The 144,179-nt window shown below is 43.4% G+C and overlaps 12 protein-coding genes across 14 annotated transcripts; 4 read left to right on the forward strand and 8 right to left on the reverse strand.

Annotated features, from left to right (window-relative positions):
- Positions 1-985: 985 nt before the first annotated feature.
- On the reverse strand, positions 986-6,416 carry gipc1 (GIPC PDZ domain containing family, member 1). Its single transcript, XM_080855981.1, has 7 exons — positions 6,302-6,416; positions 5,120-5,600; positions 4,783-4,968; positions 4,360-4,540; positions 3,537-3,643; positions 3,321-3,402; positions 986-3,155 (listed from the first exon to the last, which is right to left on the reverse strand). Exons 2-7 carry the CDS (start codon positions 5,417-5,419, stop codon positions 3,004-3,006), a joined length of 1,008 nt encoding a protein of 335 aa, XP_080712107.1. The 5' UTR covers positions 5,420-5,600; positions 6,302-6,416; the 3' UTR covers positions 986-3,003.
- Positions 6,417-8,185: 1,769 nt separating this feature from the next.
- On the reverse strand, positions 8,186-11,115 carry dnajb1a (DnaJ heat shock protein family (Hsp40) member B1a). The gene is made up of 3 exons (XM_080855755.1): positions 10,483-11,115; positions 9,101-9,711; positions 8,186-8,579 (listed from the first exon to the last, which is right to left on the reverse strand). Exons 1-3 carry the CDS (start codon positions 10,691-10,693, stop codon positions 8,349-8,351), a joined length of 1,053 nt encoding a protein of 350 aa, XP_080711881.1. The 5' UTR covers positions 10,694-11,115; the 3' UTR covers positions 8,186-8,348.
- Positions 11,116-14,706: 3,591 nt separating this feature from the next.
- Positions 14,707-20,855, forward strand: tecra (trans-2,3-enoyl-CoA reductase a). The gene is made up of 12 exons (XM_080856368.1): positions 14,707-14,939; positions 15,268-15,467; positions 16,129-16,180; positions 16,279-16,323; positions 16,500-16,603; positions 17,842-17,957; positions 18,184-18,289; positions 19,496-19,568; positions 19,698-19,741; positions 19,846-19,903; positions 20,085-20,173; positions 20,462-20,855. The coding sequence occupies exons 2-12, from the start codon at positions 15,303-15,305 to the stop codon at positions 20,633-20,635; spliced, it is 1,026 nt and encodes a 341-aa protein (XP_080712494.1). The 5' UTR covers positions 14,707-14,939; positions 15,268-15,302; the 3' UTR covers positions 20,636-20,855.
- Positions 20,856-22,384: 1,529 nt separating this feature from the next.
- Positions 22,385-24,296, reverse strand: LOC308379149 (uncharacterized protein; the record flags this gene model as incomplete). Its single annotated transcript, XM_080856204.1, has 6 exons — positions 22,385-22,702; positions 22,946-23,060; positions 23,374-23,464; positions 23,757-23,854; positions 24,077-24,155; positions 24,242-24,296. The coding sequence occupies 6 exons, from the start codon at positions 24,294-24,296 to the stop codon at positions 22,556-22,558; spliced, it is 585 nt and encodes a 194-aa protein (XP_080712330.1). The 3' UTR covers positions 22,385-22,555.
- Positions 24,297-29,422: 5,126 nt separating this feature from the next.
- prkacaa (protein kinase, cAMP-dependent, catalytic, alpha-a) lies at positions 29,423-44,743 on the reverse strand (the record flags this gene model as incomplete). Of its 3 annotated transcripts, none has more annotated exons than XM_080856563.1 (10): positions 29,423-30,902; positions 31,458-31,622; positions 31,937-32,059; positions 32,232-32,327; positions 32,511-32,637; positions 33,743-33,825; positions 34,144-34,242; positions 34,376-34,504; positions 35,238-35,299; positions 44,644-44,743. In XM_080856563.1, the coding sequence occupies 10 exons, from the start codon at positions 44,690-44,692 to the stop codon at positions 30,777-30,779; spliced, it is 1,059 nt and encodes a 352-aa protein (XP_080712689.1). In that variant the 3' UTR covers positions 29,423-30,776. The 3 variants fall into 3 exon arrangements, with proteins under 3 accessions (XP_080712689.1, XP_080712690.1, XP_080712688.1); XM_080856564.1 differs by having other exon boundaries at positions 44,632-44,692; XM_080856562.1 differs by lacking the exon at positions 44,644-44,743 and adding an exon at positions 40,303-40,426.
- A 2,666-nt stretch (positions 44,744-47,409) lies between these two features.
- asf1ba (anti-silencing function 1Ba histone chaperone) lies at positions 47,410-50,549 on the reverse strand (the record flags this gene model as incomplete). Its single annotated transcript, XM_080856570.1, has 4 exons — positions 47,410-47,613; positions 49,621-49,797; positions 49,941-50,056; positions 50,441-50,549. 4 exons carry the CDS (start codon positions 50,547-50,549, stop codon positions 47,410-47,412), a joined length of 606 nt encoding a protein of 201 aa, XP_080712696.1.
- Positions 50,550-56,408: 5,859 nt separating this feature from the next.
- On the forward strand, positions 56,409-59,999 carry crb3a (crumbs homolog 3a; the record flags this gene model as incomplete). Its single annotated transcript, XM_080856574.1, has 3 exons — positions 56,409-56,496; positions 59,603-59,661; positions 59,796-59,999. 3 exons carry the CDS (start codon positions 56,409-56,411, stop codon positions 59,997-59,999), a joined length of 351 nt encoding a protein of 116 aa, XP_080712700.1.
- A 2,779-nt stretch (positions 60,000-62,778) lies between these two features.
- tubb4bl (tubulin, beta 4B class IVb-like) lies at positions 62,779-65,597 on the reverse strand. Its single transcript, XM_080856560.1, has 4 exons — positions 65,528-65,597; positions 64,581-64,689; positions 64,225-64,335; positions 62,779-64,046 (listed from the first exon to the last, which is right to left on the reverse strand). Exons 1-4 carry the CDS (start codon positions 65,582-65,584, stop codon positions 62,989-62,991), a joined length of 1,335 nt encoding a protein of 444 aa, XP_080712686.1. The 5' UTR covers positions 65,585-65,597; the 3' UTR covers positions 62,779-62,988.
- Positions 65,598-67,337: 1,740 nt separating this feature from the next.
- Positions 67,338-70,088, forward strand: LOC308379423 (zinc-binding protein A33-like; the record flags this gene model as incomplete). Its single annotated transcript, XM_080856556.1, is given in 6 exon segments — positions 67,338-67,733; positions 68,228-68,323; positions 68,410-68,640; positions 69,098-69,152; positions 69,155-69,331; positions 69,487-70,088. Coding segments are annotated over 6 exon segments (1,557 nt in total).
- Positions 70,089-71,251: 1,163 nt separating this feature from the next.
- On the forward strand, positions 71,252-73,982 carry LOC308379428 (nuclear factor 7, brain-like; the record flags this gene model as incomplete). The annotated part of the gene is made up of 6 exons (XM_080856561.1): positions 71,252-71,647; positions 72,171-72,266; positions 72,613-72,843; positions 72,941-72,963; positions 73,098-73,216; positions 73,453-73,982. 6 exons carry the CDS (start codon positions 71,252-71,254, stop codon positions 73,980-73,982), a joined length of 1,395 nt encoding a protein of 464 aa, XP_080712687.1.
- A 968-nt stretch (positions 73,983-74,950) lies between these two features.
- LOC308379150 (G-protein coupled receptor 183-like) lies at positions 74,951-75,889 on the reverse strand (the record flags this gene model as incomplete). The annotated part of the gene is made up of 1 exon (XM_080856205.1): positions 74,951-75,889. One exon carries the CDS (start codon positions 75,887-75,889, stop codon positions 74,951-74,953), a length of 939 nt encoding a protein of 312 aa, XP_080712331.1.
- A 34,047-nt stretch (positions 75,890-109,936) lies between these two features.
- On the reverse strand, positions 109,937-123,397 carry gcgra (glucagon receptor a; the record flags this gene model as incomplete). Its single annotated transcript, XM_080856558.1, has 13 exons — positions 109,937-110,332; positions 110,707-110,748; positions 112,969-113,116; positions 113,371-113,459; positions 114,538-114,607; positions 115,826-115,886; positions 116,161-116,320; positions 116,727-116,892; positions 117,161-117,261; positions 117,420-117,523; positions 118,003-118,110; positions 122,035-122,131; positions 123,344-123,397. 13 exons carry the CDS (start codon positions 123,395-123,397, stop codon positions 109,937-109,939), a joined length of 1,596 nt encoding a protein of 531 aa, XP_080712684.1.
- Between the last annotated feature and the right edge of the window lie 20,782 nt (positions 123,398-144,179).

The following is a 144,179-nucleotide window of genomic DNA, read 5'->3' on the forward strand; positions in this document are numbered from 1 at the left end:
ACCAACTCCTTGGTCCTAGTTAAAAGTATAGCTACCACATTCTGGACAACATGTAACTTATGAAGTGATACCTGGCTGATTCCTGACTGAGCATAGTGCAGTCTGGAAGATATAAAAGCATTGACGATCTTCTCATAATAACTTGGGGACAGGAGATTTCTCACTTTGGCAATTTTTTTCAGCTGGTAAAATGAAGCACAAACAACTGAATTTATCAAATTTTAAATGACAAAAAAAAAACACCTCACCCCACATCTGTCGTGTCTTCATTAAGATTGAAGAGGCTATTACCCATCCAGATTTTGACATTTTCAAGGCAGTCAAAAGAGTCTGTACATAAATTGTCATGACCAGACTTAAGAGGGAAATATATTTGAGTATAAATCAGTGTAGCAGTGATAGAAAAATGTTTTCTGGTTATCTGGTCAAGGAGCAAAAACTAAGGTGAAAACAGAACAGGACCCTAATTACACTTGTGGTTTGCTGGTCATTTCTGGCTTCGTTTACAGCCTTTACATATTATTTTTCCATTTGTGTTCAGCCCTTCTCCATATTTGTATTATTGTTAAACCAGGGCTGGATACAAGGTTACTGTATGCGTCGTAATGGTTGACTATTGTGCGATTGCAGATTTAACACAGGTTTTCCCCTGAAAAAGATTGATGTTATGGGCTGCAGCAATCTTAGTAGTTGCAATTAATTTTGTTTTCAGTCACTCATATACCTGGACACTAAAATAGTGTAAGAACACACTGGCCTTGTGTAGTTTGTAACAGTGTCCCAATTCTTAGAGCAAAATATGACATTTTATTAGAAAGAAACTTTAATGTCTGTGTGCTGACACACACACACACACACCCCTTCTGGGAATGCTGATGGAACATTTGCCTAATGATCTCACTATATCACTAAATAATGCTTGTCATGCATGAACTGATGCACCACCTGTCATCTTCCACAAAACATCAACACCATAAAGCACTGCTACATTTTTTCTTTATTTTTTAATGCTGCATTTTTTATTGACCATTCAAAAATGGTACACAGATCATTTTTTTTTTCTTCAATTTTGTAACATGATTAAAAAGAAGATGAGGTCCTTGTAATCAATCCCATGATCATTATTGCCACTACTTTATAACAACGGAACAGTGTAAAAAGAAATCTTTCAAGACAATAAAACCTTCAGTGTAACAGCTTCTAACATTGAGCTATATGACAGTAATACTCGGTTAAGTATAGTTGAAAAAAGCACTGAGGAGTGACAAAAACAGACAAACCAAAATCAACCAATACAAAACTATCATCAGAGACTGTATGCTGTATATAAAGTAAATGCACTGTATATATATATTTATATAAAAGATTCCAAGACAAGTTGCATTTAGCTCTATGATCAGTGTGTGTGTGTGTGTATGTGGTTTTTGTTGTCATGACATGATCATTCTGCACATCACATCACGTAAACCACTGAGTTGCCGACCTGTGTTAGCGTTTGGTTGTTTTCCTAGCCCTGAAACATTCAGCGTTACTGTATGCGCTGTTGGTTGAGCTCATTGGAAGTGCTTTGGCCACAGCCTGGCCTACGGAGGAAGGTGCAATAAAGTGGGTGGGGGGTGGACATGTGAAGTCCAATGACCGAAAACAACAAACATCAACACTATGAACCATCTGAAGACAGGAAGTCAACACAATACTGTTCTCGCAAGAGGCCACTGTAAACACATCGAAAACCTTTCTTCTGCTAAACTATACACTAGAAATACTGAAGTCATAGTATAATACTGTAATGACACTGAGTTCACCTTCAGTTTGGCATGAGGGAATGGTTGTTTTACGCTTCTATCATGTAATAAGGACTACGGGAGTGTTAGTCAGAGAGCAGCCTGTTTGTTGTTTTATTGCTTATCACCATATCTGGAATGTCTGGTATAACATTTCCATTTAATGAACTATGGGGGGTAAACAAATGCTGCCGAAGCAAATGGTCAACCAAGGCCTCACAGCTCTCTCTCTCTCTCTCTCTCTCTCTCGCTCTCTCTGTCTCGCTCTCTCGCTCTCTCTCTCTCGCTCTCTCTCTCTCGCTCTCTCTCTCTCGCTCTCTCTCTCTGTGCTTCTCCATTTTAGTGATTTAAAAAAAGGAACAAAAACAGACACACAAAAGAAAAAAAAGAAACCCTGATCAGCACATGCTCCATCAATTTACAATAGGGGTTTCTGTTGGTCACACAAAGTGGTCCAAAACCTGCACTGACCGACTGCAGGGCTCGAGGGTCACTGCACAGCACTGCAGAGTTCAGTCTGGTCCAGTCCAGTCTAGTCCAGTCCAGTCCAGTCCAGTCCAGATCCGGTTTAGTCCTGTCTCCTCCAGTCCAGTGTTGTGCAGTAAGCATGGAGGCCGCTGCAGTGCGGGTGCAGAGCAGTGGGTACAGCGCCGTGCGACACAGTGCAAAGGGAAAAGTCACAGTTAGTAAAAGCCAGTGGCAGAGGGCCTGCTGCATCTAACAGCCCAGGGCCCCAAAGTCTCCCAGCGGCAGTTTTCTCTCTCTTAACGTTTTTTCCTGTTTTTTTTTTTTTTTTTTAAACTGACGTGAACTAAACTAAGACTTAAAAAGGTGGGATGATTGGTTCACCATTGGTCATCTGGGTTACATGTAAAGCACAATTTGGAACTCTGCACAGAACGACTTCATGCTTGCACTCCGCATCACAGAGTCTGCCACAGGTGGCCTTTTTTTTTGCGTGAAAACAGACCAAACAAAAATGGGTAAAGTAGTGTCAAGAGGTCAGAAATAATTCTCCCATACAGTGGTGAGAAGTCCCCACATGAAACCTCCCAGAGTGGACAGCTGAAGCAAACTGACAGCATAAGGGCAAAAAAAAAAAAAAAAAAAGAGTACTAGAGAGATTTCTAGTAGTACTTCTTCATAGGTTCACCACAGCACTAAGAGCCACACAGAGGCCGCGGTCCTCTGCTTCCTCCTGCTCCTTCCTCCTGCCGCTTTACACACGGCCGACCTTCGCATCACCGATGGCGCCCCAGACGTCAAACACAAACTCATCAGGGAAAGCAAAGTCGCCCAGCGTCTCGTCCAGGGCCTCGGCAAATTCGTCCGGGTTCTTCTTGTCCTTGCCCAGCTCGACCATTGTGGCCGCTGCAGAAGGGAAAAAACACAACATGCTTATAGCCAACAGGTGAATCAAACCTCATTGCCAACAGGTGAAATACAACTCATGCTTAACTCCTTGTTATCACTCAGTCTCTGTCGATCAGCTGCTGTCAACTTTGTGAGACTGGCACAACTTATGGGGTTTATTACCAAGCTCACTGTCCCTGATCCCCATGTAACTCTCCAGGAGGTCGTCCACCTTCTCAATGGCCTTCTCCTCGAACGCAGAAGGCTACGAGATGCAGACAAAGATGGCGATGAGTGAAGAGACAAATGAGGAGGCTACGTAACTGCTTGGTCAACACAGTTACATCCACTTCAACACTTGCACAGACCTGGCTGTGAACAAGGCTATTGGGAGCTTACCAGTTCCTCCACGGTGGCAGGTCCTTTCGATCGGAGACGTAGTGTGCCCCTTCCAGTGCCCAGCTGGCCCCCCGACCGCGACCCGCCTGACCTCTGGCTGATCATGTCTGATTGGACAAAAGAGCGAAAAGTTGCACTCATCTGATAACCAACATATTTTGAGAACATAATTGACTTAACTTTCAGTTCAAATGAAAAATGTCCCACAAATGGGAACTATTATTCAACCACCAGCTTAGCCTTCTAATAAACGTAGTGCTGACTAGCTTTTTACACCTCTCTGTTGGAATCTTTGCCCATCATTCACATGCAAAAGCCTGTAGCCGATTGATGTTTGATGGCTACTGTTATGCATCTGCCTTCTGAAGATCCCACCAAAGATTTTCAATCAGATTTAAAGTAGTCATCAAAAGCAAAATCTAGCTGTTCGAAAAATGTCTTTGGGAAATAATTACAATCTTTTGGGGTTTGAATATTTCCGATTGCAACAGTATGTATGTATACACACACAAACACACACCTGGCCTTGCTTACACATTCAAGAACAAATGATGTACGTTGCAAATGACTCTCGACAGATTTTAAAGCCAGTCCTGGCATTCCTGTACACAGCACGTACATAGAAAGCTAATATGAAATGTGATTGTGAGCAATGCAACAACAGAGAGAACACCAATGCCACTATGTTGCCACTAAACAGAAGATGCCACTTGCAGTACCATCTGCTCCAGAGCTTATCGATAAACCAATGTTGGCCAATTAAGGAACCAGTACTGAAATTAAACTGGGATTTAGCAGCCAATCCTTAAAGGCAGGTACTCACCGAAAGCCTTTAAGGGCTCTACCAATTTCAGGACAAAGTTCTTTCCCCTGGGCAGTTCCTTTAACATCTTGGCTACTTCGTAGTGTCGACAGCCAATGAGCATGTGCCCATTGATGGACTCAATCATGTCTCCCACGTTGATGACCTGGATTTGATGAATGATGCTTCCCTCTCTTATTCTCTGCAATTACACAGAATACAGGCCGATTTTTACTCAACACACTTGCATAGAGAAGACATGTCAAAAGAGACACAGCTTCGTCATATTAACATATGTACCCTCCACATCAATTCAAGGCAAATTACAAATTACACTGCAAATACAATATGTACCATCTCTTGAGATAACAGGCCCTATAACATTGGTGTTGCTAGAACTTTGCTCTGCTTGATGAGCTACAGGAACACAGGTTTTCTGCTCACCTTGATAAACGCGTAGCCAGCTCCATTGTCGGTAATGGTGAGGCCCAGGGCGTCCTCACCCTTGAACACCTCTACCTCTTTCCTCTGGCCTTTTACATGTGCAAAGATGAAGTCTTCCAGCCCAATCTGACCACCCAACAGCTTGTCCATGTCCACCTTGTGCGTGTTCAGTGTGCAGAACATCACCTAGGTAAGTATAATGTGACAAGACAAGTCATTACAAACTGTTTGCAACAAAATTAACTATGGTGTCTGGGGAAATCTAGGAACATTTGCTAGTAACTACAAGAGGCGTCTAGACACCAGATGGGGACCCAGGCTGTCCTGTGCTCCTCACCTCAGCTGGTGGTATCCCAAAGGCCTCGCCGATCTTAGCATAGAGTTCCCGGACATTGCTGAATCCCTCAATACGCCCCGTGGGGCTTCCATGGGCCAGCTGAGTGTGAAAGATCAGACGCGGACGCAAGCTGGTGGGTGGGGGTGGCAGACCCTCCTGAGCAGTTGCTTCCCCGAGTCCGCCTCCTACCCCGTCCATGCCGTCCAAGCCTGGCACATTTAAACCTGCCCGTACTGGCTCTGCCTCTTCGTTCTCTACAAGCGGAGAAGCCTTCTTTCTTCGCCCCAGTCCTAAAGGCATCTTATGTGTTTATGTGATATTTTAAGTCTTTCCGATGAAATGATGACCTCAGATACACTGCACTGTGTGCGCCACTCTCAAGGCCAGGAAGATCAAAAACAGCGGCGGGAGCTGTGGCCGTATGTGGAACAGACGAAGATTCGAGCCCTTCACATCTCTATGCCATCTCTTCTTGCAGAACCTACACAAATGACAAGTTATACAGCAGATATCATTTATATTAAAGACTATCGTATTTGCTCAGCCTGATAACACACTGCAAAGCTTGTCACGCTTGCAGGAAAACAGCATGCTTAGCTCCTGACTAACATGTTAATTGGACCGATCACGATACAATTATGTTGCGATGTGAACTTCCCATAAAACACAAATAACATGCTAGATAGCCATAGTTAACTGTCCTTATGTGGTTCAAACTAATCATTACATTAGATCAATTTAAATGTGTAACCTAGTTGCAGTTGGTTCAAACGACAATGCACAAATAAAGGACGAATAATTTAACGGAGTAACTGACGAAAACCTATAACTAATGCCAGTCCCAATACCCAACTACCTACCTAACAACCTATCGTTAGTAGTGATGGCTAGCTTGGCTTGTTGATTAAATTTAACAGGCTGATTAGCGTTTGCTAGCTTTCCTGAGGCCCATCATTCTTTTTGGTGATTACAACGGTAAAAGTAACGTTATATATTACTACTTACAACACAAAACAACTTTAATCTTACGTTGCACGTAATGTTCGAAATAAGCAAGCTCGATTGGTTTTAATGCGTATCCCAAATTGCCATTCCTTGCCCGCTACTAATAAGCTGGCATAATGAAGAACTCCATCTCGAAACGAAGCTTCTTAGCTAGCTACCACATTTACACCAACTTACCCGCTTAAAGTAGGCAAGGCGCAATGTCCATCAGCCGCAGACGCTCACCACCCTCCGTTAAGAAATGCTGTCCCTATATAATTAATTCCGTTTGCACTTGTAACGTTACTCTTTCTCATCGAAATTTTAGCCACCGCTAGTAGTAATACAGAGGGTGGGACATCTTCGTGGTTTCTTCTTCACATTTCTTTCTTTAGCCGAATTATTACTAACACAGACCAATACTGCCACCTACCTAACTTTCTCAGAATTTGGACCATGCGCAACTAGACCCCCATACGAAATAGTGTATAATAACTAATAGATGCTTTACAAAGAGACTTTAAAGAGACTTTGCAGATCATGTTGGTATGCAATAAGATGGTTCCCATGGCCAGGATAATCGGGGAAACAACCTTGGATTTAAGGTGAAAAAAAAAAATCCCTGCAACATAAAACATACAATTTCTAGACAGTTAAATGATTTTTAAAATGTGTTTAATGTTTGTGACCCACAGTTATGAACACTGCTTTAAATGCTTTCTACATACATCAAAATCAAAACGTTATATGTTAAATAGTATAGGCTACTGGGTCACAAGTCATAACTTGGAAATACCTCTTGCAGGCCATCACTACTAGGATTGCGTCTGCCATTTTGGTACAGCTGTTTCATGTGTCTAGTTAATTAAATGATACAAAATTAAAAGAGCTTTACGGTCCAGAGTGGTAACTCCTAAAATACCACTGCATATCATGCACAAAACAAGGTATTCACACAGGCCTATGAATTAGAACTTAATATTCTGATCTACAGAGAACACACACACCAACTCACTCCTTTTTGGCACTTGTTAGCCCTGTATTTTTAGTTTCTATGGAATAAATACAGACGGATCAACACAAAGAGGTGAAAATCTGTGAAGAACGCTGAAGTGAAAGGAACCATAGACATCAAACGGATTAGTGGATTGAGTATATTTTGACATTACGTTCAATCAGTACAAAATATCAATACTTCACATCATCCACACATCCATTCTGTAACGTGGTTGACTCATTGTTGATGGTGCATTGAAATAAAACAGCATTTGTGAGTTCTCAGAATTTAACTGGAGTTTTCAGTCACTACATGGTACGCAGTTTCAGCTGCTTGAGCCATAGTCTACTCGTTTCCCTATGGATATGTGCATATGATTTTTCTTTTCCCCTATAAGACAAATGCTACATTCAGGCATACTTGCACCTGAGATATATTTAGGACCAGATTTAAGGTTTTGGCACACAGGTTTAACATATAACAAAACTAAAATCATGACCTTAAGTGAAAGACATACAAACACGTGAAACAATCATAGGTCAGGATAATGGTTTTGCACAGGCTAAATCTCTGCTAAAGCCAGGTAAATCTGGGGCTTAATGTAGTGACTAACAATGTAGCGACCATGGGGAGCACTTCTGAAATGTAATGACCATGGACAAAACTCAGTTTTTATACTCCTCTTCATTGGCAATTATAATTGCCCACTGTACCTGCCAAAGGCTGAGAGATTTCAATCTATACAACAGTGTTTGAAACGTTCTGGCTGTGTAAAACAGGATGCTCTTGAAATTATTCACAAAGATGAAAAAATCAACTGTAAACACAAAAAACCAAGGGGTTTCAGAGGACTTCCAGGTTCCTCAGCAATGTAAAGCTATGAGGAGATGGTTGCTGATGCATAGGTTAAGTCTTGGTCGTCTTGTATGTCAGTCCAAAAAAACACAAACAAATAAAAAAACCTTCAATTATATCACAGTGATGTGAAAGTGCATCTATCAGTGAGGACTGACAGACAGGGAAATTAACAATGGGTAAAATCAAATAATCATTACAAAAAAAAAGGGGGGGGGGGGGGGGGGGGAGTGTAGTTATACTTGTCTGTTGTTTCCAGTTCACCAGAAAGTCTCTCTTTATCTTTATGGTACATAGAAAAGAAAAGCAGGATACCAGGGCAGAAGCAAAAACGCTATTGGATGAGGCAGTCTTAGTGTTGGATAGAGGGCTCTCCCAACCACCGCACTTTGATCACGGCGGCAGAATCTGACTGAGGGCCTCACGGGTGCTCTGCCCCAACTTGTCAGGGAACTTCACCGCAAACTCCACCACCATGTCCCCTTTCTTCTCCGGGCACTTGGAGAGAGGCAGGCCCTCCCCCACGATGCGCTTCTTCATCCCAGGTTTGATGATGTCACGAGAGGTCACAGTGATCGTTCTGCCGTCCAGTGTAGGGGCATTAACTGTGCATCCACAAAGAGACTAAAAGGATGAAACAGATAGAGGTTTTAGAATGAGCATGCCACTGCTAATATGGTGCGTCAAGTTATTGGGTGAAGGGAAATCTGAAACACCAATCACTTTATTAATATCATGGCTTTATTAACAGCAGTACTTTGGCAGCTACTCCCTGCAGCACTTTTTCACTGAAATCTTGCATTAGGACACTTTAATATAAGTACAATAAGAGCCAGATTTAAAACCGGAATCCTCTGACCATCCTCTGGGTTGGACATGGGCCACCACGGACATTTTCCAAGTTATGCCTGAAAAATAGCAGAGTTATACACCAGACTCTGTACCACCTATTAGGATTCTGCTTTGCAAATACATGACATGACACCTGACATTCCAAGACATGGGAAACCAAAGTGGTTTCCCCTTGGATTACTTTAATATCCTTACTACCTGTGCAGTGCTCTAGATCTGCTTTTTTGTAATTCTTTCCTGTTAGTAAGCCTAAAAATGACAATGGCACAACTTAACTACAGAAGAGTACTTACATCTCTGAGGGATATTCTAGCAGAGTAGATGACATCTGAACCTTCTCTGCGGAAGACCGAATGTGCCTTGTCCTTGACCACGAACACAACATCAGCCGGGATGTTAGAGGGCGTCTCGTCCCCCTCCCGGGGAAAGGTGATCTTGGTGCCCTCCTTCCAGCCGCGCTTGATGTCTACTGTCAGGATCTTGTCCTCGTTGCGCATGGTGCAGCCGTCTGCATTAAGGCGCTTGCGGGAGATCTTCATTTTCTTGGTGCAGCCCGAGAACACCTCCTCCAGGCTCACCTTAAGTTCATGAATGACAGGAGGGTCCTTCTTCTTCTCCCGATGGCCGTGGGCGTTCCCAGGTCTAGATTTGAAAGACCGCTGGAATCCCCCCATGCCCCCCATGCCTTGCTGCATGCCTTGCATGCCCTGCATGCCTCCCATACCAAATGCTGCAAATGGGTCATCAATGTCCATGTCATCGTTACCTCCTCCATGCGGGAAAAACTGGTCAAAAGGGCTGCGCCCACCAAAGAATTCAGCAAACATGGCATGAGGGTCACCGTGAAAGGTGTAGTTGAAGGTGGGTCCATTGGGACATCCACCACTCGATGCTCCTTTGAGACCTGTTGAAAAAAGGTATATTCAGATGATGGTGACGGTGAAAAGCATATTGCCCTTGTCAGTATCACCTGACTGCTGCAATATTCATTACAAATGGGTTGTGTTTTATAACAGCAACAGAGGCAACAGTGTTGACCAAGTCAGCAGAACGTTAGCAAACTAAATCCATGAACAACGGTAACTTCATTATGGGTCCCACCCCTCAAGCAGCGTGACACTGAAACGGCGCCAGGCTCGGTCGTACGCCTGTCTCCATAGATAAGTTTGTGACATAATTAACCTTATTGGCAGCAAAACACTAGGTAGTGTCGCCTAAGGCAACTAACAGCGCGGGCCCTCTGGTCTATGGGCAATTGGGCATGTCACAGACTAAACAAAACTGGGATGTCTAGCAATACCATGTGAACTTTGTCTCACTGCCAACTGTAAATTCACATTTAAACGAGGAGCTACAGCTAGTGTTAACAGTGTCATGTTAACACGGTGAACATCCTTCTGTGGTGAGCATGAAACAGCTATGACAGCGGCTTTAGGAATCGGCTTAGATTACCATTATTTCAAAGTTAGCGTTAAACATAGAAATGGTGAAAACAAAACTTTTTCAATCAAATACAAAATAGACATGTTAAAACAGTTGACGCTGGTTAATGTCTCCAAGCGAATTTGGACTACTAAGTTAGGTTATCCAACGTTACTGCCTGCTAATTAGCATTAGCCCCATCACATGCTAAACACACAGCTGTTTATAAAGCCTGTCTATCCACTTTACATACCTTCTTCTCCATATCGGTCATAAACGTCCTTTTTCTTCGCATCGCTTAGGACGTCGTAGGCCTCAGCAATCTCTTTGAATTTATCCTCTGCTCCTGCGGACTTGTTTTTATCAGGGTGATATCGTAAAGCCTGTTTTCTGTACGCTTTCTTGATTTCATCCTCCGTAGAACCTTTTTGTAATCCCAACACTTTATAATAGTCTTTACCCATCACAAATAATGTCTGTGTTAACCTGGTTACTTATTTTAGGTAATGAGTCACGGTCACACATTAATCGGATCCCATGTCATAAGCTACTGTAGCTAGCTAACCAGATTCCAATTTCACAAACTGTATATTTCTCACAGTCGATATTCTAAACCTCAAGGTAACAATTGAGGTGTAACCAGACAAACATTTGTCAGGTATCCTAATGAGCTAGCGAGTTAGCAAGGTAGCTAGCTGGCTAATGTATTTTGTCAACCTCTGATAGCTTAAGTGAACCGCATCCCGATAATTTTAACGTAAGAGAATAGATGTCACTCTGACTGTATATACTACAAAACACGTCTCTATTCTTAATAATTAAATATTCTAAGTACATTTCCGAAATAAAGTTACCTATCGCTTATTCTCATCTTCTTGCAACGTAACCCAGGACAGAAAGTTCCAGAAGTACTTGTTCATCACTTCTTCTTTTACGTTGTTGGTTGCTAGGATGTATTTACAGTAGAGCTTCACAGCGTCACCTGGTGGTTTGGAAGACTTCACTTCACTTCAGAATGAAATCCCTGTTCCCAAAGGGTTCATTTGACAGACTAAATCAAGGCCTTCCTAACAGAACGTAGTCCCATTGATTGAAGTGTCCACAGATTAAAAGGCCTGCAACAAAAGAAAACTATTATCATGGCCGTGGGTACCAGTTTTGCGGTGGCATCCAAATAGGTTTTTTTTTTTTCATTTTTAACTCTTAAAAAGCCTCCTGTGAACAGGTTACTCATTGCTAGCATTTACCTTCAATGTAAATGATTGCCAGCATCGATATCGTTTTCTGTTCCATTACTTTACTTACCCCTGTAATAGTAACCTTTTTAGCACACTGTATAGCCACTATCAATTTTGTATGTAACATATACAGTGTTTGTGTTGTGTACATTTACCACATGTACTGTATGCTAGCATCCTTGTACTGTTATACATATTATTTCATCTGCCATGTTTCTGATTGCTTACCTCCCCCTTTCTATCTCTACCTCTCTACCCAGTTGGCTCCATGTAGATGGCCTCCTCCCTTATGTGCCATGATTCTGCTTAAGGTTTCTTGGCCCCTGTCACCATTGTGCTTGCTCTAAGGGGGGTTCAGGCCCTGGGCTCTATAAAGTCCCTTGAGACAATTGTATTGTTGTTGTACTATATAAATAAAATGTAATTTAATGTAATTTAATTGAGGTTTTGGAAATAAGCGTTTCACTATAAACACTTAACACAGTGCAGCTGATGTTTGTACATAGTTGTATGTTGCAGTTCCAATGCTACTTGTTATGTTTATATCAAATAAATACATACCCTTTTACACACACACACACACACACACACACACACACACACACACACACACACACACACACACACACACACACACACACACACACACACACACACACACACATACACACACACTAAACTATATTCTGAACTACAGTTCAATATAGCTGCATATACTTTAAACCGTTGAGCTGAACAAATTCCTTGTTTGTGTAAACTTACTTGGCCAATAAACATGCTTCTGATTCTGATTTATAGGCAGAGAGGGATATTGATATCTTGTTTGTTTCAGATTTTAACCACATGAGGGCACCAATGTGCACATCCTGTACATCCCATAAAATTACTTATAAAAGGTAAACAATGTACTTGAAATTAGAGGGTACTAAGCTAAATGACAGCTCAAGTATGCTTCTGCGGACACGTGCCTGCGCATGGGTGTTCCCAGAGTTCTCTACATCTTTACATCTTATGAATCTACAGCAAAGATCTTTTTTCCTCTGCACTTGCATGACCTTTTCATTTTATCACCAATGATTTGCTGAAGCATAAAAACTGAGCACAAATCTTGAATTTTTCCATTGGGTCTCCAGTAGTTTTATTTTCAGGAAGCAAACATACTAATGAAAATGTGCATCTGCACTGCAAGTTGCTTTGCATGAAAGCGTCTGCTTAATGATTAAATGGCGTGAATAGATGTGTTTTTCTCTTGACCCTGAGCCAGTGCTTGAACACTTGCAAACACATGCGCAGTCAACGTGCAGAAGTCCGAGCTGACACAAAATGTTGGTGCACCGCGGACAGTCTGCCCTATGGGTAATAACATGCTCAGCAGCAACCATATCGGATGGATTTTAATTGATATGGCAGTATTAGTTCACACACCTCCCACTGCATGCTTGTGATGTGGAGCTAGCATCAATGTTTGGGCCTGTGTTGTCAGTTGGATGTTAGGGCCACAGCATCATCCGCAGCCTATCATCTGCAGCCTATCAGATGTAAATTTGAAGGCATGACCTGGATGTGACCACATTCCATCATATGATTACATTTACACAATATCCAGTTATGGTTGCTGACTATCTTGGGCAATAACCACCACCCACTACACAGTACTCTCAATAAACAGAGGAGCATTTTCAGTGGCAGACTCCTGTCACTGTCATGCTCACTGTCATGCTCATCGGACAGGCTGAGGAGGTCCTTTGTTCCCAGAGCCATTCAGCTATTCAACTCTTTGCAGAAGGTGAGGGGGGAGACGGACTTCTCTGCAGAAATCTACCTCAATCTGCCCCATCACCCACCCCATCGTATTATAACCCACTGTCCACCCCTTTACCCCTTTACTGGCTATACTAGCCCCTTGCACAGATATTCTATTACTATTTTCTTAATCTCTTTGCACTATCCACACAAACACAAGAACATTATCTATTTGCACTATACACACAAGCAGACATACATTACCCTTGATAATCCAGATTATGCCACATTATCATATACATTGAACTGGTAGGAGAAGGTTTGACTTTCAACATAGAGAAAATGTTTATTTTGTTTAGACAATATTGTGTTTAAACATGAACTAACATATGGTGAAAAGGAACTGGGTGAAAAAAAACCCATCTGTCTTTATTCAATTAATCCAGCCTTGTTGGTCCAATTCATCCAGCGATTTGGTTAAAAAAGAAATGTTAACCCATTTGGATGGAGAAGGTTGACCCAGCATTGGATTGGTCCTAATTACTCAGCGGCTGTGTTAAAATAGCAACCTATTTTGCTATGTTAGTCCAATGGCCCAGCTGCTATATTTCGGGAAGGCAGCCTGCTTGAGAATGCAGGTAAAATGATTGGCCATTCTTTCAAATAATCCCAACCATGTACCAGTGACCACTGAAACTTTAATTCCTCTTTGTGTTATCAGTTGTATGCAGATGTCTGTTATGGTGTAGTCCACATAACTGGATAGATACAGCACAGATGTAAGGCGGTGTGGTCACGTCCATTCATGCGCTCGAATTTACGTGCATGTGATTGGCTGAAATAGCAAGAGACATCTGATAGGCTGCAGAATGTCCTTTTGAAAAATAAAGCATTTGTCAATCAAGCCATGTCAGAAAAGTGTAAAAAAAAAAAAAATCCACAAATAAATGCAGTGATGTTCATCAATGACCAGTGTTTTGTAAATGCACGTTCGTTAGTCTGTAAATAAATGTAAAACATTTGTGAATCAAATGACAATAATTTGTAAATCGTGTAAAATTTAGTTCACAACATACATTTGGAAATTGTGTGACATTTATTTGTGAATTTTGAAAATATTCAAAACAGCTTTTTAAATGCTTCTCATGGCAAATGAATAGCCTATGCAATTCATTAGATTATTTTGTAATCGTAATGGTTGATCTACTGATTGATCTACCCTACTTTGTTTAAATCCCACAGGTACACCCAAATATTTCAGGCTATGCTACTGTTTTAATGGGAAAATATTGATGTTGATCGACTCAATTGCTTATGTTTGTGAAGCTGCGATCTTGTGAGGTTTATCAATATGTTTTCGATCAAGGTATTTGTTTGTGGGAGGTTGCGAGCGCAGTGTTCCATTTGCCGATTCGGAATGTGGGCGGCTTCCTCTTTATCCCACGGACACGCGGTGGTCGTCTGGGCCGTCCTCTGAGGACTCAAGCAGTGGGTAGAGGACGGCTGACCGGCAACGCTGATCTTTCAGCCGTTGCTGCTGTTGAGCAGGCTTGAGTTGGGCAAGGTCACCATACTACAGCATGACAAATTTGTCCAGTTATATTTAGCCTTGTTGCCTAAACGACGCGCCGTGGATTATGCCCTGGGTCTCTCGGGTTTCGTCTTGAAGAGGCTGGCGGGGGTGCTTGTGAGGCGGGTGACTTGTAGCAGGCTCCTCAGGTGCTTGAAGGTGGGTGGCGTTATTGCTGTTCCCTATCGTACACTCTTTCTCTTTGATCTCTCAAGCTTTCTCTCTGTCTTGTTCTCACTCTTTGGGGGTCTCTTAACTCTTTTCCTCTTGCCCCCCCACCCCTCTTCAGTCGTGTGAAGCTGGACGCTTTTGTGGACGTTAAAGATAAAGAGCCGTTTAGAACAGGTGTTAGGGCTTTCAAGTGCTGTCTGAATGTAAATGACAGCTGACAGGTGTTTTTTTTTGTTTTTTTAAACGTCAACAAGAAAGTAGACAGGCATTTCATTTCTCCACACTTCCAGAAGAGTTGATCTTTGTTTCTGTGCAGTTGGAAGCCACTGAGGGCAGTGGTCTGAGGGCACCATGGATGCCCTGGCACTAGAGGCGAAGGGCAAGGATGATGCTTCAGCTACCCCTGCTGCCAATACCAAAAGACCAAAGCAACCGAAAAAAGCTAAAAGAATCGTGTACTTTGAGTTGGAAATATTGCATGCAAAGACAAAGGAAAAACTACTTCTCCTGGACAAGGTAAGTGTATGAGTGTGTGAGTGTGTGTGTGTGTGTGTGTGTGTGTGTGTGTGTGTGTGTGTGTGTGTGTGTATCTGCACACATTTATGAATGTATGGGTTTGTGAAATAAATTAAATTCTCAAAGCACAAACAGGTCAAAAAGACCAGTGATCTGTAATGTACATGATTTAACTAAAACACTATAAAAGCAAACATTAGCAGTGTTTATTATATATTATACTTACATTATGTATACTAATAATATCTGAAATGACATTAGACTTGCTCCTCTATCAGAATAGGCCATCTGTCATGTGTGGGTAGCGGGTTTCACAGCCAGTGACATACTTATCCGTTACTGCAGTTACATGTAGACATTATCCGGCTGGTTCTTTGAGGTCATGTTGCATTTGGAAGGCGAGAATACCCACTGAGCTCACAGGAATCTCCTGAGCTAGCCATGAGTTTGCGCTCTTCGCTGGGCTCGACAGCCAAGCCACTGCAGGAATGTGTTTGGCAACCATGTGCATATGTATACTGTATGAATATACTGCATATTCAAATGATAATGACTTAAAGGCTGCAATTGTACATTCCTGTGAGGTATTCGCAGAAATTATGTTTACCAAAGACCGTATTTCTGACATTGTTTTTAAAGATATGTTGTTGTTAACATTAAGGTGGAGCCAACAGCAACCATTCTGGATATAAAGTCCATGTTCCATAAAGCAAGTAAGAAAGATAAATACGGTATTACATTACTCCTTTGAAAGGCATGTTTTTGAACCATGCTGTAGTCATCATCTATATGATTTCTTGGTTTTTCACAGATCCACAGTGGTATCCTGCCAGGCAGTCATTATGCTTAGACCCAAGTAAGTAGATTGTGGGTCTTCATGTCAACCTGTGAAATCACAGAACATCTCCTTATCTGCCACAGATATTTGTTAGGCAGAACTAGAATCTTTTTTGGCAGATCGGCTGTGCAGATGAGTTTTATTTAGAGCTGTTGTCATGAGGAATGGGAAATTGATGATGACTCATTCTCTAGAGGGAAGGTCACTCAAAGATGAAGACATCCTTCAGACCCTTCCTGTTGGAACCACAGCCACATTCTACTTCAGGGACATGGGGGCTCAGCTCAGCTGGGGAACAGTGAGTCTGCAACACCACCTTAGTCACATGTGACCGCTACACGACACCCAACCAGAATCACTGCATGCACATGCATTCTTAAACAGGATCTCTCTCTCTCTTTTTTTTGGGAGGTGACACAGAACCCCTTGTCATTCATAGACACACAACAGTAACAGCAGAACATGCTCTCCCCCCACACAATCTGTTTTGGTTCTTCTCTCGCTCACACACACGCACATCTAAACAGACACACACACACATGCACATTGCAAACACTCAAAACACACCCACACCACTTTGAAGACATGCTGACAGACAAGTTCACCATCCTCTTGTTCAGTTTTCTCTCACTTCTCTGGCAGCATATCCACTTTCCTAGAACATTTAATCTCTCTAGTGTCATATCCCCTCAGGTGTTTATCCCTCTGCCCTCCTTTTCACCTTCTGCTAGAAGCCTCTGCATGCAGTTCACACTCAGCTAGCCATGATGCTAGCGTCAAGCATAGTATAGTTTTTCATGCTAGATAACTGCTAATGAATATCACAATTAAGTCCCCCTGAGTTCATCAGTTTTCAGTAGCCGTTAGTCACCACATAGTCACTGTTTAGAATGTCGGTTTGAAGTAGTTCAGCAATGCATTTCAATTTAGATATATCTATTTAGTAGAATACCCAGTACAGCAGATATAGAAGTGAACTCATTTAGAATATGAGTGGAAGAAATGTATATTCCCTCTTAGTCTTAAACTGTAGCTGAATACATGTGATCTCTTAATGCACTTAAGTACCTATAGTATATCAGGGTTCTTTTGTGATATTTACTTTCACTATATGTCAAAGTGAAATCTTTAATGGATCCCCTTTGGTGTCATTTATGAGACATACATCATGTGTAGTTATTTATGGTGGAAAAAACGAGACTATCACACACATTATATGAATGGATGGTCTTTTATGTTGAATCCGTTCAACCTGAGGACAGGTACATCTATATTGGCTGCTTGAATTTGAGCTGTTGGACATGTTATGATAACAACAGTTGGTTTACACCTGTACCTAAAGCGTCAGAGGCTTCTCACCAAAAGCAGGTGCATTTAGCACACACTAGGAAACTTTTATTATTACTATGGTGAATAAAAAAAAACATGTTCCTACTACTAAGTATAAATTAGAGTAAAACAAGTACTTCTAGTACTCATGTTGATTCTCTACCGCTGGCTTTTTCCATTCACCCTCTATTTTTATTAATTCTCCAGGTGTTTCTGGCAGAGTGTGTTGGACCCCTCATCATTTACCTGATGTTTTACTTCAGACTCCCTTTCATCTATGCTTCTAGATATGACTTCACCACCCCCAAAAACTGGGTTGTACAGTAAGTATGCTATTGACTGGTGTCACTTATTGTGTACCAATACCGTCGTCCCATTCTGCATCCACTTGTATGCGGGATTATTAATAGTCAGATTGTTGCTTTAAAACCCTCATGTAATGACTCCTGGTATTTTCTTACAGTTGTTTGAAGTGGACGTTTACAGTGTGATTGATATAGCATGCCCAAGGTCAAGCCTTCATCACCCAGTTTGCATCTCTCATTGCAGCCTTGCTTGCATATGCCACTGCTTCCACTATGGCAAAAGGATCCTTGAGACCATGTTCGTGCACCGATTCACTTCCGGCACCATGCCTCTCCGCAACATATTCAAGGTGGGAGGAAATGCTGATGGCATTCTTTCTTGGTTCATCACACATAACCCAGTTGCACCAGCTTTCTCAGGTCGGTACAGCATGGCGATGGACCAACCAATACAGAGTCCCAGTGGGTACTGGGTAGCCATATTGACAACATTTTGATGAAACTGTTAGTAAAAAGAGTTTCTTTCCTCATTCCTGAAACTGATTTGTTATTTTACCACACTGTTGTATGAGTTCTTCAATCATAGTTACAAGTCACAGTTAATCTTAATAGATTTTGGTAATAGATATTGGTTTAAGAAAAACGCTTGGCCAGAATTCTGCTGTGATGGAGTTGGAGTTGTCTAATAAGCCTCCATGGAAAATGCTGTGGGCTTTGGAAGAGGTGACCCCTGAATATCATACCGTGGTTGACTGCACTGACAGACATTGGGCTCTAATGACCACAGCATGTGGTTCACTTTCCAGTCAGACACCACAGAAACACACTGAGTGCATATGACATGCCAAATGACATTTGAGAAATCCCAGCTGACATGTGCTTGATCATGTCATGCCATCAAAGCATTAATGAAATCTTGGCAGAATCTTTGATGAACCTAATCTGTGTCTCTAAGTTTATGGAAACCTAAGAATACATCTACTTACAAATATCACCTCCGATTTACAGCATTTGATGCTGAATACAATTAATTGACCAAGGGCTGATAGTCAACACTGAGGTAATGATTCTGCCCACGTAGAGTAGTTTGTACCTGGCAAGAGCCGAGTAAAGTAATTTTTGCTACGATGAAACATTTTTGAAACTGCTGCCTTATCAAGTTCTGGTTTAAATATAGCTCGGAGAGCAGCTGGAAGTTTTCATAGAGCGGCAGCAGTTATAGACTCTGGCAGCATGGCTGTGACTTTACCTGTGACTAAGAAGTAAACAGCTCCCCTGTCATAATCTATACCATAATATTCAAACGTACCTGCTTGCCAAACTTGGTCTACATCCAATAAAAAGATACATGGCTGGGGATGAACCTACTTGATTAAAGCACCATATTTTGCCATTAAGTACTACTGAGGCTCCATGCTCACTGAATGGAGCTGTAACTCTAAATCACCATTTTTATTTGAGAGGAATGTATCGGTAAAGTCACATATCTAAAGGCCTTGTGTTCATTTTAAGAAATGCCAACAGCAGAAACAGCAGCCTTGATCTTTCCCTTTCAGAACTGTTCCTATTACTGGTTCTTTGCAGCGTGGATGGCTTACTACATTAACCATCCACTTTACACTCCACCAAGTAAGACCTACCCTTTTTTCTAATTTTAAGCACACTTTTAAAAGTTTTAAAGTTCAGGAATAAAATGTTTTTTAAAGTACTCATATCTAAATATCTGTATCACCTCTGTAAATGTGTGTGTATTTTCAGTGTATGGGGAGCAGCAAGTCAAAACTGCTGTTATGATATTTCTGGTAAATATCAGTTGTTGTGCTGTAGCTAATAAATACTTTATATTGCTCTCTCTGAGTTGCAAATTGTTAATAATAGAATTTTTCCTTTAAATGTATATCCACAGTTCTGTCAGTTAGGAACCTTCTCCATCCATATTGCCTTACGCAACCTTAAGCAACCTGGTAAGTTAATGAGACAAGCATGGCTTGCTTTTCCCGAGCATACCCACACCTTCTAAGTCACTGTTAGTAACTGTTAAAATTGGTATGATTGATGCTATGTATGATATGCACACTTCTCTAGCCATTTGCTATTAAATGTATATACAGTTGAAGCATTCTAAGGCCACTTCTGATATCACAGGCTCAAAGGTGAAGAAGATCCCTTATCCATCTAAGAATCCTTTCACGTGGATCTTTTGGGTTGTCTCTTGTCCCAATTACACTTACGAGGTAAAGGACATTGGCATGCCATGTGAAGTACTGTGTGTACATGTGTCCGTACGGTTGACCACCGGGTGTTGAAGAGTGCTGCTGCCTCCCACTGGCCAGATAGATGTATTGCTTGGAGTAATGGGTCTGACATAATCTCCGGCAAAGCACATCCTCGTCTGAGAAATATCTTTGCCAGCCTCACGACATCCCTTCCCAAAAACATCACATAATTAAAGTCTTAATGGTGGAGAAGACCTTAGCACCAGAATAACTTACTGCTTGTTTGTGTGCGTTTCCCCATTCCAGTGTGGCACCTGGGTCGGCTTCACAGTTATGACCCAGTGTCTGCCCGTGGCCGCCTTCACCATCGTGGGCTTCATCCAGATGACGGTGTGGGCAAGATACAAGCATCGCAGCTACGTGAAGGAGTTTCGTGACTACCCCACCCTGCGCTCTTCCATTCTGCCCTTCATTCTGTAGCCCACGACAGACCCGGGGGGTAAGAGAGAGGGTGGGAGAGGTACCGCCAACACTCTTGTCTGCTCACATGAGAAGACATTTGCCACAGCATCTAGTGAACTTCAGTTTAGACTCCAAGCAACAAAATGCTCAAGATGGGCGTTGGAGTGAATTACTGGATAAAGAAAGTAATTATTTACTAACTTTGCTAATGTTAAATAAATCCATTTGTAGCCTGTAACTCTTGGTGTTTACAGTCTCTTGGTGTTTACTATGAATGTTGAATGTGTTGGAAGAAACTGTATGTTATCAGTTACACTTTTCGATATTTTATGCAAAACTATACAACACCATAAAATTAACCACTGGAACTGCTACGTCTGACCAAAAAAAACTGTCTGCCTTTATCTAGCTGGATTACAATAATTCAAATACAGATAGTATACTTTCAACTTGCACAAATGTAGTTGTTAGATTTCATTATAAGATCTTGAGGCCAAAGTTCTTCTCCCTCTTTTTTCAAAGTTATTCTTTCTCTGCAGATATGATCTGCAGATAATTATGACTCATACTGAAATCAAGTAGCTAGTCTAGTCTTCAGGATAATACTTAAGATAGAAACATTGTAAAACAGGTGATTTCTGCTATTGCACTGTCTCAGAACCCTCACCCAATTGAAAAATGGCAAATGACAAACAATGTGATCTGAATTTTGACCCCCGTTTTTTCCCCAGATAAATGCAAAGTAAAAAAAACATAACTACATAATCGCTAAACATGGATTTCGCTATGGTTTGACACAAAAGCTCTCCTGCCCCTCCTTTCACCATTTGATCTGCTTGATTTCAGCTGATTGTCTTTGGTGTCTCAGGTCACAAGTTCACTCAAAATCCAATTTTCTCTCCACTACTTTACCGTTAAATGTTGTGGTCACTGATGAGACACATGAGGGTCTTATCTGAGCTACAACAACACTGTTCCACCAGGGGTTTCGACAGGCCATTAAACGGGAACCGTGTAAAATGGACATACTGACACTAAAATAGACATTTCAACTTCACAGTATCTGGAAAATGAAGGCCTTGATAGTACGGCTTTAAATAAACTTGATGTTGTAGTAGCCATGTGGAAATTCCTTGTTTGCCACAGAAATGATGATCTATTCAAAGTCTTTTCATTGCTTCATACAAAATGTCCCTACCAGGTGGTTTGAAAACCTTGACTGTAGTTCAGTGACTAAAAAGAATAAGTAAAAAAGACAATAAATCCTTGAAAATGCCATACATCATACATACATGTATATATGTTACACAGACACAGAAATATGCTATTCGTACCCCTTTTTTATTTTTGTTTCACATGCATCGAATGCACAAAAAGGTACCTTCAAATAAAAATAGAAACCTGTGTAAAATCAAGGGATGTCTATCTTAGCAGTACATAAAGATTAAAATGCTATTGTTATGCAACACCGTCATCTTATATACATAGAGCATATATATATATAGCTAGTGGTCAAAATGAATGCTCCGCCAAGACAATGGCAGTCTCTGTACCGCATCGCCATTACCTTGTTAACTCTATATACACTATATACATTAACCATATCTTATATAGAATCCACAAAACAAGGTCTCCACTCTCGTGCAAAAGTAAAAGCTGTACAGAGGTCAATCCCAGAGATAGGGGAGGGGAGACTGAAACATCCACACAGAATGGTCTGTGCTCCGTCAGTTCAGAAGATGAAGGATGAGAACCTAAGCTCGGGTTCACATGGTTTAAAGTGTCTCAGCTTGATGACATCATTCCAGTGGTGACCGTTCTGACTCACTCAGACTCATTATGGCTAGTTTGCGTTGCGTACCTGAGAATGAGTGAGCGAGAGAGTTTTGCAAGTTTCCGTGCAGATGCCTTAGAGGAGGGTCGCGGCGATTCCACCCATCATCCGAGGTCACTGTCCTGGAAGACCCTTCTCTGTAGCAGCTTCACATGATGCTCGTAAATCTTCAAGGCGGGCCCAAGCCTTATGGACAGGCCCGTCAACACATCACTGCGCTGCATCAGGAGAAGAGCTCGGCCATCAATTTCCTGTTCAGGTCAAAATTGTATCAGTGTAAATAACTAAATGTCTTCACCTCATGTAGATTAATGTTGAGAGTGGTAATTATAATTTTTTGGTTTGTTATTTATCTCCAGTATAGCTAAAGATATCAAAGGATGCACTTTAACACTTAATTTTGAAATGGTGAGTCTATTGCAAAGGACTGGGATTGAGTGTATAGCTCCCCCTAGTGGTGAGAGCAAAGAGGACAGCGTAGGGATACACAGCACCTGTGTTCGGAACGCTAGTGCCTGTTCAGGGAACCCTGCTGTGGTGAAGTAACCGGTGACATCTGCCACAGTCCACTGCATTGGATCTGGACCGATCTCCCCTGCCCCCTCTGACCTGAAGACACGGGAAGCCAAATGGACAGGCATAAGACTTACTGCTGGGGCCACATGGTAATAGTGGCATCATTTACTCAGGATATTGGCATCTGCTTTCCAACAAAGCTTGGACACAACTCTTGCATTCTTACATTCTTTCAAACGGATAGAGAGAGTGTTAATCCGATACACAACAGCTCAATGTGTGTGTATTTGTGACAATGTGAATGCATCTGTGTGCAAGTGTATTAACCTTCAAACATAAAAGAGGACTGGAAGATGAAAAGACTGGTTTTTATATGATAAACATGGAGACCTATAGAAACACTTACACTTCTCTGCTCTTCTCTGAATCTTTGATGGCAGCGTCTTGTTCCAGAGTGGAGGTCACAGTCACCTTCATCCTCTTTAAACTCTCCTTACCTGCAACAGACAGTGAGGACAAGACCATCAATCACTGCAAAACAGCAAATAAAAAAAACCCACAAGGTCATCATCTCATCACACTAGGTGATAAAACCAGGCCCTCAACTCACCATTCTCTGAGCCATAGGAACACGTGTGGGAATGTCCTTTAGAAACCTGCATTGCCTCATCCTGCAGAAAGATGAACAATAAAGTGAGTTTGCAACAAGACTGCGCTGAAGCATTAGCACAAACACACACACACATATATATATAAAAATATACACACACAATGATCCAGTGGACTGACCAGTGTAGTGCTGCACTTTGACCCCAGCTGATCCGGTGTGGCGGCACTCTCTACTGCTCTCATCCCTTCCTCTCTCTTCAGTGCGCACCTCTGAACCGCTGGGCAGACCGCAAGAGGCTGGCTCCCTAACTCTAACACGCCTGTCACACACACACACACACACACACACAAATATATTTAGTTTCACTCCAAAGCACTCTTAGCACACCTTTCTTTCACAAGTTTCCATTATAGACAAGCTTCAGGATTATTACCTGTCTCTCCAAGTGTTCCTGTAGGTATGGGCTCTGCGTGATAAGCATTTCCTTCACAACCCTCACGCTTCAGTGTCGCTGGACTGGAAGAACATTTGCCCAAGCTGGGCCTGTCTGAAGGCCAGTGGCCATTGCATGAAGAGCTCTGGGTGTGGGGAAGAGAGCTGTGTTGGGCACAGACACCTGAGCCATCTCCATGCCTAGAGCGGGACACAGGGCTCCCGCACTCACCCTGTGTGTTGACTGTGCCATCCTGTGCCACTCCATTATTCAGTTCTACCGTCATGGACACACTTTCCTGTGAGACAGAAACTGATGTGAGGCTGGGCAACACTTTATACACCCACATATTCAAGTAAGAGAGAATGGATATACAACTACCACACATTGAACCATACTCTTGAATAAAAACGAAAGAAAAAAAAAATCACATTTGTTAGGAAAAATAATGTTGTAGGATATTATCTCTGGTATTGAAGGAAAAGAGCACTCATGTTTACAATCATAGATTCGTGTTCATGTCCGATGCATCTCGATGGCATCGTTGTTTTTATATACGACACGCTGCCCACCCACTAGTAAGAAAACATGGTCAGTACATTGTCCTGTCTAATTCAACGAATGCACTGCAATATAAAACCCTGTGGCGGTCTCATGCTCGCGTTTTCGAGGTAACCTTGTTGCTTTTCGTCTGAAATGAACTGTCTATGAAAGACAGGCAAGTCGTGTTGTGCCTTTATAAAATATAAGCGTTAGGTAGCCTGTAAACTGCGCAATATCAACACACGCATTAACACTGACCTTTGCCTGAGTGGATAGCGGGCATACAGAGTGGGATAGCCCATTATCATCATCTGCTTGCACGCGAATGCGGAGATCGAGCACTAATGTTGAAGAGCGCAGAGAACTGCTTGAAACAAGTGTAAATGGTTCAGACGCACAAAGAAAATCGGTTTTAGACGATAGTAAGAAGTAAGTGCAGAGACACTACTGGCATGTCGACCTGCTACGTTGAACAGTCTCGACAACGTTGCGAGTTTTCAGGCCTTGCTAATGTCCCTGTGTCTTCAGAACTAGTGTGCTTTTTAAGGCTGCTCCGTTTTTGGAGCTAACCGTCGTTTCGTGTTCTAGAGTGTAATACAGACTAAACGTGTGGGAAACATCGGTTTTTTTTTAAACTCAAGTGTGTGTTTCTGACGAGACATGAAACGCGAGCCGTGTCTCGCCATACGTATGCCCGTGTGTAACTAGCTGAGGCGCGCGAGTGCGAGCGCTAACTCCACAAAGCCCGCCCCGCACCTCACTGAAGCGCTTGCGACTGAGAACACGCAAAACAGACAACTAGCCTTCAGCTCGTCCTGTCGATAATCACCAAATACACCAACAGAGAACGAGTGTTATTGTTTTAGAGTGTTGCACAAAATACGAGGCCAATCAGACAAATGCATCCGGATGTGTTCAAGTTTCCGTTATGTTTAAAGCTTTGTTAGTTGCCCTCGCTTCGATTACCTATTTCGATCAGGGGGAAAAAAAACAAAAACGCAGTGCCGACGTGCAATCAAAATGCTAGCTAGCTAGCTACCTTTTCCATTGCATCTGTCTCAGGACGTGAGTTCTTCGGTAACTACACCGACGACTTCGTTCCCACTTCCGAGACGGGGAGGGTACTTTTACATTTTGCCCTACGAAGCAGATCCAGGCAGGCTATCTCTGTGCCCAGATGCACTTTGTTTTGGCTAAGAGTCATCTCTCCCTGCGACAGACGCTCTTTCATACCTATACACCACTCATCTTAGAGCTTTGAAGTGCTTGACCTTTGAATGTATCGTCCTCATGGCTCGACGTTCAGAGCTGAATGAACCAGTCGTTCACCTAACGTACATCCAAGCTGTTTTGGTGACTTACGCTTTGGCCTCATGTCGTTGCAGTGCTTAGTTTGGACTAGGCTATATCAGTTTGTACTGGTTCTTTATACTCGTTCTCTTGGCACACGTTAAAGTGTTATGCTTTTTGTTCGTATTACACTTTCTACTTCAGCGCAAACTTGGCTCACGAAACACTTGCGTTGTTCACGCTGACAGGAGAGCGCCTTCCATTGTTGGCGTTATTACCCCGGCCATGAGAGGTAGTGCCGCTCCCCGTCTGCGGCAGTTTGTCTGCGGGTGCACTTGCTTAAACCACTAACCCCAACTGAACATCTAAACTCACTTTGCAAATACACGTGTCATCATACAAATGATTGTTTTCAGAAACTAAACTCACAGTTGTATTTTCGCCAATCTCGATGGAATCTGCCGTTGTGTCAAGCGTAGAGTCATGAAACTGGCTGCCATGCATTACTTCCATATCCCCCATCTCATCCTCCGTGGGACCGAGGGCACTGTCGTCGTTGCTCGAGTCTGGGAGCGCCGGGTGTTTTACCACTGATCTATTTGTCACCTGACCAAATTTTTTTCGATTTCTTTGTACCCTGGCAGCATTTCGGTAAGAAACTGAGCCTTTGTAGTTAACTTTAAGAACCGTTTGTTCTTCTATCAGTTTCTCCAGTTCTTTGCAGGTTCGATCTGGCTCGGACCCGTGTCGTCTTCGTACCATCCTACAAATTCTTTCAAGATCTGGTCTTGCTTTTCTTGACCGTAAAGAGTCTATCGTCTCAAGTATCCAGTCGCGATAGCTTGGTTCAGACATTTTTATCCAGACAGGTTCGTCGGATTCTTTGAGTCTTGCCGATGTGACGCTACTTCTCCGAGCCGCGGTCGCGGTCCGAGCCCAGTTGAGACTCGAGAGAACGGAAACCTCACTGTACGCGTGCGTTGCTCACTTTGTGCGCTTAAGGTGGACTGCCCGAAATGGAATGTGCCGCCAGGGGAGCAATTTAAGGGCGTACTGACTTAGACTGGCGTCCTTTAGCATTCGCGCGCTCTCCCCAGAATGCGCCTCATCTGCTATTCATTATCAGCGTCGATTAATGAAAAGCTAGTCAACTACCCACCCCTCCGTGTCGAACATCCACGAGTAACAGGCCCATCGTCTAACAAAATGCACCCATGTAGTTGTAATTTTAACAAGTAAAACTTTATTGGAATGATACATGTTGTAAAATATTACTTTTTTTTTTAACATACTCCATGTGTGCTAAGGGTATCTGTCAAGTTCTCCAGAAGGTAAAATAATTAAGACTGATAAAGGCAGAGATATACAGTATTGTTCCCCGAAAAAAGGTACAACAGACTACACCATCACCATACCTGCATCGGGAGGAGAGATTCCTGTTATTTATACATTTAGAAAAAAAAGACAAAAAAAAAAATCAACATTTTTTCCTCCATGATTCATAAAGCGAAATGTCTGTAGCCTACGAAGTGCGCAAGGGAACGTGGATGCATACAAAAGCAAACGTAAGCATGAACTGGTGAGCACAACAGAGCAAAACGGTGGTACTGGGGAAACAGGGAAAAGGGAAATGTTGACAATCGACACCGTTCAAGAAGGGTTAAAAGAGCCAGAGAGGCTATTAAGTACTTGGTGTCATTCACATGTATATCACGAAGGTGACTGCTCCTTTACAAGCTTTAAAAGTTCTATCTTTTTCTTTTATATATATATATATTTTTTTTTTTTTTTCTGAAGCATTGTGCTATCGTCCACACCCCAGAGACCAAAACGTTCGAAATCGACCTCAGATGTCTGCACACAGTGTAGGTGTCTTATAACGCCACCAGGAGGCGCACAACCCTGTGGCACTTCAAACACTAGTAATGTGAACAACGTGAGTTCAGAGCATGCGGCCTGCAATAACACCAGGCCAGAACAAAGGTCCGGTGGACATCCATAGGTGACCTCTACTCCAATTATGAAGGGAGTGGCAAATAAAGGTGAAGAAAGAAACATGATGAGTGCCTTGCACACCTCTTTTCAGAAAGAGTGCAAATCCTTTTGCGTTTTCATCACAGATCTGAAAATCACTTTGGGATGATTTGTCACCACTATAACCACTAACCTGCAATGCAATATAGCATTAAACTGTGCAGGGACCCATCAATAAATCTCTGAAACCCAGTATTTTTCCTCCTTCATACAGCATTTCAAACACATTTGTTACAAGACAAAATTCATCAGTTCTAGAGTCAATCAACCCAGTCCTTCCAAACAGAAAAGTAGCATTTGAAAGGTTTAATAAGTTGGCAAAAGACTATAAGATTTGTGAACATTCAGTAGAAATAATTTAAACTACCCTAATTGTCATGACAAAACAATGTGTTAATGTTATTTGGAAAAGAAAAGAAGAAGAAAAGAAAAAAAAAGCATCAAACAAATGTCACCTGTGTACTGTCACACCTGGCAAAAGACTGACTCTGTATGTCTGTATGGGCCAGAGATAATGACATGAGTCTGAAAAAAGTTTCCATCAACCAAGAAACCAAATGCAAAGTCTGGACATAAAGAAATCATTTTGTATTATTGCACAGGGTTCTAAAATCCAACCATATTGGTGATTAGGCAATAGATTGTCTTGCGTCCTGCAGTACACACAGGGTATCCTGTCCAAGAAGTACACTGGGCTGGCAAACTTTAAAATGACCCTCTTGCAAACATCGATTTCTGTACATTATAGGTATATTTTTCATTAACAGATGGAATCATTAGCCACGCAAACACATTGGTTTCCAAAATGCACTTCCAGAAAAAAAAGTCAGTAATGGACTTTAGGATGGACAGGTAATGTCAGAGGCTAGAAAGAAGTGTTGAGACTTATTTAAAAAGCTGCTTTAAAAGAAAAGCACAAAAAAAAAAACACAACTTTCAGAGTTTGAGTATCCCCAGATCTAACCTTTACAGATCACAATGAGCTCCTCGAGGTGTAGGAGGGGGCGGGGAGTCAACCTGGAGTGGAGTTTAAAAAAATCCACACCTGGCATATAGAAACAAATCTACACACACTCCCTAAGCTCCCCTCAAATATTTTGTAGAGGCATACACACAATTTGGGGACACACACAAACAACCTTCACCGCCCCCGCCTTAAAAAAAAAAAAAAAAAAACACACTATATCAAGAACCCAGTGAAACCTTGCCCAAAACGGTTATTGAGAAGAGCAAAAGAAAAAAGAAGTCACTTAACCTCCAACACTTTGCTTTTATAAGTGTTCTCTACAACAATGGCATGGACCATGTATGTGAAATACTTTGCTACTTTTGTTCCTCTTTATGCCTTCCCATCACATTCATCGGCTTGTTAAATTACTTACTGAACATCTCGGCTCTCAACAATGCCGTCAGCATGTCATTTTGGCAGATGTCATGTTAGTTTACTTGTCAAACAAACAAACGAAAAATAACTTCATTAAACTTCTGTTAAAAACTAACTTAAACTTCATCCATCCCCCCCCCCCTCCCCACAGCTAGCGCACAAAGGTGAGAAAAAGAGAAGGGTGTGAATGGTAGGGTGTGGAGTCTTCACGTATACATTAAAGTATATTTATGTGCTACGAGAGCCTATGCTCAGGATTGATCATAAAAAAGGTGGTGACAACATTAAAAAAGGAAACCATATTTTAAATTCCATCTCCAGACCACTAAACAAACACACACACATTTAAGAAGACACATTATTCTCATAAGGGTTCTCAAAAAAAAAAAAAAAAAAAAACATAACTCATTCAAGAGAGCAGACAGACATAATTATCCCTATAAAAGGCTGAGCTTAGGTTTGCTAAGTGACAGGTCCTCAAGACAATTAAGACCTACATGACAAACCTGTGGAGACCAACTTTTGGTACATGACTCAAATCTAGTCTTGCTTTTCAAGTGGTCAACAGTGATGGAACTGAAAGCGCTGGGGAAAAAAGAAAAGAAAAAAAGAAAATTACAAGTACAAGTACAAAAAAATCGTGCCACAATAAAACACAAAATTGTTTGTGTGTGTGTGTGTGTGTGTGTGTGTGTGTGTGTGGTGCGTTTGGGTGTCATGATTTCAATTTGTGAGAAAAACAGAAAGGGTTCGCTGCCACCGCAAGCTGAATCCCAGCGGCGGTGCTTTCCAACACGTCCACTGAAAAAGCTGGCATCATGACAGGCACATTATAGTTGAACTTGAACTTGTATTGCTTGGGCAGGTTGAGGGAAAAGGAGCAAGGGCAGACTGGGAATGTGTGTGTGTGTTTGTGTGTGTGTGTGTGTGTCCAGATGAGACATAGTAAGGATTCTAACAACCAAGCAGTGATGTGATGCCCTTGTTCACTGACAAGCACCTCCAGAGCGGGCGGCCCACCCTGGGAAGGCTGAAACCCAGTACCACATAGACGTCAATGCCTGACACCTGCTGCAGTGACCCGACAGTGTCAATCTGCCTTGATTTGAGAGAAAAAAAAAACTAAAAAAAAAAAAAAACGATGACAACCCATTACGAGAAGAAAAAGTGGACTGCATCTCTGCCACGAAGACCAAGAGATAGAAAGAGAGCGAGAGCAGGAAAGAGGAAAGGAAAAACATTAAATGGATAAGTAACAGGTGAGAAACTATCTGAGAAGGCAACACTGCTGGCTCTTTCTGGACGACTTCATCATCGCTCCTTCCGAGGAAGGGCAGGAGGGAGGGGGGTGGGTCGTACATTGTTGTTGTCGTTCTTTCTACGTGCAGGTCGGCAGTCCTGTTTTTTTCCTCCACCTTAAGCCCCCCCTCAACCCTTTGCTCTTTCTCGGTTCCTCTCCTCCATTTTGTTTCTTCCTCTGTGTCCCCTCTCTGCCTCTGCTGCACCTGGGTGCGCTCAGAACTCTGCAAACTCCTTTGCGCACTTCTCTGTGAAAGACACCCGGATCTCCTCCTCCTCGTAGTCGTCGAAGTTGCTGGTGTCTCCAGGACCTTTGCACTTGGGGATGAAAGGAGCCTCAACCTAAACCAAACACACACAGAGTTACTACTGCCAGTTCCAAAGGTCCTAAAATTACATTGTTCATGACACATGGACGGATCCCTGGCTACATTACCAACATCAGGCTGCATGGTATTCCAGCCATAAAACAGTGTACTACACAACTAATTCTACAGCTATAAATGACAAGGTGCCCGATAGATATGAATGGTTTGTTCATGTCCTCAGTACTGGGGATGCAACAAATGGTGACTTCCAAAATCATGACCCTTGGTCTGATGACCGTAAGAATGGGAGTCCGCTGCCTGGTGCCACAGCCCACGTAGCAGAAGGGGAGAAGCAGATTTTTTAATTTTCCCAATTTGTCTGGCAAATGGCAACTTCTGTAGACAAACTTCCAGTTACCAAAATTACTTGCCACACTGACTACACATTCCGGTTGTTTCTGAGGGTCTGAAGCTTGGCCTTGACCTGAAGGCATCATTGAGCCCAGTGAATACAAAGCCTCAATTAAACTGTCCGGCCTGGTGTTGTGAGGCAGCGCCTGGCCTGGTTTGGTCTGCCCAGAACACTGACCTTCCGCTGGTAGATGGCGATCCAGTCAGTGGTGGCGAACCACTTGTGGCCCTTGATGTCGTTGACGCCGTTCTTGAGGTTGCCGAAGCGCTTGGTCAGGTCTACCTGCAGCAAGTTACGCAGCAGGTCCTTCAGGTCGGAGCTGAAGTGTGACGGGAAGCGCACCTGAGAAAGGCACAGGGGTCAAAGGTCACTGCAGGGGTTCAGGCGCGAGGCAAACAGAGTATGGCAAGTAGATCAGTTATCAGTTGTGCTTTATATACAACTAATCCAATTTAGATATTTCTGTGCAACTGTGGTCGCACATAGGAATCTTGATAATCTTGTTCACATATTCATTTGCTTGAGAGATATTCCAGCAAAAAAAATGCTATAATAGGCTAATAAGGCACACTTCTACATCAGATCATCTCATGACTCAGAATGACATACACGTGTGACCAAGATGTGGAATCCATCCCTCTCCTTTTCGGACTTACCTTTCCCGAGACGATCTTCTCGTAGATCTGAATGGGCTGGTCAGCAAAGAATGGGGGGTAACCTGCGGCCATCTCGTATATGAGCACCCCCAAAGCCCACCAGTCGACTGCTTTATTATAACCCTACAGAGAGAGAGATTGAAAGAGCGAGGGATGAAGTGAGAGGCAGACAGGAGCAGATAGAAAGAAGGAGGGACGACGACACAGACACAGACACAGACACAGACACAGACACACACAGCACCACCAACACAGCAAGGTGATGAGTGGCGTGACACTAAGATGGGACACTCACTTTGCTGAGGATAATTTCGGGGGCCAGGTACTCTGGGGTGCCACACAGCGTCCAAGTCCGTCCTTTGACCCGTTTCGCGAAACCAAAATCTGTTACCTGAGTGAGGACAAAGCTCAGTGTGAACGCTGGGATTTTCCAAAACCCCAAACAGCACACTGCCTGAGCTCAAAGCATTGGTTACAATCCTTACTGCTGTGTCCGCCTCTGTGACTAAGTACATCAGTAAATCGATCACTTTTGCTGAGCTGGTTCCATCCAATCCTGTGCAAGTGTGCTTACCTGTATGTAACCCTGATTGTCTATGAGCAGGTTCTCAGGTTTCAGGTCTCGGTAGATGAGGTCCAGTGAGTGGAGATACTCGAAGGTCAGGACAATCTGGGCAGCGTAGAAGCGGGCATGGGGCTCACTGTGGAGGAGACAACCATGAGTGATCATGAGAGTGAGAGCGAGTGAGACCAGATTCAGTGAAGCAGAGCGAGCATCCCCCCCCATCCCCCTCACCACCACCACTGGTGACGACCACTGCACTGCAACCACTGCATTGTCTTGATGTATTTGACCATCACAACCACGCTGATCTCAAAACGTAAAAATACACTTAATCTCTCCGCATAATCTGATTAGGTATACAACAGGGGGCATCTGCTTGGTTGACTAACTTGAACTTCAAACAGTTTGCCGAGAACAGAGTACGACTTTTGTATAATTCTAGCCATTCGCATGTGGCATCTGTGCCATTTCACACTAAAGAAACAAATAAAAATGTGCATAGCCTAGTTATCATATGTTACTCATAAACTACAATACGACTAGTGCAGTGGTCACGCACATTCCTTTACTTTCTTGAATTACCTCCACCAAGGAGGTTATGTTTTCAGTTGGGTTTTGTTGGCCATACAGAAAAACGAACCGCATGATTTTCAAGACACTCTGTGGAGAGGTGGACTATAGACCAAGGAAGAACCCATTTGGGAGAGGATCCACATCGTGGGCTTATGGCAACATTGCGAGAAAGGGCCCATTGGCCTTGACGGAGGTCTACACTCTCCAAGTGTCCTTCTAGTTTTAAATACTTATGTTGTTTCTGTTGGATTAACAAGAATGAAATGTCAGCAGAGAGCATCCAAAAAGCGTAGCATTTGCCCTCCTGTTGCTCCCAGCTCAGTTTTCACTGGGATTGCACAAGTGAATTTGTGTCTGGCTACACCAGGCTAACAGAAACTGCAGGTACACAAGTCTGCATAAAAAATAAAACAAACTGAACAATACTCAAATCTGTGGCATTAGAATGGAATGAAATGAAAAAGCTGTAGCTACTGTAGGTACGGTAAATGTGTCATGTTGATTCCACTCTTGTCAAAACCCAGATGACCAAAATAATAACAAAACATATAAAAAAGAAAAAGCTGTAGCTGTGGTTCCCAACATCTTGGGTCTAAACGTAGCTGGGACACACAGGCGACCCACCACCTCATGGGTCTAAACGTGGCTGGGACACGCAGACGACTCACCTAAACCTGCCGATTCTCCTTAAATGAGAGAACATCTCTCCACCGGGGACGTACTCCATGATCATGTACAGGTTTGTGTTGTCCTGCAGGGGGCACAGAGAGCAGTCGTGAGGATCAACAGTCACAGGACACAAGGAACGTCATAGTCAAAACATCACTTACAGGACACAAGGAACGTCATAGTCAAAACATCACTTACAGGACACAACGAACGTCATAGTCAAAACATGACAAAAGGCGTAATACTGACTGATGTCACAGACTCTTTTACACAGACAGAGAGATAGACAGACAGAGGGACAGACAGACAGACAGACAGACAGACAGACAGACAGACAGACAGACAGACAGACAGACAGACAGACAGACAGACAGACAGACAGACAGACAAAGGGCCGTACCTTAAAGGAGTGATCCAACCGCACTAAGAAGGGGAAACTGACTGCCTGGAGGATGCGCTTCTCGTTCAGCGTGTGCTCTATCTGTTTGAGCTTCACTACCTGAGAGAGATACAGATACACACACCTGAGTCAGAGACACTTAGCCGTCATGCCACAAGGATCTCCTACATCAAAGCCACAGCAGTCATAGGGGTACTGCAGCGCCACACGGCACATAATAGCGCCACCTTACCTTCTGTTTGTCGAGGATCTTCATGGCATAATGCTGGCCCGTCTCTTTGTGCCGCACCAGCATGACCCGCCCAAATGAGCCCGTGCCCAAGGTCTTCAACCGGTCAAACTGGTCAAGGGCCGCAGTGTTCTGTGGCGTGGCCAAAAAGAAAAAGAAGAAAAGGAAAAAAAAGCACCAAGATCAGATCAATGGTGTTAGAGGAAACTCAAGCAGAGCTTACAATCAGTTAACTTGCATGACTTGCGATCAGCCCTCATCCTGGTAAAGGGCTGTAGATACTTCGGCTCAGCAACTAATTCAATACACTAATTCAATGCTCCTGAAACAAGGTTGTTAATTGGCTGTAGCTCGGTCCGAGCCACATTGTTTGCCTCTCATTTCCAACATCAGGACTGCGCAGGAACACCAGATTTGTTTGAGTGCAGAGACAGCCAGCGGAACGCAAGGAAAATTTAGTTGAATTTGTTGGTAAGTGTAATGGATTGTAATAAAGGAATACCCCTTTAAGAGTTATTTTAAGGAATGCCACAGGCCCAAAAGCATTTCCCAGGCTTCAGTTTACAACAAATTACTCTCTCTCCATCCTTCTCTCTTGCGCTACCCCTCATAGTTACTTATGGGGACACGATCTACCATCCATCTCATGTATTGCCGTCCCACCAAAGTACAAACATCAGAAGGCCCGTCGTTGCACTTTATGACCAGTAGAGGGCAAACAGCCCCAGACACTCCATGCCACAGGCACAAAGGTGAAACGAAGGTGACACATACCAGGGCCTGACTGATAGTGCACGTACATGAGGGCATTCCTTGAATGGGTGAGAGGCGAGGGCGGCCATGTTGTGTGCAGTGGTGGACTCACCTGGGCTGGGTTCTCCCATTTCTTCAAGAAGTCTTCTTTGGCTTTGGCGAGGAACTCTTTGACTGTTGGAGACGGGAGGAACAGAGGTTTAGTGCACATTCACTTTTTTCTAGAAAATTCTTTGCCAATTTGATGCAAACAGTGCATCATCAAGCTTCTAACTGGTGGCTGCCTTGAAGCTGCCGCTTTCATTCACTTTAGCCCCATGACATGAAAGTCACAGGGGGTAAGTGTGTTATGTAAATTCCTTATCTTTTTGGAAAGAGCCACATGACATAGTGGATGCTAAAACAAATGTTTAAAAAGAAAAATATATATATATTGCATGGAATGGAAACTGTAACAAGTAGCTACAGTGCAGACAGTTTGTCAGGCTAATTAATCTGACTCTCCACTCAACACACAAAAAGACACAGACCGACAAAAAAAACCTCTTTCATATCCGTTTCAAAGGAATTAAATGGCTCAAGTAGTTTCTTAGAAGTGCAGAGGTTACATCTGTGTTTCTTAGAACTCGGTGTCCCAGATACATTGATAAAACTGAACTGCAGTTAATTGTATGACTGACAATACTGGCATGACTTTTCCTATAAACAAACTCATTGTGATTTCAGTTTACTGTACATTAATGTGTTCTTACATATTTCAAAAGAGTAGATATGTGGCTTAAAGACTGCTTAGTCGGAGAGGTGACTTCACAAGGACACATCATCTGAGAGTTTGAGCGCATGATGGCACAATATGAATGTAGCCATTAATATGTCGATAGGCATACTACACTGCAGATTTAAACGTATCCAAAACACGGGTGAAGTTTAGAAGCATGAGGCCATTTGTTCAGTACGGATACCAGTGAATACGGACACTATTTTGAAGAAAGCCTGTATAAGCCAATAAATGCTTAAAAAGTATATCCCCTGGTTAATCTACACCTATGGCAAGAATAGGTGTAAAGATTATTTATATCAATAGCATCAAATAAATATGTGTTGTATATAAAAACACAATTAACACTTTGCTGCAGTAATAAAAAAGAAGATAGCCTCTGTAAAAGTCACATGCTACATCAGTGCCTTTCACTAACTTAAGCATATCAAAGAAAAAAAAAGGATTCTGTAACTGATGGGCCTATGGCCATCTCCACTAAGCCAATGCTAGCACAGGTCTAATTTCCACAGCTGTTAAAGGCATATTGACCGGGCCCCTGCATTATCCAACACATCCTGCTCCTGCCACATGGCAAAACTGGAGCAGAGACCCTGATCGATAGGCTCAACCACAGTGTGCACATTTACACGAGTCATGTCTGCCTACACCACTGCACGAAGCCCAAAACAGCTCAGACGAGTTACATGCTTACACACACACACACACACACACACACACACACACACACACACGCCGCTGTCACATGCACATTTGGTGCTCTTATCTTTATTGGGCTAATCGCTCTGTGGGAACATCCAGATTACAGTGGGCCCTTCCTCATTCCACACTACCACTGATATTCACAGGCAACACACACACACACACACACACACACACACACACACAAATCAGATAGACAGGACAAAGACTCACACACACACACACACACACACACACACACACACACACACACACACACACACACACACACACACACACACACACACAAATCAGATAGACAGGACAAAGACTGGGCACTCTGGAGGACAGAGAGGATGAGCTTGTGTCTCAAATAAACACACACTGCTCAAACTCTTTCTGAACACAGCACCTTTCTCTGGGCTACGAGATACAGTCCCCTCCCCCCAGCACCCACACTGGGGTGCTGCTCCAGTGGCCTGCTCCACTCAGCCAAGCACTTACGAGAGGGGATAGGAACGCACAGGGACCCGACTTTTCACAAACCAGACAAGCTCTAACCCAAGCCCAGAGAGTAAAACACACCGATACATCAGTGGACATACACTACAGCATGCGCATTCACACGCATGCATATGCGCACACAAACATACACACACACACACACAGCTGTACATTTCCTGCCAAAAACCACAAGAAGTTTCCTCCAAAGACAATGTGAGCCTTTGACCCTTGGGGTTCACAGAAGCCACCCAGTCCATTAGGCTCTTCCAACAGCAAAACAAACAGTAGTGGCTGCCCTCCCTGATATGGGCTGTGCTGCATGCCCGCTCGCTTCTGTGTTTTCATTCCCCAGCTCCATGGTAACCGCCCTGGAAGGAAGACGGTTGGACGGTTCCCACCCCTTACCCCACTCTAGCAGGGCCGTGGGACAGTCGGGCGTGGAACCACCCCCGCCATCGGCTGTTTGAGAAGCTGAAGCAGCCTCTCGGGCCTCCCTTGACTCCCGTGATTCTCGCGACTCTTTTGGTTCTCGCGGTTCTTTTGACTCCTTTGGTTCTCGCGGTTCTTTTGACTCCTTTGGTTCTCGCGGTTCTTTTGACTCCTTTGGTTCTCGCGGTTCTTTTGACTCCTTTGGTTCTCGCGGTTCTTTTGACTCTTTCAATTCTTTGGGCTCTCGCAGCTCCCTAGATTCTCGTGGTTCTTTTGACTCCCGTGTTTCCTTCACCTCCCGCGATTCCCGTGGCTCTTTCGGCTCCCGGGATTCGCGCTTCCCGCCGTGCCTCCTTGTGCTCTTGCGCTCACTCATGTGGCTGCTGGGCCTCGTCCTGCTCACAGACTCATGGCCCCACGGTAGTGGTGCTGCCCAGGGACAGGGACATTGGCAGTGGGGGCTGCAGTTGGGGGCTCAGATTCCAAACAAGTGGTAGCAGTATCGTACTGGTGCCCAGGGTGTCCAGCCCTCAATGCCAGCATGTAGCCTACTGAGCCTCAGCCTCTCAATCTCCTCTGTGGTCACTGCTGTCACTGACTGCTGCTGCTGCTGATTACCCAGTACAATCAATTGGACCCTTGCTCTGTTTCAATCCGTATCAATATTTATTCTGCACACAGAGGACTCGCAGCATCATCACACACACACACACACTCACTATTGATCTTCCCTGGGGCCTGGTCACCAAGAGGGGGGGCATCGTCACCAATCACAACAACAAAGCTGAGAGAGATGGACAGCTCGTAAACCAATCCCCTGGTTGGCTGCTAACCAGTCTTCGTTAACTGTCATTACGGTGGCTGTGGAGAGAAGAGGTCAAGCGGCACAGGCTAGTAATGACATGGAAAGCAGCCCTGAAGCTCAACCCACAAACACACAGCTCTTTCCTGTGTCCTCCAGAAGACCCTGTCTGTCTGTCCGTCCATCCATCCATCCATCCATGGATGGATCAGTAGTACCCCGTGACAACTGTGTTCTCTCTGATGCAAAGCAAGCAGGGTAGTGAAGGGGGGAAATGTAAGCGGGGTGGAAGAGGGGTGGCAGTGGTTTGGGGGTCAGATAGGGGGCACGCTAACCGGGATCCCAACCCAATAGCCAATTGGTGCTCGAGCCCCCAGCAGCCACTCTTGTGCACACGTCCCTAAGCCACCAGTGTCGAAGCCTGGGACCAGTCGCAGGGCAAGTGCAGCCAGAGCAACAGCATCCATCCAGTCAGAGTTGGGTTCAGAGATTCCGTGGTCCACCAGCGGGCGGGCGAACAGACAGACAGACCTGGGAGATGGAGGTGGTGGTGGCAGCACTTCTGGTAAGATGACAAACTTCGTTTCTGCTGCTTTTAGACCTAGTCGCAACATGGCTCCTTGGTTCTACAGTCCGTCACAGACTCTGTGGTTGGACTAAGATGAACAGGGTGAGCACACTGAGGTGTGTGCAGTGGGTCATGGTAGTAGAGGGATTAGTACGGTTTATTTATCAGGCAATACTGTGAAAGCTTTACATGTGCCACGTTAAGAAAGTGATGAGAGCGAGTGAGAGTGAGAGAGAGAGTGGTGACCAGACATGGAATCACAAACGGAGGCCAGCACAACAGATTGACACTCTATTGAGCCCCACACACCAGGACTCTGGCCCGTACTGACTGACACACGGATGTCTCCCGGGAGACAGACACACGGCCTCGCTGGAACTCCTGCGTGACGCAGCCAATGCCAGGCAACAGAGCAAACACGAGGCCCTGCATAAAAAGAGCATTGTGTGAGTGTTAGTGTGTGTTTGTGAGAAAACGTGTGTGTCGGTGTGTTGGTAGCGCACACACAACAGCACCGTAAGTCACACACCCCTGTCCAACTCTCACCAAGTCTAATCAAGGAACAATCTCCCCAACACAGCAGACGCATCCAATGCTTCAGCTTCCCGTTTCACTGCTTTCACCACATTGCTACAGTTTTAAAGAACCAAAAGACCCCGGCGGAGAAGCCAAGGACAACAGGGGATGTTTTTATCAACAGCTTAGGCGTACTATTGGCTTTTTAGAAAAAGGACTCTTAATATTGTGAAGGGGACAGCACTAGACCATCCTTAGCTATTGGAGTTAAGCGGCAAGCTAATTAAAGGCAGAAAAAAGAGCTTAAGAGCAATTTGTAGATGCATTATGGTTTCTTGATTATTATTGTTTAAGGGGATTCTTTGCATTCATTTTATAGGCTATCTTTGGCCGAAAAAACAAATATTCACAAAACTGACTAAAACAGTCTTTCTTAGAAGGGGGAGGCGTGAGAAAAACAGACCAGCTGTGCGCAGAGCATTACGCCTCAGATAATTACATTTTGACAACAAATACTACACACTACCCCTTTAAACCTGCAGTGCCAGGAGTTTCCATGAGCAGGCCTGGAAATGTCAGAGGGTTTTTGTTCTCCACATCAATTTCCCACAGATTAAATGTGTCTCAGATTAACTGGCCACCTGAAACTCCTTTAGTAAAACAAACCAAAATCTGACTGCTGAACCACAGTGATTATAACAGTTCAATGATGACTGGACGGGGGCCTGATTTACAACCTTGCACGCGCCTACGAGAGCCAGACAGAGCAGAAGATCCCCTCAGACGAGCTGCTTCAAACCAACCACCTCCATTGGGAGTCCCTCCTCCCGACCCCCACCCCTTCCCATGCACACACACACACACCTCAGACCAGCACAGTCAGTAAGTAAGGCACTCACTCCAGCGGTAGGCCTCGGGCTCGTCCTCCAACTGGAGGTTACCGTCCTCCTCACCACTCAGGCTCCCCAAGCAGGGTCCGGCTCGCTGGAACAGCCTCCCCGCAAGCTTCTGCAGCACCGACATGCTACCAGAGTGAGTGAGAGTGTGTGTGTGTGTGTAAGTGAGAGTGTGTGTGTGTGTGTGTGTGTGTGTGTGTGTGTAAGTGAGAGAGTGTGTGTGTGTGTGTGTGTGTGTGTGTGTGTGTGTGTGTTGAAAAAGTTAAAGAAAGCTGAAGTCTAGCCTTGTTTTTTGTCAACTGTGTTCAGCCCTCCCAGTGTCCCAATCAAAGGAACATGAACCCTCGGCCCGTCTAACGCGATGTCTGTCCAAACCTCTCCTTTATGATGACTCCTGCCTTTCACCCCCTCCTCCACGACACCGTCCGCTGCTTTCTCTCCCTCTGTCTCCCTCCCTCCGAATCCAAGCTCGGGCAGGCGGGCAGGCAGGCGGGCAGGCAGGCAGACAAGCAGGGCTCAGCCCCTTTGTTGCTTCTCCGCTTCCTGCTCCGACACACACTGTCCACTCAGCCCTTTCCTGTGGGCCCACGGCTCCCTGAGGCACCAGGAAGCTCCGACTCTGCTCCACCTCTAGCAGAGAAAAGGGTAGGGAGGGTAACAGTGGTGGTGGTGGTGGTGGTGGTATTAAAGTGGTTGTAGAGGCCGAGAAGACGCACAGCAAGAAAGACAGAGAGAGACGGCTTGTCCAGAGGCACTCCAGCGGGCTCCACAAACGACACCTCCACAAAGGTCAGCTTTAAACCTCCTCCTGTTATGGCGCTCGCTCGCCCCTCAAGGTCTCCCCTGGCCGGTGTGGCAATGTCCCCATCCAACCAGCACGGGTGTAGTGGAAAATTGAGCTGACCCGGCGTATGCCTGCGTAACTCCGCCATTGCCCACTCCCGCTGACCCCCTCACCACCACCACCACCACCACCACAGGCCTGCACCTGTTTCTGGGGATCAGGGCGGACCACCAGGAGCCACAGCAGATTGGTCACAGGCTTGAGGGGGGGAGGGCTCTGTGTGAGGTTGTGTGCTTGACAGAAATATGGTTTGTGTGAGAGAGAGAGAGAGAGAGAGAGAGAGACCACTCAAAACCCAAACATTATTGCAGCTGGAAGATGCCAAGTGTGTGTGTGTGTGTGTGTGTCCACAGGTTGGCAAATACTGTGTGTGTACAGAGAAAACGCCTGCTCCCATGACTGGCTTATTTGGTGTGTGTGTGTGTGTGTGTGTGTGTTTACATTTTTGCAGAAAATGTGAAATATATATGAATGTGTGTGTGTGTGTGTGTTTTTGAAATAATGCGTGTTTGTCTGCATGCGTCTCTGTGCCTAGGGGAATACTCCAATCCTCCCCTCCCCATAGGTTGGCTTACTAGCTTGTCCTGCCACAGCTTAATCACCCACCTCCATTAAAGGCTTCAGAATAGGAACGTGATCCACCTCCACCACCCCCACCTCAATCCCACCGCCAGTGGCAGCAGCACACCCGCCACACCGCAGCTGAATGTATCAAGCATATTCAAATGACATGCAGTCCCATGCAAATAGAAATCCACTCTTCACACTTATGCTCCACCGTCAGCCTGTTGCGAAGGCCCATTTCACACATCCCTGCTTCACCTCATGGCCAGCACACAAACTCTCTCTCTCTCTCTCTCTCTCTCTTACAACCAGCAATGTCGGCGCTGGCTCTAAATTGCACACTTGCACAAGGTGTTTCTACGGCTGGGGCAAAACAGGCTGGATTTAAGAGTAAGTCTGGCAGCCAAGCATGTGTTCCATTCCTGGGGTAAATCTAAATCACCCACTCAAGTACGGAGGCAGTGGCTGGTCTCAACCGGACTAAGGGAAAAGGGCGAAGGCTGTAGGGTGGAACAGTAGCGGGAGAGCAGAAATGAAGAGGAAATTAGATAAAAAAGGGAACAGAGAGTTGTTGGGATAGTAGGAAAAGAGGAAGAGAGAACAAGAGAGAGCAGAGCTGCCCAAAGATGGGCACAAGAGGGCCACACACTCAAACACACACACACACACACACACACACTTGCGTGCTCGCACACATGCACAAAGTGGTCTTGTTCTAAACACTGGGCCATCACATGATGTTCAAGAGACTCGTCAGCGTCACAGTTAAGCCTGGAGTGGATCACATCGACTGGATCATATGACGTCTCAACAGCCCAGAAAATGCTCCCTTCACACACACACACCACGACCACCACCACACTTCCAATAACCAACCCCCCCCCACACACACACACACACACACACACACACACACACACACACACACACAGCCCCACCATCACTACTACTTTATGTTGCCACTGGTGCGACTGCTACAGAGCGTGAACATAAACAGACTTCCTGTGAGGGGAAGCGCCTCTGCCTGCAGGTCAGGCGGGCCTAGCCCCCAGAGGGCCGCTGACTGTATTTTTACATTTGGGCCTAGCAGGAGCCAAGACGAGCCAGCCCTCGAAGACTAGCGCCCTGTGCATTGAATCACCCTTTGACCTGCACCGCCCCTCGAACTTGGATTCCCACCTTAAAAGCAGGGGACCAGAACATAACAATGACCCACAACAGCCCATTCTTTCCCCTTGGGCTGGCTTGAGGGAGATGGGCCCCTGTTTTGGAGGCAGGTTCTGCTGTACATATCCTCCGGTTACAAAGGGGACTTTTCTGATCTTTGAGACGTTGGTAATGAGCTTGTCAAAATACCTGTATTTTCCTTTACATTGTTAAGAGTGCATAAAATACTGCTTCTTCACTATAGGTACGATATATTAATACCGCTTTGCTGTATACTGTAATGAATCTTCATTATTACTTAACATTTGCAGATAATTATATTTTCACGATGTATTTCCCTGTCAACCTATGATCTTTCCCGTATCCTCTTCTGCCGCAGACTCGAAAGCAAAACAACAGAGCTCACAAAAGAAGTTGGCATGTACTCCCTCCTGGAAGGTTAATGCCTTGAAACAATCTACAGACAACACAGACACACAAAACTGAACTGAATTGGGGCATGTTGCCCAGAAAGAGAGACTATCCTTTTGAATACTAAATATGTTACGATGGTCGTGGATGAATAATGCTTTTAAGAACCACAGCCTTGAACTGAAAACAACAAGAGATACCAGTTCTTGACTTCCTCCCCCTCATCTCATAGGCAGATAACCATCAGCAAGTATTTAGACTAACTTGCCCTCTGAACTGTCAACTTTGTGACTGAGGTTGCCATTCCTAGACAGGGAAGATATAACTCAGCTACTAAAGTCCAATTTCTTCAGTGTCATGGAAATGCTTGTGCTGTTGGCGAACTCTAAACAACAGGCATTAGCGGATATTAGTTTTGCCTATACAGAAAAAAAAAAAATCCCCAAATATTTGGCATACCAAGAGTTTTTATCAGAACTAATCGGTTTCACATTGCTTTGCACACTGTGTACACAAATATTTAAGTCAGGGTTGAAAGAGAGTCATGTTCCAGAACACCCTCTCTCTCACTCCCACAGACAAACACACTAAGCTCCATAATGTCCTTAAATTTACCATCTGACAACATGGCGCACTGGATGGACATAGCAGTGATGTCCTTAATGATGTGGTTGCAGTTTTTAGTACCCAACCTAGTATGACAACGATAGGCCTACATTTCAAATGTCACTGCATTAGAAAGCCCTCGTGGATGTATAGTCAATATTTGTTGCATGCATTGCGCCTGGCTTTTTAATTTCTAACCTAGACACCATTGCCGTCTCTCTATTCACATTCAAAACCTGAAATCAAACTGTTGCAAGTCTAATGGCAGGGTGTGCTAACGTTGCATCTGAACAAAGTGTAAATCTAATGTCAAGCAATACCACAAAGTATTTCCTTTTTGAAGGCAAGGTTCAAAGCACCCCTCCGAGTCAAACTGACAGGAAGGAAGTGGTTCAAAAAGATGTATCGACAAACTGATCAACACAGGCGCAGGTAGGATATAAGCTCGAAATCGCGGCGGAAGAAATAACTGAAAATGATTCGAGGGCCCTGGCCGACTGTTACTCCTTATCTTCAGGAGACCAAAGAAAACAACTATGCTAGTTAGCCAGCTAGCTATGCGGTTTACATTTGTGATTCCGTGGCTTGTCTACCTAGCGAGCCAGCTAACGTTACAGAAACGAAAGTGTTCTCCATTGACATTTGAGCCACCTACCCAGTTCATGCATGCAGACCAGAAATAAATGTGCACCATAAAAGCTTGCTAGCTATCCAGCTAATTGACTAATGTTTAACAATACAAGCAAACTCACCGCTCTCCATCTCGTTGCCCTTGTTCTTGGCGGTGGGCGCGTTGCCCATGATTGCAGGCCAGGTAGGAGATCCCTTGATACAGATTTTCTTACGATTTCCTTTAAGTCCACGTCCCAATCGAGTCTTCAGTATCTAGAGTCGATGCACATGTAGTCTACAAACATAATTAGCAAACAATCTATACCAATTGCAGTATCTCCTAGTTGTTTGTTCTACCTTCCGTTGAAAAAAGTCCGTAGGTAGCTAGCTAAGTAGCTAGCTAGCTAGCGAATAAACGCCAGCTAGCTCAGTGAGCTAGCTATTTAGCTACCCTTGGGTTGCAGTAGACTGCTAGCCAACTTATGTTTCTGGGTTCTCAAGGTGCATTACAAATTGTCGAAATCAGTTCTTTGCGTGTATCTCTCCCTCTTGAACGCAGCTAACGTTACCCTCTCGGTCCTTACTGTAGCACCTAACAAGGCTCGGACTTACTGCTGCTGGAAAAGTAAAGCCTCCCCTATTAGCTGGTATTATATCTCAAATCAAATTAATATTCCCCTATTCAGTTGGTCCCTGACCCGATGACTTTTCAGCACCCAGAACCGATCAGCTGCAGCTAGCTAGCTTGCTCGCATAATTCGACAAACCCCCATTAATCCTCCGACTACAGCTAGAGGGAACTCCAGCTTCAGACAGAGCCGACCCTCTAAATCTTTCTTATTGGTCAATGTTCAGATGACAGCTTGTAAAAGAATGTCTTTGATTGGATACGGCTTTATATATGTGATCTGTGCAGAATTGTGATTTGTCAAAGACTATCTGTCAGGTTCACTTGTCCCACCCTCGCCGTCCAATAAATAACGTCATCTATTTTCATACTATTCATACCGTAACGATCAAAATTTCAGTTCAGTAATTCAGAACCGCAGCCTAACTGTGGGAAACATCTCGTCGGTACTATCAGGTAGTATTTAGATACACATAAATTATTCTGGCCAACAGCCCGTAGCCTCTGAAACGAAATGGCCTTGCCGACCCCTCCCGCCAGACTAATCTGTGATTGGCTGTGTGACGTCAAGATAGTCTATTTTTAGAAAGTTGGTCAGAATTTAAAGCACGCGGACACCTTACGTTTTTAGAATATTAAAAAGAAGTCGGGTTTATGGCAAGTCACACAACATTGAGGTAATTTATGTCCACACGGCATTATTACAATGATAATGTTTGATGACCGTTTTCCAATCGGCAGCAAAACATGAAAAATGGCTAGAGCGTGGAGATTGTTGAGTCACTTAGATGGCGTCTTACATATCAGAGCTGGACTAGACTAAACTGGTTTCGTGATAATTAATAAGGCAAAATTGTAAGTTGTTGCATACTTTAAAGGTACGAATAATAGCAATTGCACTTAAGTCAAATGACACGATCATGATTCCCATAAAATCATTTCCAATATGACGCCATCAGTAGAATATAACAATGAAAAATAAATGGCCTTTTTCCTGTAATGTTAATTAAAAAAATATTTATGACTGAAGAGCCAAAGAGATATATCGTAGCAATACTTTGGTTTCTGTGTTGCATGCTGCAACTGCTCGCGTTGCTTAGCAACAGGAAGCGAGCAAATCCAGTCACTCCAAAATGACTGGTGCTACACTTTTTTATGAATGAAACCAGAAAAAAATGTGTTGCTCTCTTTACAGTGTACACCCTCTTGTATCAGGCACCTCACCGTTTGGCATCAACAGAGGACATGAAATGCGGTAGTAAGTATAAAGAGTGGGAGTGATACTACTACAATGCGATTGTCTTGGGTGTTTTTAAAATGTACAAGCGGCACAATTGTACCTTTTTTTCAAACAGTTTGATTTAATACGAGATCATATGGTAAAAATATGCAACAGATATAACCATTGCTTTCTCCCTGAGACCATATCTGATGTTAACGACCTCTTTTAGAAATCCTCAATTCGTCCAAAAGATGTGGTTTATGCAAATCGTAACATGCTTGCAGTAAGTTGCTCCTTATATTTTGCAAGGGGTTGTAATATGCTGTGAATTGATACCTTTTTTTTATTGTACACCACATCCAATACAACATATTGACTATATTCAATTAGTCTTAATCACTGTACCAACTACTAATAAAAACTGTATTAGAGCTGTATAAAGAACTATTAATAAAATATCAGTATTTTACATTGCATGGGACTCTTGCATGGAACTTGATTGGTCGTTGGTTGGGAGAGGGGATGCAATCAGCCAGACATAACAAAAGATAGTTTATTTGAAGAAAAATATAAAACACAGAGTATAAGATGATGTACAGTATAATACACTTGACCAGCCATAAAAATCATGTTACCATCATTTCATTCACCACAGAGGAATACACCTGTTGGTTAATATGGACAGGTAATGAGGATGAATGGTGAAGGCACACGGTTACAATATTTTAGCACAACAGGCCACTTGATCATTTCTTTTGTGGAGATTTAAAGATATAAATAAATATTTAAATTATAGATACGATTATCCCAAGATTGTTATGTGGCTTAAGTTGCTTGCTGCAATGTTCCTGAGTGCTTTGCAATGAGGCTCTCTTCAGCCAAAGGTACATGCCATACCAAAACATCTATATGCTGTTAGTGCATACCAGCAGATAGAACAAACATACTGAAGAAGTGTGTGGACTGTTAAGGCTTAGCTGGCTGAGAGTTTCTTTAAGTCAGCCACTCCCTTTTCACCAGGCTTGATTTCCTGGGTTTAGTGAGGCCGTGTTAGGTTCAAAAGTCCATCCACATGCAGTCAACGGAGTTGTCTGGCATCATACCAAGAGGTGGCGCTTTGCCCACAGTACAAGAAGGGGGCAGCATGGTGTTGGGGGCCGGATCCACATTCTCCAAATCCTCCATCTTCTCTGCACACCCTTCCCAGTTGATATGGAAGCGTGTTACACGTGGGTTGGAAGCCAAAATGTTCCTCAGGAGCTGAAAGGAAAAGGTTGCTGTTAATGTTCGGTGCTTTGGTGTTGTGATGTCTGTAATAACAAGTAACTGAAGAAAAAAAAAAAAACAACACCAACAATACTCTACTCTAAGTGTTTTTTTAAACGTTGGCCACATAAAAAAAAAATGATAATACGAGCCATGGAAATGGCAGCTTTCAATGAAGCAATGAAAAAATGGATGTCAATACCTGAAGGACACATAAACAGAACATACAAAAAAAAACACAAATACAGACAAATGCTTGGCAGAAAATAAAAAACTTTTGACAGGACACATTTATGCATATATGAAGTCTCACCACCTGCCTCTCCTATTAGGAGTGAAATCCACTCCATAGTCATCATTAGGTCTACATTGCTGGATTTTAGGAGGTCTCAGCCTCCTCTGCTACCAGTTTCCATCAAGGGTGTCAGTGTGGAGGTGGTCAGCACCTACAAGTACTTAGGAGTTCATCTGTACTGTAAACTGGACTGTTCAGCCAACATAGATGCCATCTACAAGAAGGGTCAGAGCCGGCTCTACTTCCTGAGGAGGCTGAGGTCCTTCAATGTCTGCAACAAACTCCTGCGCATTTTTTACCAGTCTGTTGTTGCCAGCGTCCTTTTTTATGCTGTGGTGTGCTGGGGAGGCAGCATAAAGAAGAGGGATGCAGGGCTACTTGACAGGCTGGTGAGAAAGGCAGGAGCTGTTGTTGGCACCGAACTGGACTGCCTAACAACAGTGGCGGAGAGAAGGACCCTGAGTAGGCTGCTGACCATCTTGGACAATGACCACCACCCACTGTACAGTACTTTCAACGGACAGAGGAGCATTTTCAGTGGCAGACTGTCATTGTCATGCTCATCGGACAGGCTGAGGAAGACCTTTGTCCTCAGGGCCATACAGCTTTATAAAGCACCGCAGAAGGGGAGGGGGTGGGAGATGGACTTCTCTGCATTAGTCTACCTCAGTCTGTGCTCCTCTTCTCATCTCAATATATTCCATCCCACTGCCCATCCTTTTACTGGCTATACTAGCCCCTTGGACAGACTTTACTTTACTGTTTATATCACTTTGCACTATCCTCACACACACAAGCACAGGTACTCTATCTTTGCACTATCCACACATGCACATGAACACTATCTCTCTGCACTCCTTGCACTACTTTCCTCGTGGACATCAACACGGTCACAATTAATGCACACTGTAATATAGGGCCAGATCTATCCTGTACCTGTAAACACCCCACTCCCTGTGTACATGTTCTCCCTATGTGTATTGCTTTTATTGTGATTCATGTATGTATGCATGTTTGTGAGTTAAATGTATAAGCTACTGGATGACCTTAATTTCCCTTTGGGATTATTAAAGTATCCATCTATCTATCTATCTATCATTACCTGAACCTATAACCTGATGACTCTGCTGCACACATGAGTGCTGCACACATATGATGGAAAAAAAGTTTACAATGAGTGTCTGAGTGGATCTCTGGCTGGTTTGTCTGCTGAGTGACACTGTGTGTGTGTCGTCATGTAGCCTACTTCTTGCGACTTATTGATACAATGAATGTTTTGTATGAGGATGAATATGGATAACTTATCAAGGGGATACACCTCCTATCCACATCCTAATATATAATATGCTCTAAAAGAGAAAGCAAATATGGGCACTGTGATTAGTGTCACCACCTCCCAAGCAGTTGACCTGGGTTTGATTCCCAACTTCTCCAGGGTGTCTTTAATAAGTTGCTTTGGACAAGAGCATCTAGTAAATAGCAGACCTTTACTGTTTACCTTTAAATATCCAAAGATATCTGTACAACCTGACAGGACAAACACCCATAATCATCATGGATCTAAATACTAAGGACAAACCTAGGACAAAACTGCATAGGTAAAGGTATTTTATTTGAGGCAAAAAATCATCACATATTTTAAGCAAGAATCACAACTAGATCCTGCTTTTCAAAGTGTGTATGGCGTAAATATAAACCAATACTACCTGTGTGTAGTCTGGCTTGATAGGTGGGTCTTCCCGCAGCTCAGGTTGGGTGTACTCATTGTTCACATAGTACCCAATGCGAATGAACTCCTGTCCACGGTAAGTGCAGGTGATCAGAACCACAGTAACGCCAACTGCGTCACACTCTGGTATCAAAGCAGGATTCGGAGCATCTGCCTGTTAAAGAAGATGAAAAGTTTAGCGCTCAAGGACAGGTAATACGGTGGAACACCTACAATGTGTGTTAGGGACCAAGAAGCAAATTGCACGAGATGAGAGGAGAACAAAACAGATTCTCAGACGGGGACTTCAACGCTCACCTGAAAAACAAACATGTGCCTTCCAGCCGGCACAGGACCAACTAGCACGGAGTCAAGAGTCTGATCACATTCCTCGCTCTCTGCTGAGCCAACATATATGATCTTCCACTCCAGGTCTTCAACGCCAACAAATGCATTTCAAATAGGAGACACAGCGTTAGCCTGAGCAGTATCTGCTAACATTAGCTACCAAGAAATATCAAGATGTATCGTTAACGTAGCAATGCATGCACTACTACAACTATGACTGTTTATTTCAGAATTACAAATCATAAAATGGAATTCCATTGCAATTAACGCTAAATAAGGGTTAATGCGAACTTTAATGACATCATGTCTATAGCTAGCCTGTTGCTGTCCCGCCACTTACATCATCTTGGAGGCACAGAGGAAATTAATAAACAGCAGTATCGCTGGCAGGCAGAATAGTGTCACGATAGCAAGAAAGAAATACAGTCAGCGTCATTTTGATTATCAAATACTAGAATGTGTTTGCTCACCTTCGGGTAGATCTTCCATGCACTCAAATGTAATTTCAAACTGAAAGGGGTTTCCGAACGGACTTGGATTGTCCAAAACAGCAATATTGAAAACCTGAACCTTCGCCATTACTTAGCTAGTTAAATGTGCTCCTAACAAATGTTCAATTGAACAAACTACAGGCTTGTATCACTGTAGAAGTAGAGGGAAAGGTCGTGAGTTAGTTGCTAAACTAAACAACCAAATGTTTCTCTAGAAAAGAGTTAAGCACTTTCGTTAGCAAGCAAGCAAGGTAACTTGGCAGGTTGGGCAGCTGGTTAGCGGCCAAAACAATCCTTCTATTAGCTCTCTGTAGAAGGTCGTCTAGAGAAATGTACACTAAAACATAACACCGAAGGTACACGAACAAAAACGATAACCCCTTTTCTGTTCTCTCCCAGTGCTGTAAAATCCTCCCGCCGATGTTCAGATTACGAAAAAGAGCGGAATACTATATCTTCTGATTTGCTGCAGATCTGTGATGAGTCCGCAAAATGGACATTTGGATTGGCTGAGAGACGGTCAGAGTTATCCAATTGGGGCGCACTATACCGAGGCATCAGATTGAAGAATGTCCCGGTTGATGGTAGCAGTTTCTTTAACACAATTTAAACCTTCAATCCTCATGTTATGTAATATGTGTATCCTAATTATCTGTAGTGGATAGTAACAATTGATTAAAATGAGTGGAGGAAAAAGGCATATCATTAAATTGAATTGGGACTGACAGTGGAGAACAATTCACTTCCAAACAATGAGACAGAAGTTACAGGTTAAGGGACACATTTGCATTCATTTGGGGGAAAAACAAACTTGTTTATACTCCTTGTTTATACAAGGACGAGCATACATATAATAGTTATCATATAGGCCTAAATGACAATATTTGTAAGTGTATCCTACATTAGTCCTCTTATGAATGCAGTATGGAATAGGTATGGACAGTGGTGTAGTGGTCCCTGGAGAAGTGGTACTGTGATGAGAAGTGGGTATACGCCATGCTGACTGAGAAATAAGTGGGTATACTCCGTATACCTGCGTATACCCTGGACTACACCACTGGGTATGGAATAGGTAAGTGGAATGGGTAATTATTATGGGTTGTCATGATTGTGTAGGTAATTATTAGCCTAATGCATGGGTAAAATCATGTTAGTTATCACCAGGCAAACAACCAAGACGTTCCTGTGAAAGGGGGACCAACATAAACATAGCTAGTGTGTATTTTACATTGATAGACAAGCAAATGCTGCTTGTAGGACATTACAGCAAGCTAGCCTATAGGATAAGATAGTCGAAATCAAATACAGTGCCCTCCACAATTATTGGCACCCTTTAGTAAAGATGAGCAAAATGAGATGCAAATAAATGTCTTTATTATTTATCCTCATGATCTTTCATCCTGTGATGGCCATGGCAAAACCTTTATTCTGTGGTCGGTGAACCAATTTGAAGTGTAGATTTTGAGGTCAAGATTTCAAATCATTTTCCTGAAGGTCCAACCACGGCCCATTTTAAGCTTCCTTGCAGAGGCTATTATGTTTTCATTTAATATCTGCTGGTATTTGATGGAGTCCATGATACCATGTACCCTAACAAGACGTCCAGGGCCTTTGGAAGCAGCCCGATGACATCAAAGATCCGCCACCATACTTCACAGTGCATGAGGTGCTTTTCTCTATGGCTATCTTTCTGTCTACGCCAAACTCACCTTTGATGTTTGTTGCCAAAAAGCTCTATTTTGGTCTCATCTGACCATATACCCTGGTTCCATTCAAAGTCCCATTAACATTTGGCAAACTGTTGGCGCTTTAGTTGTTGATTGACAGCAGAGGCTTTTTTTCTGGCAACCCTCCCAAACAACTTGTGGTGATGTAGGTGGCATCTGATGGCAGTTTTGGAGACTTTCTGAACCCAAGTCTCAACTAACCTCTGCAATTCTCCAGCTGTGATCCTTGGAGATACCTTTGCCCCTCAAACCATCCTCCACACGGTGCGTGAGGTAAATTTGCAGACAGGTCCTCTTCAAGGCTGATTCCTTACATCTCCTGTTACTTTAAACTTCGTAATTATTGCCATGATAGTGGAAATGGGTATTTTTAACTGTTTAGAGGTTTTCTTATATCCATTTCCTGATTTGTGCAGCTCAACAACTTTTCGACATACATTGTCACTGTGTCCTTGGGTCTTTCCCATAGTGGTGAGTGACTAAGGGAATTTGGCCTGTGTGTGACACTCATATTTATACCCCAGTGATACACGTGAACTTAAAAATGTAAAACAGGATTGGAGATATATTTCAGTCAGATTTTAATTAGAAGATTTTCTAGGGGTGCCAATAATTGTGGGACCCATGTTTTGGAGAATGAACACATGTTTTCAATGAAAAGCTAAGATTTTTGTGAATATTTTGAGTGAAAGACCAAGAGGATAAACTGCAAAGACACATTTTTTCATAGCCTGTTTCGCCCATATTCACTAAGGGTGCCAATAATTGTGGAGGGCACTGTAGACGTGAAATGACCGCTCATTTGGCAGCTCGTATGCAACTTTCATACAGGGCCTAGTTTCCCGAACGCTAAAAAGGACTTGAAATCGGTCGTAAGAGGGATCCTTGCAGAGCGGTTTCCCGACGCCGCACTTACGGCTATGATGAGTCTACGATGTCGCCAAAATCCACGTAGGCCGTTAAGATACGTCGTTATCGGGAAACGAGGCCCAGGTTACTTGCTGAAGGGCCACAAATGACATCGCTGAAAATATGTCTGTCCTCAGGCATGGTTACAACAGAGAAGATCAACAACAGTGTGAAAACGTTCCTCTGAAAGGGCACAAAATATGTTCCAACTTTGACTTCATTTCCAATAAGCTGTCACTGTAACTGTGCCCAAGGCCTGGAATTATCATTTAGGTGTGCTCATTTTCTAAGTGAAAAATTGCATGTGCACAAGCACAAATAACAGTCAGATATTGGATGTATGTGTGTGATGAACAGTCCGCCGGTCAATTTTGAAAAAGAAAGCCTGACAGGACGATCAGGACCCAGACATGCAGCAAGTAATATATGTGTGAAGGGCTATATTTTCCTCAGCGGAATCCACAAAATGGCAACAAAATCATTTTAAAAACACATATTTTGGAAAATATCTTATATTGTTTTGGCAAGTAAGTATATATTAAGCTGGATAATGTATATGCGCAAAGGTGAATCGTCCTGAAGGGATTTATTTTTTAAGAATGACCAACGGACTATAAATCATCTCTTACATATATAAATATAATTAGCTTATAAATAAGTTCTATTATAATTTTGACTAGTGAACTGAAATTTGCCCACCTGCAATTTTTAAAAAGTTTGGCCTCTTCCTTTAACAGACCCTAACAGATGATGATGGGCTAACGAAGGATTTAATATTTAGCCTATCAATGCAAATGATAATTTATTAAGTTAAAGATTCATAACTGTTATCATTTGAGGATGGGTTTTTTTTTAGCAGTCAGTGATAACATGTAGGCCTAGTCTGCTGAGAACATGAATCAGTGGATGGGAAACAGAATTCAGACAACACCCTCAGATAGGCTGAAAAACCTTCCATCTCATTCCTCAGTCCCTATTCACAGAGGATCATGCACTGTCCATTTGTTTGCCAAACCCTTCCCTTATCATTTTCCTGAGTTACTGTTCTGTGGTTTTAAAAGGAAAAGATGATGTAAGTCTGTAAGAGGTATCTTCCAGTAAAATGACTGGCATGACATACCGTGCATTGAGAAAGTATTTAGACCCCTCCACTTTTTTCACATTTTGTGATGTTGCAGCCCTATGCTAGAATTGTTTAAATTCATAATGACAAAGTGAAAACAGAATTTTAGAAATGTATGAAAAAGGAAAAACCTCATCACATGAGGTATTCAGACCCTTTGCTTTGACGCTTGAAATTTAGCTCAGGTGCTTCCCATGTTTCTGCACCATGATTATCCACCTATGGTAAATTCAATTGAATGGACATGATTTGGAAAGGCTCTGTCCATATAAGGTCTCACAGATGACAATACATATACAGAGCAAAAACCAAGCCATGAGTTCAAAGGCACTGCCTGCAGAGCTCAGACAGGATAATCCTCGCTGCATTGAAGGTTCGCAAGAGCACATTGGCCTTCATAATTCTTAAACGGAGGAAGTTTGGAACAATCAGGGCTCATCCTAGAGCTGGCTGCCTGGCCAAATTGAGAAATTGGGGGGAAGGGCCTTGGTAACAGGGGACCTAGAACCGATGGTCACTCTGGCTGTGCTCCAGTGATCCTGTGTGGAGATGGGAGAAACTTCCAGAAGGACAAGCACTGCACCACCCCACAAATGGGCTTTATGGCAGAGTGGCCAGACAGAGCCCCCCCCCCCCCCCAGTAAAAGACACAGAAAAGCCCATTTGAGTCTGCAAAAAGGCACCCAAATGACTGTCAGACTGAGAAAATTACCTCTTTCTAAATGCACTGCAATTTCAGTCCGCTTAATTAGTCTTACAGATTCAGTATAATTCAAGGAAGGCAGTGCTGTGAAACATTTAAAAGTTTAACATTTACATTTACTCATCTCCTGCCCATTGTTTCATGCTGAACTTGAGGTGGTTAATGTGATTTGGACCAGAAAGGGATTAACAGAGCACACCGCGATTAGCTGTCCTCTTGGAATTTCAAGAATTCTTGCTTTCCTATTTGTCCAGAGTATCATGCGAAACCACTGGAGGTCGCAACATGCCTTTGCTAGTTTGTAATAGAAGACTAGTCATTGGAGGACAAAACGTACTCTTTGATAAGAAGCCTGTGTAAAACAGAAGCATTTATTTGCTCTCTTTGATGAAATTGGAAAGAATTTGGAGTGGGCTAACAGTCTTTTAAAACATTTTTTTCTTAAAACTACGGCTGGTGGTGCATGAGAAGCTGAGTAGCGCTCCAGTGCGCTCAGCGAGCAGGTGGATTGTAGTCGGCTCAAAGTGCACACAAAGGCACGTCTGTATCAGCCTTGCTACAGGTTGAACACTAGGCTCAGCCAGGTACTGTAACGTGAGCCTGCATCATGTGATCACCAGAGGGACGACCAGAGGAGAGGGGAAAAACTGTTTTACATAGCTTTGGCATTGCTGAAACAAGAAACTGTGTTTACACAAGTAAGATATGTGTATCATAGCCAGTTCAACGGAAGTTTCTTTGGCATGTTATGTAAGTTAACTACCGGTATATACCCGATCAAATATGTTCCGATCGAGTTGTCTAAATTAACAACCGCAAGGCGGAAGCGGCATCTCTTCATATCACACTAAAGGATAACCATCACCATTGAAATGATCTAATTCCACATGAACAGGTAAATTAATATAACGTATTCCTTTTATTCGCTCCTTCAGCATTTGACCCGGGGCATTTTTTTAACTCCAGATGGTGTCGGCTGTGTGTCACAGTGCAGTGGTCAGTTTCGGTTGACTCTAACCTGTTGATCACTCCGTTGTCATTTCTTAAACTGTTAACCGTGTTATGTTTGTTTTAATAAAAAGGCTTTTTAAAATTTGAATCTGTATCATAAGTCATAATTATCACAAGGTGGTTCCGTTGTCTTCTATCTATCCATATTTTGTAGCTAGGGTATTACTTGAGCAGGTGCAGGTTCATTGAGTGCTTCGTTGCTGGACACAGGCAAACTCATTTCTGCTCATTATGTGGCATTTGGCATTTCTGGGGGGGGGGGGGGGCTATTAATCGGAATTGTTCATGAGAGAGGGGAATTTTTCTTAGGTATAGTAAATTCTCAACACTTAAGTAGAACTACATTTCTAATTTCTCTCAGGGACCAGGTGGCGAAGGCTGAGATTATTGATCTGAGGTCTGTTTCTGCAAGAATGGCGTGGACCTGACATTACTTTGACACAGAAACCCAGAGGACTGGTAGAAACTCTGAAAATGACACGTGTGCCAGACACGGTACCACATTTTGGGCTGGTGGCAGGTGGTGTACTGCTGCTCTTCCTGAAGAACAGCCCTGCCAGAGGTGAGTCATCCCTGCCCCATTCACCATTTCATTGCTGAAGTAGGCACTCACTCCCACTGACTTGGCAGTTGAACACAGAGATAGGAGGGCGTGCACTCTGCAGAGTCATTTTTTTTCATTCTTCAACTTCATTATGCCATCCGTTATTTCCTCTTTTTCCTTTTTTTTTGTTCCAGACACTGACAGGCACCAACACGTCATCAGGTTGTAAAAACATTTAAGGGCGTGCGCAAAACGTGATCCTGAAAACAGGGAGTAGACTACTAGCCTACTTTATAGATGCACTCAGTTGGTGTCAGTCTAGTTTTGTAAGTTTTCATTTAAATATCCATTTTGTGTACTGGAATTCAAGCAATTCTGTTCAAGTCATCAGAGAGTAGAACAACAACAGCACCAATGAAAACATTGCAGTCTTGACCAAGACGTAGCTCCGTCCTTGAGCTGTTTGACCGTTTACTCAGGTGAATGATTAACTTCCAATCTGTCTCCAAACAAACCTTCTAAACACCATACGCTTTTGCCCCATAGTCAAAATGACTTTACAGAGTTAGCGGGAAACTGGCAACGAGCAAAGTCCAAATGAGCAACATTTTGCTAATTTAATACTTTGAGCAAGGCCCTAAGCCGCCTAAATAGGTGGGTCGGCGCAATGCACCCACACGCCACACGATGGCTTTAGATCATTTGTGACTGACGTTGCTCGTTGCCTAAATAAAAGTCTTGCCCCAGGTTTCTTCAAACTTCCCCTACATGTATTCATAGAAAGTCACACAGAGGTTGTATTGTGAACTTTCATCTTCTGCTTTTTCTCTCTTGTCCCTTTTGGTGTGGTCTCTGAGCACTGTGCCATGGCAGTCTATGGTGTGCAGAGAGAAGTTGCTGTGAAAGTTAAAGTAACACTTTGCAACAATTTGACACTTTTTGAGATATGGTTTTATTGGATTACTGTTGCCATTTAGTTTTTCAAATTATTACTCAGCCTAGGAGGGTACGAAAACCTTGTGCAAAATTGTTTTGCTTTCTGTTACTGGGATACTGTCTGTAACTGAGTTGTGTTCCCAGATTTATATGGGCATGTTGGATATTGTTACTATTGTTTCTAGTTATTGCAACGATTTTAGTCATAGGGCTCTGATTTCATTGAAGAGAAACATGCAGTCAGTCACCCATGGACTAAAGCCATTGTGTGGGGTCATTGTGCTCTCCCACTCTTGTTTGTGTTTAGGATCTTGCTTATGGTATTAAATTGGCTTTAGTTCATGTGTGGCAGACCTTTCTTGTTGCTCGTTGCTTTGCTCGTTTGCCAGTTGCCTGTCAATTATATTTAGGCCCATAATGTATGTTTACGTCTTTGCCTCAGGATGTATTTGGTAATATAAAACTACAGTTTTTGCCAGTCACTCTGGGACATTGTTCAAATCATCCTTAACATTTTCAGAAAAGTAAATGCATTTCTATAAACAATATGTACAAACAGCACCACACAATGTAATGCCTGCAGAAGTCCATAACTTTCTCAAAATCCTTTGTTTATCCCTCAAAAGCAAATATCTATGATGGTGAACATGTGAGTGCCAACAGATTGAAAAGTCCTTGTCATTGTTTGTGAACGAGACAGACAAAATGCCAAGTCATGTTTCCAATGTAACAGTGAACCCTGGAAGTGTTCCACATTTACATTACAATTTAGTATGAATTGAATGTAATGCATGTCACTTATTTTAAGGCAAGTCTTCAAGTGGTTGTACTGTATACCGTGAAAATGTAGTAAAAGGATAGAGAAAATCACCTGAAAGAAACTGGACAGTCCCTCATTTACAACCTACTAAGAAACAATTGGAAGGTCTTCTTGCATACCACAAACATTCTTTGTGAACCAAGGAATTTTACAGTATAAAAACACAAAACTGGTGATCAGACCTTTACAGTAACCTTTACGTATCAGCTAAAGCAGTGATGGATACAATAGATGTAACTAACCGCAATCAAAATTATTTTTTAAGCCACAAAGCCATTCTCTAATAATGTTGTGTGGCAAAATATTTTATTGACCCAAATGACTACACACAGTAATTTGGCATGCTGTTCCTTACACAACCTCTCTAAATCTAGTTGATTCCCAGGAGGGAAAGATTGTGTGTGTTATAAAGCAGAATGGTGAAAGGACTGAGCACCTTGTGTTCTGACACAGTGGTTCATACTGTTACTGTATATTTCCCTACTGGCCTGGCACATCCACTCTGACTCAATGACCTATAACATTGTAGACACATTTCCTGTATTTGTATATTCAATCAAACCTTATCAAAAGTAAACAATCAAGTTTATAATTGCATGTCATGACGTACACAATGAATGCATGCCTAGATGCTTTAGGGCAGGGGTTTTCAACTGGTTTTGTCCCAGGGACCACCATTCTGACTAGAAAATAATTTACTGCCCACTGATGCGTGCCTGTTTGTAACCGCCACCGCCGTGCCCCCTCCCCCTGCACAGATATTCTGCCTATAACACTTAAATATGTGCAGTTATCAGAGTAGATCACTAACCGCCGTCGCCACGCCCCTGCACACATATTCCGCCTGTAGCACTTGTCAGTGTAATCTGGAAATGTCTTGAAATATCAAAAAGAAATGTATATAGAACTGATCAACATAGGCTCATGTTGCGTACCCCCTGCAATGTCGTCGCGGACCACCAGGGGGCCACAGACCCCCAGTTGAAAACCCCTGCTTTAGGGAAAATTATTGTTCAACAGAGAAGTTGCATAATACATTTTAACATTCAACATGATATAACTGCAGACAATAGCAATAGGATTTTAAGTCTGATCTGAGAAATGTACCAAACGACTGAGAAACATATCGTCCTTGTTCAAAATTATGATCTGACAGGGGTGTCTTTGTATATAGGTTTTATGATTTGGTTATGCCCGCAAGATGGTGTGGAAACAATAGTTTTTCACAGTACTTACAATAGTTTATTTCTCTCTCTGTATATTTTGTAGCATTGAATATCATATTGATGGCTAGAGTAAGGGGGGGGGGGGGGGGGGGGGGGCGGCATTTAGCAGCTTCAAGCAGCTGACTTGGTTTATTTCCCACAGCTGGCAATGCTACGATCACCAGTGGTCCACTAAGATACTCAAATACCACAAACTCCCCGGTGAGTATGGAGCCTGTGTTTTGTACTGTTGCTTAAACCTCTAAATCTTTGTTACATTTATGCGGTTCCATACACCACAATGCATTACTGCCCATGCGTCTTACTTCATAGATCTCTTGCGTTTTGTTTGACAGGATGTTGTAGCCATTGTGGTTCCCACAGTGGTTTTGGGTCTACTAGCCATCATAACCGCAGTGTTGGTGTATCTTTTCTGTGTGGTGCGGAAAAAGAGACAGACGGAGGGCACGTATCGCCCGAGCGCAGAGGAGCAGAGTGGGGTACGCAGCGTGGCAATGCCAGACGCCCTCAAACTGCCCAAAGAAGAACGGCTGATCTAAAACACTGGAATTCTAAACGCACTGTGTCTGTAGTAGCTACTGGGTTACAGTGGATTGCGACAATGAATGCCACAACGAGACAACTGTGCATGGATTGAGAAATGGCAATGTGATGTCATCAGACTGCTCACCGATAAAGTGGAGATGAACAGCTGCAGTAGAAGTGTACGCTGTCGTCATGCACCTCACATGATTTCCCAAGAGGCCACCTACAGATGTGATCTCACTCCTTCGTTACACTGATAAGGAAGGATCCTGGACCAACTTGTTTTGGCCAAAACCTCGTCATTTGACAGGAGGTGGAAATCTGACAACAAGTTGTAACACTGACCAGAACGATAACAAAACACTTAACAGAATGTACCCTATGGGTAAATTTAAGCTTGAAGGAGTGAAAGAGGGGATTCTTGTAGGACCAAAGGGCCGATACTTCGAAGTAAAGTCCTGTTTTGGGATTCTTATGGCACTGACGAAACTATTTAAAGTAGCTATAGTATCTGCTGCTATAGTGAACTCTGAAAGTGCCTGATGCATGCACAACCTCAAAGCACATCAAGTGTTGATCATATGATGACATGTCATGCTGGTTATTGTGGATATGTACTCAATCTCAATTTAGAGTTGTTGTCTCTTAGACCTCCACTGTCTGTCATGGGCTTGATTGGGCCTGGTTATTAACTCCAGTTTGACAGTACTGCGACCATGAGTTGGAAACACTGGAACTAAAATAAGAGTACACTACTAGTACAAGAGTTAATGGTTCAAAGGTTGTTTTTTTTCAACTTTTTTAGAGATGTGATTGTTGTTTAAGTTATATATGTGATACAAACGGTCGTCATAGTAATGGGAACCTCACTAGCAAGTTTTATGCATTATTATTTGAATGCAGAAATATGATTGTTTACACTTGAATTGTTGTACCATTCATTTCAATCAGACATTTCATGAAGACAATCAGTATATGCACAAAAACGTGCAGTTTACTTTTAACACTAAAATTACATGGCTTAGGAATAACTGTCACACTTTAATTTATTCATCTGTAATTATAATGTGGTCTCAATGTAATCTGTGAGTGTTATATTAAAACAGTAATTTTTATCAAAATATGTTTCCATTTATGTTCACCAAACTACTTTATAAATAGGACATTTTAGATTTTTATTTGTGGTTTTGAACTTTTGGGTGATGTCTGGTTTGTTTGCTAAACATCATACAGCTTCTAAATATATCTGTACAGTCAGATCCGTCCTGTTAATGACTGATAGTGAGATATTTTTGTCTCTTCTGTTTGTTTTTTGAGGAGTGCAGAAAGTTTGAGTTAATCAAGTGGGTAATTGATGTGATCCAGATCCTGCTTGGCATCACTGATGGGACAGATATAACATGCACCTATGGTACCTGTTAAAATAAAACACCAATTTACAATCAGAATATATTACAGTATATAGCAACCCAGCGATGTGATAGATCTACATGATAGACGTTGTACAGCTCCATCTAGTGGTGAGTTTAAGGAATTTTCATCTCGGCTCCAAGTAACCTATACTAGAACTAAAATATGACTTCATGAACTTTGATCTGTTCAAGTAGCTTTTGCGAATATGGCCCTTGGGTAAATTTAAGTTGATGATTGTAATACAGTAACAGTCGCTTTGGTACATTTCTCCAATCATCCTTAACATTTTCAAAACAGGCCATTTATTGAACCAATTTGTCTCCTTAGTATTCATGTTTAGCAGTTGAATGTCTTTTTAGTTTAACATGGATCTAAGTGAACGTATCGGGATGCAGAAAATCCTTTTAAGACTGGACGGCAGCAACAAACACAATCTGTTTAGAAAAAATGGGACAATCTTAATGCCACATAATTTCTTTGATAATCAAGTAATGTTAGCCATTAGCTATGATCATTGGCCTTTCATTCATTCATTCATTCATTCAGACAAGAACTTTGCTATTGGGTAAATTACCAAATATAATAGATTGAACAGTTATCAGCTTTTTTTTGAGTCCACCAAATTTCCTAAATCTGTCTTTCTGGGGAAACATTGCATTGACCAAAATGACCACGTACAGTACATTATTTTGCAAGCTATTTCTTACGATGCCCCTTCTATTATGAGATCCCTGTGGATGATTTTGATGAAGTATTTGTGTTCTATAAAGCCCAATGGTAGAAATTGTTGCCTTATATAGTGTCATACTGCTGCTGGATTTACCCCTCATGCTGCCCTGGCACATCCACTCTGGTATGGTGGCCTTTGAGGTTTTACACTCATTGTTTGCCTTTGAACAATCTGAATGATCTGTAACTTGGCAAACATTCCAAAAATACCACGTCACTGAAACTGATGGAGCATATGGTTGAGACACAACTGGTTTATGCCATATGTCAAGACTTACACAACAGAAACCTAAGATTCTTTTGGGGGTGACACTAAACCCGCAGACGATTGTACATACCCTTTTGCATTAATGTGCAAAGGCATTTACAAAATGTTCAGAAGAATGAGAAATTGCTGTTATGTCGAAGTGAGATGATGATGTAGAGGTAGAACAATCAGTTTTGAGAATTTCTGTTCCGATCTGAGAAACCGACTGAGGAAAAACTGTAATGGTGAAATTATATTTATTTCATTATATAATTAAATCAACATAAATAAAAACACGCAAAGCTTTGTTTCCAGAATTAGCCTTTAATTAGATTCACATGGACAGTGGCTACATATCCAAGTCTAAAGGCTTTGCAGTTGAATCCGTTTGATTTTCACTTCCCCAAGGCAATGAGTGGACAATGTGGTGCACTGCATTCACAACATACAAAAACACAATCTTAACTGAAAGTTCACAATTATCTGCAAAACATGTTTTCTAAGTAGGAGGGGAAGAAAACCTTTTAATGCTTTCAAGTGGCCATCTGCTCCCTTGGAAGAAAGCAGAATAATGGAGTGATGGGGAAGGAGTGAGACTCTGTCTGATCTGAAAATTAAGCAATGCTCTCTTCGCCCTCCTCCTCAAACTCGCCCTCCTCGGCGGTGGCATCTTGGTACTGCTGGTACTCGGACACCAGGTCGTTCATGTTGCTCTCCGCCTCGGTGAACTCCATCTCATCCATGCCCTCGCCGGTGTACCAGTGGAGGAAGGCCTTGCGGCGGAACATGGCGGTGAACTGCTCGGAGATTCGCTTGAAGAGCTCCTGGATGGCGGTGCTGTTGCCGATGAAGGTGCCTGACATTTTGAGCCCGCGCGGGGGAATGTCGCAGACGGCGGTCTTCACATTGTTGGGGATCCACTCGACGAAGTAGCTGCTGTTCTTGTTCTGGATGTTGAGCATCTGTTCGTCCACCTCCTTCATGGACATGCGTCCGCGGAAGATGGCGGCCACAGTCAGGTAGCGGCCGTGGCGTGGGTCGCAGGCGGCCATCATGTTTTTGGAATCGAACATCTGCTGGGTAAGCTCAGGTACAGACAGGGCGCGGTACTGCTGGCAGCCACGGCTGGTGAGGGGGGCGAACCCTGGCATGAAGAAGTGCAGACGGGGGAAGGGCACCATGTTGACGGCCAGTTTGCGGAGGTCGGCATTGAGCTGACCGGGGAAGCGCAGGCAGGTTGTGACTCCGCTCATGGTGGCGGACACCAGGTGGTTGAGGTCGCCATATGTGGGCGTAGTGAGTTTGAGGGTGCGGAAGCAGATGTCGTAGAGCGCCTCGTTGTCGATGCAGAAGGTCTCGTCAGTGTTCTCTACCAGCTGATGCACAGAGAGTGTAGCGTTGTAGGGCTCCACCACGGTGTCGGACACTTTCGGGGATGGCACAACACTGAAGGTGTTCATGATGCGGTCGGGGTACTCTTCGCGGATCTTGCTGATGAGCAGGGTGCCCATGCCAGAGCCAGTGCCTCCGCCCAGGGAGTGGGTGAGCTGGAAGCCCTGCAGACAGTCACAGTTCTCTGCCTCCTTCCTCACCACATCCAGGACAGAGTCGACCAGCTCAGCTCCCTCAGTGTAATGGCCCTTGGCCCAGTTGTTTCCAGCACCGCTCTGACCTATAATAAGGAACATGCATCAGCCATTATACTGATCGACAGCTGAGACTTAAACTAGGGCATGCCACACCCAGGCCTAAGAATTTTGCTTAAGGGAAATTCAAAGGTTCATGTTTTAAAGCCATTTAAAGGGAGAATATTAACAGAAATTAAAATAGAGAAAGGTGCAATTATTCACCAAAGACGAAGTTGTCGGGCCTGAAGATCTGGCCAAAGGGACCGGATCGGACAGAATCCATGGTGCCAGGCTCCAGATCCACCAGAATGGCACGGGGCACATATTTCCCACCTAAGAAGACAAAGACAGCAATTTATCATCTATCTCTTTCTTTCCTTGGGTTATGGTGCGTTAGCCTATGTCACTATTCATTATAGTAGATAAAAAAATAACTGTTCTGACAATATGTTCAGTAACAGTGCGATGCCAATTAACATAATAATGTACCACAAAGGATTTATGAACCACAACACAAAGCTATCATTAGTAGCTGACTCCTTAACCTGATTAACTGATTCTTGCACAATATGCAATACCTGAGGCCTCATTGTAGTAAACGCTGATCCTGTCTAGCTGCAGGTCGCTGTCTCCATGGTATGATCCAGTTGGATCGATGCCATGCTCATCGCTGATCACCTCCCAGAACTGAGCCGGGGAGGAAAGAAGGGCGGTGGCCACAGGGAAAAGGGAAGAAGATTAGGACATGATTTCATCCCTGCATGCAAAAATCTACCACCCAACTCAATTAGCATATGCTGCAGGATTATCCTACCGACATGTACGAATGTTTGAACAAATGAATATCCGGTTTCAGGATGAATATAAATTAATGGTAATTGTCTTTGATTCAGTGGTCGGTGGATGGTGCAAAATACTTCTGATGCTATTTAAGATTTGTATAAAATACAGGTCGTAAATTGTTTTTTAAAATTCACAATGATACATTTTGTCCTAAATTCTAGTCATTTTGGTCCATTCAACTGAAGCCTGAGGAAATCGATCATCATAGAAAATGGTGGGTATGCTTACTCATAACAATGCAGGTATGACCGGTTGATTTTAATACTCTCTATTAGGCTACTATTATTTCCCATAACCACACAAAGACCATTTGGCCAGCATCCACACCGAACAATGTTGTCCAACTGAATGATAAAGATCGTGTGTCTGTTGCTTTACACCTACCAATACCCTTCCCCATTGTCTGAACTGGGTTGAACCATTACCGTTATTTATTTGAATAAATCAGAACTATCGCTGGTCTCTCCAGCAAATCCTATCGAAATTTAGCAAACCCTACCGAATTTGAAATGTCATTGAAGCCACCAACATCTGCATCGGTATTCTGGAACATTCTTTAGGGCGGATTACTAGTACTCCGATTGTGCTCCAAGATTTTCTCGAGTGCGAATACGCCCAAGAACCCATCCAGCTCATCTTTGCAAAAATAAAATACACACAGTAAAGCCATCTTCAAGCCTACCTTAGCACCGATCTGGTTACCGCACTGGCCAGCTTGCAGATGCACGATTTCTCTCATGTTGCTGCAGAAAAATCAGGTTGTTCGCAGAGACTATGGACTGAAACAGGCTGCAAAAGGGATGGAATGATCCTGTTCTTCCCCTTCCTGGAGTTACGTTCCCTGTGAGTGATTAAAGGACCGCCTCTCTCGTCGTGACTGGGCCGAATCCGTGGTGCAACGTGACGTCATCGCCATGGTAACCAAGGACCGGAGGAGAGAAGGTGGCCCTTGAGCTCGTGGAGACACCGGATAGGATGCTGAGATTTCCACTCCAATAGTAATTTAGGAGATCGAGACTGCTATGGTTTCATGTGCATTTGCGTTTTGAAATGGCTGTGCCAGGGATTTACATAATCAGATGGTTGGAAGAGTAGATTTTCATGTCTTTTTTTATCAGTCAGCGTACCGGTTCATCAAGTTCACATCAGCCTTATCAAGGTTACAGTGCTGCAAACATCCGTCACAGAAAGGCAAAATAAGGAAATGTGACTGTGCAAGTGACCCAATATACTGAAGGCCTTTTTGTCAGGCATGTTTCTGGAGTAATAGGGTGATGTACTTGGCAGTCCATTGCACTTGCTTAAGTAATTTTTTAAAGTTTATTTTCTGTGGTGACTATTATTCCTTCAATTACCATCTATTTCCCTTTGTATTTGCCGTTTTGTCTCTGCTCAATACTAAGCAAGGCATTTCATTTAGCGTGCAGGTATACTTATCTGATTTGTTTTGAGTTTGGGCCAGGTGAGAATTCCCATTTATTGATTTCAGAATATGTATCTGTCACATAGATTATTTTTTTTGTTTTAAGAGCTATATCTTGATAGCTGTGTAGAGCTTTAAAGACAGTCTCCTCAGCCCCTCAACTCAAGGCTATCACTAATGTGTCTGTGTAGGCCCAGCCAGAGACCTGTAGACCTGTGAGGGCCAACCTGGTTCTGGGAGACAGAACACCAAATGATCGCCTGGGACCAAACGCTCCTGTAGCTCTTGCTCCTCAGTGTTGTTAAGAACCGGTTAGCAACCATAACTGAAAAAGCATGGTGCTAACAACAGCAAGGCCACAAGCTTGCCACCCAGGGAGCTTACATATTGAGGAAAATTTCACCTTTGGTTATGATTGTAGCTTTTGTGAATATATGCACTCGTTTGACCAGTAGTTTTGTCCTGTATATTGTGGAAGTTTTACTACATCCCAAGACCACTCATACTTCATATGACTGCCAATGCCACACAGGGTCTTGGTCTGACCTGGCCTTTCCAATGGGCATTGTTTACGAAAAACCTAATTTTAGATCATTGTGACTTTTTATTTCAGGAGAGAATTCATTAAGCACTTACTGTTTTAAAGCAATGAAAAGAGTATGCCCTTGTTGTGAGGATTGTGTTAACACTTACAGTACTCACATGTTGCTTCTCATTGATTTGTTTAAACAGTCTGGTAACAAATGCTACTAGCATAGCAAAATAAGGCAAAATCTAATACTGTGTTTTGTTACTGCGAATGATTGTTTTCAGTCTAAGCCTCCAAACGCCTCCATTTCTATATCAGATGTATCTTCCGTTTTCTCCAAACCAGCTGACAATGCTGTCATACTGGGTTCTGTATAGCTGCTTTCATAGGCTGAAGCACTGGCAAGCAGACTGGAGGAGGGGTCATTTTGAGAAAAAACTAAACAAAAGACATCCTCTGTTAGACAATGGTGGAAAATTCAGTGCAGAGACAGGCAGCTACGCAGCCGTTCCACATTCTGTCAGGAAGAGGACCAAAGAAATGTCATCCAGGCTCTCCTTTCCTGAGGAGGACCTCACCTGCCCGGTCTGCTGTGACATCTTCAGGGACCCTGTCCTGTTGCCGTGCAGCCACAGCTTCTGTCGGGTGTGTTTGCAGCACAGCTGGGAGGTCTTGACTGCTCGCAGCTGCCCAGTGTGCCGGAGCCGGTCATCGTGGCGCAACCCTCCCGCCAACCTGGCTCTGAGGAATCTGTGCGAGGCCTTCACACAGGGCAGAGTCTGCAGGGAGGCCAGGCAGCTCTGCCCTCAGCACGGGGAGAAACTCAAACTATTCTGCCAGAACGAACAGCTGCCCATCTGCGTGGTGTGCCAGACCTCCAAAGCACACAAGGGCCATGAGTGTCTGCCACTCGAAGAAGCTGCCATCGACTGTAGGGTAAGACACAAGTATAACAGGGTAGTATAGAGAAATAACTGGACCTTTGCAAGAGTTAGGTGTTCTATCGAATGTATTGCTTTTTTTCTCGTTTGTGCCCTTGTGTGGAGCTACAACAGGCTTGTAGAAAGCTGTTTATCAAGTGTGTTTTGACGGTATCATAGGGCGTATTGGAACCATGCAAAGGTGTAGAGCTTCATTCTTGTCCAGACTTGTACTGCTCACAAATCAACTGTCTTCTTACTGCGTCCTGGTTGTTTCAGTTTTTAATAGTTTTAATTATACAAAAACTCAAAATATGTCTAAAAAGAGCACACAAGGTTTAAGCAGGATTAATTAGGAGAAGATTAAATGTTTTCATAAACTGCCCTACCAACAATGTGCATTGTGAACGATTTATGACTGATCTGTCAGTGACGACCAGATCTTTAAATAAAGATATCAGGAATCTAGCTTGGCTGAAAGAAGAAAAAAACATTTCATCTGGTTTGCAGACTGAGCTGAAGGCTGCTCTCAAAACCCTGCAGGACCAGCTAGCTGCCCTGAATAGCATCAGATCCAATGCAGACATGACCCTTGAGCACATTAAGGTAATTATACCACCCCTGTTAACATTAATTACAAATGCTTATGTGAACAGCCTTTTATACTGAAGTCATCGTAATTCTCTTTTCAGGCTCAGGCCCAGTCGATAGGCAAGCGAATCAAAGATCATTTTTTGAAACTTCATCAGTTTCTGTTTGAGGAGGAGAAGGCCGCCCTGTTGGCTCTGAGAAAGGAAGAGGAAGACAGGCTCCAGGCGGTTAAGGAGAAAGCTGTGGCCACCGCTGAAAGGATAGATGCCTTCTCAGAGACCATCAGGATCCTTCAGCAGGAGGTGTCTGCTAATGACCTGACAGTGTTGCAAGTGAGTGTATGAGGTTCAAAGACACGGTTTGGTTGCCAGGTCTCTGTGGTTTCCCTCCATTTGTTTATCTTTGCTAAATTCTCTGGCAAATAGGACAGATTTATTCTTTAATGTTATATTACTGTGTGTTTGACACAGGAAACTAGCAGAGAATATGCAGAGGGAAACATTAAGTCCTTAAAATGTATTTATGTTCCTTTTTATTTTCTCTGATACTCACAACAGCTTATAAATAGATGTTTCTTTGATTTTGTTAATTTACTCCCTAAAATTGTTATTGTCTTAATTCGAGTCTCTGGTTGTGTGGTAGCCATCCCATAATTATCTCTGAATCCATATACAAATGCTCTCCTCTAAAGTCTCATTAAAAAGCAAAGGACTTCTGTTGCTATTTTTGATTGTTACAAGTAGAGCGGTGGTCATTAGAAATGTTCATCGTCTGACTCTGTGTTCACAGAATTTTCAAGCAACTATGGAGAGGTATGTGCATTTTGCCTGGTTCACTCTTGGACCATTCTGTCTTACGCTGTGTGCCAGTGCAGGACAATATTAAAGCCATATGAGTTCCACAGAGTCCAGGGCTCAGAGCCAGTGCATGAGATGGCTGCCGGGTTGTTGATGGATGAAGCCAAACACCTGGGGAACCTGAAATCCACGGTCTGGGAGAAAATGAGGAGTGTTGCTCCACACTGTGAGTGAAGAATTAACACCAAAGTATTTGTATTCACCACTTACTATGGCAAATGAACATGTGGTGATTTCCCAGTGATTGTGACCAATATTTATCTTTATCTTACAGGTGAGCACCTTGAACACTTTTTCTCTTTATCTCTTTTTCTGCCCTAGTTCCTGTGACTTTGGACCCAAACACAGCCCACCCCTGTCTGTGCCTCTCGGACGACCTCACAGCTCTGCAGTACGGCAGCCTCGCTCCACACCTCCCCGGCAACCCAGAGCGTTTCCGCGTGAGTGCGGAGGTGCTGGGCTCCACAGGCTTCAGCACAGGGAGGCACTCCTGGGTGGTGGACACCACCACCAACGAGGACTGGATCCTGGGCCTGGCCTACCGGTCGGTCCAGAGGAATGTAGAGGTCTTTGCCAGGCCGGAGAACGGCTTTTGGACCCTGTGTCTGAGGGATGGCGTGTACCGGGCCATGACGTCACCTCCGACTGTTCTGACGCTGGGCAGGAAACCCAAACAGATCCGGGTTGAGCTTGACTGGGAGGGAAGGGAGGTGACTTTCACAGACCCAGAGGAAGGCACCACCCTCTACACACTCACACAGACATTTGAGGAGACTGTGTTGCCATATTTCTGCACACGAAGTAAACACCCGCTGAGAATTTTACCAGAGCCAGTAAATGTCACCACAAAAGGTTTAGAATCTGGACAACCTGTCAAATCTTCTAATAGTTTTTTAAATGGATTGGATCTGTATCCAGATTGATATATAGAGTGCATGTATGTGCTGGGTTAGCAAAATAAAGTATGAGGACAAACACGATCCGCCACCAGTCTTTCCTCGTCAGGGCAAAGATCACCTAGATTAGAGGGCACATAGAGGGAGGGCACTGTAAACGAGGAAGTGTATGTACACGGTTGGCGGGATCAAAGTTTAATTTACAAGGAACACAATTCTCCAATTTCTCACATCAGGTGAGTTTGCATGTATGTTTTAAAGATAATAATGTGTAGAGAATGTTTGGCACTGGTACTGTATTTGTGTGTATTCTGTTAATGCAAACGTCAAGAGTATATTTATTTTTAAGCCCCCAGGAAGAGCTCAGCTTAAATATAATGTCTGAACTATTTATTCAGTAGATGACCCCCACCTCACGCCGTGTTTCTGCTTGCTCTAAAGGGGTCCAGGCACTACGCTCTGGAAAGCACCTTGAGACAATTCTATTGTTTTTGCGCTATATAAATAAAATTCAATTCAATTCAATTGTTGTAGAGTTTCATAATTAGACATAGAACATGGATTGGTCCGAAAGGGCCTCATATGTGTCATTTGTGCAATCTAATTGGGGAATGTTGTTGTTCATGATGAACAATGTGTTTGTGCTGAACTATAAAATGTATGTGTAGGATAATGAGATGCCAAATATAGGCGGCTTTCAGGACATTCACTTTTATTTTTAATAGTGATGGAGATAATGACACCCAAACGTATCAAGGTATTTAAAAGTAAGTCAAATAAAAGTTAATAGTTAGTTGAAATTAGGACTAAAAAGGGGTTGAATATTACCCAGAATGTTCTTCTGATGGTTCACAAAATATTAAATTCATCCCTTTTTTAAGGTCTACTCATTATCTCCTTGTTTCACTTTTCCATCCATAAGGCATTAAGTCAAGGCATTTGAAAACTCGAGACACCGCTTTCTTATCAGGGACACATTATGAAATTTGTGGACACACTGATAGACAGATGGAAAGATAGACTTACATTCACATCTTAAAGTTAATGTTGTCTGCAGCTATACTGTAGTTGTGACATTACTGGTGGTAGAGGGATAACTGCCCCGCAATCTCTCCCTCATATGCTCAGTGATTTGGTGATCAGTGCAAATAAGCATCACTGTGTTTTTTCGTATGTCTCTGTCTGAAGTCATGGCCACTCAGCCTCTACCAGAGGAGGACCTCTCCTGTCCAGTGTGCTTTGACATTTTCAAGGACCCTGTGGTCCTGACATGCAGTCACAGCTTCTGCAATGACTGCCTGAAGAAATACTGGGTGAACCACAACCACAGGCCCTGCCCTGTGTGCAGGAATTCATCGCTGACCGACAGCCCCCCGGTCAACCTGGCTCTGAGGAACCTGTGCGCGGCCTTCAAAGAGGACAGAGAGAGAAGGACAGCAGCGCAGTCAAAGCTCTGCGGTCGTCACGGGGACCAGCTCAAGCTCTTCTGTCTGGAGGATAAACGTCCGGTGTGTGTGGACTGTCTGACCAGGGAGCACAAGGATCACAAGTTCTGCTCGTCACAGGAAGCTGTTCAGATGTACAAGGTAGACCCTATGTCATGTCACCCCATGCTTGCAATTGTCTTAAATGTAGGCATTTGTCTGTCAAGAGTTATGAGGTATGTTGCAACTACAAGAAAGAACATTGTATGTTTTGTCTATGACATTTCGAATAAATTAATATTGCAAATATACATTTGATGTTTACAACAATTGGTATTCACAAGTACCCTTATTTTCTAGTGTGACATAAGACGTGCAAATTACATCATCACTGTTTACAAGTGACGTGACATACAAAGCTGGCATGAGATGCTGGCAAAAGGTGAACTTGTGATATGGACACATTGGCATTGTTTTGTTTAGGTGTAAAGGAAATATGCACCGTTCTTCAGACGCAGTTGTTTTTACCTAGACAGTGTCAGAAATAAATGATAAACTTAGACAGTGTCAGAGATCTGTTAGAGATAAATAGGAATGTTTTGCACATTTACATCAGACGTTCACCTGATACCTTTGAGTGCAACGCCAACCCTCAGAACATTTCTTCACATTGTCTGGGTTTCAGGATGTTCTGAAGAAGACTCTGAAGCCGCTGCGTGAGAGAGTGGCAACAATGGAAAAGAACAAAGAAACCTGGGACCACACTGGACAACTTTGCATTGTATAAAAAATTCCCACATCATTCTGTGCACATCACTATGAAATCCTCATACTGAGAGAATGATAAGTTAGGGTATACTTAAGGATTTTTTTTGTTGCCACTTGCCGACATATTGAAGAGAAACTAAAGGAAATGTGTTTCCAAAGCGAGGATCTCTAGATATGTATTAAGGGGTGTTGCATGGTGGAAAATGAAGATGTTTACATGTATACTTTATATGATTGTATAAGAATGATATAGTTATTACCAAGACTGTTTTCATGCAGAGCATATTGAGTCCACTTAACTCCAGTGCTTTACCTAGATGTGACACAGTGCCTTTTCTAAGAGAACTTTTTCACTTCAGAGTCAGGCCAGGTCCACAAAGAGCCTTATCAAAGAGCAGTTCAACAAACTGCACGAGTTTCTGCAAACGGAAGAGGCCATTTTGATTTATGAGCTGAGGGAGGAGCAGGAAAAGAAAAGTGAAACCATTAAGAATAAAATAGAGGAAATCACACAAGCAATCACATCGATCTCACAAACCATCAGCTCCATCGAGCAGGACATGCGAGCCGATGACCTATCATTCCTGCAGGTCAGTTACCGCATATGTCCGCAGATTTCATGAGGCTTCAATATTTCTTTAAATTTTACTCTGAAAATACACAGTATACTGTATGCTCTTTTTTCAGAACTTCCAAGAGACAGAAAAGAGGTATTGGAAAAAGCTATCTCTTTTGTCCTCTGTACAACCCTGATATGATCAGATGTAACTTTGATATTGTTGCGCATGTATTTATGTGTGAATTAGCAATAATAATAAAATATCCTCTATTCACGGCTTTGCAGAGCAGAGTGTACAGTAGAAGATCCAGAAGATTTAACCAGGGCACTAATCAATGTGGCAAAATATTTGGGCAACCTCAAGTTCAATGTTTGGAAGAAGATGCGGGATATTGTTAAATACAGTAAGTTCTTTTGTGCTTTATTGCTGTGATTTTGTGGTATGTAATTTAATCTAAGGGTTAATGACTAGGAATAGAAAACATTAAGAGGGAGGTCATGTAACATGATTAGCTAATGTAGTCATTATACTGTATCTCCAAATATAATTATACTACACTAATGAAATCATCTTCATTCCAATGAGTAACAAAAATGTTACAATTGTTACAAATGTAACAAAAATTCCATTGTTTGTCAGCACCCATATTTCTGGATCCAAACACGGCACACCTCATGCTTAGAGTATCTGATGGGCTCAACACTCTCTCAGCCACTGGGAAGCAGACTCTCCCAGACAACTCAGAGAGGTTTGACACCTATGCACAGGTGCTAGGCTCCGAAGGCTACACTGTGGGGAAACACGCCTGGGAAGTGGAAGTCGGTGGGAACACGAGCTGGCTTCTTGGCGTTGTGAAAGAGTCAGTAAAGAGAAAAGGGAGGCTTTCCCCCTTAAGCCCTGCCAGTGGCCTCTGGAGCATCTGGCATCGCAATGGCAGCTACATCGCAGTCACTGCCCCGGAAACCCCTCTGCTGGTGAAGAAGAAGCCCCACAGGGTGAGGGTCGAGCTGGACATGGATCGAGGGGAGGTGGTGTTCAGTGACCCCGCTGCAAAGGCCACGCTGCACAAATTCAGACACAATTTCACAGAGAAAATGTTTCCCTTGGTGTCCACAGACACCGACTCCCTGAGAGTTTTACCTCAGAGGATTTTCATTTCAGTGGAGTAGAACTCTTAAAACAAGCACTCAGAGTTTGTATACAGTTAAAGTTTTTAATGAGTTCATGAATACAGTCATGTTAGATACAGAGCAGGAAGTATTTATGTGCAATTATAAGACAGTCCTCATGGTGTCAGTAAGCTCCCAGCTAAATCAATGCTTTACTCCCAGGATTGGATAGCAGTTAAGAGGTAATGTTTTGTACATGACACAGTTGTGAAATAATGTTCTACGGCATTTTGTCTTTGTCTACAAACATTACATTTATTTCCTTTAGTCACTCTTAGATTGAATTACTGATATGTGACGTACATTAAGCCTAGACTCGAATTAATCATATGATAATTCACCAACGTTGCAATAATTATTTACAAATAAATACAATCAATCTGTTAAATTAAATAACAAAATTAAATGAAAAAATAACATAAAAATTATGTCCGGATGTGTGAGTCCTGTCAGATGAGCCTGTCAAGTGAGTTTCTCTGGTACATGTGTTCTATGGACAGTGTTTGGGGGGTTACTTTTTTAAAGTTTTCTACTATAGATTAAATAATCCATGTTCTGAAATATATTTTGTAACATTGCCTGAGTAACATATTCAGAATATTTAGGATTACATGAGCATTGCCTTACATGTACAGGCTGTGGATAAACAGTTGTTGAGGTTGGAAAGCATCCATCTCTCCTAACCCCACACCCCCTACCACCACCAACAATAACCCCCTCTGCAGTAAGGATAGATATGATAATAATAATAATAATTATTATTATTATTGGCAAGGCTTGCATTAAAGAGCAAATAGACTACACATGTCGATTTGAAAGTAGTAATCTCCTTGAGTGATCAATTAAACTTTATTCTGATCACCACCTACTGAGATTGTAACTGAATCACAGTTTATCATATTTTGTATACGCTGAAACACTTAACGCCTTTACATGTATTCCATTACTCCCCAACAATGACTATGGAGTTAGGCCGGTGAAGGAGTTGCGGTGGATGTTATGGTTGTTATGGTTTCAGTGCTTGAGGCGGGCATGGGCGTTTTATTGTTGGTGGGCTGGTTGCGGGCACAGCATATCTTGGCCCAGGCCTCAGGCAGGAAGGGCACCTTCTCCAGACGCGAGAGGTAGATCAGTGGCTGGATGCTGCTGCTGATGTTCAAGAAGGCGTAGCCCACCGGCTGCACCCAGCAGCGGAAGACGTCTGGCGTGTAGAAGTCTTCGAATGGGAAGAGCGCCACCAGTGGCAGATAGTTGACGACAATGATGATCAGGATGGAGAGCACCATTTTGAAAGCTTTCTTTTTCATGGGGTGCATCTCGTCCTTCCCGGCACCCCTCGAGCGTTTTAGCGCCATCAGGATCGAGGCATTGCAAATTATCATCCAGGTGAAGGTAGCCAGTACCTCGCCGGTGAACACCTTCTCGAAGTTCGGAAAGCCTCCAATCATTTTAGCAGAGGCATACGCAAACGTGAGCCCCAAAACGAATATGGAGAGGGATATTCTGTATTTGGGGTGCTTGAGCTGGCTAAAGGCGATGGGGAAGAGGACAGCCACGAATCGGTCCACACAGATACAGGAGAGGAAGAGTGGTCCGGTGGTGTCCTTCACGCCATAGGAGAACTTCAATGCCATCCAGACCTCTTTGCTCCGCCAGTGGTAGAAGTTGGCGAAGCTGATGGGTGTCATGAGCCCAAAGTAGGCGTCCATGAAGGCCAGGCAGCCAAGGAAGACGTCGGAGGTGGAGGGCTCACGGCGGTTTTGGATCAGGATGACGATCACCAGAATGTTGGCCGGTAGCCCCAGGATGACGTTGATCAGCTGGATGGCCAGGTCGAAAAGAATGCCCTCCGCCATGCTCTCGCACCCTTCAAAAACGCTGAATGGCTTTTCAGTGGTGTTGACCATCAAGCCACCCGTGACGTTTAGCAGGGGTGTGGGTAGAGTAGGGCTGGAGGTCTGGTTCAGTCGTAGGTGATGGCCTGGAAAGCCTTCCATGATTCTCAAGTGCCTTAGTTGTTTATCCTGAAATTTGGAGATCAAATACAATATAACTACAATGACAGAGTATGACACTGATATCTACAGTCTCTATCCTGGTTGGAACCTTGTATTCACTGTATTTGACAAGCAGTGTCATATTAATGGACAACATAATTGCTAACAATTGATTAAATAGTTTTGGCGATAATTAGATCATATATAGTGTATAGCCAGTCATCTTTTTAAAAGTCATAACATAATCATCATGTTTAGGTCCCCGTGTGTTGATTGATCTCACTGTCACTGTTTCGAAAAATACACCACACCAAGGCATCAGGAGTGTTCGCCTTGGGCTGTTTTCTGTTATTCAGTTATGAGTCAGGACCCTCGTGAGGGAAAATCCCTCAGGTGTTGGAATGCCCTCTGCACCTAAGAGGGAGGAGTCTTAAAATAGTCCACTTTCTGACTCCTCCCCATCACTACATATAGACGGCCGCCTACCCACATTTCCACTGCTTGTGTGCGATTCACACACACTCTCAGAAAAGGGGTATAGTCCCTGGCTGAAACCATGTTATCATAACGTCTTTAGCCTACAAGGTCAAATAAGTTGTGTTATGCATTTATGGCACATGCTATTGGCTTGATAATGCTCTGTACTGCTCTGTAATGCTCTGTAACTGTAATGCTCTTAACTAAACAACAGAAAATATGACTACGTAGTCTTATTTTAGCTTACAAGTCTTTCAATGTGCTGTGAATACTCTACTGAATGCTAATAGTCATTTAGTAGTACACAGGAGGAGGTGATCAATTCCTTGCCCTGATCCTTATGTAAATACTCACAGAAAGGCCAGATCTCTCTCACTTACATACTAAGCTCTGTATATGAAGCCCTCTAATTCCCTTCTTATCTTACCCCAGAACAACTCACATTACTGAGTGGCTAAGGCAATATGTGTGTGCACACTGCGCATTGCTGGGCTGTCTGACGCAGTGTTCTCTCATGTTGTGCTTTATAGCTGGGCACCCTCTGCACGGCCTGCCCCTCCGAGTCTGAAGGGATCGGGGGGTGGGGTGGGGGGAGCAGGTCGCTCCCGCTCCACTGCTTCTGCACACAAACATACCCCGGGGCGGCCCTCTTTGACTCACCCCAACGGGCCAGGAGGGCTGTTTGCTCGAGATCTGCGTCTCTTGAGGTGCCACCACTAATCAATTTTGTGTGTGTGTGTGTGTGTGTGTGTGTGTGTGTGTGTGTGCATCTTGAGTGTTGAGATAAAAAAAAGTTGAATTGAGACTATGTATGAAAGCATCAGTGATGACAATGATTCCGCAATCAATTTTCTGATATCTAACAAATTGCCAGTCTTAATTTGAATCGTAACCTACACTTTTAATCAATTTTGAACAGGAAATTGGCTTCTTATCTAAACCTACTTATTTTGACAAACCACCTGTTATGCATGTGCGCATCACCAATAAGACTGTAGATGTTCAAATCCAGGGATAATAGACACATATATCGGACAGTTGGAGTGATAGCGGCCGACTGACACACTGTGAATGCAATTAACCAAAAATCTCTGAAATTCAAGATCAAGATCAAGGATTTATCAGTCAAGATCAAGCATTTATCAGCTTTTCAGTAGTCCTGACACTCAGCTGGAACTCACACTTCATTCCTGGACATATATGTTGAATAGGACACTTCTACTCATGACTCATCTCAGCTGAAGCCCTCATCATAAATTTTCTTTTTCAACCATGTCTTGAAGATATGCAGTGAAGTCCTGATGCACAAGCTCACAAATCCCAAGGAGCATAAACATGAAAATGTAATCATAGTTAGATCTATTACTGCAATCACATAATTGTTGGTAATTCATTAATTGGCAGTCTAAAAACAGTCAGTCTTTAAAAAAAATATATATATATATCCTTAATTACAGCGTACTCACTCAGTTGAAGATCCCTGTTGATATTAAAGATTTGAAGTGGTCTCCTCCATTAACTCTTACCAGAACTGGGATAAGAGAGGAGGTTCTTGAGGGACCTGTATATGTAGCCTTCTGATGCCTTGAGGAATTGGACGTGTTGTGGGGAGGAGGTTCCTCATGACTGTGTATGTTTTTTTGGGCATGCTCTCCACAGACATCAAACAGCTGCCGGGGTGTTGTGCCAGTGAATCCACTGAAGAACTTCTTGGTGACCGGCACAAAAGCGCATCCTAAAGGGACTCAACAGGGAGCGCTTGGTTGAGTTTGGTTATCAGGGGGCTTGGAGCACTCAGAACTAAGAACACATTCATACAAGGGCCTTCTGTCAATGAGAGAGTGCATATGGAGAGTTTGACAAGGAAGAGGGTATTGTCAGCTTGTGGGCCGCAACCTAAAATGGACTCAGACATGACAGAGTTTTCAAACCTAGGCCTTTTAATTCAGTCAAAAGGTAAACCAGTAAATAAATCTAGGGGATGTGGCACAAATACGTTCAGGAACATTGCATGGTGGGCACTAGTGAAGATGCAATGCTCCTGAGGAAGGACAAACTGCTGGTCTTTTAGATAGATAGATAGATGGATACTTTATTAATCCCGAGAGAAATGTATCCACACTTTTGCAGATGTGGACATCAGTCAATTAATCCTTTGCACCACCCAAAGGCTGTTTAACTGCCACTGGAAGGCCAGTGGGGGTGCAGAGGGGCTTAACGGTATATTGTGTAATGTCAAAGACTATTGATGTGTCCATAGTCCTGTGATGTTCAGCCCACTCCTTTGGTCACTCATGATCCTATGAGAGGTGCGATGCCTGTGAACAGCCTCTCCGCTCCATCTTTGTGCCACCACTCCTTATAGCACTCATATTATGAATCGCTTGTGAGAAAAAATTAGCTGTGATGGTGAAAAAAAAAACTGCCTGGTTCATTTTGACGCACTTTTGAGAACAGAGAGATGTCCAAGTGTAGAGCTGAGAGAGCAGGTCAAAGTGACGGTAGCCATCGAATTGTGAGAAAAGGTTCCACAGCGCTTTGCATCTTGAGTCACGCCAGCCTTCTCCTCAGGCTTCTAGAAACACCCATATGCCAAACAGGAGCCCAGGTGCACCATGGGAGGAGCTCTGGGTACTGTATGCGGCATGCAGCGTGCCCTGAGGGTAAAGCATGTCAATTGTCGTCACTTCTTCAGCTTACCCGTCTCTCCTGAGAAAGACACCTCGGGTGCTCCGAACCTTGTAGACCAAGTGTGCTGGCATGTATATGCATGAATGTGTATGTGTGCGTGTGTATGTTAGCCTGTGTATGTTTGTATCTCTGTGTTATGTTATTATGAGAGTTACTGTGTGCAAGTATATGTGTATGTGTTTTTACGTCTCTCCATAAAAACAAACATAGTGCCCTGCACTTCACAAGCCCAGCATGTAGGTCAACACAATCCACATCTGTTTCATAATTTAGAAAGTCACAAGGAGCCTCATTAAACAGTTGAATGCATGTTAAAGAACAATGCACTAACTTTAAATATTTAACAAGCAACATGCACTGCTGGCCACACATTGGTTTCTGGTAGGAAGTGTAAGAGATGATCATGGGTGATATAACTTTTGGTGTGAATATTTTTCTGCGTGTGTGTGTGTGTGTGTGTGTGTGTGTGTGTGTGTGTGTGTGTGTGTGTGTGTGTGTGTGTGTGTCTCTTTGGTTGCGCAACTGACTGTGAGTGTTTGCAGTTGTGGTAGATGGTGTGTTCAGACTCTATATACTCAACAATGCCACAGTCAGCCTGTGAACTTCATGTGTAAATGTGTATCCCACTTTCATTGGATGTGGATGCAGTGGCTCTCTGTTTTGCACCAATGTAGACATTACACCAGATTTTTAATTCATGACACAGATGTAATCTCAGATGATAGGGAGCCCTGTGTTGGCCCTGCCATGAATCATGTATTACATGCCTACACCCCCATCACCTTCAGAGTAATGTGGGCTTTATGAAATCGTGTCCTTATTGTGTCCAGAGAGCACCCCCCACCAGGGGGCAGTAGAGAGCTATAGCAATGCTGCATTGTAGGGCAGGAGGAAGTCTAAGTCTGAGCCCCCCTGCGCTGTCTTCTCCACGGGTGCGGAATTAGGGTGAACACCGCTGTGCTCGAGTTCAGCTCGAGCCTCAGGTAGGAATCTGCGTGGGATGAGTGAGTCTGATGAAGGGGTCATGTTTTTATCTCTTCTTTTTTTTCTTTTTTTTTTTAAACATCCAGTCCATTCATGTGTTACTCACTGCCTTACATTACTCATCATTTTAGATACAGTTCAACTATTTTTTTGATGTGGAAATGTTCTTTTCTTTTTCCAGAAATAACCTCTGGGATAACATCTCTCTCCCTCTCTCTCTCCCTCTCTCTCTCTCTCTCTCTCTCTCTCTTTCTCTCTCTCTCTCTTTCTCTCTCTCTCTCTCTCCCTCAGGGCACATTGTGCCCTTTTTTTGATAATCTCTCACTTAAATCTATTATGTGTTATTGCAATGTAAACGAGTTGGGTGTGATCAATATACAGAGAAATTCAAGAAAGAGTGGCTGGAAATCAATCAACCTTCCTCTTCTTCTCCTCTCTTCTTCCCCCCATCTCTCTCCATTCCTGTGTGTGTTCACTGAGGCAGAAGGTTTGTGTCACAGATGGGCGACCTTACATGGTGTGTTGGGTCATCCTCCACAAGGACAAAAAAAAAAAGAAACACTGAGAGCAAAAAAAAATACAACTCACCAGGAACTAACTCAATAAAAATAGCACGATGAATAAATATTTCACTCTGTTGATGGATGTTGAAGAAGAGGCACCAAGGGGGCTCAAACGCAGAGAGCACTACACACTGTTTTCAGCCACATCCCCAAACTGCAGCTGTGGGCCTGTGAGCTGTAATCCTCACCTGGTAATGCTGCCAGAGAGGGAACCTGGAAGTGCTCCTCCATGGCCTGGAAATCAGCAGTGCAGTTTCCCCAGCTTGTGGTTAAGGAGAATAGTGCATAATATGTGTTTCAGCCTATTGTATTACACTGGATGAGTTTATTGTTATTTTGGAGTGGAACGTGTCTTTTCGACAAGCCAATCTTTGTTTTTTTTCTACTCTAACGTTAGTTTACTTGTCTGGTATCAACCATAAAATTATTGATGAGCAACACTGGTTTCAGTTGTAGTGGTTATGAAATGTGTTGCTAATAAAGTCCACAATTACACTGCAACAAGCAGACAACTAATTATCTGAGGGGTGAAATTATTACACTGTGGGGTGGAGATGATCTCTAGACCTTATAGATAGCCATCATGATCAGATGGACATTCTCCATCATAGAGTGAGCTTCGTCCAAGCTACGTTTAATTAAAAGCATGAGGAATTCATACAATAATATACAAATACAAAAGCACTGTTCAGCTTGACACCAATCTTGGCCCCCCCCTTAATCCCAGCTTCATTCTACTAGAGAAAAATGCCAATTGCATTGGCCTTAGTGGTCTGTACCAAACAACACCACTGGAACTACTACAGATATCGACAGTCCGGCATGCAACAAGGTTTACGTTATGATTGCTCATGGAGTGACAAACACGACCTGAATATCTTAGACGGATGTAAGCTCAAGTGATTGGATGCCAAACAGAGTGAATGCACTGGGTGGAGCAGTCCTGTGGCAGAGGCTGTCCTTCAGCAAAGACAAAGTCACAGACTCAGAGGCCCTAGTCGTGCCAGGCCAACTTATTGATGCCTCCCCTCACATGCAGTAGCCCAATCATCGGGCGCAATGTAACCAATGGGCTTTTCGATCTCACCCTGAAACCTCCAGAGCTTCTGAACTGGCTGCTCTGTTTGTCAGTTTCATGAGTGACTGTCATGCAGGGCTTTCTTTTTGACAGCAACAGTGATGATGTGATATGAGTCACGAGATTGGCATCAGACGACAGATGCAAATCTGTTGGACAGAGCACCAGCCTCGGGGTCCTAATCAGAAAGAACTGGAGGAAGAGGAGGAGGAGGAGGAGGAGGAGGAGGAAGAGAAGAAGGGGTAGCGGGGAACGAGCGGGGGTGTTCTCTCTGTGTCTATCTCCTTTCTTCTCTCTCTGTCTCTTCTTCCTGTTCTGTCTGTCTTTCCCTGTCCCCTCTCCTCTCTGTCTGTCTCTGTCTTCCCCTCTCTTACTCTCTTTCTGTCTCTTCCTCTATCAGTCCCCTCCCTCCCTTATCTCTCGTTCATCCCCATGTTTGTCTTTACCTCTCTCTTCCCCTCCTCTCTGTTTGTCTCTGTCTCTGTCTCCTTCTACTCTCTCGCACTCTCTCGCACTCTCTCTCTCTCACTCTCTCTCTCTCTCTCTCTCTCTCTCTCTCTCTCTCTAAACAGTCGAGCATGGGGTTATTAACGAATGCACCCCATATTGACTGCCACCAATTACATTACTCTAGATGTGGTGCAATTATCATAATCATTGGCATGGGGGCTTTGACTCCTTACCAGAAAACAAATAAACAAACCCATCCAAACCCATTTGCTTGGAGTTGCTAAATGCTCATATTTACAATTACCCTCAATTAAGGCACTTCATCTAAATAGACATTCTCCACTTAGTTAAGCTTAAGGACTATACATGTTACTCTTGAAACATAATGAAGTCAGATAAATCATCAGATATAAAATAAATACTTTGAAGCCAGAGGGTGAAGACAAGCTTTCTTTCTTTCGCTTTGAATCTCAAACAAAGCGTAGATGTAGCCTGACCTTTACGACTAATTCACCAGCTATTCCAGAATTTTCTGCCAAAGTTTCTTTGAGGAAAGGAAAATCAAATCCAGAGTTTGCGCTCAAACTTAGATCCACAGAATCATTGTGGCATTTTTAGGATGAAATCCAGAGGGGCAGAGTAGCCGGAGAAAAACAGCAAGCTTTGTGCTTATGTAAGAAAGAAGTATTTAGATGACGGGGCAACTGAGTGCCTAATGCGTGTCAGACCAGCGCCAGTGTTTGGGTCAAATTGGAACTTTTGGTCCAAATCGGTCATGACAACTGGACTTCACACCCCCTGAGATGCAGTGTCAGGACTTTTTCCACAGAGCCAGGACACATTGGACCCCAGACTGCCACTCTAAACTCTTGGGTTGCTTTAGTTGTCACTGAAGGGAGATGCATGCACACAATGAAGTAGATGCATTTAATAATGGAGATAGAACACATTGTGGGACAGAGTAGTTGAGATAGAATACATGTTTGATTCATTTGTGTTTGCCTTGGTGTTTGGTTCATCTTTGCCTCCCTCTAGGGTTGAGCCTGGGGGCAGAGCCCCCCAAAGCCTCCCTGGACACAAAGTCAGTGAGGACACATGATGGCAGCACTTCGATCCCATTCAATTCTCTCCATGGGGTCTCCATGGGGGGTTAACTGCTCTATCTCTAAGCACATGGCAGTGACACAACTAGTTCTTGGCCGTCAGTTCAAATCAAATGCGGAATGTTTACATCTGCTACCGTTGATTATACAGTAAATACGTTGTGAAATTAAACAAAAACACACCACAGTTAAATTTGTATTAGTATTGATTGATTCACATCGATATGAAAGGATTACATGACTAACAACTGGTGAAAAAGTAATATGAAAATATTTGTTCACTGAATTAGCGCATTCTGTCCCAAACAGTTGCGTTGCAGTTTATAAGTTTCAGTTTCGCTTTCAGTATATCAACGTGAATGAGAGGGAGCACAAGAACTGAGCGTCTAGCAGCGATTATCATATCATAGACATATATGATGCATGTATATGTCTGTGGGCACGATCTCAAGCACGTGCAAAAGTTGTTGTTGTCCAATTTCAATCTAGTTTCGAGAGACACATGCGCGCCCAGTCCAATTCCCAGCGGAATCGAATCGTGTGTCCAGGGGTTTACATCGGAGTCCAGTCGGACTCAAGCTGGACACAATGAATCTAGTTCTGGGGAGTCACATGTGTCCAATATCCAATTTAAATCGGACTGAAATCGGAAATTGGACGCATGTGTCCACACTGTGAGTGCTGTTACATATCTGGCTTTGTTGAACCTGGCATGTGATTTGCAGGGCCACGAAAGGTCAGAGACCGTCTTAGAAAAAGTGATTTTGTTTTGCAGGAAAGCTGTCCTGAATTGACCCTGACCACATGTTATACAGGCCAGATACACTACAGTGGTACTTGGATGGTGAAAAGAGTGATGAGGTAACAGTGGCAGTGGGGGAGCTGGAGCTTTCTTGCTCCACATCTGCTACCCTGGGTCAAAGTGTGATAGAATCCCTGTCTTGGAGTGGACACCCTCAGGTTGGATATTCTCTTTCCCTCTCTCAGTCTCTCTTTCTTCTCATCCATCATCATCCTATCATCCCGCCCCTTCCTATGTACGTCACTGTGTACCAGGGGTATCCACAAAAATAACATCAGTGGGAGATCAAATAAAGTTATTCATGCACATGTTGCATTCAGAACAAACCCGTAGGCTAAAGCACACAAAAGACATGGTCATGAGGCCATGATGAATCAAGATTCACAGTGGCTAGAGCTAGTTGCCTTATGGTCATCCTTTCACAAGAGAGAATCCTGCAAGGGGTTAAACAAGCCAGGGTTAAAAAAGGGAGAAGAAACGGTTAAAAATAGGAGTAAAAGCGAGCTCGGGGGGTATGTTTGTTTAGTTCCTACTGAAACAGAGGTGAGGAGAAGGCAAAGCTGACCAAACATGGTCTGCGTACTAAGAGTAAATTGACTGACCTCTGCACAGGCTCTAAATTGTATTTGACATTCAAAACTAATAACCATAGCATATGCCAATAGCTTTGCGCTGTGCTATCAGGTCCGTGAGCAGGAATATTAAAATGCTATGTTAAAGTCACAGCATAATAATATTCCTCAAGCACCGTGAGGGTACACCATCTTCCCATGTTATATGCTGTTGGTTTAGTATTTCCACCGTATTTTCATTACTAAGAACGATGTGCCCCGGTTATTTTTCATTGCCACTCGCTGAAACGTCTCACGCAGCAGACAAACATCGTCCACACGATTAATCATGCGCTGCCATCGCCTTTGACTCCTTGCAAGAAAGCGCGAGGAGGACAAACGCAAACAGGGCGAACAGCACTGAGAGCGGCGCGTTGACGGGGCAATTATCTTGTCAGCGACCATTGGACATTGACGTAGACGGGGCAAGGGTTTGGCGGAGGGCGGTAGCGATGCGGCCATGGGAAGCACCTCAAACCAAGAGTAACGGGTTGGGTTTCAGGAGAGAAGACAGAGGCAGCGATACGCTGTGAGACATGACCACTAGCCAGCTGTGAGTCACTCAAACACAGCAGGCTACTGCCAGCCACTGCACAGTTTCAGATTCCACAACCTATCAAGGATGACGATTCACTCGCTAAAGAGATGGCGTTGAAATCACAGGGTCAACCCATTACTGGTACGTGTTACCTTGCATCCCTGATGAAAGCCATAACTTTGCTCCATAGTTAAAGAGTCAAAAGAACTTATGACTCTGTTTTCATACTTCCATCCTTCTGACCCCTTGAATGCTTACACTCCTGTTTCCCATACTAAAGTGCCTAAAGGTGTGCACTTTAAGGGTGCAAGTGTGAGCAATGGGACAAAACAGCAGAACAGGCTACAAGGAAACAGCTAGACCTGTCCACAAAAATTGTCCAAGTATGTGCAATCACACATTGTGAGCATTTCAGCACGTTTACTTCATTAAGAGCAGTGACTGTGAAGCTGTATTACTTATCAGTGTTAAAGCAGCAATACGGAGTAAGCTTGCCAACTCACTAACTGGTGTCTTTTGGCAGTTTAGCTGGCAATGTCATGCGTGCAAATTGCAAAAGCTTTTCTTCCATTTTTGCAGGGTGTACCAGGGTATTATCTGTCCTTCACATGACCATATGCTATCATATCAAAATGAATTTCAGGATGGTACCTAAACTAGTTGCCTATAAAACCATATCTCAAAAAGTGTCAAATTGTTGCATAGTGGTACTTTAAGTTGATTAATGAAAATCAATGGATTAAAAATAAGAATGGATGCAAAGAATGCCAGAATGTTAGCTCTTGTATGCATTTCTGTAAACTGAAAAAACTGGTGTGGGTTTTTGTTTGATTTTAGGATAATTGGACACCACTCTGGTGGTAGAGAAAGCCTGTGCTTTAGTCACGGATGGTGACTGTGTGGGGCTGAGGGGCCCTCGGGGCAGTGGAGTGTTCGCGGATGATGTAACACTTTAGAAATGATAAAGAACTAGATTTCAGATTTCAGGAATGCCTTCTGACTCAGGGTGCTGCTGAGAACCTGCAGGCAAAATGCTGGATTTCAGCAAAGAAGCCATCATCTTTGTTTAATACAACTTCTGTGTTCAGCGCCTGGGTCCACTTTTTTCCCCCTCGCTCTGAAATCTGTCACAAACAAACACACACACACAGACAGACATAGACAAACAGGCACTCTCAGACACGTGCCTATTTACTAACGTACACCTCACAGGCACACACACATAAACACCAACGCCTATTTCCTACATAGCTAATAGTATAGCTGTGCATGACCATTGCACTGGCTAAGTTCACTTGAAGGAAATGCTCATTTGAATCACATAATGTCATAGTATTTCCTCGTTTATTTTGACACCTCAATTAACGAGACAATACATTCCGTAGCGGGTGAAGATGCCTGTCAAAGTCAGTCACTATAGCTGGGCATTAGCTTTGAGGGAAGTAACATGAATCATATTCTAAAGCCACTGATGCAGAACAGGACATTTTATGCTTATTACAGAGCGGAAGTGTTATTCCCTGAAAAGTAGCGCTGGCTTTCAAGTGCCATTCGGTCTTATTTTTAGTTAACATGAATCGTGTGCTCCTAAAAAGTGAGTACTTGTTGTGTAAAAAAGTAAATTACTAATGCGTCACTGACTAAACTATAATTTTAGAATGTCCCCTGTGCAGGAGCTACAGTATTTATCATTAATGTGGAGACGTGCCTTGAATCCTTCGCTCACAACAAGCTCAGTGCCCTTGTTGTACCAGAGTCCTCACAGTCCTCGGGCAAATCATTAGGTAGTCTCACAGCAAAACCAGAGTACACAGATTCAGTTTTGGTACTGAATTACTTAGGTTTGTTTTCTTTCTAAACCTGTGCCCAGCTTGGCAATAGCACCACTCACCAATACCTTTTTTGGATTAAAACCACACTGATATCTTAAACTCTGTCTTTACAAGGTGAGGATTTAGTTGAGGAAGTTTCACACACACACTCGTCATGCTAATCTCACTTACATATAACACACATTCCCATTTTGGGCTTCTCCATACATACGATGTGTGAAAGAAAAATACATCTGGCTCTGTGCTGTTAATAAGAATAATTTCTTTCACATCTTCTTGCTTTTAACTGGTTTAAATGCCTCTTGTGCCAGGGCAAACATCATGTTCACCACCAGCCATGTTTGATCAGCTGTATGGTGTTTCTGCTTGTTAACCCTCTACCTCTAAGCGCCAGTCCTGTCCTTCCTCTGCTGTGCCTACACAGAGGTGTGAAACATCATGATGGATTTCTCCAGGAGCTCCAATCAAAACTTCCTGCTCTCCGCTGCTCTTGTTTCCGATCCCCATCAACCCAACTCCTCGGGCCTCTGTGAGTTTATAACTCTGGAGTGCGTGAAAAACCCACGTTGTGCGAGAGGAAAACCGTGCTCTTACCCAACATGCCCAACCTGTCCGCAGAGCAAACACAGACCCCCTCTGTTCCTTGCCAACACTCTGCTGAAGTATGACGGGTGGAATTTCAATGCTTTTCGTTTGTCTGTTTGGGTCGTAATCTACTTCACTTTCGTCTTGCTTGGGTAAAAGTGTCTGCCTAATTAGTACATTCAATTCAATACGATTTACATTGTGCCATTAACAATTGACATAGTCTCAATGTGCTTTACAGACCCAAGGTCTGAACCCACTAGAGCAAGCACAGACAAAATGAAAGATACAAACCTAACAACTTTGTGAAGGTTGGGTAAAGTATGACCTTATTAGATGAAATCCCAGACAAGGACCTCAATTTAAAAAAAAAAATACTATTCATTAAGGGTGACTGTCTGAGTCTTTTAGTCTTAATGCACATTTTCATTTTATGTTAATCACTTATGCTTTTATTGTAATTAGGACAATGGTATCTGTTCTCGTTTCAGATGCATTAAGAGGAAACCACTATGATTTGAGCAGAGGAACAATTTCATGGAAATTCTTTCATAAAGTAGATTAGTTAATGCAGTTGCAGCTTTAAGGATGTGCTTTCCTAAAATGTTCCGTTCCACTTTAGTTAATTGACATCAAAAACACAGAACATAAAACAAAAACTCTTTTCTGCACTGCTTTCACCTGCTCACTTCATGTTTTGAGATGTCTTGTTCTCCACCTTCATGGCACACAGTCATAGGGTTACATACAAAGATGACATGACACATATACTTTAGAACAGCATATTGTTGGAGAAGTGAAAATGGACAGAATTCGCATGGATTGTAAGTTATGCTGTTGTTGTGCAACCCACTTGCACACCATGTAGGTCAGAAGTTACATCATGTGCCACAGAGGAGTGCATGTGTTGGGATGAGCTGAGAGAAAACAAAAAAATGGCAGGGCAGAGAACCATTATTCTCACACAGTCTTTCATTCTTCCGTGTTATTTTCTTTCATTTGTTCTTTCTTTCTCTTCAACATTAACAGCTTTTTTAATACTCACTTCAGCTGATGGTTCTGATTTTTGACTCAACACACACTTGTGTGTGTCTGGTTGTTTGGGTTTTTGTGTGTGTTTGGTTGTTTGTGTTTGTGTGTGTGTTTGAGTAAACAACACGACAGTAGGATCCAAAAACAGAGAGCCAGTGATGTTTATGTCCCCTGCGGGCCAACATTGGGGTGCTTGACTGTGTTGAAAAGCCGTTACCCTTGATGGCTCATAATTTGGACTCAAGATATTATGAGGATGTCACTTGCAAGTTTATAAGGTCTTAGGCAGTCCTTTAACATGGCCTCTTTCCTTTCGTTTGAAAGAAAATGCCTGCTGACTTATAAAAGGTGTATTCTGGAACTATAGAGAGCCCTTGGTAGCCTGTTATTAAGAGGTGTTTCCAGTGAAATACCCTTGAGAGCCCTGTATCTACCCAGTATGGCTATTTGAAGTCCTATTTCTGGTTCACTGTCTATGTGATTCTGTCTGGACAAAACAGTCAAGTGTTCATAATGGTATTGCTGTTTTCAAAAGAGAGCTGCTTCATTAACATACAGGCTGAGTTCAATGACTCTGTCATGCGCCTGAGGTACAATGTATGCATGTTTACGCTGCCACAGGGAGATATATGATGTTCAGGAACCACAGAGTGGAAACATTTAACCTCTGTGGCCCAGCCATTACCCCTTGGTATGCAGACAATAAGACCAGAGGTTGACATCTGACAGCGCGAGTCGAAGCGAGCTCCGAAAGACTGCTCTTATTCTGTGGACGCTCAAGTGGCCTGTTCCCCCTTGCATTAGCCTCTGTGAGCCGTCAGTCCCATGGAGGGGCGCACACAGGCGCTCATGTTAGAGCAAAGCACTTTAAGTGTCTCTCGTAATTACCCCCTGGGGCTGAAACGAACGGAAAAGTCAGAGTGAGGGATAAACGCGCACCTGCCCCACTCACCTCCTTCCTGTTCCCCGTCTTTTAAAACGTCACATCTGGGCACTTCGAGTGACGACCTCTCGCAGGGAGTCTGCCCAGAGACCAAAGGGCTCAGGCAGCGGTAGTCTTCCTGAAGGGGGGTTGCTGGGTACTTATCTTCACTTGACCCCCTCAACCCAACTTGCCAAACCTGTCAGTTGTATGCTGCACGCATGACACACACACAAATAAATATATATAAATAAAAAAGACCATGGCATGAAAAGCTTTACTGCTGGAACCCAGCGAGAGATTGCAGCATGACTGAGCTGTGAAAGCACAGCACATGGCCACTTACATCCGTTTGACACACGCACAGCACATGGCCACTTACATCCGTTTGACACACGTTCTCTGAAGACATGAGTGCATTAATGCCTGCCACTGCATGTAAACTACTGTGACAGGCAGCCATACCAGAGCAGCTCAGAGCAGGGGGCTACATGGAATTAAAAGGCGGAAGAACGCTGTAAAACATGATTATGGTAAGGAAACTAACCCATCAGTGTGCCTTCTTTAGGTGTTCTTATTTTGACAGGTTATTGCTCCAATGTGAGTCAGTATGTGAGTTTGTCAAGGGAAATTAGTTCTAAGTCTCACTGAAGCAATCTGAATCAGTTAATGACTAATGCTAATGCTTCTGCTATGTACTTAATATGTGATTTATTCATTAGTACAGTGTCCTTATATAAGTCCTTGTTTTTATAATGGATTATTTGGTGTACCGATGTGGTGTAAGATATTGGCAGGCCTGTTTTAAGGATCTAGTTATCGGGCTCTATTATTATTATTTTGGATTCTTTTTCAGGCTATTGTTCTATGGTTCTCTGTTCGGTGTTCCAAAAGAGATTAAGTAAGGGATAACGGCCGACGAGCTGTGCAGTTCTACAAAGTTAATGGACGCTGCGGGGCAAAGAACTCCGTGTTGCACCGCGAAGTCCATTAACTTTGTAGAACTGTAGAGGCTGTTATCCCGCTTATCTCCCGTTTACAACATCCAAAAATGTTTGTATTATTATTATTATTTAGAATTTCCTTTATCTTTAGGAAATTTAATATGCATAATAACCTGATGAATTCTTGATTTGAAGCCTAGTGCTCCCGTTAGAGAAAGTAGTGCCTGGAACCGGCTGTTTTTAAAAAAAAAAAGCGTTACGTTGGTTGTCAATGGTAACCATTCAAGAGCATTGATATGGAACGGCGATTTAACTTTTCTACTGGGACTACGTCCAAGGTGTGCGGTTCCACGAACTTAATGTACACCACATTAGCCAATCAGAAAACAGTATTTCGTTCCAGAGGGAGATAACACACAGTCAGGGCTACTTCGACAATGTTTTTTATACTATTTTACATACTTTGACGTTTTTTAAAATAATGTTTCTATTCTATTTCACGTACTTTGTGTGTTCTTTTAATTATGCTTTTTTACTTTCTTTTAATTATATGTTTATCTTTTTTCTTTTTCGTTATTTTCCCTTTGGATGTTCCTTTTTCTGTTTTTATGTGTGCTATACAAATACATTTGCCTTGCCTTATGTACACACTCGAGAAGAACGTACTATTAAATTCCTTAAAGGTGTAGTATGTAGATTTAGGGTGATATATGAGCACAAATGGAACATAGTATTCATAATTATTTTTTAATTTGTGTATAAATTACCTGTGACTATGAATTGTTGTTTTTTTGCCAACTTAGAATATGTCCCTTTGCATCTAAATAGGGGGTGGGTCCGCGCCCACAAAGTCCTCTATGTTGCGCCGCCATGTTTCTACAGTAGCCCAGAATAGACAAAAACCAAAACACTGGCACTAGAGGGGGCCTGTCTCACTTTTATGGCACCTGACGCCACTATAGCCTCTGCTACACACTTAAGGAGAAGCATTCAGTTGGTTTAATTAATCAACATGTGTAATGTTCATGGTGCTTGGCTTTTGTAATTAATTTATGGCAGATCTATTCGTGAGGAGCTAAAAGTGTAAGCCTCAAACACCCAGTAGCTCTGTGGGAACAGAGACCAGTTAACTTGAGTGAGACAATACTCTTCCTATTTGTTCACCACTGCAGAGTAAAAGCTGGATGGAATTGCAATCAGTCAATGAAATAATCTACATGATAGAGGAGCACATAGTTCTTCAGGTTTTCAAACCATTCCACATGTAACAGTTCTCAGTGTTTGGGAGCAGACTGCAGTTACTGCCCTCTAAGGTAATGGGTATGAGTAAATTGTCAAGTTGGCTTCTTCTTCTGTCTTCACATAAATAACAAGAATGCAAATATATAGAGAACATTAGCGTATTTTCAACTTGGGTTCAACTGCATCTAATACCACTTTGTTTTACACGTTTTGTTATGTATGTGACTTTAGATAGAGAAGTCTTACCCTCTTCAGCATTGACCACATTTGCCCCTGTTTGACAGCGAAGATGTTACTGATTCAACAAAAATCCCTCCTTTTTATGTGAGAATAATGGCACGCTCATTTTACTGTGACTGACAGCTGCTGTGCCGATTCGTGCCTCTTGTCATAGCCAGCAAGTAGAAACCATCCTCAAAGCCCTTTATGATGTTTTATCGTTGTTCTAGCACATTTCGGGCCCAGTCTGGCCGAGCGAAATGAAGCATAGTGTTTGGCGGTGTGGCAGCTGTGAAAGCTCACCTCTAATGGCTGTGGCCTGGGGATTACACACCTCTGTGTCATCTCACAACTCTGATTGGAACAAGACTGCTAATGCCAAATCGTGCTCTCTGAGCAGCCGACTGTGTCCCTCCTCACCCCCACTCCCTCACTCACACACACACACACAGACACACACACACACACACACACACACACACACACACACACAAACACACATACACACTCCCTTACTCTGAAAGCCGGCAAAGCACAGCTTTACTCAAGCGCTACGGAGTGAAAGGCAAAAGCGTTGAAGGTGTGATCACAAAAAAAGGAAACTAAATAATACTCAAAAGTCCTAATCCTGAAAGCGACGTATGACGTATCACATTAGACCAGATGACCCGACTCCTCTTATGCCCGGTGTTGACGTTTCTGTTTCTAGGTGTTTTAATCTTGGTCTGTAGGGTCAAGTCTCGGGAGGTAAAGAGCCATCTGTTGAGTAGCATTAGATCATGGCACGGCTCTTCTCTTCTGTGGCCAGACCAGAAGGAGCAACATATTGTGTAAATGTACCATCTCCCATCAGTGCTACGGCTGCTGTGCTGAGTCCTCCACTCTCACATCCAGGAGAAACAGGAGGAGACAGAAGGAGTGTGGATTGTCAGGCAAGAGGAGAGGGAGTGAGGGTGTGAGGGGGAGAGATAATTATGCAATTAGAGGAATAAGTTCACATAAATGACCCATTATTCACAGTCCTAATAGCTCTTTTACCATTCATTTATTCTCTCAAGATTCATCTTTTGTGCTATGCTATGGCAGGGAAGCAAGACGTTTTTGGTACCTAATGGCAGCACATTTAAGGCAAATGTAATTTTTCATTCTTTGAAACCCTTTGGAAAGTGAAAATCCCAAAATAACCGCTGCCTATTTAATGACTTCAGTGGGGGAAATGCACATTTGAATCAAGCCATTAAGTAAAATTAGACAATCACCTGTCAAAAACCGGTCAATAAGGTTCTCCCTTTTCGGAGAAATAACAAAGACATATACCGGAAATTATGACATTTTGAGAGCCTTTACTTAGCAACAAATTAATCACATCCTTCATGCGCTGAATGTCAGAGAGGTGCACTTCATCAAACCCCCTTCCGTATCGAACATTTCCTTTTTCTCTCATCCGGCCTGGGATTAAGCACCTCTGGCTAGACAGCTCCTACTTGGTGCCTTTGGGCTCAATTCTCACTCATGGTTTCATCTCAGAGCCTTACCTTTACATACAGTGACACAGTCTGACACAGAAGACATTTCCCCATAGAATCATTAGCATTCTAATTCTATGTAATTTGGGGGACAAAGTGATATTCCCAGATGGCAAAATTCTGAGACAATGCGAAGATCATAGATGTGACAAGTATCAGTGAGTGGCAAACATCAAGGGCTGTTAAAACAGCCCTGTAGAGGGTTTGTTATGTCCTCTATCTGTCTTCATTGCCCTCTTCTGTGCCTACTCGCTCTCTCTCTCTCTCTCTATCTCTGTCTCTCTCTCTCGCTGTCTCTTTTTTAACTTGTTGTTTCTAACACGCGAGACACAAAAAGACAGACAGAGAGAGAGAGAGAGAGAGAGAGGGAGAGAGAGAGAGAGAGAGAGAGAGAGAGAGAGAGAGAGAGAGAGGGCAAGTCAGACAGAGAACAATAGAGAGAGACAATCAGAGAAAGAGAGAGTCAGAGAGGTAAATCTCAGCTCAAGTGACTGGTCCTGGAGCCAGTTTCACCAAATCGTATCAGTCCAAACAAAGCCCACTGGCACTTCCAGCAGGAACACATAAATGATTTAAGGCTCACGTCCTTCCCAGCCACCCCAGACTCAGAACCTCAAGCCTTATCTGCCCCTGACCCATGTCACGTCATGTCACAACCTGTCACATCCACACCACAATGGAAATGCGATGTGCGCACGGTCATTGGTATGCAATTTTACTGTCTCTGCCTCCTTATTACTATAAGAAACACAAACCCTTTATTTTATTACATTGACTTTCTTTTCTCATTAAACCATGTCACTGTGTATTAATATTGATCTTCATTTGGAAGCAGATTTAACATTAATCTGCTGGTATATGTTAACTAGTCCTTTAATTGTTCTTAAACACATGAGTGTTTATGAAGAGCATATACAATACATTTTCTCCTGACGCAGGGGATGACAGTGTATGAACTGTATGTCATGATACACCCATAATTTGAGATGTTCTAGCTTTTCCCTTTTTATTATTCCTGGTGTGCCATTGCCACTTTTAGTCTCTTCTCCTCCAGCCCCTTTCCTTTCTAATTGTTTTCATAATATTTTTTTAAAGAAATGTCAAATATGATTTTACCTAAAACTATACTGCACAGTATTTTCTTTCACCTGTCTTAATCATTTCTTTCCTAAACTACTCATTCTTTCTCCGCCAAACATGTCACATAGAATTGCAAAAACATTCATGAAAGGAAAGTTGTCTCTCTTTCTCTCCGTCTCACTCTACCTCTCTCTCTATCTATCTATTTCTCACTGCCTCTCTCTCCCTTCCCGGTCTGTCCCTCCAGCACAAACAGATCTGACACAAACTTCAGTGTGACAGAGCCCATTTGGGCACAGCTGCAGATGGAGTACCTTTAGCAAAACAAAAGGAGAAGCACATTGCTTTCTGATAAGATAATAAAACAGTAAGCCTGCAGACCTATATGACTGTATAGTGCACACTATGTCACAAATGCACACACCCAGCTGTAGTATACTGTAGCCTGCTTCAAAATTAATGAGATTGGGATTGGGATTGGTAATTAGAATACAATCTCTTGCAGTATTTCACAGTTACTTATCCTGTTACATAGCCTTCAACAAAAGGCTTTACCAGGATGTCATTACCAGGATGATTGTAAGTAATTTTAAACAACCTAAGAATATGTTTAGTATTACAATTAATTCAAAATCATAGTTATACATTCCTTATTTGTAAAATGTGTGGAAATGTATCAGTGATTTCCTTCCACAATCATACCCTTTACTCTTTCATAATTTAAAATGTTACCTTACAGTGTCATGAGAGGTTACTTTTACACACACACACACTGACCCCAACGCTCCAGTGCCTCTCACTACCTCAGCTTCTGCTCTCTTAATGAGTTGATGCGCGCTCAGTGACAGCGCTCAGCAGACACACACACACACACACACACACACACACACACACACAAATCTTGTCTACTCTGTGCAAATGATCGCTCAGACTCTTATGACAATCTACAGGAAACAACGCAGAGGCAAATATTTAATAATTCACATTGATATATTTGCTTTGTGTAGCCACAGTTCTACTTATTGACTTACTTTACAATTCTCCAAAGAAACAGTATCCATATATACCTGCTTTGCCAGTAAAGCAATCCAAATTGAATTGGGGGAAAACTGAATTATAGAGCGATAAGGAAGACAGAGTTTCATTATTACGTCACTGAAGATAACAGAATGTGATTGGGGCACTTTGGCCATGTGCTGAACAATTGACTTCTGAAAATCTGAGACACTGTGTGGATACAGGTCCCGTTTAGCCCAAATGCGTACATCTAAAGCTTTATGAGATGATGTTCAACATGAACAAGTCATGTCAGATTCCAAAAGGTTAGTGTGGATATGTTTTATATCTGAGGGGAAAGAACACACAACGACACATTTGTGTTGCATCAAACCTTGCTTGAAGGTGTATGACAGCCTAATTAGAGCCCATTGATAGAGTTTTCATGTGATGAATTTTTGTTTATATATCCAGTATTTCTGCTGATTTTGGTTATGCCACTTGTAACTGCATTAACATAAAATGTGTCAATCCCAACTGTTCCTTCCAAGTAGATGTAACCCGAGGTACTGACTCACATCTGGCTAAAGTAAGTAGGCTTAACCATTTCTGAATGAAAGAAAACTGAGCATCTGTGTTTACAAGAGACTGGTGAGATTGTGAGAGCAAGAGACTGAGCAAGGGACTGAGCGAGGAAGGGGGTGGTGAGAAAGAGAGAGAGAGAGAGAGAGAGAGAGAGAGAGAGAGAGGGACTGAGCTAGGGAAGGATGGTGAGAGAGAGAGACAAAAAGTAAGAGGGTTATCAAGGGAGAGACAGAGTGACAGAAGGGTTAGAGGGAGAGAGACAGAATGCGTGCGAGAGAGTGGGATAGAGAAGGAAAGAGTCCCTTGACAGTCTGTCATCTGTTTCTCCTCCTGTTTGCTGTTTGTGTTAGGCCTCTGTGGTCCCAAGCTCTCATGGTCCCTGTGTTGGGCACCCCTCAAACAACTACAGGGGAGCACACAAACAAACAGCAACGAGGCAACCGGAGCTGCCTTGCTAAACCCACCAAGACCCTTTGCACTCACTCACAGGGGTCAGCAAGTGCACAGATCAATATGCTGACACACGCGCCACTTAAGGGCGCGGGGACACACTGCTGTGAGCCCTCAATCACGTAAAAACAGACACAGAGTACAGCCTTGTGGCGAAATGTGCTGTGCCCTAACAAAAGGAAGTCATCACACAACCCCAACCCCCACCACAACCCCCATTCATTCCCCGTGTGCTCTGCTATGGACACACTCAAGTGTTCAGGTTTTGGGGGAATAGAAATCACTGGTGATCGGATTAGAGAGATCAGCTCCACTGTTAAATGATAGGAAGATCCATGGCCCTGGTGAGTAAGCCAAAGGGCATGAGTGTAATGATACCATGTGGACACTGAGTAGCAGGTGAAGAGGACACACACCACCTTCTGTGTCTGCTTCCTCCGCTTATGTATGTGTGTGTGTGTGTGTGTGTGTGTGTATATCTGTCAGTGTATGTATGAGTGTGTGTGTGAATCTGTATATGTGTGTGTGTGTGTGTGTGTGTGTGTGTGTGTGTGTGTGTGTGTGTGTGTGTGTGTGTCCGTGTGTGTGTCAGTCTCTGTTCACTAAATGAATTTACCTTTCTTATTTACATTTCTTTTTACCATTAAGAATTTCATGTTTCGTCTGGTCAACGTCATTTCCTTAGTAAGTATACATCCAGTCCTGCCACTCAAGCCTGCGACACATTCCAAAACTTTTTGGACGATGGGCTTGGTAGAAATCATGACTTGGTAGAAAAGTAGCATCCAGGAAAGGCCTGAGGTTTGTGATGGCACCATTAATGCCAAATGCCCATTCAATGTAATACAGGTCAGAGATAATTTACAAATCACAGTTTTCGGTTTAATTTTAATTTAACATGCTGTCCCAACCTTTTATGATTTTGGGTTGCACTTAATTATTTACAGCCATGCAAGATTCCCTAAAGCCTAATTACATGGGCATCATCTCAATTTCACATTTATTTATTCATGGCTTTGTGCATGATGTCGTCAAAGTGATAACCGATTATGTTTATATCTAAATAAAAATGAAGAAGACATCATTCATATTAACCACAGGGAGGCTTAATCACCCTCTAATGTGGTGTGGCTAATCGAGAGGCTGACTAAGGATCAGTTAGCAGTGGCTGGCAGGAGATGTGTTCTGCTAGCCTGGTGACACCAGCCTATGTTTTTCCGCCTGAATTGATTTCAAGCTCATACTCAGTCTGGCCCAACCCCGTTGACAATCGTCTCCAGGACTCAAAATCCAACCGCACCAATCAGCGAACAGTTCAGAACTGTGATGCAAAACTCACCTTGGAGGAAGAGACACGAAAAGCTATCGGGAAAGTTGTCTCAACTCTCGAGAACATCAGAAAATTCAAAGGAGAACAACAGTATTGTCTTGTAAGTTTTATGATTGGAAAGGACGTCGTAGCTCTTCTCCCAACTGGCTTTGGGAAGAGTTTAATCTACCGAATGCTTACCAAACGTTGCTGATTGGTTAAGGGAACTCCAATGATTTTAAACCTCAAGCTAAGCACCCGCCCATCTCGGAAACGAAAATGAACGGGGTTAGGCCCGACTGACTGACGGAGTCACAGGCTGGTAATGGCCAGGCTAGTGTTCTGCGTCCCTGAGTACTGATACCAGGTCAGCTCAACAACTGCATATCCCGGCTCCACTGGGATTCATGGAAAATGAGTTTGATAATCAACTCATGCCTCATATCAAACAGGACAGACCAGAGGCTTAGAGCATCAGCTCATTCATATCTAGGTGAACATTTACCTAAATGTTAACACACATACATACTTACATGGGATCCACATAACACATTTACTCAAGAGTGTCCATTATCATTCCTCATTAGCTGGGTTTCCATCCAACTCATTCACATATTATTCATACACTTATGGCTGAGATTATTCATTATTCATACTTAATTTAGGCTTAAAGAAATGTAAATCTGTTCGCTTTTCCATCCACTGTGTTTTACTCGCATAACAGTTTATATTCGCATTACAGCATATATATATACCGTATATTGGCATTACAGTTTTTTTTGGATACCCCAGAACAACCTCTTTAAATGCTTAAATGGACGCATGATAATGACTCAACTCATGTACACATGATTTAAAGATTTAACAACTTTTCTTAATTGCCAAGACACATTTTTTAAAAAAAATAATGCTCCATTCACCAAAACTCTAAACACAAATGCGTATCTGCACACTCATCTCCACTAACTTCAAGCTTCCAAGTCAAAACCAAACTCTCCATTCAAAATCAGGTAATCTTACATCTAAACCATACAGAACCCATTACATTTAAATACACTACAAAATAGCCCTTACACGCTGGTGAGATAAATTCATAAAACTACCTGTTACTGTAATGAGTAATGGTGTACAGACACACATGCATACATTTCAAAACTTTGAATTCGTAATACCCAAGTTAGTATTTTACTAGTTAAATAAACTTTACTGTAAAAATATGCAACTGATGAAGAATGAAGAATAAATTATGAAAAAAAAACAGTAAAATAATTTCCATGTATATACCATTATAAAACAATGAGAAAAAAACAGTCTGTACACAGAGAAGAAATCACATTTATTCTGCCAAAACAAATTAATTGAGCCATGGGCCTTTTATCTATCCATCCTGAGGTTTTGATTGTAGAAACCATTTTGACTCTTAGCGTTGGGTTTGAATTGCGATGACTTGGCAGTGCTGTCTAACAAATCTGTCTTTTGATAGATTGCGTCGTCGTTTGGGATTTTTAGTTAATATACCCAGTTTAAGTGTGTAAGAAATGGAGCAAAACTGTAAAAGGTTGTCTGGAAACCCAGCTATTGTGTTGTCTCTCCAGTAGACACGAGGGACGCACTGTACTGTACTGGGCTTGATAAACACATCATGAATGAGTCCATTCAATATTAAGGGTTTGGCTATTAAAAAAACACACTGAACACGGGCACATGGCCAATGATTACTCATATAAACAGCAGTAGGTAAAATTGCCTCACCGTCAGCGTAATTATGCGGCTTGAAATCTATTATGTCTTCACGTCAATGGAACACAGAAGGGAGGAAATTGGTTTCCTGACATCACTTTGATATTTCAGCTCACAATATGATTGAAAAGGAGCTTTTGTAATTTTTTCAATTCTTTTTTTGGCGTGCATGCGTCAGTACATGAATAAGTGATTTAATCACACATGCATGAAGGACTTGTGCTTGTATGATGAAAGGGCTTAATGATTGAGGTCGAACATTTCCCTTGTTGATGATGACAAGTTTAGAGCTGTCAATTTAATCACCTGTTTGCGTTACACATTTCAAAATCCTATTTCCGCAGAGCAACAAATGTCAAGTGTGCATTCCACATCGTGTGGTGCTAGCAATGTGCCAGAAATGACATCACAACAATCATGACAGACCACAGAAATTACTCGACAGAATCTACTCTGCAGCAAAGTCCCTTGCACCTATTGGCAAAAGGCCTTCTTCACTTTGGAAACTCAAACTCTGAAGTGTTCTGTTCCATCCTTATCCTCCTACACTTACATTACTTCCAGAGGTTTGTTGTGACAGACAATCAACACCTGGCACTGAAACCTCAGTGTCTGCTTTCTGTGTATGGTACTGATTGCGAGGATGTAGGGATGTAGGCTGTCACATTCACACTACAAGCCAGGACAGATCGGATGCACTGTTTGTCCTTTCACTGTGGAGGACAACGCAGATTGCCAGACTGCCAGCATCCCTTGCTCTGGGGTTAGACGTCTCACGCGGCTATCATCTGCAGGAATGTCTGATATGTCTGCTCCCACCGTCTGGAACAAGGGGAGCAACCATCAGCGCTGACACACAAAAAAGAAACGACAGACACAAAAGCACACCGTTTCCTCATCTCACATTCAAAATCAGAGCTTAAGATTGAACGGGACTGTGGTTGATATATCACATGCTTTAACATACATAGCCTGGTAAGGTATGGACTTTGTGGTGCTTTGCGTGACATTGAAAACAGACTTCTGCATGAGCGCACTACAGTGAGTGATTTACAGTCCTGGGAAAAAACTGAGCACTCTGGTCTCTGGGCCGAGGAGTTCACCCCTGCTTCAGGAGGGCGAGCCCGGGGCAATCCTCCTGGGCCCCTCCACATGGCTTCTGTAGGGGGCCCAGCCATGACAAGCCCAGTGTCATCCCTACCCCAGAGCCCCGTCTACTGGGCCTTACATAAGAGCCTGTCCGCTTCATTCCGTGCCACGACATCTGTCTCAGCAATGTGCTCAATGACGACAGAATTATGACAATCTAAAAGACAAATACGCATATGTGCGTTGTCACGTCTCTAGCTAGATGGCCTGGGGTTTGACCTTTGGAAATGTTTTCAGTCTTGTTCTGCTGCTCTGTACATGTGTACTGTTACAACATGTGAGGGGTGTTTAGTACACACGACAAGCATGCACAACATCAGCTTTAAACTGGTGCTGAGAGACTGGCAGATGAAATGTGTGTGTGTGTGTGTCTGTGTGTGTGTGTGTGTGTGTGTCTGCTGAGCGCTGTCACTGAGCACGCATCAACTCATTAAGAGAGCAGAAGCTGAGGTAGTGAGAGGCACTGGAGCGTTGGGGTCAGTGATGACAATGCGGTTTGACAGAGTCCCTGAGGTCCACACAGAAACAAACGACCTGCGGTTAAAGATGGGGGTGGTCATGGTAGAAGGGATGGAGGGGCTCCCAGGGATGAGGAGTCTTGGGGGGGGCTGCGTTAATTGATCATTTCATCTGGTCGCAAACAAGCTCAAATCCAAAAGAATCAAGTCGTAGGGGTCAAACAGCTGTAAGTAAACATTGTGAGTGCGTGAGTGCGACGAGACGCCACAGTAGTCAGACCACAGAAAAGCTTCGGGACGCAGCTAGAAAGCTAGAGCACACCCACACACACACACACACACACACACACATAAACACATACACACACACACACACATTCTCACACATACACACACATTCACACACACACACACACACACACACACACACACACACACACACACAGTCACACACACACACACACACTCACACACACGCAGATACACACATACACAAACACACATTCTCACAGATACACACACATTTACGCACACACACACACACACACACACACACACACACACACACACAAACATACACACACACACACACGCGCACACACACACACACACACGCACACACACACACACACACACACATACACACACACACACACACACACACACATTCCCACACACACATTGTGTGTCATACAAATGTCTCTATACTCTGCGTGGGATGTGGCGTTGACCTTTAAAGATCAGTTTAAAATCTCCCATCGTGTAGCAGTAATTACCGCATCAACAGCCATTCAATTGTTGAGGCTCTTTTGCTGAATAGGCTCACCGTGGGCTACTTCTGAAGACAATAAAATACAGGGTAAGTAAGTAAAGGGTATTTTAGAAATGCAAAGTATATGTTTTTGATTTCACCGTTTATTACTTAAAATTACTAATGAGGGACATCCTATTTGCAACATGGCCAATTACATTTACGTCCCTACACAGATAAACAAGCCACTTTCATTTTCTTCTCACCAGCACTGGCAGACAACAAAACTCATCCACATTAAGGATTAAGACAGTGACACATAGCACATGTTACTCTCACTGCAGAACCATCTGAGATATGAGGTGAAACTCATATCCCTCAATGCCTCTAGTCACTTCTGATTCTCAGAGTGTTCCACTAGACTGAATGCATGAACTGAAAAGCATGAATTTTGCCACTAAGACAACTGATACAAGGATGTTTGAGAGAGAATGGAATACATACATACATGATATATACTGTATGTGTACGTGCCTGTCTCTTAATATGAGAAGCGTTTAGATGGCTTCAGTCTGTGTGTGCAGATGTACTGGCTATGGGGAAACATGGTGCTTCCAAAATAAGGAAGAACTGAAGACAAGCCATGAAAGAGAACCAGCCCACTGCAGTGTGTTTATGGGGAAAAGGACAGATTCCTTTTGTTGAAAGCAAGACAGAGGCCTTATAAGGATTCCAAAGTAAATAGTGGGCTTAGTCTGTCCGGCCACGATGAGGCCATTCCAGCGTTACAGACACACTTTGTCTCGATCTTCACACATTCATTCTTTATCCAAAAAGTCCATTCTGTGCATCAAGCTGACATGCCAGTGACAAATCCTAGTTCATAGGTCAAAATTCAGTACTGCCAAAAAGCGCTGTACAAGAACCAGTTCTCATCATGTTATGCGAAACGAGTCTCAAGGTTAGGGGGCAAGAACATGGGGTAAACCCAGACGTGTAGGGGGGTTTGGGGAAAATGTTCTTAATTCTTGCAGCTAAATGCACAATTTTTCCAATTTGAGACAGAAACAGAAAGCCTAAAGGCATTGGCGGTACCAGGATATTGCAGTGATGTTTTACGTTGCAACCTGAATTTTAAATTGATGCAAACGGAGGACTGCAGGTTTTACGCTTGAGGCCTTCAATATCAAATCATTAGACATTTTTTTGTGGCAGGGAAAAAAAAACATGAAGGGATACTTCCCCCCTTAAAAGAATTTGCCATTTAAATGCACACTGTTAAATATCTCAGCTAATAGTACCATATAAATGCATGATTTACTGCTGATACATTTACTGTTGAAGCCATATTTTATGCATTACAAAGTAAAAGCAAATAACTAAACAAGATTATTATCAAACTAATGGCACAAGAAGACTACATAAATATTTATTCGTCAGCATCAGATAAAAACGTTGCTTTGGTAAACAGAAGTGAAGTGAAATAGGTTGGCCTACTTACTCGGTTTTAAGGTTGAGGTTGCTAGGTTTACTGTCAATGTGTTGCTGCTTATTCTAGAGTTAAAATGGCAATATCGACATAGAAAGTCATCTATCTGCACACATATAAACAAAACGCTAAGTTAGAAGCAGACTAAGTGACCACTGCAAATGTCTCTTCGTTTTTGATGTAGTGTGGACGTTGCTTCACGAACGTAGGCTTAACGTAGGCTTAATGTAGGCTAGATATTCAGGGCCAGATGTGGGCTGCTTCTGGCACTCCTGATGTTATGTTAATCTGCAAACAATAATGGATTTATGCAAAACAATTTCATGAACAGTCTGTTGTTACCATTTTGAAGAACTCCTTCAAGTCAGGTTACAGTAAAATAATGTGTTGATAGTCCCCCCCCCCTTCCTCCTGTGATGTAAGCCTGAGGGCCGAGCAGCTGGTTCATTTCCGCGGTGACTCACTCCTCAATTCGCCGCTCCCTCTTAGCATCATGGTGTGCAGGAGAACCTGATGAAGAAGTGAGGCCTGTGGGGGATCCAGTAGAAGACATCACCTCTCCCCCGGCATTTGCAGCCTGTCTGTCTTGTCGTGGAGCAGCTTGGAGTTTGACTCAGAGTTTGTATGGGGGGAGCAGGTATAGTCGGAACACTTTTTGTTTTGCCTTGTATTTTTATGTTGCAAAAAACTACTCTAACTATAACATGTGTGCAACATACACCTCTCGTGTCTATATTTACTTCACTTATTCAAGCATGTGTCAGTAACTTTTTCTCCATTTGTAAGTTACAGTTATAACAGCGGCCGAGGAGAATTGTAACATGCCAGTTTGAAGGGGTCAAGGGGACAACAGCCATGTATTATTCAAATGAAATTAGTGGTGGATAAGGTTTTAGTCTTAGATTAAATATATTTCCTGGTTAGAATAATAGAGAGCAGGCATGTTCAGAATGTCCACTGTTACACTGATATCTCTGACAGTCAGATGGATGATATTTAAAGTAAAGTCTACATATAGCCCTTGCTTCAGTTTATCACAAGCATTCACCAAACTGGTGGTGTTCCAGCTGACATTTCAAATAATTATTGCCACAGCCATGAATGAATATCATCACCTGCAGTCAAACAAAAGACGTGTTTGTCTAAATTCACAACAGGCTTTTATTAAGTATTAAAGCTGTTAAAATAAAACCTTATAGCTAAGTATTTATTAACTGTTATCATGTATTTTCTGAAATTAAGTATTCTTCACTTTCATTTTGGCTGCTTTTGTGTGTCAGCAGTTACTAATGCTTCTGCTGCTATGCAACTGATGAGAGCAGATTATATTCTTAATAAACAGGTTTTTTCCATAATTGTTTATTAGCATATTGGTACCAATAATCACATTCATGAGATGCAAAGTTTGTACATGACTTTATTCTCACCATGTTGACAAAATCAACACAAAACAGCACGGGAAGCAACATGTCTACAGCAAAGTTTGTTTTTCTTGGTTCCTACCTTAAGCCTTAAACCAGTGCAACTGTATGAGTACAGGTCTGATCTGAGATCAGCTGAAATGTTAAATCCCCCTACAAGGACAGTTAGAGTACGGTAGGGTCACAGCAGCCAGACCGTGGGAGAAGCCTACCGCGTGCACAAGTCTAGCCAAACGAATGGGCTCTATCCAGCATAACGTACTGTACAGCGCTGTCCATATTGGGAATGGAATCCAATATGTCTTCCTTAACCTTAACCTTTTAGTTTATGTTGTGGATGTTATGAATGTGTTCTGTAATTGGTCAATCTGTAAACAATAACTGATTAATGCAAAACAATATCATGCACGGCCTGTTTGTCATAACTGTTTTGAAGAACTTAAGAACTTACATGCTCCTTCTAGTCTGGTTACAGTAAAATAATGTGTTGATAGTTTCGCAACTTTCTGCTTGTGTCAGCCTGAATGCATCACAGGCTCTGCATTAATTGAGCTGTCTGGTCTTTTTGATATTTATCACAGGTTAAAGCTTAGTGGCATTGTTTGGGGAAAGGCCTAACTAGCCATCAACAGGTGAAAAGAGCAGGGGGGAGAGAGAGACGGCGTCTGCCGGAAGTAGCTGACGTTGTAATTGATGTGGTTCCTTGACGGGTGTGCCGATGACGTGAGTGTGCTGGGTTTGTTGTATCCTGTTGTTCTGCCAGGCATGGCTGGTGCCAGAGAACAGACAGAATTACCTGATGCACATCCATCGGTTTTGGCACGGATTCTGTGAGACAGTGTGGAACGCTCTTGCTGTCACTCAAGTTTAACAGGCCATCGACAGTGGATGGGTGATAAAGAGTGATGTCAGAAAGGGAACTGAAAACTAGCGTGGGAGAAGGGTGGGTATCAAATGTATTCACCCACATTCAACCCCCAAGCCTGAAAGGCATTTGGTGATCTACCAAAAAAATCTCATGTAATGATCCTCCAATGCAGTCTAAGCCTGTACCAACCCTGTGTGGTGTTACTCTTTCAAAGTCAACATCAATGAACACATACACTTACTTAGAGTGCCATCAACACAATATCCTACTACATGTCATCCATGCGTACAGTGCCCTTAAGGCAGAAAAATATCTAAAGCACTCGTGCTGTACCTCTGCGTTCCCCTGGCGAGCTAAGCCTCTCTGTATGCGTACAATATAAGCCTGTATATGCTTTCTGCACAACAAGTGCCAGAGAGCAATATATAACTTTCATATTGTCCCTATCACTGATTTTATACTAGAGGCGCACAGAGACATCATTATCCGTATCTGTTCAGCCAAAAGATGATCTGATTCTGTATCTGTATATGGATTGATGATCGAATGTGGGGGTGGTTTATACCGGAAGTCACATTAAATCAGGCAAATGTTGTTTTTTCTAACACAATATTCATTGGCAATGGAATTGTTGTGCCATCAAAGCATCAAATTGATTAAATATTGAAATATAATCAATTATGAAATATATTTCCACATCAAGTTTATCGACTGCCTGAACCCCACCACCACCCCTTTAACTGGGGGACAGTAAACAATCAGAAACTGAAACAAATTACCATTTTATAGATCGATAGATTCTGTTTTGCATTCGAAATAGAAACTATACTATTTAGTAAAGATATATATAAAAATATCCCTCAGTTAAAAGGTTTTAAATTCCAATGATGCCATATTTGCATTTCTTGATGTGTTCCGTGAATTATTACTTTACAACAGTGGAGTCCATTGCAAGCTTCACAAATCACTTGTTGCCATCCGTTTAAATAACCATAAAATACCTGGTAGGGTGTTAGTGGGGACTAAGTCAAAATTCCATTAAATCTATAATACACACAGCATGTTACATCTTAAAAAGATGAATACCGACTGAAATTCACGGTAATTTTTTTTTTTCAATATTTAGAATGTTTTTTTTTAACAGCTAGCTAAAAACTACTGGTTCTAAGCTTATTTTTTTGTATAGGTTGCAGGAGTTTGATAGAAATCCAGCTGCCACACCAGCCTTGCTAGCTCCCATTTATGATGCCTCCTCCTCCTCGATGCAAGAGTTTCTCTGAGTTATAGCCGGGAACAGTCAGCTCTCAGCCCACTGCCTGCTTTGCACTGACTTGGTTGGGGAGGCTACAGAATATAGTCATCACTTTTCAATAATGGGTAGTACATTAAACTACTAGTAAGTGATATCCAAGTCTTATGTTGCAAACAGAATGGGCATCTTTTTCTTGTGGCCATCCAAAATTAAATGTATCGATTTGAGAAACACATTGATCACACACTAATGCACAGCCATTTTTTTTCATAATAATAATAAGCAACTTTGGGTAGAAGAAATATCTGTTTCCATCGCATTATTTGTGCTTTACCGAAAAATGTATTCGGATTCGGGTACATCCCTAATTTATACACATCCAAACACACATAAACGCACAAGCACACACACACACACACACACACACACACACACACACACACACACACACACACACACACACACACTCAAACAAACTTGCTCAGCTGCTTCACAACACAGACAAAGACACTAGCCCTAAATCTCAAATGGCATATGCAGATATTTACATATTTAACCAGTATAAATTAAGAATGTGCAAATAGCCTTAAAAAGTCATTGGGAATCATTCTCCATGCGTGTTTGCCGATCCATTCAGAGGGGGAGAAGGCCGTTCTTCTGCCCTTTTACACTTCAGCTAGGATTGCTGCAGGAAGCTTGGTGACCCTTTCAAGACCTTTTAAAGCGTTTGGATACTGTGTGGCATACACAAGACTCACAGCAAAGCCCTCTCCCCTGAACCTCATTTCTGCAGTGCATCCTCAGACACAATGATCTCATCTCTCGACTCCACCAGCGGGATTCTCTCGGAGTCCAACTCAACGAACTGAAAGTCGAGGAGGGTGGGGGGTTCACAGCGGAAAAAAGACAATAAAAGCGCAGTGACGCCCGTGCAGGCTGATCATGTCAATCAAAGATCCTCGCCAATGGGCTCACAGGACTCACTTGTGAGGGGACCAGAGGCGGACTGGAGCAGAGTGGGGACGGGGCCTCTGTGGCGCCAGTCCGATGACGCTCCTGTCAGGTGTTCTGAGGGTGCTGGCCTTTAGGAATGGGATGTGACAAGTTTTCCCACCGGAGCGATGACTCACGCTTACTTAAGAACATTCCATTTGTATTTATTTATTCATTTATTTTTTTGCCATTCGGCATGCATGAGAGCCCCGGCTTTTTGCCTGCCTGGCAATGATGGCCCGAGCGTGTTTACGGTGACTTCTGCTTCAGCCCCCCGGGGCGTCACGCTATTAAGGATCGCAGCAGCCAAGAATGAAACAATAAAACGTGTGCTTAAACTACTGCTGTTCAGCGCGCAAGAGAAAGCCACAAATGTGATCACAACACAACCCTCCTTTTTGAGCCAGTTCTGGGTCTGCATGTATCCTGGTCCTGTACAAGTGTGTGTGTGTGTGTGTGTGTGTGTCTTTGTGTGTGTGTGTGTGTGTGTGTGTGTGTGTAGCCATGTTTGTTTTTAGATGGGGTCTGCCTTCTTTTTTACACTGCCAAAAACATACTGGACACCTGGGCTTTTCCTCCACACGGCATAAAGGCACACTGTCAACATCACTCCCCCCAAGACCCTTCCCCCCACACGAGATACGGTGTCAAAACATTCTCCACAAGAGCACACAATACAGCAACAACAAACAGCCACTATATCACAAAATAGAAATGTCCCAACGATTCATATGTTCTTAATGAAAACCACCCAGCTGAGACCCAACCTTTCGAATGATGAGGATGGGTGAGGATGCTGTCTGTAACAGGGGAGTTGTTTGATTTGTTCGGTGACTCTGGACACACACACACTTGAAATAACATTCTAAGGACTCTGTGCTATGGGGGACAGAAAACCGGCCCAGGGGCCAGTGCAGGCTCAGTTCAGCACCAAATACATGTGCATGGTAGTGGGGGGGCTGAGAGACCCGACATACGGCAAGTTAGTTGTTCTATTCGACTCCACTGCCATGATGTCCCCGTCCTCTGATTTTCAGGCAGTCCCTTTGTGACTTTTTTTATCCCTTGTTTTAGTGTTTGAATTTGAGTCTTGACTTATGTATCAAAATCACACTTACCGCAGTTGATGAAAAATCTAATATCACAGCTTATAGCTACAACCATGTTGTTTGACCACATGAGATTTGTTTCTTGAGACTGACAACTTCTTAACAGTTTTTTTTTTTCTTTTCTTTTTTTTTTTTTGCAGTCTTCCACTCTACATTTAGAGTATGGTGAGCGAGCAGCAGATTAAAATGGTGTCTGTCCTGGAAAAATGAAAACCCAAAACGAGCGTCTGTAGCACGTAACATCATGAGATGCAAGGATGAACGCTGGACAAACACCAACTGACACCAATGGCCCTGTCCCTCCCATGGAGACATGGAGTTGGCAGAGCTTCCTCAGTCCTCTCAAACACACCACCTCATACAAGAACACGCACACACAAACACACACACACACACACACACACACACACACACACACACACACACACACACACACACACACACACACACACACACACACACACACACACACACACACACACACACACACACACACACACACACACACACACACACACACACACACGTGTGTCAGGGGCTCATAGCCCTACCCAATCATCAACTCCACCCTCCAGTCTCACATCCATGGCTGCCTGGGGCTGGAGGAGGCGTACGCGTGTCAGCGAGCGGTGAGTGGGACGGGCGCGAGCCCTGCCTACCGCTACGCTGCAACACACCGCCATCACTCTCTCCTTTCCTGCCTCGCCCTCAGAGGTTGCTCACGATGCTCCCCAGCGGTGCCTCGTGGCACTGTGCCTTGTCAACCAGCAGGATGTCGTCCTGCTGCGGGCTCTCGCAGCCGGGGCAGCCAAACGGCAGAAGCGGTGATGGCCCTCCTCCGGCGGCACCACGACCTGTGCCGTTCTGGCAGCCCACTAGCGTGCGTTTCTCGTCCGGGCCGCCGGCCGCAGTGGTGCTTGTGGTGGCGATGCTGGCGGTCGCTGTGCAGGCGACGTCTGGGAAGTGCAGGGGAATCATGGAGGGCTGGGTGACCAGGCTGCCCCCGCGCATGTGCACCGTGTGGCTGTACGTGTGGCGGTACTCCTCCTCGATGTTCCTGCCCAGCTTCCAGCGCTTCCACTTCTTCAGGATCTCTGACTGCACCTGAAGGGGGGAGGCAGTGGGGTGGTGGTGGTGATGGTGGGGTGGTTAGGGGGGTGGCAGATTGTGTGACTGACACATGCTGACAAGAGCTTGGTTCAGGCAATATGAAATTCTTTAAATATAAATGTTGTCAAATGTTTCAGTCAGAAACAAAACATTACAGAAAGTGACATTTTAGCTGACATTAAAAAGACAATGTTTGTATGTGTGTATGTGTGTGTGTGTGTGTGTGTCTGTGTGTGAGAGAGAGTGTGTGTGTGTGTGTGTAAGTGTGTGTGTGTAAGTGTGTGAATGAGTGTGTTTGTGTGTGTGTGTGTGTGTGTGTGTGTGAATGAGTGTGTGTGTGGGTGTACGTGCTTTTTTGAGAGACTCACCTCCTTGTTGACAAAGCAGTATAATATGGCCACAAGGAGACCCTGTGGACATGTCAAAGTCTACATGTTAGCAGCGCAGTGTGATACAGGATCATTTCTGACATCATCATGGACTGCAGTCAGTCACACTGAGACACAGCAGGAGAGAGAGAACCACGCCAGAGGCATACAACTACTTGAAGTGTGTCAGAGCAAAGACAGTGTCACCTCTTACATGCACATGCACATAAAATATGCCTGTTTCTGGACATCTTGAAATCATCCTCAAACTGCTCCTCGAAAGCGCACTAAGGACCTCATTTACTAACATTTGCGAGCGCAGCGTAATCAGCGCCTCTGCCAAACCGCATATAGTGCACAGTGTGTTTCCGCATTTTGCGTCGTATTTATCAAACAAGAACCTCGTCGGGTAATCAGCGCCTAACCCCACCCATTAGTGTTAATAGTGCGCCGCTAAAATAGGGAAGAAAGGGCCTGCGTGTTCCTGCCACCATGAGTTAGAATTAGAATTATTATTATTATTATTATTAGAATTTGAGCTTTTGGTTCACGAGGTTACAGCAAACTTAGCTTTTCGGAGTGCTCCATGAATGATTTGATATTTTAATAAATTAACCCATTTTTATTCATAAATTATTGATTGAATAAATGTACATATGAGTTGAGTCAACGGATGCTCCCAAAAGTAATGCTATACTGAAATGTGGATGGGTTATAACCAAGATAAAAGCATTAGTTATAGAGAGCATTTTCCTGATATTGTTTTTACGTTACTTCAGATCTGGAATGCTGTCGCGATTGCTGAAAAACTCATGCAATGTATATGTAATTGTGAATGCAGAAATAAAGCCATTCTGTGGAATCCCTGGTCTGACTGTATACAACACCTGCACAACTGAAGGTCGTTACACTGGTGACTACCAGTCCACACTTCGTTGTCAGGGGTAATGGAGGTTTTTAGATACGTCAACGTTGCCATGGCACTGGGGGTAGCTTGTGCTCGAGATGCTATAACGTCAAAATAAACATGGAAGGTGAAATGAATATGCTGATCTGTCTCTACAATTTACTTAGTTTAGTTAGTTTACTTCAGAAACAAGTTATTTTCCTGAATAGATACGCGTTACTCCTACGCAAAAGGCGAGCAATGTACTCGGTGTGCTTGAATGATGGGTGGAAAAGGCAAAGAATATGGTTTAAACTTCAAACCATACATTGAGCGACGGTTCTGGGTAAAACTTGGCAGAACAGCTAGCTGGTGGGATTTTTTTTTTCATGCCTATATTTAATGATATATCAAATATAAACATTTAAACAAATACAATTTCAGATTTTTATTATTTTGTATTAATTGTGTCAAATTTTTCACACATACTGTACGTCATGCTAAAACACCTCTTGTTTCATTACTAATACATTATTAGGCGCACTTTACGCATCTCCTCCCATCTCTTTGCGGCGAACACCCACTTTCCCTATACCCTCCCAGCAGCGGGCAATCTACGTTTTACTCAAGTGTGCAGCCTTTGTACAGTAAATACGGTTCCATGTCTTCACACGCAATTTTCTCAGAAATCACACCTGAAGTAGGCAATCCTGTTAGTAAATAAGGCCCTGACACTGATCAGACCAGAACACCCTGACCAGCAGGAGAGAAACTCCATGAGCACAGAGATAGAGGAAGCGTTGTTTAGGATATTAGGCTATGCAATACTGAAAGAATATGGGCTGAACTCTTCTACATGTTACATCAAACGCTACCGAGCAGCACAGATGGCTGTCTAACCGAGCTGGGAGTGGAGGAACTCTTGCTCTCTCATTCAGTGGGTGAAATCAGCTTCGTTCAGGCAATTCCGCTCCCTGGGTGATGGGAGTTTGACACATAACATCTGAGCTCCTCTTCAACAGCGCTTGGGAAATGAGTCAGGCAAGTCATGGTGTGTAGTATTTTTTTTTGGCATAATTAGTCCTGACACCATAAAAAATAATGAATCTACGCCTCTCCTTCTTTCCTCAACGTAATGAATGGGCATGACAGGGAGATAGACCCCTCAAGCTACATATGTTTACAGCTCATTGAACTAGACTACAGCATATGGGAAGGTTTCTCTTTTTAACCATCGACACACTGTCTACAACGATGACAGCTTTGAACCCTCCGTAACCCTGCACCCTGCATCCAGAATTTGGGGACATGAAGATGTGGGAGATTATATAGTGGAGATGGGAGTTGTTGTGAGGTGTTCACAGTTGTGGCCTGACCTGGAAGGAGCTGAACAAGAGGTCGATGAAGAGTTTGGTGAGGCGCAGTCCTAAGGCGCGATCTGAGGTAGACTCGTCAGTGACAAAGGAAAACAGGACTGGATGGATGCCAAGCAGCGGAATGAGGGTGAGGGTGGACTTAGCCAGTCTGCGGTGGAGAGAGGGGGAGTGGGGGTTACTGTAACAGCAAGAAGCAAACAAGTAAAGAAATAAATATGCACATATTATGTATTCATTCATTCATTCATATATTCATACATACATGCACACATACTGTACATCTATGAATATAAGTTACCTACATACATTTATGAATATAAATAAGACAACATAATATAGTATAGGATAAAATAAAAAATAAGCCTGTTTGATTTTTGTGTTGTGCTTAAGAACAGCTCTTACCGAAACTTGTAGTCGGAGTATCTCATTTGATGCGCTCTCAGCTTAGACACAAGGATCTTAATGATGCGGATGAAAATGAAGAAGTTTATCTGGAGACAGTGAAATAAAGAAACAAACAAACAGTTAGACAATCTGACAAAACAGTTTTAAGCCTGCTTTCCTGGTTCAGAATCAAGTCAAAGTCAAAATGTTTTAAAGTGTTCAATACAAATATGCCCTAAGTTGTTACTTTCCACATTCCCACCTTTCCCTAAAATAGTCGTGTGGGGGTGGTGAGCAGTGATTCCGTGGGCTACGTGTGTAAAACGCAGGAACTGAACAATACACAGATGCATCTCAAACACAGGAATTCCTGTATGATAGGACCTCTCAAGATCACCGTGGAAGCTGTGCATCACGTGAGTTCCTTTAGAAAAGGCCGGTGCTGATTGCGGTATGAGTGCCTGACTCAAGCAGAGTCTGAAGGGAAACTCGGCTTTCTCAAACTATCAATCTGTGCTCTTTTATTGTATCACCTTGTCACAAACGAAGATTACATTTCAACCCCAAACTTCAACCCAAACCTGAAGAAATGGAAGATGTAAAGTGATTTTGGATTTAGTATACTCTCAACCACAACCTACTTTCCACAAGCCATGTATTAAAGAAGTCTCCTTTAATATTGCATGGGATGGTAAGGCGAGGGCACCCGAGAGCAAGGCTAACTGAATGTAATGGAGTGAAACAGGATTGCTGAATGTATAGACGTGCTCTGGGATCCGGGACTCCGGGACGTATTCTACATGCTACGGGTCAACATTTATAGTCCTCCGCACTCACTCTTTCTTGTACTTAACACTCATTCCTTAACACTTTCCACAGTTACTCATATGGGTTAACATTGAGAAGAGAGAGTGAGTGAAAGACTCATTATTGAGGCTTGTCGGGAAACAGAAGAAACAGAAAGGAGAGGAGAGCAGAGGAGAAGGGGGGGATGGAGGAGGAGAGAGGAGAGGAGAGGAGGGGAGGGGAGGGGAGAGGAGGGGATGGAGGGGGAGAGGAGAGGAGAGGAGAGGAGGGGAGAGGAAAGGAGGGGGGTGGAGGAGGAGAGAGGAGAGGAGAGGAGAGGAGAGGAGGGGAGAGGAGAGGAGGGGGGTGAAGGAGGAGCGAGTGTCACACATGTCTCACCAGCACTGAGAGCAGTATGGGGGAGCGTATAATCCACCAGTACTCCATGTTTATATTCTGCTCCCAGCACCTAAAAGAGGCCAAGAGGCAGAGTTAGCACATCATACATGCAAGATATTGGATATTTGCTTACATAACATTACCTTACCTCACCCCTACCCCCACCCCATCCCACCCCACCCTTTTCCCTCTCTCCTTCTCTCTCTCTCTCTGTCTCTTTCTCTCTCTCTCTGCCTGGCTGGTAATGGCCTCTTATTTGTTCTGACACAAAAGCAGCACAAAGTGAGCAAGCAGTGAAGGAGCTTGTCTCTGTGACCAGGGGGGTAGTTATCCAGGGATGAATTAGGCTCTTATGAATTCGTCAAAGAAGAGGAGGAATAATAAGGCCAGACACGCTGAAAGGTTAGTTGGCCAGAATAGAACACGAGGAAGACGACGGAAGGCTGCTGGGGGAGGGGACTGGGGCATTCCGGGGAAGACCGACAAGCAATCACTTAGCCCACAAATGCCACCGTGTTGTTTGGATGATTTATACAACAGCCTGAGGTGTTTTTGCAGGTGTTGCAGTATTATCCTCTCTCATCTACTGCACTCGTTAATCTGGCTTGTTTTGCCATGTTTACTGTGCCTGGCAAAAGGCCCTGAGCACCCACAGTGTCACAGAGGTGGAAGAGCGGAGATTCAGTTAAATGCACCAGGTCATGTTGGGACATACGCCCATCCTGACAGTAGCCCGGTGCAGGAAATACGACGGCGGGCCGCAGACACTGCCATGTTTTTGGGATGAAGCAGAGCGGTGAATGCTTAGCTCTGCCTTAGCTGAGGTTGGGGGTGTGCACTCAACCCTACTCTACTCCTTTGCCTATCAGAGTCAGTAAGGGATCAGAGTCAGGCGAGTGTACGAGTGTAATTTGCCACTTCATTGAACTGGCCCTTGCATGGCCATAAGCTATGTAGTCATTTCATAGATTTTTCAATCTGCCATAACTAAGAGCTTTGGCTCTGACACACGCCAGAGCGCTCGAGTGACCATGATGCCCCTTTAAAAATCAAAATGTTGCGGTGCTGTGACCTTAGAAGAAAAGCTCAGGACCCCATAACGTCTCTGCCAGAATATGATAGGTTGACAGTAACAGCTTAGAGGAGAGGCTCCTCTTGCTGGCACACACACCGAGATACATTTTCACGGGTCGATAAAAGGTGTCAGTGTAATTGCAATGGCCCGTTCGATGGACAAAATACCATCTCAAAAAAGCCAAGACAAGGCGGTCAAGAGAGGAACACTTACTCCTCATTCTCATACAGATACTTCACGATCACCCAAGGAAATACGAATATCAGTGGGATGCCTGTCAGAAAGAAGAAAAGCAGCATGACACAGACTGATCAGCAGGGCAGCATCTTCTCTAAAATGAATAATAACAATAATAATAATAACAATAATAGTACAATAAATGTATAGAGCACTTTTTGGGATTGCCAAATACAGATCTATAAGGTGGTCTAACAAAACAAATGAATACTATAAAGTAAACATTAAATGAGCTGAAAATACAATACAAATTTGAGCAATTTCATTAAAAGGATGGAGAGTTTCTTGCCCTCCTCCCTTATCGTGCTCACCCCAGCCAATGCACAGGTAGACACCAAAGTAGTTCTTCTCAGTAAGCACCGTGACGACCAGGAGGTTGTGCAGGTAGATCCCCTCCACGAGGAGCCAATAGCTGTTAGCGGTAATGCTGTACTGCATCATCACAACGGCAATCCGACAACCAATCGCTGTCTGAAACATGAGCATGGCGCAACACACATGAATGTACACCGTGGGGGAGTGTGTCGCGTCTTGAACACAGTGCTAAAGGCACAAAATTAGAACGAGTAGAATGATGATCCGCTGTGTATAAAACAACCAATTAGATACCTTGATGGCGCTTCTTACTATGGATACTTGTAATCAATAAATTCCTTTTTTAATGTTTGACATGGAACACATTGTTGCTGGGAATTTGAAATATTCATCAACCTAATTATATGGTTAGACTCTACAATTGAATTCAATTGAATTCAATTTTATTTATATAGCGCCATAACAATACAATTGTCTCAAGGCGCTTCAATGAGGGTTAAAGTTGTAATGTAAGCATTTAGATCACGGTTGTGTTTTAGGTTTCTGACGTGGGTCGACTGACCTCGTTATTCACCAGCCAGCCCACTTCGTGATCAGTGTTGATGTCCTGGCCGATGTTGAAGAACGGCCTCTCAATGAAAGCATCTTTGATGAGGATGGACATGGCTCTCAGGATGAAAGAGGCAAACAGGTTCATGTGGATGTTGTTCCTGGTGCAGTGAAGCTTCCTGTGGACAAGGGCCCATTCAAAAACTGGAGAAACCAGAGTGCTTCAATCGTCTGCTCATCACAGGATTGTTCCACAGATTATGCTTGACCAACAGACAGACATTCAGTACATGTGTTCATCACCAAACATGTGCACTAGATCCTAACCCTAGATTATTTCTTCAATTACTGTTATTGTTTTGACCACCACTGAGAAAGTACATTCTGTAGAACTGCACTTGTCATTAAGCAATGGTGCTTCAATATTCCCAGAGGATAAAGTGTCACCTGAAAGCCATCAGGATCCCAAGAGCCAGCACCAGAGCACCCAGGGACAGCGAGTACCCCACGGTGTACATGGCCCGGAACATACTGAGGATCTTCCCGTGCTGTCATACACACACAGATAAAAAACACACACACACACACACACAAACAGAGAGAGAGAGAGGGAGAGAGAGGCAGATAAAGTTATTTTCATGATCATGTGTCTTTGCAGGGCGACTGAGCTGTGAAAGAGTGAACACATTAAAGTGGAATGCCTTACCCTCTCAGCCCCATGCTGGTCATCTTGCTCACATTCGCTCGTATTCTTCTCAGGCAACCACTGTCCATCGGCGCCACACTCTCGATACACAAAGCCATGTCGAACTGCAGCGGAGACACAGAGAGATCCTTAACACAATCATCTTCCACAACCTAGTCAGCTTTCAGCCAAGATTGTTTCAGAACCTTTTTATTTTTTTTAGCTATCTTTGTTTATTTGAGTACTGTGCACGATAAAAGGACAACAATAAGACTAAGTCAACGAAGACCATTCAACTAAATCAATTACTGTCTAATGTTGTCCCAAAGGTTTTCCAATAGTGTCTAAAATGGCTGCAGAATAAAGATTGTTCCAGAGATCCACAAGCTATTCACTAATACTATTCCAATCTGACTCAATATTTCAGCCCTTAGTTAATTATCAACAGACCACTGAGTCAACTATAATCAGACTCGTTCAGCACTGACTCATCTTGTGCTGAGTCATCTATCGACTCCAATGCTTACTCAGCTCTTGGGTCCACTGGATCTACACACTGCCCACTTCTGCTGCCCCAGCTCAACACTACAGGGCTCTTACTTACCGTCAGAGTACCAGGGCAGGTACCAGGGGCAGGCAACACTCACGGTGGTGTTGGGCAGTCCGTCCGGCCAGCAAGCATACTTGTCAAACGTTCTGTTGCACACAACACCTGGCCACAAGAGAGAGAGAGAGACAGATAAAGAGAGAGAGAGAGTGGGAGAGAGAGGTAGAGAGATAGACTCTCGTCCTCTGTATTACCATCTATTTCTTGCTGACTCCAATGTGTTATACTTTTGTCTTGTTGCCCATAAATTAACGTCTTTAAGGCAAAACTCACTTTTAGAATGATTGATGATCCAAAAAAATGGACATTCATGGTGTTTGGGCAGGACGTCCCCCATGCATGCATGAGACATTTGGTGCTATCAGGCACACCACGGGCTGATCACAGTTTAACTAATTACCACATCCTGCTTTCCTTTAATATCAGATTGCTTCCTTCAGCCTTCCCCCCATTGTCAGAGATAACCTCAGGGTGACTGAGATTTCCAACGTATGTCAAAATGTATATGAATGTTACATATTTAAGTTCGGTCCTGAATTAATTCTTGTGATGTGAGCAGCAGTCTAATCATGGTTTCATTGCAATCTGAAATCTGAAAAGTACCCATTGTAACCTCTGCCTCAGCACTCCCAGATGACCAATCAAAGGGTTGGTGGGGCCTTAAAGGGATTGGCTTGAGGCAAAGTATTGAGGTATTAAACCAAACACTTCAGGTTGGTAGGGGAGAGAATGGGGCCTTACAGGGATTGGCTCGTGGCAAATGCATAGCAATGGGTCTTGAGGTATTCAAACAAACACTTCAGAGTTATGTCTCTTCTTCACTTCATCTGCTTCTCCTCTCCCGTCTTTCAGCGTGGGGTCCCTCTCTTCCCCTGCTCTCCTACTCTATTAGTTGGGATTTTTACATTGTCTGGTCAAGGCAAGAATATTTCTATTCAAACGTACAAAGATGGAATGGGGGACATTATTGTTCTGCCTCTGAGCCAGCAGCAGAGGTAGTCACAGAGCCAGATCGACGTCTGTCGAGCAGCATATCGGGATAGGGGTGTGACGCAGCGTAGCAGCTAACCAAAATGTAGCAAGCCTATTGTGTTGTCAGATCCCACATGATTAACATTAACATGTCCATGAGGCACACCAACATTGCTTGAGTCTGAACATTTCTATTAATGTGCATGCAGACTCTATGCTCACTCATCATTGTTTCTGAAAGTAACAGGTAGGCTAGTTCCTTTCTGAAGCGCAAGTTATGGCGCATTCGAGCCAACACAGAGTTTTTCTTCTAACTATCAATAATTATCTACAACGTTTTTCTCACCCATTTTGAGACACTGCCTCTTCATGCATCTTTTTGTGCATTTAAAAGGTTTTTAACTTTTGACATACAGTAGTCAAGGTCCGTGTTAGGTTCATTGCCATATTGATAACAACGTCAAATTGATTAAACAACGTGCCTCCCTGATATGGAGGACTGAAAGTGCCAAAATTCAATAAATAAATACACCATCAATAATTAAAATGTGTCATTAATTAATTTAAATTGGAATTAAATAAATAAATGTTTCAATAAAAGTGTCATTAATTAATTCAAATTGGAATTAAATACATAAATGTTTCAATAAATGTGTCATTAATTTATTAAATACCAATTCATTTTATGTAAAAAAAAACACATTTAATTATTTCACTATTTAATTAATTATGTCATGGTCCTGTGTTGCAGCGCATCAATAATTTATTGTATCTGTCAAACTCACCCATCAAAGTCAGTGGGCGGGGCTAACGCTGATTTAGTCTGATCCATTGCTTTAGTCTGAAGTGCCTGGAGAGAGACATTTTTCCACCGGTTCCAGCACCAAAACTTAACGTTATGGAATCTTGTGACATGTTACTTTGGTTAAAATTGTGAGTTATTCACGAGTGGTCTTCTTCCAGCGAGAACGCAAATTCATTTCGATAAAACTTACATTTTGTTTAACTTTTTAATACCATGTAGTACCATACGACCTTAAGTTAAAGTTCTGTTTACTTGATCACTTTAGACTAGAGTTTTTGAGATGCTCCATGGACCAGCTCAGCAGTAGTTAATTCCTCTGAAATAAACCTTTCAGCATATTCACACCTATTTGCCTTGAGAAGTTTCTTGAGAACTCTTAGAATTTTCCACGACATATAAAAGTTCTGTTTACTTGGCCATGGCTTTCTATATTTTCTCACGTAGATCAGACGAGTGGCAATGCAGTTCATGACGGGAGTTGACTAGCTACTTAACAACTGTAGCAGTAACCTACAGCAGCTAGTGCTAGTTACTACACGAACGTGCTTAGTCAAGAGCTTCTTTTTTTTTTCAAGTGGCAAGTCTTCTACAGTACACACAATACAAAACCAGCACTACATCACGGTCTCAGTTAATGATGCAACTACGGGTTTTCTACGAGCAGGCAATGCAGCTCATGATGGGAGTTGACTAGCATACTGTAGTAGTACCTCACGACAGCTAGCAGCTAGCTGCTACAAGAACTTGCTTAGTCAACTGTTAATATCAAGTGTAATATCACACAAAAACAACAAGCCAGATTGAGAGAGATAATGTATACAAAGCAGACAAACCAACACATTTTGATGGATGAAAGCCCTCTTTATTATTTGTAATGTGTTTGTTATTAGGTCTGTTGTCCTTTTGAACCATGCTATCCAACTCTCCTCGTATTTCCCCATACATTTTAGCTTTCCTTACTGACTTTTCAATTTTGTTTTGCATTTCTGTTGATGGCTAAATTGCTTTCGAGGTATTTAATTCATGGTCCACTACTGGATCGATTTTCCGTTTTCATCATCTCGCACGCTCTGGATTTTTAGCGTTTAAGAAAAAGTTTTGTTTGACACAGTGTTTAGGAATGAGGCCTGCGTCAATCCAAATATCTTGAATCGGTAAGCCTTGACTTGATGTGCAGGGTAACCAATCAGGTTTTAGGAATCCGCCCACTGACTTTGATGGGTGAGTTTGACAGATAAAATAAATTATTGATGCGCTGCAACACAGGACCATGACATAATTAATTAAATAGTGAAATAATTAAATGTGTTTTTTGACATAAGATGAATTTGTATTTAATTAATTAATGACACATTTAATGAAACATTTATGTATTTATTTCCAATTTGAATTAATTAATGACACATTTAATAAAACATTTATGATTTAATTCCCATTTTAATTAATTAATGACACATTAAAATAACTATTGATGGTGTATTTATTTATTGAATTTTGGCACTTTCAGTCCTCCATACCCTGAAGCCAGAAGTATTTTTTCTCAGAGTTTCTGAATCCGAGCTCTGAAGTGCCATTCTAGAGCAATTTTCCGAGCTGGAAACATCCAACTTCCAAAGTGGTCTCAAACGGGATGATAAAGGTCAATAAAAACATACTGTGTATATACACAGCTTTATGCCACCTGTGTTTGGTTCAGTGCAAACAAAGCAAAGACAGCATTATGAGGGGTTTTCTGTTTGTCTCTCCTTCAACATTTTTCTCATTTATTCATAGCTTGGGTCTATGTTCTTTTCTATGTCAAGCTTTCAGGTTTATCTGGTTCATTTGATCATTCAAGCATCTTCGCTTTATATCTAACAATTGGCTTCTATACTGCTTGGTAATTCAGAGTCAGATTAGTTATATTTTTCCCCAATATTTGTTTTAACATGTGTAAACCTTCCAGTTGGGTGTTTCCATCTATGGTAACATTTTGGCTGCCCTCTTACCGCCAACTAAAATACAGCCTCTTTTTTATCCTTCTGAGGATCACTAGGCTAAATGGTATGGGAAGTTAATAATACGAGACAGTGTGCCCTTTCATCTCTGCATCAAACAGGTATGTGGTCAGACTCCACACTAGATAGCTCAGCTCAGCTACACTGCATCAGAGAGCAGACTTTCATCCTTTATCATGCCTCTGCATTAAGGGTGACTGTAAGGCTGAAGTCAGGGGCTTTGCGGTGTGCTAACCTGGCGGACTCCGGACTTACCAGTGACTGGAGGGTGTCTGCTGATGTTATGGAAACACTGGTCATGATACATGGTCCATCTTTCCACTAAGACCTTGAATTGTCTGGCAGGAGACACCTGCAAAGCCAATAGGGACAGTTTGAATATAGGCAAAGGCAAGGACTATACAAACCATAAAATGGGACACTTCCTGCTCTAAGGGTGTAACTGAGGTCGACCTCAATTCTGTGTGGAAACAAAAGCATTATGGTGCATGGCACCACGTAGCATAAAAGAACAGGTCGGTTGGATGGTTGGATGTTTGATGGAATGGGCATATATTTTTTTGGATGCTCTTGGCATGACTGTGGGAAGACTCAAGTAACAACAGGACAGGCTTACACAAAGTAATGCACCAGAAGATGGCAATGTAACATGTCTTAAATGTGAAATAGCATGTCCTGCTGTGTTTTTTCCCCGTATGAAATGGGTCAGGAAGGCTTATTTCGCCTCAGCTGAAAATTCAGCAGAGCACATTTCATAACATCATCTGTTCTGTTGTTTTGACTGCATGTAACAGTCACAATAAACCCCAGTCCCTGCCCCCGCAACCCTCATATTCCTCAGATTAGCATCGCGCTCTCGTTCGATTCGTCACGAAGATGCTATGTTTAGATGTGTTTTACTGCCCCTGGCTTTCGTCAGCCCATGGGCTGGCGCTGGGAAGGCTCTTGTGTTTAAGTGGCTCTAAACATGGTGGATGCTCACAGCTTTACAGGCATGGGGCTCCAGTGGGCCGGATGAAGCTTAGCATAGCCAGATACAGAGGAGAGCATGGCATCACGTCTGGCCTGTGCTGTTTAATGGGCTCTAGGAGTGGATCTGAAGCAGCCACTACACACAGAGAGAAGTGCTCCTTCTAAACACTATTGGAACAACGATGGAGTTGTTCCAGAATACCATGCTGATCTGTAATCACAGACTTAGAATTCCCAACGAAGCAATGGTCAGTGGGCTCAGTGTGAGTTAATAATTCCAACATCAAACGGACCTTCTGAGTAATTACATTTGAATCACTTATTTAAGATTGCACCCCTCAAAGAGAACAACCTTAGCCTGGTACCAGAACAGATACAGACAGAATGTTCATCCTTTTCATGTCAAATATGATGATGTTAAGGAAATCCTGTCCTGTAAAATGGAGAGTATACTAACCGATATATCCTCTCCCTGTTGGTGCATGTGTTAGTGAGTTTGTATGTGTACTTATATGGATGTGTATCTGAGTGTTTCTATGCGTGAGCATGCCTGTGTGTGAGTGTGTGTGTGTGTTGTGTATGCATAGCTCACCTGGATGCTGGAGGAGAGTGTGAGCAGGGTCAAAGGTAGGAGGGCCCGTGACATCCCTTAGTCCTGCAGCTGCAGCTGGGAGGGGGGGTGAGAGGGGTGTGGGGGGGCACACCTCATACGAGGGCTTCAGCTGGGCTCCCTACACTGCCTGGACAACACACACAGGGACATGGCTGTCAACATATGCACAAACACACACACACACAAACATACGTAGAGTTCACTCTCTCTCTCTCTGTCTATCTCTCTCTCTCTCTCACAAACACACACACATAAATAGACACATACTAGCACGCTTACACACACACGAACATACATAAAAGCCTCTTCGTGGGAGAGGACTGCATTACCTCTCAGTTCTGTTTCTGTTCTTTAAGCTTAATTTTTAGTCTTTTATCTTAATTTCCTTACTCTTTTATTATGTTAATTTTATGTTTAATTTGATGTTTTTTACTGTTTAAATCCCTAATTACCCCATGCTCTTTTATCTGCTAATTTGAAAAGCACTTTGAATTACCAATGTGTATGAATGCTATATAAATAAAGAATAGATCAGCCAGAACAGCAGCACAACCACCAACAACAGTCAGAAAAGACCAAGGCCCATAATATATTTTTTTACTATTTGAAGATAAATGCAGTAATGTTTTCACACAACACATCCAACTATAAGTAATTCAAGACCAGCACTTGAATGCACTGCCTTCAGAGTTTCCTGTTTTCAACACAGCGCACAGTCCATCATTGCCCCATCAGTGGCCTGTAGTTAAACAGAGACACACACACACACACACACGCACACACACACACACACACACACACACACACACACACACACACACACACACACACACACACACACACTCACACAAACAGACACACACACATTCACACAAACACACACACACAAACACGTACTCATAGAGTTCAGCAGCTTCTGATGTTTACACTAAGGCTAACCCAATTAGAGCAGAAGTGAAGAGGAGTGGGGGGGGGGGGGGGGGGGGTGCTGGGGGATGGAATCACAGCACAGAATAGGGGATCATGAAAGTAAAGTCTGAGCCGAACATTCGAACATTAAGAGGAAATCCTGTTTATATCCACTGAGGAATAACAGAGCCTCCCCAAAAATGACAAATTGCATTGCTGTGTATGTGTGTGTGCGCATACACGTCGCTGTGTAGGAGTTGGCCAGTTTATAATTGTGCGTGTGTGTGTGTGTGTGTGACCTCTGGTGCGTGACCTCTGGTGCTCCCTCATCTAATGGTCACTCACCCAGACATCGATCCCATCCCTCATTCCTGGTTTCGGGTGAAGTCGGAGAACGGAACGAAATCTGAAACGTTTCTGCAAAAAACACCTTTACCATGGAAACATTTTTGGCTAAAACGTTTCAAATTCCATTCTGGTCCAGTCTCTCTTGACGTAGTTCGTCACGGTTGGCAGGCTCTCCTGTCCGGTTGTTGTTGTTTTTGTTGTTCTTATTTGTTTTTGTTGTTTGTTTAGGTGTGCTGTGCAGCTTCATTTGCACACACACACACACACACACACTCACACACAGGGTAATCCACACAGCACTTCACTTCATATCACGTCACAATAGGGGCTGGTTGTTAAGGAAATCCCAAACAAAAGACGACAAGCACAAGCCAAGCCCCGGCCTATACGAGCACAAGCCTAGCTCTGGCTTTACGAGCACAAGCCAAGCCCCGGCTATACGAGCACAAGCCTAGCTCTGGCTTTACGAGCACAAGCCAAGCTCATCAGGCTATACGAGCACAAGCCAAGCTCCTGCTATACGAGCACAAGCCAAGCTCAGGCAGACTGTATGGGTGTCGAGTAGAGATACAAGGAGCGGCCATCAAGCCAATCACAGACACACTTGACAGGCTGGAGTAAAAATAATTCAGTTCATGCACAAGCAGATATTATCCCTGTGTTTAATGTTAAATTAACTCCCTAGGATACAGATGGCCAAAGAAACCATGGGTGAGAAAGTGCTCCTCTGGCTCTACTGGCAGAGCAACTGATACAGCAAGGTACCTACAACACCAAGACCATGGGTTCAGTTCCCTAATGATCATACATGTACAAGGTAAGTTGATTTGGAAAAGCTTCTAAATGAATATAAATGTTATGTGAGTGAATGAATGCAAAGTGAGAGTGAAAGTGAAGATATCAAGGAGGCAGATGTCAAAGATGGCACTGTTGCTAGATCCAGCCACCATTCACCTACACCCTTAAATCCCCCCTTAAAACAATACCAACACACCCTATTCAAGTCTGCCCATGACGTGCACAAAAACGTTACTTAAAACAGAAAATGATGGTTGTAGCAGTCGCAGCATCATTAATAAAATTGTCAGAGAAAGAAAATGTGTTTTTTTGTGTATATGTGTCTTTTTGGGGGCGATATTGGTTGAGGAGGTAGAGGAGTCGTTTGGCAATCGGAAAGTTGCTAAATCGGTCCCGACTCCTACTCACAGAGTGTTCTGATGTGCAGGTTGGCAACTTAGACAGCAGCCTCTGCCATCTGTGTGTGAATGGGTAGATGTCTGAGGCATTCATATAAAGTGCTCCATGAGTAAAAAGTGGTATAGAAATGCGGTCCATTTTCAGTGAAGCTCTTTGAAAAAAAATCACATCTACTGTATATCTTCTAGCCAACATAATATATGCTGAATCTGGAATCTATGGCCTAGTATTTCAACTGACGTGTACGTTATTATGTACAGTATATATGGAGATAATGCTAAATGCATTATGCAAACGATACCCCTTGTGCTGTGTGAATTTCTCATTAGCATATGATGCTACAGTTACCTTAACAATTCATGCTTTTCTGTCATCAGATCTACACCTTCCAATGCACAGTTCACAAACCATGTTCATCCACCCATCATAAAATATGCTTCAGAAAACCAGAGGACCTCCTCCAGAGACCATCAAGAAAGAAAAGAAGAGAGAATTTCAAAAGGGACTTTCGAGGAGCGTATCTGTGTAGCTCATCCATATGTGAGAAGGATTTGAATACTCACCATGAGAGAGAAACGGGCCAGCAATGGGGGACTGCCAGTTAGCATGCTGGCTATGTGCGGTTGCATGTTGCGGTCGCATGTTGCTGCCAGATAGAATGACGGGTAAGCGCATGCGGTCAAATCCTTCATGTGCTCATGGAAGCATGCTGCAAATGTCCCCAGCCTGCCAGCAGTGGAAGTCATCCCACGCATAACCCCACATACACTCACACACACACACACACACACACACACATTCTCTGCCAGACACATACACATCCAACACAACTACGCACACACTCTGTTGCTTTCTCACACACACACACACACACACACACCCGAATATCAAACACACACTATCACATCATACACTTTCTCTCTCCTCTATCTCCCTCTCTCTATCTCCCTCTCTCTCTTTCTCTCACACACACAAACACACACACACACACTCACACACACACACATATGAACACACACTCTCTGAAACAACCATGCCAACGATTCACACCAGTGCACATGGCTTAGTTGGCGACACACTAGCCTACTTAGGGACAGTTTTTGCCTTGCTGACAAATACCAAGTGCAATGATTAACTTGGCAGAGAGAGAGAGACTTCCAGGACAAGCCTCATACGAAAGAGGGACCTGGAGGGTAGGTGGGGCAATTTTCAAACCCACACTGAAACACCCTAATGGATACAGCAAGGGCAGCGACATGGATCTGGTGTGACCACTTATTAACTAAAGCAGAACCTATAGGTCAAGGATAGCACAGAGATAAATACTGTGATGTAACTGATGTGAGGAAACAAACTATGGCAACAGTGCAAGTCCTGCAGGGAGCGTACGGTGGAATTAGGCAATTAAAGGGTTGCAAAAGAGCCTATTTTTGACACTAGAGGAAATATATGCTAGGAAAACACCTCTCATATTGTCAGCTTATGGGGTCAAAATAGTTCACAGTCATCGTGACTTGACAGATTCCCAGTGATTCTACTGATCACATCCAATGGGTCTGTACTGAAAGCCTGTCAAGACTAGTCTATTCAAAATGTGGCGCTTATTGCTGACAGGCATCTAGACTACTAGGGACCTTACTCCGCCATCTGTTCAAACATTTGCAGCAGCGATAGCAGGAATTCTGTGGTTCTCAGAACACCTCCATTATCTCCACGAAGTGTCTAAACAGAGCTGTGTCCTGCATGTCTAAGGTTTGGAAGCAATAACATTTTTAAGTATAATGGTGAACGGCTCATTTGACCAGGAAACTAATTTGCAGTGATGGAGACTAGCATTAAAGCACAGATATAAATCTCTCAGTGAAGGAGGAAAAGAGCACATGTTTTGAAATGTGTAGTGAGGTTAGGATTTAAGACGTATTTAAGAACAGATTCAGGACCAACAACACTGGCACTAGGAGTGACTGATCAACCAGGTCAGAAAACAGCATCTTTGTGAAAAAAGCACAACCTCATCTGGTCTATGCTGTTTTTTTGGCCAGCTTTGATCAGCACGACCTTTTGTCATAAATAGGGTCACACACAACACATGCAAGTCTAGAGAGCAGTTCTCCTTTTAAATGTACATTTGTAACACTCATATCTACTAGCGTCTGTCAAAGCACCTGCACAAATTCCATATGAGCTGGATTCACTCAGAAACAGGTTTAGCATTTGCATGGGCAATTGCTTTGTAGGGCTTTTTTTCATGGGGATTGGTCTTCTTGGCACACTATGAAACAGAATGTCTTAAAGGCCTGTAGTCGTTACCAGCAATTTGACAAGATCAAGCTGATAACAACAACAATATGGCAAAGTTTACATCTCATTAAGGCCTGAAGTTGCTAAGCAGAGCCTTGCATCATTATATCCATTTCAAGCCTCGGCAGCCGGTTGTGGCTCCATTTCCACTGACATTTTAACTGTCACTGGAGCTTATAGTTTAAAAAAACCTTTAAACCACTTCTACGCACAGGACAAAAGACAAAAGCACAGAATAAAGACAAAAGCAAGAACACAAATGTAACTGGTATGAATTAACAATGCAAAACGGAACAATACATAATGTTCAATGTCACATGATTCATTATGCAAAGCATTATGCAATGAGGTTTCCACATCCACCATGATTACATTTCTGTTAGGGTGACGGTTATTCTTAAAACCTATTGTGACAAATAGCATGCAGTAAAAATGATTTTAATACATTCCATTGTTGCTACTGTCTTGCGGCTGATTATGCAATCAGTTGAGCAAATCTTGACTTAGCATTTATGTGGAGTATTGTAGTCTATACTGTAAGTGTGTGTGGACACTTTTATGTTGAGTAGTGTGTATTCTATGTGTGTGTGGACACATTTATGTGGAGTAGTGTGTATTCTATCTGTGTGTGTGGAGTAGTGTGTAATCTATATGTGCGTGTGGACACATGCACATCCAGATAGTCCATCTAACAGGCTGTCAACATGCAGTATGTCATGTTTTTAATTACACACAATGATTAGCATTAATTTAATCCAAAGGAAAAAATATGTAAAAAATGCTTTATTGCACATCACACTACTGACAAAATTATATAATAGCCTACCTCACTATCAGTTTTAAGGTTAGCAAATAATAGTATATTATAGTTCTGGAAGCCAAATGACCAGTGGGAGAAATGCATCAGATTATCATTGATTTCATCACCTTTTTACCCCCACATCATCACATGAGGATAATTTGCCCATCAGGTGCGAAGACAGATGACCAATGTCGCACCTACGTTTTGTGTTAGAGTGATTATTCCTGAATGCCTTTGAGCACCAGTGTGTGTGGATATGTCTGTATATTTCAGTGTGTGTGTGTGTGTGTGTATGTGTATTTTTGAGGGCCTGTGCGTGCTTGTATGTGTGACTAGGGGTGTGTTTATAAAGGTCTCTATGTGAGTGTCTGTGCATGTGTGTTTGTGAGGGGTGTGTGTGTGTGTGCCGGTGCGTGTGTGTGAGAGAGAGAGTGAGTGTCTGTTCTGATGGGGTTACCCATGCACAGCGAACACCCTGGTAAACGTGTCACTTGTGTAATGTGATCTGTCTCACCACAGGGCTAAAAGGGGCCTATCTCCGGGGTGTGCACCAGCACCTTTTATTCAATTTGACAAACAGCGCAGTGGAGGGTAAACAACATGTGAGGCTGCGTTTAGGCCCCCCTCTGAAAAGGCCACCGCTAATCACAGGGCCGCCGCCACCATGCATGGGCCTAATGGGCAAGGTGAGGGAGGGAGTTCACAGTAATCGCACTGATGCAATTATCAGTATACAGGAGGAACTTACACCTAACAAACCATTACATATTGTGAATCTGAGGCTGTAATTGCTGTCGAAAGTACTACTGCCCATATTATTTGACAAACAAGATGGCCACTGCACATCCACATCGCATCAGATTGGTACCAGCTCCGTGTCTGTTCTTCTTCCACCTATCTGGGGGTATTTACTGGTCTTTCTACGGCAGCTCTGCAGTGAGTGAACCCCACAGTTGTTTGATTTGATAAATGTGAAGGCGAATCTTTGGCAGATAAAGAATGGGATGTAATTGCTTAAATTCTCTCACCTATACAGCATTCTACAACACTGTGTTCTCTTCGCAATCCGGGCCCTCTTTTTGACATTCAGCCATCTCTTTTTTTTGTCCGTGCATGTTTCCCCTGACTACACAAATGGGAGTAATTAGAGTGGCCATAAGTGCACAGGCTCTGTGTGAATAAAGCTGCCTGGCTGTGAGAGAGCACTTGAGCGCGGCACAATTGCGGTGGAGCATGTGTGTTTCAGGACGCGCTTTTGTTTGATTGTTTAAGGGGAACTAGAGCGTTTGAGTGGGAGCAGACCAGAGCAAGCCTCTTGTGGCTCAAGCTCATACAGTAAGCCGGTGGCAGTGCCAGCGCCATGGCACGGCTCAAGTGTGAGTACCTCAGCGCGCGCACACAGTCGGGAGGGGGGGATCCCGGCTCTCTTGACTTGGCAAGGTCCTGTGTCCTGACATCACATGGGATTCATGTGTGTTCTGTATTAGTCCTGGCCCTCCTGACCCAAATGTGAGAAGTTGTGTCCATGTTGGAGGGTAAACTATGCGAACTAAGGCCATCAGTTGCCGGGCACAAATTAATGTGTAATGTGGGGAGTGAGAGGATGGAGTTTGACTGGAGGACCAGACCCTTACAGTTGCGAAGTTGTACATGTGGCATCTATGTAGCAGGATTCTGGTGAACATCTCTGCTGAGGAGATGTTGTGATCAGACCTTGTCAAATAAGTTCTTCAGTTATTCTTCATCTGAAAAGAGAACATTTGGCTAAAAAAAACTGACTAAAAATATGCTGCTTGACCATCACTGTCTGGAACTCCGAGATGTCACCGAATGGGATCAAGGAGCAGAAGCCCAAGGATCAGAGCAGTCTAAAGCAATTTTCACACTTTGTGTCATCAATCATAGTCTCGCACATGATTGACAACTCCCATTCCCCCTGCTTTTTCAGTCACGTCAGGGTGGCTGTTTCTCAGCCTCTGCCTCAGTCGCTTAACCCTCCAGTTGGCATGGACATCGACGACAGTTACCATGGCCGCCATTCCCTAAGGCAACAGACGCGCTGTGCCATGCGGTGAGCCGACTGACACAGCAGGACGAGTGGCCTCTGATCTGATAGAGGGGGTGAAACGGAGTTGAAGGGGACTGTCTCTCCTGCTCAGACATGCAGGCTGGTCTGCTGCTACTGCTGCTGCTGTTACTGTTGAGTGCGCTAAGGGAAGAATGCAACGGGACACGCCAGGCTGTCTCTTATCAACGCTAGCATTGACGACTGCACCGTGGCAGACAGATTCATGATATATAAAGTTATATAGTCGATACATGCGCTCTGTCACACACACACACACACACACACACACACACACAAGAACAGCTCACACACGCACACATACACCCACAGCCATGTTAAAAAGATACTCGATCACACATACCTGAAAACACACTACACACACACATATTTTTACTTACATATGTAATTTGTCATACTCCTGTAAAAAAATACACATGCACAGTAGTACACACACACACACACACACACACACACAAACACACACACACATGCTAACAAACACCCTCTTCGAAGAATTTCAATTGCCAAGCACAAACAAGATCCATTGTGGTTACTGTGTGTTGGCCCAACAGCATTCAAACATTACCCGCATTTTTAATCTGCATCAGTTATATTCAATAATAACCACAGTTATGTGAACCTCCTAAAAAGCATTCAGTACAGAAGCACACACTATCAGCATGTCCTATTACACACTATCAGTAACCTCCCTCAACACAACCCATATAGTCAACAGTTTCCCCTCCAGCAAAAAATACCATCAAACCTCTCAATGACCTCCATCGCTGGAAAACCGCTCTCAGGATATGCTAGTTCTCTATCTCTGTGTCTCTCTCTCGCTCCTCTGGGGGCCAGACTGAGATACAAATCAGGGCAGATAGTGGCTGGTAAATCTTCATTCTTTAAAATGTCATCATTTATCTTCTCCATCAACTCACTCCTTCAACTCCGCTGCTTCTGTTTGGAAGTTCATAAAGTTGCCTAACACTGAGCGCCCTGCCGGGCACCTCACTGTATCTTATCACCATGTCAAACCAATTCACACCTGAGCCAAAGATAGAGCTAGCCGCACCCTACCAAGCAACAGATGCCAGAGCAGGAAGCATAAATGACAAGGGAGTGAGATCCATTCACAAATGACGCTATCTCACTGCAACAGTAAAAGGAAACTGGGTCAATATTTAGCTCCCAGCTGCATTATGGTCGTGGGAGGACAAGGAGGGGAGGACAAGAGACCAAACTGCTCTTTAAACTGATTGCCTTTGAGATAATCGTATTGATAATCTTTCTGCTTTGAAGGTAATCTTATTGATAATCTGATTGCTCTTGAGATAATCATATTGCTACTCTCTGTACATGTTCTGGAGATCCCAAATTATATTCTTTTACGATACCTCCTCAAACCAGGGTTCACAACCGCGCTCAGGGATGTACAGAATGTTCTTTTGAGATCGTGGACAAAGACTAACAGAAGGGAAATCTACACACATCCAACACAAGGCAGGGCTTTAAGCGAAGCCAACACATCACACGGAAGTGTCTGGATTGTTCTCTTGTTCTCTTGGAAATTGAGTAAGATGAAGGAGTTTGTTTGGACAAAACAATCTCTCGCCATAATAGCCTGCAATGATGGAGAGGAAGAATTGGAAAGAAAGTGTGTGTGTCTACTATTGCTACTACTGGGTTTTTTTTGGCCTGTGAGGCAGAGGCCCACAAAGATCGGAGCACATTGAAGGCTCCCGGTCAAGTCACCTCAGATGGCACCGTCAGCAGTCTACCCTAGCGTCTCTGTTAGGATGCTGGCACAGCTCTTTCCATAATTCAGAGAGTCCTGAATTCTCATTACCGGAGAACCACCCCAACCCCCCGGGGGATGAAATTTAGCATTTTTATTAAACACACAAATAAGACGGACACCTGAAGCTGCACATCACTCACTGGTGCTGATGATTTGGTGTCCACGCCTCAAAGGCAGGAGCACACTTGGTGGAAAGCGAAGGTGGCGGACACTCGCGGATTTGCATCTGGTCTTTCATAGCCCCGGCTCAGAGCCAGCGGAGCAGACCGAGTGCACAGACGCGGTGCCTGTCTGATGAGCCCGGGCCACACCAGGTGCAGGACAGCGGTGCCTTTCTGCCTGGACTGGCAGGGGGGCTGAGTTTGATGGGAAAATTGAACACGTAGCAAACAAGTTCTGTTTCGGACACATTTTCCGCTGTGTCAACGTCCACGGATGGGCTTTTTACCGTCTGAGGGGCTGACGTCATGTCACGGAAAAAAACTTTGAACAAACTGTCAACACCTTGTTGACTTAATGTGTCCAGCCAAAGTCAGCTGCTGCAATTAGGTTGGGTAATGGCTCAGTGAGGGCTTTTTAGGCTCGGCTGACCATGTTTGCCGGATCGTGGTAGTCATTTTTTTTTTCCACTTGACTTCAAGGTTTTGGCAGAAAGTGACAGGAAAAGATGTTTGGCTGCAGCTTGAGGGGCCCCAAAAGCTTTTGCTCAGGTGATCAAACAGAACTAAGGTGTTTCTTTACACCTGATAGTGTTGTCTGAGTCCACGCTCCCATCTGACAATTGTATTTTTTAAATCCTTTCTTATCTGCCACTTGGTGTGAAGCTCTTGCAGCTCTTTCCTTTACACACTGAAACGCCTTACACTCTCTGCAACACTTACACTGACTTACTTTCCCAGACACGCACCGACATTCACACATGCACCAAGCAGCATTGATTTTAGTGGCACACGTCTTGATTTCATATAGATAGTTATCTATCTCTGTTTATTTATGTGACACCATGCTAGAATCATATGATTGATCTATTAAGGTGCTATGATAATGCTTACATGCAATTTATACGAAAATGTAAACTGACATTTTAATTTATGTTAACAATTGTAAATGTATTCCACACAGCAGTATACAGGATGGGTAGCTACCCATCCATATCGGTATCTACCAATTTATATAATTAGTCATTATTTAAATCGAGTATGGTTGTGACAGCTTGCTGAGAGGCTGGTGACCTTTGGAGTGTTATCTGCAATAGTGAGTAACCGTTTGATTCATTTTTGTTCTGCTCTTCTTTGCTGAAAGTCTTTTTGTTTGTTATTTGCCTGGAATTCACAAATGTCACGTGACTCCATGTTCACATCATTCACACCACCCACTACCTACACCAGCTTGCCCTTAACGCAACCATCTTGACATTGTGGTGGGCTGCAAGGCCTAATTTCACACATTTCACATAAGCATACAACTTCCTGGGAGAATGTCAAAAACTCTGAGGACAGCATGTATGATTCAGCCGCTCTGAGATGGCTTTGGCTTCTTGCTGCGCCCTTAGTCTGGGCACATTATGGGCCTCACATCTCTATTCAAATTCAAAGTGGGCATCTGTACTGCCAAAGCATTCAACAAACCATAAACCCTTTAAACAGAATATAATACAAACAAAACACAAAAAAGAGAAGTGTATAGTGAGTGTGTGTGTGTGTGTGTGTGTGTGTGTGTGTGTGTGTGTTTCTTCACGTGTGTGTGTGTGTGTATCTGTGTTTCTGTGTATATACCAAAGCAAACAGACAGGTACTAGAGAGGAAATTGTATGTAAGTTAGAGTATTTCTCAGGTGGCCCATGGGAGACCTTCTTTTAAGTTTCGTTTATGATTTTATCTCCATAGGGATCGTGGAACATAACATAACACAACACTATCACTGCTAATTATGGTATGGTCACATGACTACTGCATATAGAGATCAGAGTTCAATTAGGTGAATGTTCACTCGGTATGCAGCTCATGGACATCATTAAGCACAGTGTTTTGCTCCACTGGATAGAAAAACAAATGTATGGTGATTAAATAATACATGCATGGTGCACAAAGCAGAAAGGCAATCGTTCAGCGTGTTTTTACTCAAAATGAAGAGGGGAAAAAGACAAATGTTGCCCTAATCCTATTCTTTCCATTTGTTACCATCTTTACAGCAACACATACAGTACAGCAATTAACTGAGTCTGTTTGTTGTGATGGCATTGTCAGAGGCGACATGCTTATTGTCTCATGTCATTTTACAGCTTTCATCTTGTCATGCCATTTACTGAACCAATATTTAACCTGCCCTCCCTCCCCATCAACCTCATTAAATCTGTGCTCGTTAAGGTGGTTAATGTGAATCATCAACATGCCAGACATGGAAACGCTTTGTTTGTGAAACAGGAAGATGAACGCGAGAGAGGAGAGTGTGTGTTTGTGTGTGTGTGTGAGTGTGTGTGTGTGTGTGTGTGTATGTCATTGTCGTTTTTCAATCACACTGACAGGAGCAAACCTCTGAATGGCTGTGACCCCATTCTGACCCTAACCTGGCACATCAGGCAAACTAGAGTATCTGTATCTTGTAAACACAGCCAAAGACACAGAAAAAAGCATGCGTGACCCTGCTGACATGTAGAAGCTGGGAGCGCTGGTGGGAGAGAGTGTGCTGAGTAGTAGACCTGTCCACAGAGTGGGTCGGAACAATCTCCGAACTATGAGCAAGAGGAGCAAAAATGACTCAGAGGTTAGCAGCTCCAGGGCTGCGCTCGAATGCCAAGGAAGTGTGCGCTGGGGGTGCGAGGCTTAACAGGCTGAGGTAAGAGAAGTGTCAGCAGCCATCTCAAGGTGTGAAGCCTGAATGCGGCTGAGCATTGGTGTGCGAGCATTCAACTATTTTTGCTCTTGGAGGATTTGTGTTTGTCCCCAGAGCAAACTGCATGTGTGCTTCTGTGTGTTGAGGGTATGTGTGTGTATGAGAGAGAGAAAGTATGGGTGTGTGGTGGCTGTCTTCACCTATATGTTGTGTGAATGATGTGCACAAGGCTATATATTGCTCTGTGATTGTATGTACTTATGTGTGTGAGTGTGTGTGCGTGTGTGCGCGTGTGTGTGTGTGTGCGTGTGTGCGCGTGTGTGTGTGTGTGTGTGTGTGTGTGTGTGTGTATCAGAGGGGATAGAGTGTGTGTATGTGTGTGTGTTAGTCTTCATACTGCCCTTGTGTGTGTTCGCGTGTGGGTGGGTGAGCTCATCCTTTTATCCTCTTTGATGTAGGGCAATTTGTTTTTTGTTATTTCAGTTTTTTTTGTCAAGGCATCCTCTGCCAGAATACGTAATATTCTGAGGGTGGGTGAATTCACTCTCCAACCACCTCTGTGTTGTTGGCCTGCCCGCGAGTGGCATGTTGTGGGATGGTGACAGTAACAGTGGCAGCAACAAGAGCACTTCCTCCTTCTCCACACATTAACGCTGCATGACAAGAGGCCTCGACCCGGCTCACTCCAGTGATGAAAAATTGAATGGGCATGCTGACATAAAAACAACAGTACATGTACAAGTCACTCAACGACAACAGCTTATGAGTATGTGGACATTTTTTAAAGTACTAGAACTTTCTGTAAAGCTGGAAATGGCTTAGGATTTTGTAAAATATTAATTAAACAAACTGTACCGAATGTGCGGTAAAAATCCAGTTGCTCATTCAGAATAGGCATCGAAACTGATTCAGAAACTTGACCTCTAAGTTATGAGTCTCCCTCGTGGATTGGTCCTTAAAAACCCAGCTGCTTTCCCACTCTCCTCCTGCCTCATCCGTGTTTTAAGGCGGACATGTGTCCCTCTGATGGAATGCCTGGGCTCATCTCCAGGGAGTTGGCCCTTCTCTCCTCCGACCAGTTCCAACCCAGCCCCCCCCCACATCCATCTCCACCTCCCCGCGGATCCCCTATCTCTCTTCCTCTTCCCACAGACATGCATGAGTTGTTACCTCTTGAGTTGTAAGTCTCTTAATGAAGTCAAACAAATAACTCATCAAGACAACCACGCGGACAGCAACCAGGCAGAGAGCCCTGGGCCCGGGCACAGCAGGTGGAGACAGTGAGGGCCTGGTGCTGAGGCCCCAGTGGTTTGAGACAGTGAGGGCCTGGTGCTGGGGCCCCAGTGGTTGGAGACAGTGAGGGCCTGGTGCTGGGGCCCCAGTGGTTGGAGACAGTGAGGGGGAGTGCTGGGGCCCCAGGCCCTCTGCCTGGTGTGGGAAACACTGCGTAAATGGACGAAGGCAAAAAACAGAAGAGCCCTTATGGATCTTGTTTGACCGAGACACCTTCCATCACCCGCACGGCGGGACTGACGTGGCGTGCTGGTTTAGGGTCTGCTGTGCTGCCGGCCCCGGTGACTGGTTTCACCACTCATCGCACTGACATTTACAGAAAAACTGGCAGCGGGCAAAAGGCACCAGTGTATGGCGTGTGCCAAGGTCCTTCTCTCGCCAGGCTTCCCGCATGACATGCAGCAGTGTGGTGTTGTCCCATCACAGACCACCTAGAGCATTCCAGGCATGTCACTACTATTACACAATATGACCTTTGGATTGAGGAGCATGCCTTCACATGAGTTTCCTTTAAAGACACACACGAACACACACACACACACACACACACACACACACACACACACACACACACACACACACAAACACACACGCACACACACACACACACACACACACACGCACACACAGACACACACACACACACACACACACACGCACATACACACACACACACCTGCGCACGCACACACTCACACACTAGGTCAGTCAAAACAGCACACTTGAAAAATCCGCTTTAACAAATGCTAAATGCTAAACACTACAGCTGAACCAGTCTCCTACAAGCACAGCACAGTGTATTGGTATAGACCTCAGGGTAAAGCTTAAACTTTAAACCACTTACTGACCCTCTTAGACGCACCACAGAACACCTAACTAGAGACCCGCTGATAAGGGTTTATGGTTGTCCAACAAACAGACTTAATAACCTCTGCCAGATCTGTTGATAAGGCATCATGAGGAAGAGTTCAGACCAAAAGCCTTTTCACCTAATTCCTGCTTGGCACAGACAGACAAAAATTACTCAAAAAACTATTCATGCAATACAATTGCAATAAACATCCATTACACAATACAACACATTTCTGAGTGGCTGTGCCAGACACAAATCGCTTATACCAGCCCATTAAACTTACATCATGACATAAAGGAGGCTTTTCTTAAACAACTTAGGATAATTCCATCTTTAAACACCATATAATCCCCCCCCCCCGTGGAATGCACTGGGAAAGAAAGCAAGCGTTGAGCGATGAATGTTAAATGTTGAGCCATGTGAATGAAAGGAGCGAGTGCTGGTGCTGGTGCCAGTGTGAGAGGCTTCTCAGCTGGCCAGCTGCCATGACAGGAGGATGCAGTGCAGTCATGCTCGCGGAGGGGATCAAAACACGGCAGCGAAATGAAATGTCAGAATGAGTAAGAGTGGCATGCCTCAGCTGCGATCTCTGAAGCAGAGTAAATATTGTACGTTTCCTATATCGCACAATACATGCTTGGCATGTGTCAAATGTTGCATGAGCCATGAGAGAGAAGAGGAGAGGGACACACACACACACACACACACACACACACACACACACACAAACAGAGAATTTGAGAGACAGCGGTATGGATGGAGAGGAGGAAACGTAAAAGAGACTTTTCGAAATAAGAAAGGGGAAGGGAGAGAGACACACACACACACACACACACAAAGACAGACACTTAGAGGGAAAGACAAAGGTAGTGATATGGAGGAAGAAGGAGATAGATAGAGAGAGAGGGGGGGGAAGAGAGAGAGCGAGAGAGATAGAGAGAGAGAAAGAGCAAGAGCGGAAGGGAGAAAGCCAAAAGAGGAAGAAAGAAAGGAAAAAATAGATGGAAAGAGAGAATTGGAGACAGGCATACACTACTATACAGTGAGAAGCCTGCTGGACGAATGCAAGACAGTGGCTCATTGCTGTCCAGTGTTTGTATTATAACCAAATGCCAGCCTAATCCCTTCTCCCTTGCATGTTCATTTTCTGGCATTTATCAAAGTGGCGCGAGCCACAGCTTTGTTTGAGCAACCGCAGGAGCACACCGGGGGCTCAGCTTACATCCCTGTGTCCCCACATACCACCTCCCAACATGGATACACATCACCCAGATGAGCGAGCGGGGGTTAGAGGCACGAGAGGAGATGGAGCTGGAGTAAGTAAACAACCACCACGGCTGAAATGCCATTCGAGAGGAGAACACTGGCAACGGCAGGAAAACAGAATCAACTACGTCCCGAAAACACAAAAGGCTTGAGGTCCTTGGCCACAAAGCTGCAGATTTCCTCTCTCTCATGCACTCACTTGCAAAACAAGGCAAAATTGTGGGTCAAAGTGTCTGGTAAACACGAGAGAGGAGAGGAGAGCATTGCGCCATTACGCCGGCCAGGGGAAAACACGGCACTCCAGTGCTTCTGATAGCTGCCATCAAGAGTGATAGAAATAATTCATTGATGCCATTGAGATGCTGGAGGCATCAGGAACAGGGAGGGACAGGGAGGGACAGACGGTAGCGCTGTGTGTTCGTGTGTTTGTTTGTGTGTGTGAGTGTGTGTGTGTGTGTGTGTGTGTGTGTGTGTGTGTGTGTGTGTGTGTGTGTGTGTGTGTATGAGTGTGTATGAGTGTGTATGAGTGTGCGTGAGTGTGAGTGTGTGACAGTACAGCAGTGATATACACCGATGTTGCTGCTGGGAGGCCACTAGAGCATTGCACAAACACTCAGCGATAAATCTTCTATTTATATGCATGCACTTATAGACACTTATATACACGCTTTATTTCTTACTCCTCTCTATCCTTCTTGTCCTCTCTCCATCTTTTCTCTCCTCTCTTCTTTCCCAATCTGCTCTTCCCTCCCTTTTAACACTTACTCTCTCTCTCTTTCTCACTCTCCTTTTCTATTTCTCTTTCGTCCTCTCTCTTCCTCTCTTCTCTCTGTTCCTTTCTTCTCTCCAGCAACACTGTTAGCTGTTTTGAACTTTCTCTCTCTATCTCCATCTCTCTTTTGCTCTATCTTCCTATCCTCTCTTACCTCCCCTTCTACCCCCCCCCCCCCCACCACCCTCTCTCTCACTCTCTCTCCCTCCATAACACTCGTTCACAGGATGAGAGCGGTGGGGAGGGAGGACGGAGGGCAGGAGGGTCTCCCGCTCCCGGATGGCTGCTTGTACGCACCACGCTCCGATGCCCAGGATCCTGTTTTGTCTTTTCATGAACTCTCATGAAATATGGATGGCCTGGGCAGTGGCGGGAGGCACTGCTTGGGTACTCCAGCAGCACAGAGGATAGGGGGGAGCCAGGGTTGAGGAAATGGGGGGTTGGGGAAAAGTGCTGTTATGCCTCCATCTCCCATCTATACTTCCTGTTCAAGGGGGGGAGATGTAGAAGACCCAGATGTAGAATAAGCTAGGCCCAATGTAGAGTTTTTTAGGCCCTCCTTTTATGCGTACATCAGTGTTACAGAGGGTGGTGGCATGTGGTCACTGGTCACTTGAAGTCACTGGTGCTCCTGCATCCATCTGTCCTTCCGTCTGTCAGTCAAAGGGGCCAAACCACGGTTGGGTCTGCTCCAGAGCTGCATAGTGCGCCACACTACGGCAGAAGAAGGTTCCGGAAAAGTCTCTTAGATAATAAACACATAGCAGCTACTTGTTCCACTGCAGAGATGTTCATGCATCACTGTCTCTCTCTGGTGAGAGTCTTTTAAATGGATTGTGTCTTAAAGTCCTGGTCGTACCACCCACACTCCTTTCATCTACCCTTAGTAATCACCCCCACCTCTTATCTCTCATTATCATATGAGGAGCAAAGATAAGAGGTGGGGGTGATTACTAAGGGTAGATGAAAGGAATGTGGGTGGTACGACCAGGACTTGGAGGAAATCACAATTTTGGAAATTCTGATGACTGTCAGCCAACCCTAATTAATCCCCACCTCACTCCATCGCCTACTCCTGCTCACACACACAAACACACACACACAAACAACCACACACACACACACACACACACACACACACATACACACACACAAACACATCTCTGACCACCCAGATGCTCACGTCCACGCTCACATCCGTCACACTCCTTCTCCACTCCCAACTGGGAGTGTGCATGCAAAATAAGAGGGAAACAAATGGGACTTCAGCCAGGCCTATCTACCAAATTAATCAACTCAAGAACCTGCAGCGACAGCCGTAAAAGCACAAGGCAGCAACGCTAAATCACGTCTTCAGCCACCCCCGGTGTTCAAACTGCTTTACAATGCAAAGCATGCCTATGAGAGGACATTAAACTAATAATATGCATCAAAGAGACACTGGACACTGGACAGCTGGTCACACACCAAGGAAGACAGAGAGAGAGAGATAGTGGGAAACTCATCAATTAGGTATAGGGATCCTCCAATGAGCTGTTTGGGGTTTCACTGGCGTGAGAGTATTGAGAGTCACCTCTGGCAGCTGGTGGCTAGGTAAGCTTAGGTGATAGACATGAATCAAATAGAGAAGACAGAGAGAGAGTCGAAGAGAGCAGGAGTGAGCGCTTACTCCATACGGAGAGGAAGAGTCGGGTGCTCATGCATGAGGCAGAAGAGTTTTGAGTGAAACAGACCGGAACGCTCTGTTTGTTTTTGGGCTCAACTAATTAGACGAGACACGAGCCACAGCATACAGGCTGTGCCAAACACAAACACAAACACACGCAGACACATAGATACTCATACGTACACACACACACACAAACACACACACACACACGCAGACACAAATATACACACACGTACACACACACACACATACACAGACACATAGATACACACAGACACTAACAAAAATCCTCTTATGAGAACGGATTGTACAGTAGTTCAGGAGGTGGTGGCATTAAAGCTGGGTTTAGAGGATGATAAGGGTAGCAGAAGGCAGCGGGGAGACAGGCAGCAGCGTGGAGTGGGAATGATGGAGGTTCCCTGATCCCTTCATCTCATGACCAGGCCTGATGTGGTCCCGGACCCAGGCAGCTTAAGCCAAATCCTAGGCCGGATTCACACTCAGGGAGCAAAAGGTGAACTTGGAAGTCAGTGTCATAGTATGAGGAAACAAAAAAAAAAGGGAAAAGATGTCTGACATGTTCTGAACGGAAAGTCTATCATTCAAAATCTAGTAATAACTAGAGGGGGCATTGGTAGGCGAATACAACGCAGCCATGAAATCCTATTCTAAGTCTGCATCATACAGCCTAAGTTCTGTTTTTTGTGTGTTTGTTTCAGTAAAGAACCTGTCCATTTAATACAGACTCAGTCAGGGAGGCTCGCTCAAAGTAACATGAATATAAAGGTCTATACGCCTCTCTCTCATCCCACACTCTGGCTGTACTGTATTACTGTAATAACAAAGACATCTGAACACATAGCCATTCAGCTCTGTTAGCTGTGACACTGGTGAATTGTAACCGCTGGTGTTATGAGTGACGTTCAGCAGCCCAGCAGCAGCAGGGCTGCATCTGTTCCCTGTGCCCTGCTCTCTCACATCTGCGCCCTGATGCCCCAACACACCATGCACATAACCAACTATGAGGTCACTGCGGTCCGGTCCCCGCAGAACAATACAGCGATTGAAAATGTCTTATACTCATCTGCATGTACAATGTGTTATTTAGCGTCTGATGCGTGTGAGGGTTGAGGGTTGAGAGGATTTAACGTAACAAATTATTAGACTGGCACCACATCTAGAGTAGCCTACAAGCTACAGTATGAAATGTTAAATACACGAACACTTGTCATGATGAAAGGCAGGCTACGTCATTTATAGTAGTTAACGTTTCACCCATGTTTAAAAAGAACAGTATACAGTATGAGACATTTAAAATCAAATTTGTAAATGTAGGTATATCCTGTTTTATTTAATAATGTTAGCCTGCAACAGTGCTTTTGTCAACCAAATCGCCTATTAGCACATTACAAATATTTAGTCAAACCTTATTAATTATCATGCTTCATACATGCTTTATCATGCTTCATAATTGCATACATTCATTCCCCACAGCCTACAGTCAACTCAACACATTGATAAAAAGTGAATTATGTCCAAATGAGCAAGAGATCATTCAAAAGTTTTTTAGGTAAGTCAAGAACTGACACTTATTAAACCTCTTTTAAGTGAACAGCAAACTGCAACAGTCAGTTTATATGTGGTTCATAGCAAATTCTTAACCCTCCTCCCCTGGAGCTCACCCATTTTCAAACCCTGGTTACAGCCTTGCTTAACACCATAGATTAACTGCATGCTCGCTTCACTGAGGCTAGAGAATCCCAAAAGACATTCCCTCTAAGCCAAAGGGCTTTGGCCACATGGTATACGTATATACGATATAAAAAACACGACGGTATAAAAATCCTCAGCCCACTGTAGGGTAAGGGCAGTGACCCGACAGAGAGCAGGGTAAAGGGAGAGAGAACTCTGAGCAGGGGGAGGCCTCACTCCTGATGTAACCACTGCACACTGCCATATGCTTATTCCCAATCAACTGGGTAAAGGGAGAGAGAGCTCTGAGCAGGGGGAGGCCTCACTCCTGATGTAACCACTGCACACTGCCATATGCTTTTTCCCAATCAACTGTTTGCAATAGTAGAGATTTCTCTCTCTCCTTCATCTATTTATATTGCTTTTAATCGTTTGTACAGAGGGAGGAGAGACTATAACAATATATAGTTACTATGTAATGTAGTCACTAATCATATCAATACAAATATTTTTTTATTATCATTGTTATTATTAGTAGAAGTACTTCAGCCATGACTTCTGGACAGCATGACAGAGAAGCAGAGGTACTGTACCCAGGACAGTGCACAGACATCCATTCCTAGCTGAAAGGTTGAGAAAAAGAAAGAAGGAGAGAAAGAAGGCACAGCTGCATCTCTTCTTCTCTCCTCTATTCACTATGACACATGGTCACGAGCAGCACTCTCGTTTGGCTCCGACAGCACCCAAGTCCAGACAGCACAACAGTATCAAACGCCCCACAGTCACAGAGTAACAGCTAATGCACTGCCCCCTTCCAGACTGAGCCAGTGTTTTCCATTACTCTCTCTTTCACACACAACCCTCTTCCCACCACCAACTCCCTGCTCCCCCGAACCCCACCTCACACCATCTTTCTTTGTCAGTTATTTTTGGGTCAACCTCTCGAGGGGGGGCGATGAAATGCCCAGTGACACTTTGTACTTACTTGCCCCTGCTGCCCCTGCTGCTGCTGCTG

Source organism: Sprattus sprattus, assembly GCF_963457725.1.
Source record: "Sprattus sprattus genome assembly, chromosome: 18".
Taxonomy (NCBI): Eukaryota; Metazoa; Chordata; class Actinopteri; order Clupeiformes; family Clupeidae; genus Sprattus; species Sprattus sprattus.

Excerpts from the sequence above, each read along its gene's own strand:
- tubb4bl (XM_080856560.1), bottom strand. The coding sequence starts at position 65,584 with ATGAGAGAAATCGTGCATCTGCAAGCTGGCCAGTGCGGTAACCAGATC. Across the intron at positions 64,336-64,580 it reads TTACTACAATGAGGCCTCAG|GTGGGAAATATGTGCCCCGT; the intron begins GTATTGCATATT and ends TTGTCTTCTTAG. Across the intron at positions 64,047-64,224 it reads GCCCGACAACTTCGTCTTTG|GTCAGAGCGGTGCTGGAAAC; the intron begins GTGAATAATTGC and ends TCCTTATTATAG.
- dnajb1a (XM_080855755.1), bottom strand. The coding sequence starts at position 10,693 with ATGGGTAAAGACTATTATAAAGTGTTGGGATTACAAAAAGGTTCTACG. Across the intron at positions 9,712-10,482 it reads TGACCGATATGGAGAAGAAG|GTCTCAAAGGAGCATCGAGT; the intron begins GTATGTAAAGTG and ends TTTTTTCAACAG. Across the intron at positions 8,580-9,100 it reads CTAGAATATCCCTCAGAGAT|TCTCTTTGTGGATGCACAGT; the intron begins GTAAGTACTCTT and ends TCATCCTTTTAG.
- gipc1 (XM_080855981.1), bottom strand. The coding sequence starts at position 5,419 with ATGCCTTTAGGACTGGGGCGAAGAAAGAAGGCTTCTCCGCTTGTAGAG. Across the intron at positions 4,969-5,119 it reads TTGGGATACCACCAGCTGAG|GTGATGTTCTGCACACTGAA; the intron begins GTGAGGAGCACA and ends ATACTTACCTAG. Across the intron at positions 3,403-3,536 it reads CTGCCACCGTGGAGGAACTG|CCTTCTGCGTTCGAGGAGAA; the intron begins GTAAGCTCCCAA and ends TGCATCTCGTAG.
- tecra (XM_080856368.1), top strand. The coding sequence starts at position 15,303 with ATGGATGCCCTGGCACTAGAGGCGAAGGGCAAGGATGATGCTTCAGCT. Across the intron at positions 15,468-16,128 it reads AACTACTTCTCCTGGACAAG|GTGGAGCCAACAGCAACCAT; the intron begins GTAAGTGTATGA and ends GTTAACATTAAG. Across the intron at positions 16,604-17,841 it reads CTCAGCTCAGCTGGGGAACA|GTGTTTCTGGCAGAGTGTGT; the intron begins GTGAGTCTGCAA and ends TTAATTCTCCAG.